General features: G+C 34.9%; 14 protein-coding genes, 1 long non-coding RNA gene and 1 pseudogene across 25 annotated transcripts; 8 read left to right on the forward strand and 8 right to left on the reverse strand.

The window, feature by feature from the left end:
• The first annotated feature begins 2,869 nt into the window (after positions 1 to 2,869).
• LOC109122913 (uncharacterized) lies at positions 2,870 to 5,857 on the forward strand. Its single transcript, XR_002030435.2, has 2 exons — positions 2,870 to 3,398; positions 4,239 to 5,857. It is a non-coding gene; the product is annotated as an uncharacterized LOC109122913 (long non-coding RNA).
• An 11,465-nt stretch (positions 5,858 to 17,322) lies between these two features.
• LOC109122892 (L-ascorbate oxidase-like) lies at positions 17,323 to 19,590 on the forward strand (annotated as a pseudogene).
• A 1,245-nt stretch (positions 19,591 to 20,835) lies between these two features.
• On the forward strand, positions 20,836 to 26,247 carry LOC100257784 (L-ascorbate oxidase). Of its 3 annotated transcripts, XR_786298.3 has the most exons (7): positions 20,855 to 21,193; positions 21,285 to 21,377; positions 21,489 to 21,701; positions 21,801 to 21,977; positions 22,898 to 23,889; positions 25,115 to 25,183; positions 25,515 to 26,247. XR_786298.3 is itself a non-coding variant. In XM_059738697.1 (6 exons), exons 1-5 carry the CDS (start codon positions 20,927 to 20,929, stop codon positions 23,858 to 23,860), a joined length of 1,713 nt encoding a protein of 570 aa, XP_059594680.1. In that variant the 5' UTR covers positions 20,855 to 20,926; the 3' UTR covers positions 23,861 to 23,889; positions 25,115 to 25,411. The 3 variants fall into 3 exon arrangements, 2 of the variants coding, with proteins under 2 accessions (XP_010652830.1, XP_059594680.1); XM_059738697.1 differs by lacking the exon at positions 25,515 to 26,247 and having other exon boundaries at positions 25,115 to 25,411; XM_010654528.3 differs by lacking the exons at positions 25,115 to 25,183; positions 25,515 to 26,247 and having other exon boundaries at positions 20,836 to 21,193; positions 22,898 to 24,026.
• Positions 26,248 to 27,376: 1,129 nt separating this feature from the next.
• On the reverse strand, positions 27,377 to 30,160 carry LOC100254344 (agamous-like MADS-box protein AGL104). The gene is made up of 9 exons (XM_059738694.1): positions 29,976 to 30,160; positions 29,820 to 29,873; positions 29,553 to 29,633; positions 29,433 to 29,460; positions 29,288 to 29,349; positions 29,081 to 29,180; positions 28,936 to 28,986; positions 28,686 to 28,807; positions 27,377 to 27,701 (listed from the first exon to the last, which is right to left on the reverse strand). The coding sequence occupies exons 1-9, from the start codon at positions 30,158 to 30,160 to the stop codon at positions 27,467 to 27,469; spliced, it is 918 nt and encodes a 305-aa protein (XP_059594677.1). The 3' UTR covers positions 27,377 to 27,466.
• A 1,840-nt stretch (positions 30,161 to 32,000) lies between these two features.
• LOC100268058 (photosynthetic NDH subunit of lumenal location 4, chloroplastic) lies at positions 32,001 to 35,391 on the forward strand. 4 transcript variants are annotated; one of them, XR_009466257.1, is made up of 6 exons: positions 32,001 to 32,411; positions 32,630 to 32,722; positions 33,658 to 33,718; positions 33,808 to 33,876; positions 34,364 to 34,496; positions 35,045 to 35,391. XR_009466257.1 is itself a non-coding variant. In XM_059738695.1 (5 exons), exons 1-5 carry the CDS (start codon positions 32,094 to 32,096, stop codon positions 34,441 to 34,443), a joined length of 621 nt encoding a protein of 206 aa, XP_059594678.1. In that variant the 5' UTR covers positions 32,022 to 32,093; the 3' UTR covers positions 34,444 to 35,391. The 4 variants fall into 4 exon arrangements, 1 of the variants encoding a protein (XP_059594678.1); XR_009466259.1 differs by having other exon boundaries at positions 32,022 to 32,411; positions 35,052 to 35,391; XR_009466258.1 differs by having other exon boundaries at positions 32,022 to 32,411; positions 35,055 to 35,391.
• Positions 35,392 to 36,885: 1,494 nt separating this feature from the next.
• Positions 36,886 to 38,235, reverse strand: LOC100245736 (heavy metal-associated isoprenylated plant protein 23). Its single transcript, XM_002281181.4, has 2 exons — positions 37,581 to 38,235; positions 36,886 to 37,483 (listed from the first exon to the last, which is right to left on the reverse strand). The coding sequence occupies exons 1-2, from the start codon at positions 37,735 to 37,737 to the stop codon at positions 37,185 to 37,187; spliced, it is 456 nt and encodes a 151-aa protein (XP_002281217.1). The 5' UTR covers positions 37,738 to 38,235; the 3' UTR covers positions 36,886 to 37,184.
• A 4,261-nt stretch (positions 38,236 to 42,496) lies between these two features.
• Positions 42,497 to 48,071, reverse strand: LOC100250885 (aspartic proteinase-like protein 1). Of its 2 annotated transcripts, XM_002281207.4 has the most exons (10): positions 47,510 to 48,071; positions 47,048 to 47,186; positions 45,705 to 45,946; positions 45,347 to 45,574; positions 45,099 to 45,237; positions 44,952 to 45,022; positions 44,641 to 44,740; positions 44,038 to 44,098; positions 43,866 to 43,937; positions 42,497 to 42,986 (listed from the first exon to the last, which is right to left on the reverse strand). In XM_002281207.4, exons 1-10 carry the CDS (start codon positions 47,800 to 47,802, stop codon positions 42,739 to 42,741), a joined length of 1,593 nt encoding a protein of 530 aa, XP_002281243.2. In that variant the 5' UTR covers positions 47,803 to 48,071; the 3' UTR covers positions 42,497 to 42,738. The 2 variants fall into 2 exon arrangements, with proteins under 2 accessions (XP_002281243.2, XP_010652837.1); XM_010654535.3 differs by lacking the exon at positions 47,510 to 48,071 and having other exon boundaries at positions 45,705 to 45,980; positions 47,048 to 47,181.
• Positions 48,072 to 48,868: 797 nt separating this feature from the next.
• On the reverse strand, positions 48,869 to 61,287 carry LOC100264630 (protein CELLULOSE SYNTHASE INTERACTIVE 1). Its single transcript, XM_010654536.3, has 8 exons — positions 61,075 to 61,287; positions 60,271 to 60,423; positions 59,293 to 59,366; positions 55,083 to 58,143; positions 52,286 to 54,830; positions 50,150 to 50,604; positions 49,509 to 49,625; positions 48,869 to 49,415 (listed from the first exon to the last, which is right to left on the reverse strand). Exons 2-8 carry the CDS (start codon positions 60,271 to 60,273, stop codon positions 49,275 to 49,277), a joined length of 6,396 nt encoding a protein of 2,131 aa, XP_010652838.1. The 5' UTR covers positions 60,274 to 60,423; positions 61,075 to 61,287; the 3' UTR covers positions 48,869 to 49,274.
• A 3,806-nt stretch (positions 61,288 to 65,093) lies between these two features.
• LOC100242349 (MICOS complex subunit MIC60, mitochondrial) lies at positions 65,094 to 72,606 on the reverse strand. Of its 2 annotated transcripts, none has more exons than XM_010654537.3 (12): positions 72,409 to 72,606; positions 72,161 to 72,224; positions 70,478 to 71,230; positions 69,796 to 69,936; positions 69,508 to 69,660; positions 69,318 to 69,395; positions 68,579 to 68,671; positions 68,365 to 68,484; positions 67,460 to 67,537; positions 67,111 to 67,290; positions 65,752 to 65,853; positions 65,094 to 65,645 (listed from the first exon to the last, which is right to left on the reverse strand). In XM_010654537.3, the coding sequence occupies exons 1-12, from the start codon at positions 72,417 to 72,419 to the stop codon at positions 65,412 to 65,414; spliced, it is 2,007 nt and encodes a 668-aa protein (XP_010652839.1). In that variant the 5' UTR covers positions 72,420 to 72,606; the 3' UTR covers positions 65,094 to 65,411. The 2 variants fall into 2 exon arrangements, with proteins under 2 accessions (XP_010652839.1, XP_010652840.1); XM_010654538.3 differs by having other exon boundaries at positions 70,478 to 71,227; positions 72,409 to 72,603.
• Positions 72,607 to 74,739: 2,133 nt separating this feature from the next.
• On the forward strand, positions 74,740 to 83,369 carry LOC100247485 (uncharacterized). Its single transcript, XM_010654539.3, has 10 exons — positions 74,740 to 75,006; positions 75,151 to 75,179; positions 75,271 to 75,317; positions 75,710 to 75,775; positions 76,589 to 76,629; positions 77,215 to 77,351; positions 79,680 to 79,770; positions 80,736 to 80,807; positions 81,703 to 81,818; positions 82,903 to 83,369. Exons 1-10 carry the CDS (start codon positions 74,927 to 74,929, stop codon positions 83,088 to 83,090), a joined length of 867 nt encoding a protein of 288 aa, XP_010652841.1. The 5' UTR covers positions 74,740 to 74,926; the 3' UTR covers positions 83,091 to 83,369.
• A 786-nt stretch (positions 83,370 to 84,155) lies between these two features.
• LOC100252593 (uncharacterized) lies at positions 84,156 to 90,892 on the forward strand. Of its 2 annotated transcripts, XM_002276709.5 has the most exons (6): positions 84,156 to 84,630; positions 86,000 to 87,219; positions 88,710 to 88,907; positions 89,014 to 89,165; positions 90,105 to 90,571; positions 90,678 to 90,892. In XM_002276709.5, the coding sequence occupies exons 2-6, from the start codon at positions 86,052 to 86,054 to the stop codon at positions 90,766 to 90,768; spliced, it is 2,076 nt and encodes a 691-aa protein (XP_002276745.2). In that variant the 5' UTR covers positions 84,156 to 84,630; positions 86,000 to 86,051; the 3' UTR covers positions 90,769 to 90,892. The 2 variants fall into 2 exon arrangements, with proteins under 2 accessions (XP_002276745.2, XP_010652843.1); XM_010654541.3 differs by having other exon boundaries at positions 90,105 to 90,892.
• A 2,898-nt stretch (positions 90,893 to 93,790) lies between these two features.
• On the forward strand, positions 93,791 to 96,183 carry LOC100256025 (large ribosomal subunit protein eL30). The gene is made up of 5 exons (XM_002281001.3): positions 93,791 to 93,998; positions 94,115 to 94,220; positions 94,364 to 94,465; positions 95,780 to 95,848; positions 95,935 to 96,183. The coding sequence occupies exons 1-5, from the start codon at positions 93,978 to 93,980 to the stop codon at positions 95,973 to 95,975; spliced, it is 339 nt and encodes a 112-aa protein (XP_002281037.1). The 5' UTR covers positions 93,791 to 93,977; the 3' UTR covers positions 95,976 to 96,183.
• Positions 96,184 to 96,279: 96 nt separating this feature from the next.
• On the forward strand, positions 96,280 to 103,619 carry LOC100257727 (uncharacterized). 3 transcript variants are annotated; one of them, XR_786299.3, is made up of 9 exons: positions 96,280 to 98,371; positions 99,645 to 99,892; positions 100,201 to 100,356; positions 100,559 to 100,715; positions 100,849 to 100,991; positions 101,137 to 101,172; positions 102,216 to 103,112; positions 103,261 to 103,300; positions 103,395 to 103,619. XR_786299.3 is itself a non-coding variant. In XM_002276690.4 (7 exons), exons 1-7 carry the CDS (start codon positions 98,296 to 98,298, stop codon positions 102,972 to 102,974), a joined length of 1,575 nt encoding a protein of 524 aa, XP_002276726.1. In that variant the 5' UTR covers positions 96,280 to 98,295; the 3' UTR covers positions 102,975 to 103,329. The 3 variants fall into 3 exon arrangements, 1 of the variants encoding a protein (XP_002276726.1); XR_009466261.1 differs by having other exon boundaries at positions 102,216 to 103,300; XM_002276690.4 differs by lacking the exon at positions 103,395 to 103,619 and having other exon boundaries at positions 102,216 to 103,329.
• A 770-nt stretch (positions 103,620 to 104,389) lies between these two features.
• LOC100261111 (short-chain dehydrogenase RED1) lies at positions 104,390 to 108,242 on the reverse strand. Its single transcript, XM_002280976.4, has 3 exons — positions 107,805 to 108,242; positions 105,730 to 105,889; positions 104,390 to 105,048 (listed from the first exon to the last, which is right to left on the reverse strand). The coding sequence occupies exons 1-3, from the start codon at positions 108,139 to 108,141 to the stop codon at positions 104,712 to 104,714; spliced, it is 834 nt and encodes a 277-aa protein (XP_002281012.1). The 5' UTR covers positions 108,142 to 108,242; the 3' UTR covers positions 104,390 to 104,711.
• A 1,673-nt stretch (positions 108,243 to 109,915) lies between these two features.
• LOC104879946 (uncharacterized) lies at positions 109,916 to 111,841 on the reverse strand. The gene is made up of 2 exons (XM_010654708.3): positions 111,318 to 111,841; positions 109,916 to 110,880 (listed from the first exon to the last, which is right to left on the reverse strand). Exons 1-2 carry the CDS (start codon positions 111,757 to 111,759, stop codon positions 110,210 to 110,212), a joined length of 1,113 nt encoding a protein of 370 aa, XP_010653010.2. The 5' UTR covers positions 111,760 to 111,841; the 3' UTR covers positions 109,916 to 110,209.
• Positions 111,842 to 113,690: 1,849 nt separating this feature from the next.
• On the reverse strand, positions 113,691 to 115,266 carry LOC104879924 (hypothetical protein). The gene is made up of 2 exons (XM_010654542.3): positions 114,701 to 115,266; positions 113,691 to 114,495 (listed from the first exon to the last, which is right to left on the reverse strand). Exons 1-2 carry the CDS (start codon positions 115,164 to 115,166, stop codon positions 113,867 to 113,869), a joined length of 1,095 nt encoding a protein of 364 aa, XP_010652844.1. The 5' UTR covers positions 115,167 to 115,266; the 3' UTR covers positions 113,691 to 113,866.
• Positions 115,267 to 126,835: the final 11,569 nt, after the last annotated feature.

Raw genomic sequence — 126,835 nt, forward strand, 5'->3', positions numbered from 1 at the left:
CTTTCATTTGCTGATGTGGTATTATTGTTGGGATAATCGAACCGGTGCCATCTCATGCTGCCATGACAAGTGGATATTATGTGGATTTCAAACAATTTTAAGTAAAAAAAAAAAAAAAAACAGTTTATTATCATAGAAGGAGGGTATGAAGCTTGAGGCATGAGGGCCGAGAGGAGTTCAGTTGACTTGTATGAATGATGCCATGGTGGAAGGCCCTCACCGCCCGAGTTGTTGATGTGACATCCTCCAATGTTGATTGGGTCCACATTGATACTTGTTCCATGGCCCAGATTTGTAAAATATTTACATAATCACATAGATTAATCATACATGATTAAAGGATACTAACAATAGGAAATCACTATAAAGAACATACATGTTTGAGCCATAATAAAAAACCGTGATTGATTGTTGCAACTAAATCTTCCTCTCTATAATCTTGATAACAGCTATGGTGGTTTTATAGGAAAACAGAAAAACAGAAAAACTTTTTTTTATCTAAATTAGAGAGGGGACTTAGCATAACTCAAATTGGATTCTCATTGGGCCCTCCCATAATGGGCTTCAATGAGATCCAAAGCTTGTACTTGTCACTTAACTGAGCTTCTACTCAAAATATGTAAAACTCAATCCAAAATGTGATCACTAGTTAATTGGGTTCATTATGTAATAGACTATCCATTAACCCGTTTTTGCAAATACGAATTATTCAATTAATGTTAGCTCATATAAAAAATTTTCCAACATGATTATCATAGACATTCGTCGATGGGTGGTTTGTGGAAAAAAAAAAACAAAAAGCAATTTTAGGCGGCTTTTTAAATTTGGAGTAAGGAAAATCCAACAAAAAATATTAATAAAAAAATAAAGAAGAAAAAAAAATGAAAAAAAATAAATAAATTAAATAATTCAATTACCAGCTTCTTCAATCTATCTTCCTGTTTTTCATTTTTTTTTAGGTAGAACGAAAAAACCTTGATCATTCCTGTTATCGGCTTCTATCGGCTTCCATGGCTTTTCGACGTTCATGCCAAGAAATAAATCTTTGCAGTGGTGTAATTCCCACATAGGACGCCAATGTAGATACCAGTAACCTTATTTTCCCATTTGCATGGCCGGGTATTTCCACGTGATTGGTGTTTTTAGTGGATTTCAACTTTTACAGATTGCTTTTTTGACTTCTTGGTACAAGCCAATTGGTGGCATGAAATGTACATCTCGGAATCTCCCCCGTTATCTGGTCTTGTAAGTTGATCTCTTTTGGGGTTGTGGTGGGTAGGTGACCCGATTGGGGTTAACCGACTGTTGTACCTCCAGTAATGACATTTTTAGACAATGGTGAGATAAGGCTTGGAATTGGTGTTTGGTATTTTGATCTTGCACGTTGTTTGGTGAAACCCTTTTTAGATGACTCAATGGGCTTGGGTTGATTAACATATTTATCAATTGATTTTATTGATTAAGAGTATGGTAATATTTCTCTTAGAAATATTTTAGTGAAAGTGTTTTTTTATAAAATATTTTTAAGAAAATTATCTATTAAGTATGTCTTCAAAATGCATTTTTAAGTGTTTTTTAAATTTTTTAAAAATGTTTTCAAAATTTTATCAAACATCCATTTTTCTTTTTCAAAATTATTTTAAAATTAGAAGTGCTTTTTTAAAAAAACTATCAACAGACTCTAGATTCCCGTGTTGAGAAGATTTCTCATGCTTCAACGAATTAAGTATAAACATCATACAAAAAACCCTTCAAAATTCCATCAAGAAGTAAATTGAATTTGGTTAAAATAAATCCAAACCAGCATAATCTCCTAGGATAGGTGAAATTTTTTTACATATGGGTTAACTTTATTCACTTTCCCTAATTTTGAATTAAATTCATCTAATCACCATTTACTTGAAATTTCATCAAATATTTTTTTTTTTATTTGTTATTTTTATTGATTTATTATTTAATTTAAAATAAGAAAAATATTTGATAAAATTTCAAGTTGACGAGGACTAAATTTATTTAGTTCAAGGAGGGTGAAATTTACCATTTTAAATGGTAATGCATCATTTCTAATTTCAAGAATCATTACATGTGGATAATACAATAGATGATTAAATATGACAAAGTCAAAGAAAAAAGTGAGTAGGATGCCAATGCATAGAAGCTACTTGACCCATAAGGTTAAAGGTACATTAGCCACCCAAAATGGGCTGAGTTTCTTAGTCTGAGTCATTCTCCATACCCACTTTGGGCCAAGTTCGACTAGGCCCAAAGGCGATATCCAGGTCGACTTACGACCCAATCCTATCTTGGTTTGGGCCTTGGCAAGCTCGGGTTAGGCTTGCTATTTTTTTATTTATAATGTAAAAATGGTTTAAATATTCTTCGTGTTTCTAATTTATGTTCATTACATCTTTTGAAAAAAAAAAATCAAAATACCATAAATTTGTTTTGAAAACAACCCATTTTTAAAACAAATTCTCCAAAAATAAAAAATTGCTTTAAGTAAAAGATTTGTCGAACTTGTTTTATAAGTTACAAAAGTTTTTTCTATTTTAAAAAATAAAAAGTTGTTTTAGTTTTCAAACAAACTCATCAACCAAATAAGATGAAATATTAAATAAATAAATAAATTTAAATATATTTTCTTTGTTTTTTTAAGCAATGTGTAGACCCCCACTTTGGGAGGTAATTGTTGTAGCAAATTTTGCCAGGTGGAGCAGCTTTAAGAGGCCGCGTGGTGCCTCTTGACAGGCTGCTGAAGGATCAAGTAGTGGATTTGAGAGGCAAACCAGGTGGTGACACCTGTAAAGTGATTCTTCAGGCAGTTATGAGATATTTTTTTAGGACTGCCAGCTGCATGAGTGAGGGGAGGTCGTCTGGCCGTTGGAGGATACCTTTTTCCTGCCAGCTGCAGGGTAGTGGAGAAGAGGCTGGTCTGGGAGCAGGCCGTGGGAGATATTTTTTGGGGGAGTTTTTTTTTGGAGAGGGGGATTCATCTTTCAGAGGAGGAAAAAAAGTTGAGGGGGGAGAGAGGAAAAGAGAGGACGGCTACAGGAAGAGTTTTTTAGGGGACTTTCTCTGGGAAAGCTACTAGAGAGAGAAGGAAGCTCGCGGGAGAGAGGGGTAAGCTTTGGAGAGAACTAGGGATGGAAGGGGGGAGGAGTAGCAGAGAGGTGAGTTTTTGGAGAGCTTAGAGAGAGATATTTTTTTAGGGCATTGCTTGACAAGCAAGCCGGACAGGAGAATAAGTTTTCTTAGAGCTTGAGGAGAGCTCAGAGAGAAAACCAAGGGGAACTTGCTGGTGAGAATAGGAGGGGATATCTTTTCTTTTCTAGAGGTAGCAGAGTGGAGAAGAAACAAGTTTGAAGGTAAGCATCTCGGGAGTAAAAGGACTTCCTCAGGTATGATTGCTACAGGCTTATTGATTGTTTTTGGCTGTTTATCACTCTCCTATGTCTCTTGTTGATATTTGAATATTTGTTGATTTGCTTGGGGTGGATAATGGAGGCCACTTATTGCTTGTTGAAACATAATCCTGTCTACATGTTTACCACTGTTAACCTTAGTATGTTTTGCTCCTATTATGAAAATGCCCTCAGTTGCCTTTGAAATGATTTTTCTCACCTAATCAGAGGGTTCACGGATGACTCATGAAGTGAAACCTCTGAAAATCACCTTTACTCATTTTCTTTTGTGTTCTTTTCAATGGTTTTTTTTTCTTTGTTGTGACCAATACTTTGCTTCTGGGCCTCGTTCAATGTAATGGCTGTAAAAAAGTAGATCTGGGTCTAGTTGTGTACTCATTCAGAGATCAAATATGTTGGGAAGAGACTATGATTGGGTGATGAGATTCTACTATAAGGTTCAAGGGAGGTTCAATTGGTTCAATGATGCCACTCTGAATTTGTTGATATCCTATATGTGTGTAGAAGAGATGCTCAGTGGGTCTCCTTTGGGTATCAAAACTCTGTTTTTCCTAGATATCAGTGGCATGCTTAAAGGTATATTATCAGGTCCTGGCCTGGTTGTAAGTATATCTATTTCATCTGCTGGATTCTTGCGAAGAAATCTCCCTCTAGCAGTTCTAGGAAATGGGAAGACGTCAATGGGAATGTGTCTGTGGTTTCTGCTCATGAGAATATATTGAGTGATCAGCCTGAGTTGCTGCAGCAACTTGGAATGGACCTTTCTTTCTGTTCCAATACTGATCTATGACCCATTGATAGAAGTCCACTTGGCAGATTTTTGAAGATGGAGAGGCTCGAAAACCATCTATGCATACTGATGTAGGTCCCGTGTCTGAGACAAGAGGTGCAGAAAATGCCGATTATGCTGATTCTGATAATAAAAACAGTGGGATTTCTTGGGTCCTTATTGTGATGGTTGCCCTATGTCACACCCTCATGAGGAAGAAGACACCAAAACAGAATATCTCGGTAAAATATTATGGTATCAGCAGGGAATGTCTCAATGTCGTTACTGATGAGTAAACTGACATGGTTGCTGAGAAAGGCGTTTGTTTTGACAAGTCAACCACAGTTGAGATCTCTGGAGACGCGCGGTCATAGCCTAGAGCTCGCGCTGGATGAGATATCATTTGACTTGGCTGTGTCAAACAAAAAGGCGTACCATACAGACTCCGCGGGAGCCTCATGCTGCATGCTAACTGATGCTGATTTTCTAAACTATAAGTTTTGGAGGAAAACAGAAGGCCGGAGATCAGCATCAAGGCTTTCTTCTTCTCAAACCACTCAATCAAGCATCCGATGAAACGCTGCACTTGATCCTTGAGACACTGCAAGCAGCTATAAAGACGGGTCATGAAGCATCTGCAGCAATAAAACCCATCAATCTCATTATCCATCAAGTCAAGCCAAACCATTTCTCCAACCTCTTCACAGCCATACCCGTCTTTCTTACCCCTGAACATACCTATTCTCCATACCCATTAAATCTACTCCTCTTCACCACTCCTTCCACTGATCCTAAGCCTTATCTCTCTACACTACACGCCTCCATACCCATCTTCTAATGCCCGTCACCACACCACTCCCTCACACTATCCCACTCACCCATGTTCAAAAGAATGCGTGGCTAAAACACTGAGGATGTTAAGGAGTTCCAGAGAGTGCCAGGGTGCAGATGTATATATATTTCCATGCAGTGAACAGATTGCAAGATGCCCACGAACAGATCGGTACAGTCGTCTCAACAGTTTTGAAGGCAAGCCACCTGCTTCTCATATTTCTGGGGTCTTCGGAACGGGGTCTGATTGGACATTTTTCTAGTATCCAACCGAATTTGATGCTGGAAGTGGGAGAAATTCAAGGAAGGCCTGCGAAGACTACCTCTCATGTCTTTGATAACGAGAATCATTCCAGCTTGGATTGATATTATCCCAAAAGCTCCAGTTTTGCCAAAAGATCCAAGAATAAACGAAGCAATGAATGCTAGAATCATGGTACAATCTTTCAAACGAGTTCAAGGTGCAGTTGCAGTGGAAATCCTCCTATCAAACTGATCTCATTCTCCAAACAAGCAGCTGAAACTTTGATGATAAGTGGGTCTAGTCATTTATGGTCGGACTCTCCCGGGGATTGAGCACATAGTTACACAGTTGTGATTATATCCCCAAGTACTAACATGAGTGAAGATTTGAAATCTCAGCAGTGGTGGCACCATGTTGAGAAGGGAACCCTCCTTGAAGCTGCAGATCACCAACTTTTGAAGAATTTGAAGAAAAATATGAAGAATTTGAAAACAAAATATGGAGGAACACCTCAATTCATTCTGTGATACCTCCCTTTACAATGAATGAAAGCATAAATAAATAGCCTACGGATATGAGACAATTCCGGAATGGAATTTCCCTTACATGGAAAGTGAATAAACTCTTACATGGGAAGTGAATAAACTACTCTTACATGGAAAGTGAATAAACTACCTTGCTAGAATTACTCCTAAATATATAAACTACTCTTACATGAAAAGTGAATAAACTACCTTGCTAGAATTACTCCTAAATCAATTATAATAAAGGTTGTACATTACACTAATTAGGGAAGTAAACAGAGGATGCTGGCTTGATTTCCAACACTCCCCCTCAAGCCGCGTTGTAGATGTTGATCATTCCAAGTTTTTCTGTCAGATCTTCGAAGTTAACTCGAGCAAGAGCTTTTGTGAGAATGTCAGTCGTTTGACAGTTTGTCGAAGTGTAGCTGACTTTGAAAACTCCTTCTTCAATCTTTTCCTTGATAAAGTGTCGATCTATCTCCACGTGCTTAGTTCGATCATGATGAACCGGATTCTTAGCGATACTGATGGCAGCTTGATTGTCACAGTATAACACCATGGGATGCTTCAATGGAACCCGTAATTCTTCTAACAGCCTGTTCAACCAGATTCCCTCGCAGATACCTTGTGCCATAGCACGAAATTCTGCCTCAGCACTGCTACGGGCTACCACTGACTGTTTCTTGCTTCGCCATGTAACCAAGTTCCCCCAGACAAATGAACAATAGCCTGAAGTTGATCTCCGATCAGTCACTGAACCTGCCCAATCTGCATCTGAAAAAATCTCAATCTCTTTATTTGTTGTTCTTTGAAAGAAGAGACCCTTTCCCGGTGTCATCTTGAGGTATCTCAATATTCTGATCACAGCAGTCATGTGTTTTTCGGTTGGATTATTCATGAATTGACTTACCACACTAACGGAGAAGCCGATGTCTGGCCTTGTATGAGAAAGATAGATGAGTTTCCCCACAAGACGTTGATATCTTCCTTTATCAACTGGCGCACTTCCATCACTTTCTTCCAGTTTGACAGTTGTATCCATAGGTGTTTCTGCCGGCTTGCATCTTAGCATTCCTGTTTCATTCAATAAGTCCAGAACGTATTTGCGTTGTGAGACTGCTATACCTTTCTTTGACCTAGCAATCTCCATTCCGAGAAAGTACTTGAGGTTTCCAAGATCCTTGATCTCAAATTCCTTTGTCAGTAATTTTTTAAGTAAGTCAATTTTCTCTTCATGATCACCTGTCAAAATTATGTCGTCCACATATACAATGATAATTGCCAGTTTCCCTTCTAGGAAGTGTTTCACAAATAATGTGTGATCGGATTGACATTGAACGAATCCGTACCCTTTCACTACCTTAGTGAACCGTTCAAACCAGGCCCTGGGAGATTGTTTGAGACCATACAAGGATTTTCGGAGTCTGCAAACCTTGTTGAAATTTGATGTCGTCTCAAGTCCAGCAGGAATGTCCATGTAAACTTCTTCCTCTAAGTCACCATTGAGGAAGACATTCTTCACATCAAGTTGGTGAAACGACCAATCGAGATTAGCTACCAAGGATAAAAGTACACGAACAGTATTGAGCTTGGCAACTGGAGCAAAAGTTTCTTGATAGTCAATGCCATAGGATTGGGTGAATCCTTTGGCAACCAACCGAGCCTTATACCTGTCCACATTACCATCTGCCTTGTACTTTACTGTGAAAATCCACTTACACCCAACTGGTTTCTTACCTCTTGGGAGGTCAGTAATTTCCCACGTACCATTCTTTTCCAGCGCCCGAACTTCCTCATCGACTGCCGCCTTCCACTTAGGATACTTGAAAGCTTCCTGAATATTCTGAGGAACTTGTATCTCTGTGATGCTAGAAGTGAATGCACGAAACGTAGGTGATAACTTATCATAAGAAATAAAATTTCCAATGGGATGCTGAGTACATGATCTAACTCCTTTCCTCCAAGCTATGGGCATATTAAGAATATCATTTTCTAACTCGGAATCAACAGTACCATCAGGAGCGTTGTTACCTGGAAGTTTGCTTGGATTAGGACCCGGTTCTGCCTCATGGGTTTGTTGAGAAAGTGTTTTTTCCTCCGTTTCCTCTTGGATGTGCTCCTTATCCCACAAGTCAACAATGGACTCGGGTTGATTAAATGACTCTGGAGGAATGTGATTTTCAGTGGTGATGGGTGACTCACTGAATGACTCAAGATCCCAAAATTGATATTCCTGAGTTGAATTCTCCCCCTGAATATCGTTTTTGGGATAGTAAGGCTGGGTTTCAAAAAAGGTGACATCCATTGAATTGTAGAATTTTCTTGTGACCGGAGAGTAACACTTATACCCTTTTTGATTTGAAGAATACCCAAGAAAGATGCACTTGAGTGACCTAGGATCAAGTTTACTTCTATGTTGTTGATTGATATGAACAAAGACAGAGCACCCGAAAATTTTGGGTGGGACGGTGGAGATGAGACGAGTAGTCGGAAAGGATTTTAGGAGTGTTTGACAAGGTGTTTGGAATTTTAGTACCCTAGACGGCATCCTATTGATGAGGTAGGCTGTCGTAAGGACAGCTTGCCCCCAGAATAATTTTGGAACATTCATGGAGAACATTAGTGATCTAGCCACCTCTAACAAATGTCTATTTTTCCTTTCAGCGATTCCGTTTTGTTGTGGGGTATCAACACATGAACTTAAGTGAACTATCCCTTCTTGTGCTAGAAATTCTCCTAGAATGGAGTTGAAATAATCCCTAGCATTATCAGACTTTAGAATTTGTATTTTTGACTGGAATTGGGTCTGAATCATATTTTTAAAATTTTTGAAAATTTGACTCGTTTCAGATTTTTCTTTCATGAGGAATACCCAAGTTAATCTAGTGTGATCATCTATGAATGAGACAAACCACCTAGTACCAGTTACATTTTTTATTCTTGACGGACCCCAGATATCGCTATGAATCATTGAGAATAGACTAGACTCTTTATAGGGTTGAATGGGAAAATGAGACCGGACTTGCTTTGATAATTGACAGATTTCACACTCAAAGGATTTTGGATTTTTATTAAATAATGAAGGAAATAAATGCTTGAGATACATAACATTTGGATGACCTAAGCGATAGTGCCACAACCTAATTGCACTATCGTTATTTTGACATGAAACCGAAAAAGAATTACTACCAACTGTCATTTGAGGTTGTTCTTGTGGATCGTGGCACTCCTTAAGGATGTAGAGTCCAGAGCATTCCTCAGCATTGCCAATCGTCTTCCCCGAATCCAAATCCTGAAATTCACAGTGAGTGGAGGAAAAATTAGTAATACACCTCTTTTCCTTAGTGAGTTTACTAATTGACAATAGATTACAGTCCAAGTTAGGAACAAGGAGAACAGAGTTGAGAGTAAGATCCCTTGATAGCACAACTGAACCTGTTCCGGCAACCTTTGATAGTGAACCATCTGCTATTCGGACTGTTAAATTATTTGGACATGAGCTATATGTATCAAAAATTGTCGCATCTCCCGTCATATGATCAGATGCTCCTGAGTCCACTATCCAAGGTTTTTTACGTTTCTTACCAGCAGTGAAGGCACTCAAAAAATTACTTTTGTGAGCCAAGGTTCCGGAACCAATGACCTGGTTGGAAGATGAGCCAGTTTGTGACTGTACTGACAAAAGAGGAGACAGTAGTTTCTGAAGCATCTCCATTTGCTCCTTATTAAAAGGGCTAGCTTCAGGTTGTGGCGATTGTTCATCGGTAGCCACATGATTGCCTCGTCCTTCTTTCTCAAGTGGTTGACGTGGCTTCCAATCTACTGGCTTTCCATGAATCTTCCAGCAAGTTTCTCTTGAGTGTCCCGGCTTTCTGCAATGATCACACCAAGGTCTACCTCCTTTAATTTTTTGACGGTTGTCAAAAGGAGCGAATTGAGTCTTAAGAGCCGAGCTTTCTGCCATATTCAGTTGTTGATGGGATCCCATCATGAGATTTTTCCGACTTTCTTCGCGACAGACTTCAGAGAATGCCTCTCTGAGGCTAGGTAGGGGTTTTACTCCCATGATTCTTCCTCTGATTTCATCAAGATTTTTGTTCAAACCTAACAAAAATTTAAACACACGTTTCCCTTCGACAATCTTTTTATACAAAAAACCATCTGTAACACAATTCCAGTTATGAACCTCAAACGTATCAAGTTGACGCCATAGACGAGTAAGAGTATTGAAATATTCAGTTACCGTAAGGTTTCCTTGACGCAAATCGTGGAGGATGCCTTCAATCTGGATGATTTCAGATGTGTTTTCCTTGTCTGAGAAAGTTTCTTTTGCAGTGTCCCAGATTTTTTTGGCAGTATCAAAAGACAGAAAATCTTCACCAATGTCAGCGGTCATAGAGTTGACTAGCCAGGACATGACCATATTATTTTATGCTCTCCACTTTTTGTAGGTTGATGCTGTGGTTTCTGGTGCCACCGAAGCTCCGGTGATGTAGTCATCTTTCTCCTTTCCCCGTATAAACATTAATATGGACTGAGACCATTGCAAATAATTTTGCCCATTCAGTTTATGGGCTGTGATTGGAAGATGAGAGGTTTCCATCTGATGAGAGGATGAAGACGATGAGATGATGATATCAGAAGTAGAGGATGATGAGTTGGTAGCCATTCCAAAGGCTGGACCGTATTTAGGCATAAATTAGAAGAATAGAATTGAGTAAAAAAAAACTGACTAAAGATGAAGACGATGAGACAGGATTAAACCTGCTCTGATACCATGAAGAATTTGAAGAAAAATATGAAGAATTTGAAAACAAAATATGGAGGAACACCTCAATTCATTCTGTGATACCTCCCTTTACAATGAATGAAAGCATAAATAAATAGCCTACGGATATGAGACAATTCCGGAATGGAATTTCCCTTACATGGAAAGTGAATAAACTCTTACATGGGAAGTGAATAAACTACTCTTACATGGAAAGTGAATAAACTACCTTGCTAGAATTACTCCTAAATCAATTATAATAAAGGTTGTACATTACACTAATTAGGGAAGTAAACAGAGGATGTTGGCTTGATTTCCAACAACTTTCAAAGCAGGGTACCATTTGCACCTCAAGTCCGCGTGCATGGCCACCTTTTGCATGGCCAACTTAGGGCCGCGTGTCACTCTCCCGAATTCCTTCCTTTTGACTTTAAAAATAAATTTCCTAAACCTCATTTTCTAAAATGATTTCTTTAATTCTGTTTTTTTTAATTAGTTTCGAATCTTCAAATTTTCCCATCCTTAGCATTTTTCTTAGGTTCCAAAAATCCCATTTTCAATAAAATTTGGTTACCATTTTCTTTTCGGCAAGCCACTTTTGAATTTTCTTTGTTTTCTAAAAATGTTTTAAAATAAGTAAGGATTAAATTCTGTAATTCCAAATGATGGAATTTACGGAATTAATTCATGCAAGAATAAAACGGGCATTGGTGGGGGTCCGACATATGTGACTTTGTAATTGATTGATTGATTGATTGAAATAATACCATGCATGATATTGGTGTTCCTTTATCTAGTTGGGTGATATGAGTGATATATTTTATGCACATTACTATGCACTAATCCCATTTTGTGATAGCGTGTTGCCGTTTGCTGATCAAATACGCATCCACTTCCACTTCGGTTATCCTCTATTGCATATTTTGATACTCATATGTGCATGATTGATTCGAGTATTCATTGATTTTCTCATTGATTGTCATATAAGCTTCATCTCATTAGTAGAGACCCGACTTTAGGGACTTAGAAGGGTGCTACGGTCTTTACCGTACATTCCCGATAAGTAACCTAACCCCCGAACCCGATCCGATTTTTCACAGACCGCCTTTTCCAAAATAAGGAGTCACACTTAGGGTTTTGCTTTCTTATTTTGTTTACCCTTTAAAAATAAAACAAAAATAAGTGGCGACTCCAAGTCCTTTTTCTTAATCAATAAATTAAATCATTTTTTCAAAATCAAAATCGAGAGCTTGCCATTTGAGTGGGTAACGCATTGAGCCGAAATGCGGGGTCCACACAATGTTTTAAAAATCAAACTGATTATTGAAGCGAAAAAATTACGATTTACTGTTCAATGGTTGAACTAGTGGTTGAACAGTAATAAAACCGATAACATCATAAATATATCATTTATATATTATTAAATTAAAAATAATTTTAAATTTTTAAAATTTTAAAATATACATATAAATAAATTAAAAATCAATAATATTTATTTTTTATCTTTTATATTATTAAATTAAATAATGCATGACTATAAATGTATTAATATACTAAATTTTATTAAATGAGATATGTATAATATTTTAAGTGGATATATTAAAAATCAAAGAAAATCCAATTATTTAATTTTAGCTAATTTTATCATTTTTAAAAATATTATATTATTGTTATTCAATATTTTTAATTTTTATTTTAGAAAAGAAATATATTGTTTTTTGTTTGCCTTACAGAGCATCAAAACATCTGTAGCCGGATGGTGCCCCCAGGCCACTTCCTAAGCGCTTTTCATTCACTGATTTTCCCTTCAACTTTAAGATCATATTGTCCATAAGAAAAAAAATATGGGCTGGCATTTTAAAATGGGCCTGATTGAATAAAAAAAGAAAGGGTGGAAATATAGGGAGGGCCTTGGAATTGGGCCCATTTTGAATTAAAAAAAAAAAAAAGGGTCATTGGATCGAGACTGTTCGGTTCTGCATTGTGCGGAATAAAAGAATATGGGCTGGCATTTTAAAATGGGCTTGGTTGAATAAAAGAAGAAAGGGTGGCAATAGAAGCTTGCCCTTGGAATTGGGCCATTTTGAATATAAAAAAAAAGGGTCATTGGATCGTTCGATTTACCGGTTCGGGAGAGAATCCAGACCGGAAAGATTATCAGATGACAGTTGGACTAAAATTAAAATTTAAAACTATTGTATATATATATAAAAGAAAAAACTTGAGCGAAAAAATAGAAAATAGGTTTAAAATTAATAAATTATTTTTATATTTATTTATTTTAATACTTTTTATATAAAGATTAAATAATTTTAAAATATATAATTTTTTATTAATTTTAATTATATATATTTTTAAACATAATAAAATTATTTTTTAATATTTTTTATTTTCTTAGTATTTTTCAAGGATAAAAAATAACTTATAGGAAACCGATGAAACGTTATTTAGTATTTATTTCTTTTAGAAATTCAAACAGGAAGTTGGTTTTGAATGGTCTACCTTCAATTGGTCAAAGTTTGTAGAAGAAATGACGCCCACGAACCACGTGCCTTGGTTTCTTAGTCAAGCTCTAACAATAACAAAAAGTCAAAAATATTAATCAGTTCCAACTTCCAACTGTAACATTCTTGGTTACTTCCTTTCAAATGTGAAGTCTGGGTTTCAACTTTCAAACCCTTCCACCACGATCTAAATTATGATGGCCCACAAAAGATACAGCGTGAAGAGGATAAAAAAGTCAAACTAATATGGAAGCTTCTGAGCTGGGCCCCGCAAACCAATTTTCGTCGTGGCCCGTGGGTCCCAAACTCCAACTTAGTCGTTATTAATTTCCACATGGATGTTAACAATTTCGGGATACCGATATTGACGCTTCATCCCTTTCCAAAAAAATGTTTTGAAGGGGGTTAGGTGCGTTCATATGAGAAATCCCTATCCCTCTTCCATCTTGCCTTATCTCGTTTAATATTTATTTTTCATTTTTATAATTTTTAATTATATTATAAATTTTTGTTATTATTATTATTTTTATAATATGTAATTTTTTTTTATGTATTATAAGGAGGGAAAATAAAAATTAAATTAAATTAATTATTATTATTATTTAACCATGTATATAATGATAAACGTTGATTTGCTCGAATTTGTAGGAGGTTTTAAATTTTTCAATCCTATTTATATATTATTTATGTCTCTCTAATCTTAAAAAGGGATGTATTAAAAAACCTGATAAAGAATATTTTTATCAAGGTAGATGTTGAATAGTTTAAATATTGGGCACGACTAAATTGAAGTTAACAAACAAATAACATAAATATAAGGGCTAAATCATAAAAATATACATAGTGAGCCCCACAAAAAAAGAATAAATTATGGATTGATAGTAATATCATAATAATAAGACATAAATAAATGGATAAATGAATAATATTATAATAATTAATACGTTAAAAAATGTGATTTTTATAAAAAAAACACTGCATTGATAGTATCTAAATTTAACTATTTGATTTATAAATGATTATTTATTTTTAAAAATAAATAATTATTTTTTAAAATTTTGTAGTATCATTCAGCTATTGTCATTTCACAATAGTTTTTTTAAAACAATGGCTTCTCTTAATGTTCTCCTTAGACAAACATATTTCAAATCAAATCTAACGCTTAAAAAACAAAATAAATAAATAAATCTATGGAATCAATACTTGAAAGTCACAAGATCCAAAAATTAATATAATTAATATTAAAAAGTTATAAATCAAAATTGATTGGAAACCAGAAATACTTTCCTAATTTCCCATTTTTAATATAATTTTATTTTTTTTATTTTTCTATTAAGTAAGTAAACTCTAAATCAAGTGAGGTTAGTGTATTGGATTCATAAAAAAATAATTTTTAAAAATAATTATAAACTTAAATATTAACCCAATAGATAATAAAAAATCAAGAACAAAAAGATTTTATATATTTTTTTTCTGAATTTTCTCATTAAAGTAGCTCCATTTTCTAAACTAATTAAAAAACTCTTTACTTTAATATTTTCTAAAATAAAATCATCTTTAAAAAAGAATTTAAAAACCATTTTTAAAAATTATAATGTCAATCATATTTTATATAGGACCATTCTTTAATATTCAAAAACCAAATCCCAAACTATTTTTATTAATAATATAAACACCTGGGTTATGTTTAGTTCTTCAAAAGTTTGAGGGAAAACCCGAGAAAGTTTGGAGGACAACACACGAAAAAAAATAGAAAGGAATATAGATGGAAAGAAAAAGTATATAAAAAAAAAAAAGAATAGATTTAAAGTCAATAAATTATTTTTATATAAAAATTAAATAATTTTAAGAAATATGTAATTTTCTTATACATTTTACTTTCCTTTGCATTTTTCATAATAAAATCAAATATAAAAAAATTATTTTCTTTTTTTTCCTAATACTTTCCACAAAGTAACATGACCCTAAGAGTTCATTTGTTCTCAAGACTTTTTTTTTCTTTTGTCCTAATACTTTCGACGAAGTAACATGACCCTAACAGTTGATTTGTTCTTAAGTCTTGACAACTAATTTTCTTTAGAAAACGCGTGAGGGGTTTTTTACCATTCCACAAAGAAAAACAAAAAAATCAACTTCACCATTATGATTTTAATGACCATCCTTTGTGTTTACTTTCATGGAAAGAAAATAAAAAATGGATTTATTGAAAGTGAAGGAATAGGTTAGGTGAATGATATCATCAATCATACGCAATAATACTTATGTACTATAAAAATTATATTCAAACATAAATTTCATAAAAAAAATCTATTAATTGTAAGCTAAGAAATAAATAAAGAAGAAGCCATCGATGAATGAGGTGACCAATTCCGTGTAAAGCATATTTAACTTCTAATAATTATGTATTATAAAATTCATATCTAAATATTAAATTTTATCAAAAATCGATTAATTGTAAGTGAAGAAATAAGGAAAAAAGTCATTGATAAAGTATATGTAACCAATACTACTTGTAAAGTTTATATTCACATATAAATTTCATTTTCACCACTCATGTGATTTTTAATAATTAATTGATTAAAATTGATATGCTATACAAATAGTGAAGTAGAAATTGTTAAAAAAAAATTAATAATTTTGTGGAAGGGTTAGATGTGGGTTAATTTTTTTTTTTTTTTTTTGGCTTTGTTTCTAACACCTTTGACTAATTATATGTTGTATTTAGTTCCAAATGTTAAAACAACGATAGTGGAAACTCCAATGCCATTTCGTTTGAGTATCGTTCATTGGTCCGATGGACCGGAGGAACAAGTTGAATATATCATCGTATAAATAAAAGACAAACATTTGGGGGATTAACACAAGTATCCAACCCATTCCCACCAATTCGCAGTAGCTCCACGTTTCATAATCTGTCTCAAATTCTCGAACTTCTTTAAAGAGCGTTGAAGGGTGTGATGAGATTTTTGGCTTTGTTTAGTCTTCTCTTTTCGGTACTGATGTTTCCAACAGCAGAGGCTAGAATCAGAAGGTATAGATGGGAGGTGAAGTATGAGTACAAGTCTCCTGATTGCTTTCAGAAGATGGTTATCACCATCAATGGACAAAGCCCCGGTCCAACAATCCTGGCCGAAGAAGGAGACACCGTCATTGTTGAGCTCAATAATAGTTTGTTGATAGAAAATGTCGCAATCCACTAGCATGGTATCAGACAGGTAGAGCAAAGATTAATATATAATGTTTTCTTTTTTCTTCCCCTTTCTGGGCTTAATTTTGCAGTTCTAATGGTTCATCTTCTTGATAATTACAGATTGGGACGCCATGGTTTGATGGAACGGAAGGGGTGACCCAGTGTCCAATCCTGCCAGGAGATACCTTCACATATGAGTATAAAGTGGATAAGGTAAGATTGATCAGTGGTCTTAATCAAGAAAGTTGGAACCAGTACTACTTTCAATTATCTGATGATATTATTCTTTGGTGTATGCAGCCTAGGACTTATCTATACCATGCCTGTTGAGGCCTCGCGTCCCTGGTAATCCACGTAGTTGCCAAATGGATGGATGTACGATCTCAACCAATACAGGTTCTTGATTCAGTCGTTTCACCTGTAAAAGGTGTCCGGACGCACCCTCCGATGGTTTTGTCAACCATGGTTAGAGAGAGATAAATCAGTTGGCATTTTTCCAAGTATAGCAAAACTTACCTTCCCCTTTGTGTGAATGTTTGTATATATAGTATCAGAAGCTTTGTTCCCCTCTTTAATGGTGGGGAGATATTTTGTGTTGTCATGATGGACACTAGGTGGTGGCAGGGTCATCATCACCCTAAGGACGACTGACAGAGATCGTGGTAGGTGATCATGTGAAGTGATCGACGGAAGTGACTTGTTGTCAATTCATCTTGTCCTTTCACTCTGTAGATGGCGAGATGTGGGCCATAGCAGGCTGTTGTGATAACGTGTAAGACTTGCTTACTTCAATCAATGATCTGGAAAAACGTATCTGAATGGCCTATGTTGGTCATCCGGATGCATTTGTGGAAGTCATCCGGATGTTATATTTGTGAGTGTCGTGTGCCTCTCCTTGAGGGAGTCCGGATAGGAAAGGCGCGCCACGTGTACTCTTGGGGAAATCCGGATGAGGGTGATCCGGATGACAATGCGTGCCACGTGTCATAACAAGGTGTGTGGCACGTGTTACCAGGAGGAGTGTGCCACATGTTATCAATGGGAGGGGTCCCTACAATGCCCATTACGGAATGCAAAGAGAAGTTGGGCTGTATGGATCGATTCGTGTGTCGATTGCTCATGGGAAGACTGAGCTCTTTTCCTATGACCACGACCGGAGCATCATCCTCACTGACTGGTACCATAATACCACTTATGAACAAGCCCTGGGCTTGTCCTCCAATCCTTTTGACTGGGTCGGGGAGCCTCAGGTGAATGCCAACAACTACTGCTTCCGCCATAGCATTCTGGTTTGTTCTGCTCTTCATCTTCTGATGTCTTTTTCTGTCTGTTAATTTTTCAGTCCCTTCTGATTCAAGGAAAAGGAAGATACAACTGCTCCCTAGTTTCAAGTCCTTACGTCTGTAACGCAGCAAGTCCTCAGTGTTCTCCCTATGTATTCACTGTAGTTCCAGGGAAAACATATCGCCTTCGGGTCTCCAGCTTGACTTCCCTGTCAGCTCTCAATTTCCAAATAGAGGTTGGTATAATTAAAAACTTCACCGTGGTTTCTTATTCCTTGCTTCTACTTGGTCAAGTCATATTCCACACAAAAAAGTCAGAACACTACGAATTTAAGAACTCATCTTTAGCTATATAATTGTGTTTTAAATATGTAAAGCTTCTGTTATGAATAGTATTAAAGTTAATTCTTAACTTCATTGTATGAGTTTGATTGGTCCCATAAGTAATGTTTATATGTTTGATCCCATGAGATACAATGAGGATGTTGTATTTGTATGATAATAATTGTAATATTCTATATCAAATATGTAAAAAGTTCCTAATATTATATATGTCTGAACTTCTCTTAAACCTATGGGTGAGTTTTAAACATGTGACGGGGTTTTGGGTCCAAAACCAATGATGAAAATATCGGTAATCACGGATATATCGATATTTCAATTTTACGGATATATCGAATATATCGGAGATATATCGGTGGATATTTTGGAAAAAAATATTGGTAAGCTTAAAATTGTTAAAAACTCATGAAAATGTAAAGAAAACCTCATAATAATATAATTAGAAGTATAATAGACATTTTAAAGTTATTTTATTGAAAATTTTGATATATGTATAACATGATTTATCATATTTGATAATAATATCGTATGCATCGATAAAAATATGAATTTTATAAGTGTACATTTATTATTAAATTACACCTAATATTATGATATTTGATTATAATATGTCTAATTTTAAAATATATATTAGTATTAAAATATGATTTATTTAATTCAATTGTATTAAACAATATAAAATAAATAATGATATATATATAATTTTTTAATATTTAATTAATTATTAATGATATTAAAAACATTATGAAGAAAATTATATAATTTTTATATTTTTGGTAATTAATTAAAAGACTTTGCATTTAATTATAAAATAATTATAATTAATTTGCTCTTTAAAACATTCTTATATTTTCTTTATATAATGAATTTAAGTATATATATACTCTCAGCAGTAAGCAAAATGGGAGGTAGCGCGTTGACGGGCACTGTAGCGGAGACGACTTTCGTTGACCCGCGTTGACCCGCGTTGACCACGCGATATATCGTGAGATATTCGTGTCGATACCCTTCGACACATGATATTTCGGCGATATATCGCCGAAATATCGCGACATTTTCCTCCTTGTCCAAAACAAAGAAGATAAATGGTTATGTTAGGTGGTCTGTCAACAACGTCTCCTTCAACTTGCCACACACCCCCTATCTAATCGCTCTCAAAGAGAATATAACTGGAGCCTTCGACCCAACCCCACCTCCAAATGGTTATGATTTTGTAAACTATGATATCTACAATGTGGCGAATAACACCAACGCTACATCCAGCAACTCAATTTATAGGCTGCAGTTCAATACAACAGTGGATATTATACTGCAAAACGCAAACACCATGAATAAGAATAACAGCGAGACGCACCCATGGCATCTCCACGGGCATAATTTTTGGGTATTGGGCTATGGAGAAGGTAAGTTCGACAATTTCAGTGATCCAATAAAGTACAATCTGATCGACCCAATTATGAAGAACACGGCACCTATTCATCCTTATGGATGGACTGCCTTAAGGTTTTGATCTGATAACCCAGGTACCTGGGCATTCCATTGTCATATAGAGTCTCATTTCTATTTGGGTATGGGAGTTGTTTTTGAAGAAGGGGTCGAGAGGGTGGGAAAGCTGCCTTCATCTATCATGGGTTGCGGTAAAGCCAAGGGTCTCGGCCGGTAGTATCACTACATGAAGGTAGGTTTATGGCCACGGCCAGCAGCCCCGGCTAAAAGTAAGACACGATGGTGAGGGCACGTGTGGCCACAAAGAAATAAAATATATTTGTATATAAATATTCGTCAATGAAATAACAAGATATGGACCAATTGTAACAAATAACAAGATCAACAAATGAGGGTTCACTTCATGGGTTATCAGTGAGCCTGCTAACTAGAAGGGCAAGACCAAATCAAATGTAAGCATGTACGACATTCCCAAGCATCTCACAGTAGAGGCAAAACAGAGCAAGATCCATCATCTACTGAAACTAAAGGGAATAACAGAGAAAGCAGTAACAACAAGCTTACATCCATCCCAAAGATCAACAGAAAGATCAAGAATAGAGCCTATTAAACCTGATCTAAACAAAGTGAGAACCAACAGGGAGGAAATCAAAACATGGAGAAAACAGAAAGTAATAAAATATTTCATTTTGATCTTTTCCAATTCGTTAAATTACCTCCATTTTCTAAACTAAATAAATAAATTCTATACTTCAATATTTTCTTTTAAAAAAAAAATCATCTTTAAAAAATATTTTTAAAAATTATAAAGTCAAACATATTTTATATTCCACCATTCTTTAAAACCATTTTTATCATTCCATTTCAAAAACCAAATTCCAAACAATTTAAGTTTATAATGTAAACAGCTAAGTTTTGATTTGTCTCCAAACGCAACAGCGAATTTCAAATTTTCTTTCCACATAAGAAAAATGTAAACGCGTGAAGGAAAATTCTTACCAATTTCGTACTTTTTATTATTCAATAAAAAAAACAAGAAGTCAACTTTTTCTTTAAGACTTTGATTAGCATCTTTTGTGTTTGATTCCATGGAAAATATATCATCATATTCATCAATAGATGTTTAACAAATGTCAAAAAAATTTCTATTTATTAAGTAATGACATGCATTTTTTTCTAGTTCAATGTAGGGTCTAACATCTTTAAGTAATTAATTTAATTAATTGGTGAATCTATTATCCATTTCAATTTGCATATTCATTTTTGGATTTTTTGTAGGAGTTATTTAGGATTTTTTTTTCTTTTTTTGTTATGTTTTTCAAAAAATAACAAACAAATTTCAATTGTTTTCTTAAATTTTGAAGTATATCTTGTATTTAGTTGCCAATATTGAATGTAAACAATGTGCTTTGAAGTCAACGATTTCGGAAATTACTATGTTATTTCATTTTAGAATCCAATGGTCTGAAATTGACCCTATGATTGTATAAAGAGACAAAAATTTGGGGGATTAATACAAGTATACAACCATTCCCACAATTCGCAGTAGCTCCGCGTTTCATAATCTGTCTCAAATTCTCAAGTTCTTTAAAGAACGTTGAAGATGGGTGTGATGAGATTTTTGGCTCTGTTTATTCTTCTCTTTTCAGTACTGATTTTTCAAGCAGCAGAGGCAAGAATCAGAAGGTATAAATGGGAGGTGAAGTATGAGTACAAGTCTCCTGATTGCTTCCAGAAGATGGTTATTACCATCAATGGACAAAGCCCCGGCCCAACAATCCTGGCCGAAGAAGGAGACACCGTCATTGTTGAGCTTACAAATGGTTTATTGACAGAAAATGTCGCAATCCACTGGCATGGTATCAGACAGGTAGAGCAAAGATTCATATATAAAGTTTCTTTTTTCTTTCCCTTTCTGGGCTTAATTTTGCAGTTCTGATTGTTCATCTTCTTGATTACAGATTGGGACGCCATGGTTTGATGGAACAGAAGGCGTGACCCAGTGTCCAATCCTGCCTGGAGAGACCTTCACATACGAGTATAAAGTGGATAGGGTAAGATTAATCAGTGGCCTTAATTAAGCCTCTTCCCAATAAGCTTCATCTCCAGAAAGTTGGAACCAGCACTGTCAATTATCTGATTATATTATTCTCTGGTGTATACAGCCTGGGACTTATCTATACCATGCCCATTACGGAATGCAAAGAGAAGCTGGGCTGTATGGATCGATTCGTGTGTCGGTTGCTCGTGGGAAGACTGAACCCTTTTCCTATGACTACGACCGGAGCATCATCCTCTCTGACTGGTACCATAATACCACTTATGAACAAGTCCTGGGCTTGTCCTCCATACCTTTTGACTGGATCGGGGAGCCTCAGGTGAATACCGACTCCTAATACTGCTTCCGCCATAGCATTCTGGTTTGTTCTGCTCTTCATCTTCTGATGTCTTTTCCTCTCTGTCTGCTAATTTTTCAGTCACTTCTGATTCAAGGAAAAGGAAGATACAACTGCTCTCTAGTTTCAAGTCCTTATGTCTGTAATGCAACAAGTCCTCAGTGTTCTCCCTATGTACTCACTGTAGTTCCGGGGAAAACATATCGCCTTCGGGTCTCCAGCTTGACTTCCCTGTCAGCTCTCAGTTTCCAAATAGAGGTTGGTATAATTAATAAATTCACCGCGGTTTCTTATTCCTTGCTTCTACTTGTTCAAGTGATATTCCTCACAAAAATATTATAACAATACATTTTTAAGAGCCCATCTTAAATATATAAGGGAGAATTATGTTTTGGGGGTAGATGGCTCCCAAATTAACAAAAGGTTCATATAACTCTTTAAATTGAGCCCAAGACCCAATGAAAGTATGAAAATTGAGTTGAAGGATATCATCCTTCAGTATTTCCAAAAATATCCTTTGTTGATTTTGAGAAAAAAAATTAATATTTTTGAAAAATATTTTTATATAATTTAATATTTTTTATTTAATTTAATATTTTTTTAAAAATACTTTTATGTAATTTAATATTTTTTAAAATACTTTTATTTAATTTAATATTTTTTAAAAATAAATTAATTTAATATTTTTGAAAAAAAATTATTTAATTTAATATTTTTGAAAACTACTTTTATTTAATTTAGTATTTTTTTAAAAAAAATTATTGAAAAAAAATTATTTAACTTAATTTTATAAAATATTTTATATGTATTCTTAAAGGGTATATTTGTCCGTTATTATTTCATATCCTTCAACTCAATTTGAAGAGTTATATGGACCTTTTGTTAATTTGGGAGCCTATCTACCCCAAAAGATAATTCTCCCAATATATAAATACTTTTTAAAGATGTAAGGTTCATTTGGGTTCAAAAACAATATCCACATGCTTGGAGACTAATTCTCAACTTTGGTGGAAGGGTTTGTTTGATCTCATGTGGAGTGTCTATTTGTTTGATCCTGTCATCCATGAGACATAATGAGAAAGGTTTTGATCCAAAACGAAGAATATCTGTACAGTTAAAAGTGGATTATTACAAAAACTATCCATGTTCTTATACAGTTTTAATTTCTAACGCTGCAGGGTCACAACATGACTGTTGTTGAAGCAGACGGGCACTTTGTGGAACCCTTTGTGATAAAAAACCTCTTCATTTACTCAGGGGAGACCTATTCAGTTCTGGTGAAGGCTGATCAAGACCCTTCAAGAAATTACTGGGTCACATCCAGTGTGGTCAGTAGGAACAACACTGTCACTCCTCCGGGCTTGGCCATCTTCAATTACTACCCCAACCATCCCAACAAGTCTCCCCCAACAGTCCCACCCGCTGGCCCTCTTTGGAACGACGTAGAGCCGCGCATCAACCAAAGTCGTGCCATTAAGGCTCACCATGACTATGTTATCCCCCCTCCTCTCACCTCAGACAGAGTAATTCTGATGCTCAACACACAGAATGAGATCAATGGTTACAGGAAGTGGTCTGTGAACAATGTGTCCTTCAACCTCCCACACACACCCTACCTAATTGCTCTCAAGGAGAATATCAGTGGTGTCTTTGATCCAACCCCTGCTCCAGATTACTTTGACTTGGAAAATTATGATATTTATACTAAGCCAAACAATTCCAACGCCACGTCCAGCAACTCAATTTATAGGCTCAAGTTCAACACAACAGTGGACATCATACTGCAAAATGCAAACACCATGGTCGTGAATAACAGTGAGACACATCCATGGCATCTCCATGGGCATGACTTTTGGGTACTGGGCTATGGGGAAGGCACGTTTAATATGTCCAGTGATCCAAGAACCTACAATCTGATTAACCCAATTATGAAGAACACAGCACCTATTCATCCTTATGGATGGACTGCCTTAAGGTTTCGATCTGATAACCCAGGTGTCTGGGCATTCCATTGCCATATCGAATCTCATTTCTATATGGGTATGGGAGTTGTTTTTGAAGAAGGGGTGGAGAGGGTTGGAAAGCTGCCTTCATCTATCATAGGTTGCGGTAAATCCAAGGGTCTCGGCGGTAGGCCATAATTTTTCTTCCCAATTATCAACTAATTGAGGTAAAGTTCAATTGTATCACCTTTTATATATTATGTTCTAGATGATACAAATTCTTTTCGTTCTTGAATGATAAAACTAGTTAGAGACTGTTCACATGGATCTTGTAGTGTAATATTAAAGATTCTTTTGATCAAAAGCTCAGAGTTTGGGGCTGTTGGGGCCATTGGTACTCTGAATTTCATCGTTACCAAATCCTACCCCTTCAATAATGACTGGTTCAGAGGTCAGCGTCCCCTCAATATCTAATTATCAGTAAATTTGATGAGGTGATGTGGTGAGATGCGCCCTGGTCAACTCTCCAATTGCCATTGTTGGAGTTGGTGTTGCCGCTTGTGTAATTTGCTTGACACTGTTTATGTAATTTGTTTTCCAAGATGTGTTCGCCAGTTTGGCCTATTTTGGCTTCAACAAGGGTGATCTGAAACCATATAAAAGAATTCAATACTGAATGATATAAACGTTGTGTGTTTTTGTTAATGTTCAATAGTCCAATATATATTGACTATAGTGTAGTTAATTAGCAAATCAATACCTATAATTGTGACAGAAATGATGGAGTGAAAGTTGTATAAAAAAACTAATTATAACATATCTAGAATATTCAGAATAAGTGTTCCTACAATTATGGTCTATCGGTTAGATATTGGCTCATTTTAATACTAAGCTAATAATTTTAGTCATACTTCTTTTTTCTTTGTACAATACCAAATTTTAATCACATGTAATCTCAAGCTTCTTGTCATGCATATTTCCTAAGACCAACATAAACCTTTAGGACTCTTCATAGGGACCTAAATCTCAGGGTACTGACCACCCCCATAACAACTAGCACCGGATAAATTTAAGGTACCATTAATGACATAATTCGAAACCAATACCATATGCAATTTAGTGGAACCACACTTCCTAGTTTATGTTCTGACTAACTAGGCTACCTTGACGAGTAGAAAACAAGTACACATAACCTCAAGCTTGCTTCTTAAGTCAACGCCAAACATAGAGCTAATATAAACTTGAGCATATTTCTTAAAAAAGACATCTGAGTCTCACTTCATAAACTATCATTCTATTAGAAAGTGAAATTATTGTCCATGTAACAAATACTTTCTCTATCTTGGAGACTTGAACAATGATTTAGTTATTATATATAAAACTTCAATGATTTCATCTGAAAATCAATTAACTATATTAAAATCAGGCTAATTCTCTTTTATGTTGCTATAGGTGGAATGTATCTGTGGCCGCAACTAGATGCCTTGATTTGCAAATGGTTGCGTCTTTGCGCTACTATAGGTATGTGAAATGCACAGCTACTTCATTGTGCTGATTTGAGAAGATCCAAAACAAAATTTCTCCAATGTAGGAATTTGTTTGGTTTCATAAAGAATGTTTATTTGTTTTATTATGCGATCCCACGAGACATAGTGAGAATGTTATATTTACATGGGATATGAAGAAAAAAATCTCTGCTGTTATATACCTATGAACCCCTATTAATTATGTAAATGTGTTTTAAGACGTGAAGAGATTTTGAGTCCAAAATGAAGAATATCTGCACAATTAAAAGTGGATTATGACAAAAACTATCCATGTTCTGATACGGTTTTAATTTCTAACGCTGTAGGGTCACAACATGACCGTAGTTGAAGCAGATGGGCACTTTGTGGAACCCTTTGTGATAAAAAAAAACCTCTTCATTTTCTCAGGGGAGACCTATTCTGTTCTGGTGAAGGCTGATCAAGACCCTTCAAGAAATTACTGGGTCACAACCAGTGTGGTCAGTAGGAACAACATTGTCACTCCTCCGGGCTTGGCCATCTTCAATTACTACCCCAACCATCCCAACAAGTCTCCCCCAACAGTCCCACCCGCTGGCCCTCTTTGGAACGACGTCGTGTCGCGCCTCAACCAGAGTCGTGCCATTAAGGCTCACCATGACTATGTTGTCCCCCCTCCTCTCACCTCAGACAGAGTAAGTCTGATGCTCAACACACAGAATGAGATCAATGGTTACAAGAGGTGGTCTGTGAATAATGTTTCGATCTGATAACCCAGGTGTCTGGGCATTCCATTGCCATATCGAGTCTCATTTCTATATGGGTATGGGAGTTGTTTTTGAAGAAGGGGTGGAGGGGGTGGGAAAGCTGTCTTCATCTATCATGGGTTGCGGTAAAGCCAAGGGTCTCGGCGGTAGGCCATAATTTTTCTTCCCAATTATCGACTAATTGAGGTAAAGTTTAATTGTATCACCTTTTCTATATTATGTTGTCGATAATACGAATTCTTTGTACTCTTGAATGATAAAAATAGTTAGAAAGTGTTCACATGGATCTTGTAGTCCTGAAACACTTGTGATATTGAAGATTCTTCTTACCAAAAGGTCAAGAGTTTTGGGCTGCTGGGGCCACCGGTACACTGAATTTCATCGTTGCCAAATCATACCGCTTCAATAATGACTGGTTCAAAACTCAACGTCCCCTCAATATCAAATTATCATTGTGAATTTGATGAGTGCGTTATCAACCTAATATTTAGTAAAAGAGGGGTTTTAGCTACTTGCGAATAGGTTAAATTTTTTCCTACTTTTAAAAAAAAGTTGTCCTTATGTCATATTCCTTTCCTTGTAATTATTGTTCTCCTTGTTCCAATAGATCCAACAAATATTCTTCTCCCTTAATCAAGTCTATAGTTAATTTTGATCCAACTCGTGTTAAGAAATAATTCAAACATAATTTCAATCTGACTTTTAAAACGAGGTACTCAATTCAAATTCAATTTTTTTTTAAATAAGAATAATTAGATTTGACTCAAATTAATCAAGTTGTATTTATTTTTTATATATATTTGTATCAAATTTTAAATAATAAATAAGCAAAAAAATTTAAAATAATAGCAAAAAGTAAAATTAAAAAATTTATAAAGTATATGATATAACTATATTTGACAATTTTCATTAAAAAATTTTGAATAATAAAATTAATATTATTATATAAGATAATACAAGTTATAAATATTATCATAATATTACATCAAATTGTTATGTTCGGATTGCTTGAATTGTGACTTGATCAAATCTAATTCAAATTAAGTTAGGGATTGTAAATACTTACTCAAATCCAATCAAAGATTGTGATAGGTTGAGCTAATCCACCATAATTACAACTTTACTAAAATCAATTTAATTACAAAATAATTATTAAAAAAAATATTTCTTTATAATGGTTACAACTTCTTTGACTATATATATATCATACAAAAAGAAACACACCATTGTACAAATATAAAAAATATTATACATCTTTTCTTTGTAAAAGCTTAGAACATCTATAGCACTTTTTTCTTAATGGTTCTAAGCAATTGGAAGATCAAAATTGTGTAGAAAAATACATTAATCTTTCAGTGTTATTCCACGTGAAGCTGTGGCAGTTGGGCTTTGTCATAAGCTGAATCATCTTCACCAGATGGCAAGTGCTGGCAATTTGACGTGGCTTCCATTTGCTGATGTGGCATCATTGTTGGGATAATTGAACCCGGTGCCATCTCATGCTGCCATGACATGTGGATATTACGCGGATATCAAACAATTTTAAGTTTAAAACAAAAACAAAAACAGTTTATTACCTTAGGAGGAGGGTATGAGGGTTGAGGCATGAGGGCTGAGAGGAGTTCAGTTGAGGTGTATGAATGATGCCACGGTGGAAGGCCCTCACAGCCCGAGTTGCTGATGTGGCATCCTCCCATGTTGATTGGGTCCACATTGATACTTGTTCCATGGCCCAGATTATCGTAGACATTCGTTGATGGATGGTTCCTGTAAATAAAAACACCAATAAAAAAAAAGAAAATAAAAAAGAAGCAAATTTTAGGCTGCTTTTTAAAATTGGAGTATGGAAAATCTAAAAAAAAACTAATAGAAAAAATAAAAAATAAAAAGTGAAGAAACTAAAAAATATTTTTAAATTAAATAATTCAATTACCTGCTTCTTCAATCTTTTTTTTTTCTTTTTTAACTTAGAATGAAATACTTTAAAATATATAAATTTTAAATAATATTTGTAGATTTCAATTTTTATTATTTGTCATTGTATATATATTACGAAATCATCGAAATTTAAGGATTTGTTTGATACTTATTTTTAAAACAATTATAAAAAAACTGTTATCAATGTTTTGTAGAAGCAAAGTCTATTAAGAATCTAAAATGTTTTTAATTTATTTTTTATATTTTTAAATATGTTTAAAAAATAATTTTTATATCCAATACTTTTTTTTTATCATTTTATATACTTGTATAGTTATTTTTTAATACAACCCTTAGAAAACAAGTGAAAATAATATAAAATAATTAAAAATATTATTTAAAAATATCATATTTTTATTTTTTAAAATAGAAAATAGAAAATAATTTTTTTATTAAAAAATGTGTTTTCTTGTTTTTTTTTGTTTTTAGAATAAAAAACTGTTTTCGAAAATAGTTGTCAAACATATCCTAAAAATCTCTTTGACAATTTAAAAGAAAAAAAGCAATTTTACATAATTATTTTTGAAAACTATTCTTAAATATATGAAGTAATAATTTTGAAAGTATTTTTGGTATTTTTAATTGCTTTTCAAATTACTTCACAAGAAATATTTGAAATTTGTTGTTAAAAACAAAATGTTTTCAAACATTGTCATTCAACTAAAAATTATCAAACATATTTTTTTTTAAGTTGGTAAACTATTTTTCTCTTATGCTTCCTTTCTTTGTATCATCCCAAAAAAATAAAATAAAATAAAATAATGGAAATCATACCTCAGAGGAACACAAGGGTCAGATCCAAACATTTGGGTATGGTTGTGTCCATTTTCCGGCAACCAGCCCATAACCTCGTTCTCAAATGAGGTTGGTAAACCCTCCTGTGAATCCAAGTACGCCTGCATGGATTTGCCTTCTAACTTCAAAATAATTTTACATGCAGACCAAATTCTTTGTTTTGAAATCAAGAAAAAGACTTTTAATGTGATAATTAATTAATATTTAAATAATAATTTACATTTGATACCTGTATACTTGCTGGGTCGTAAGTAGATAAATGGTTACTCAGTAGATATTTCTGCAAAAGAAAGGAAAAAGGAAAAAATAAATTCTCAAAATATTTATTTTTTCTAGGAGGAAGAAATTAGACTAGGGTTTATTGCTGGATTTACTTTTCTTTCTGTGACTCGATTCAAGGCCTCCAACAGGTTCTTCTCACAAGATTCAAGTTCCCCAGTTGAGGTAAAGGCCAGTGGGTCAGGCTCAAATATTCTTTTCAGGTATGCACAAAATTAATTAATAAATAAATTAGAACTAGAAAAAAAAAAATTTTTAAAATTACTTGTTAAATAATATAAAAAATTATAATAATATTCTGCCTTAATTGTTCTTCTGCTATCTGGAGCTGATGCTGTAAATTATTGATTTCTTGGTTGAGTTCCTAAAAGAATATAAAAAATAAATAAAAATAAAATAACGAAAATATTACAAAAAAGGAAAAAAAAAATGGAAGTTTGGTTTTACCTCCACGTTAGAGTTAACAGCCACAGGACTGTTTCAGAGAATTAAACAGCACGGAAAATATCAATAATTAAAAAAAATTATAAATAAATAAATAAGGGAGGGGTAGCGAGGAAGACAAACTTGGCAAGTTGCAGAGCAATGTCATTTTCTGTCTTGAGCTTCTTAAGGGTACTGATCAAATACTGCACGTTCAACAGAATTCTCATTTATTATTATTGGTGTTTTACCCTTTTTTTTTTTTTTTTTTTTGCTTTTTTCGAAAATCTTACCTCTCTGTTATGGACAATCCTGCAAGAAAATTCATGGCAAAACCATAAATTATTATTATTATTTTGGCATAGATTGAACCAATAATAACCTGAAATTTAAAGAAAAAAAAAATCATACCCTCCTCTCTCATGATCTGGGAGATTTATATATCGCGTTAGTACATCTTCAACTCTACAAAAAGACCGGAAAAAAAATGTTGGTAAGTATTAAACATTATGGAGAAAAAAAAACACGTAAACAAGCATGCATGCATGCATCGGAGGTTTTGATCACCTTCTCTTGCCGGAAAAATGGCTGAGACGACCGGAGTGTGAGAACATAATGAGGGCGATATCGATATCGCAGAGGACTGAGAGCTCATAAGCCTTTTTGATGAGTCCATTTCTTCGTTTAGAGAATGTGACTTGTCGATTTGTGTTGTTTTCTATTCTCTTAATCTGCAGTTTAACACGACCCATTCTTTTTCTCTCTCTTTTTCTTCTTCTCTAAGAAGAAGAAGAATTGAATTGGAAAATTTTCCGAGAAAAAAAAAATTAGAAACGAGAAAATCTATCAATATAAAGCAAAGAGACAAAAGATGCGAAACAAAAGGACATGCACCTGGACGATTTTTTCTTTTGTCTTTTAGGATTTTCTTTTTTTTTTTTTTAGTTTTTTTTGTTTCTTGGTAATAAAAACCATGTCAAAATGGAACCGTAAAAATTGAAGGGTTGGCTGAGATGAATGGTTGTAAAGTTATAATTTCACCTTGAAGAGTGGAGAAGTTGGTTTTGAAAATTGATGATTTTGACTCTTCCCTACTACCAAAGCCCATTCAATTTTGTACTTTAATTAAACCTCATGTAGATCATTAATATTATAATTAATGTTAAGGTTTTCAAAAAGTAAAAGATCTTGTGTTTTAATTTTAGAAGATCCAAAATTATGGGTTCAAGCATTAGACGGGCACATGCAAGCTATAAGCTAGTTTGAGGCTAAACTTAGAATTTAGGGCTTAGTTGGGAACTATTATCAATATTTTTTTTTATTCTTTAAAATAGAAAATTGTATTTTAAGTTTGTATATGAGTGAATAATACCTTCACGTAGAATAAGTCTATAAAAACCTTTTTTCATATTTGAATTCTTCTGTTTTTAGAAAATTGGAGAATTGTTTTAAAAAACCACCCTTTGATAATTATTGTTAAACAAAGCCTTGATTCATATCGTAGCGTTGAAACTTAGACTTTATAGGGGACTTTTTGGTAAATTCAACTTTGGGCTAGAAACTAAAATTTATTATTTGAAAAACAAAATAATGAATGTAAAAAGTAAGCGAATTAAGTTACAATGCATTATACAACTATACTTAAGTTTGAAATTTTAATATAATATAACAATACAACTCGAAATTGACATGAATCTTAACGGGATTAAGCTAGGTGTAATTCTATTCATATCATTATTGTGTCAATTCATGTACTAATTTAATAAATGGTATATTTAATCTTGTCAAAATAACTCATTTTTAATCTTATTTATTTGTAACATGTTAACTATATCAGATTGACATATTTATAATTCAACTCAATTGTGACTTGTTTAACCCATATAATTTTGTTAATTTCATATATTTTGAAATTAAAAATAAAAAATACTTCTTTTAATTATAAATATCATACAATTAAAAATAAATAAAATTTGTATACATGTTATAATTAAAATATTAAATAAAATAATAAACAATATTAAAATTATAAATATGTTAGACGGGTTATAATCGTGTTAACAAATTTAATAGACTAGAATCACATTAATGATTATTAGTATCAATTTATATACAATCCAACTTATCTTATTTATTAAATGGGGTTAAATGAATTGGGTCATATTATCCATATAACAAATGAGTCATTTCCTGAGAGGTTATTTGCATGGTAGGACACAATCCATTGCCAGCCTTTCACAATTCCACACTATGGTTGAAGAGAGTTGGGCGGGCTCGGCCTAAGCCCAAAATTCAATGAAGGGGCTGCCCCATGGGCCAGGTATGGGTGTGAAAAAATAGCCCAAGCTCAGCCATTGGGTGATCGGGTTTGGCTAAAGCCCGGCTCAAACATGGGATGGGCTGGACTCTGGCTCAAAACTTTCTGGTGGGCTCGGCCCGGATTAGCTCGAACTGGGTAAATTTACAAGCCTGTAAAATATAGATGGGCTTGAAAAAACAGCCCAAGCCCATTCCCAGGGCCTGTTTGGAATATAAACGAGCATCATGATCAGGGCCCTTAAATTGATATATCCACATCCAACGGTCAGGATCTTGTCCTTTAAGCCCGAAGGCACCCGCTAAACAGCCTCAACCTCCAGATAGGCTCAAGGCTGAAACCAGATAGATAGATAGAAAGGAAGAAAAATGGCGATCTCTGCACTAACTGTAGCAACTGTCAAACCCCAAACCCTTCAAACCCACCATCCTAAACCCTCTCTCTCCTTCAAACCCATCGCTAATTGCATTTCTTCAACAAAGAGACCAGTATTGGATGTGGGTATTGGGCTTTTGGCAGCTTCAGTGGTGGCTTTGTCTCCATTGGAGGCAACTGCCACAAGAATCGAGTACTACGCCACTGTAGGAGAGCCCAATTGTGAGCTCAACTTTGCAAAGTCCGGGCTGGGTTACTGTGATGTTGCAGTGGGATCTGGTGAGGAGGCTCCTTTTGGTGAGCTTATCAATGTGAGTAGAGTTAGTAGTTCCCCAAAATCACCCATGTGGGTTTGTTGATTTGATCATGTCTTTATGTTTAGATTGTTCCTGCATGTTTTTTTTTTTCTTTTGGCTTGGAATAGCTATAATTGGATGCCCCATTGATGAATTCATTGGAAAAACTAGAGTTAGATATACAATTGCAATTGTTTTTCTTATGGAATTGTTCTGTTTTCCTCTCTTTATAGGTTCACTACACTGCAAGATTTGCTGACGGGACAGTCTTTGATAGCAGCTACAAACGTGCCAGACCTCTCACTATGCGAATTGGTGCTGGAAAGGTATGAAATCTTCTTCATAATTATACTGCTTCTTTGATTCAATCTCGTTGTCAACGATTAGGGCGGTGATTTTATTGGGTTAGATCCTATTTAGCAATTGATCATGCTTAGAATTCTTAAAGTAGGATCTTGCAGTGCATAAAAGGTAAACCACAATAATTATGTTTATCCTTGAATGTGAGATTATCTTCAATCTAAATGATACGTTTGAAGCTATGGTGTATGTTGTCTGACTCTACATGTTATACATGTGATTTATGCAATTTAAATGGAAAGAAGTTTTGAACGGTAACCAGTGAAACATTCTTTCTTAATGGGTTGTTATCTCTTGTTTAGTTTACCAATCCTATAACAATTACATTATCTTGGTCCTCAGGACCTTGATTATCTTGTTTAAATGTAGATTTTGATGTATGTCAAGTTACAAAGAGTTTGGTGTAATTTAGTACTTGAGTTACATTTAGCAGAAAGACCTCCTTGATTCTTTTTGTACTAATTCCTTGTTTATGTAAGACTCATATTTAAATCTCGGGAAATTGCAACATTCAACTTGTTCTTCTATGCAATCTTTATCTTGCCATGACCAAACCACCTTCTCGTAATCACTTCTTAATAATATCTCTATTGCTAATACCTTTGTATTCTATGCAGAGTATAATAATGTGCTGTTGATAATGCTTCCATCAATTCTTAATGACTCTTTTGTGAAGGATGGAGTAGTGTCTTAGGATGGAGTAGTGTCTTCAAATGTAATACTTGTTATACTGAATAAAATAGAATATTTTGTTACAATGTGTCCTTGTACAGTCTGATAAAATGTATGGTAATGAGAAAACTTTTCTGTCTAAAACTTGTGAAAAACTATGATTTCATTTCCTGTATTCTGGATCTACCTAAATTGTTTTTTGATTCATTTTTTATCTTTGTGTCACCAGTTGATTAAGGGACTGGATCAGGGAATTTTAGGGGGTGAAGGAGTACCTCCAATGTTAGTAGGTATGACTTTCAACATAATGAGCAGGCTTCTATAGGTGTTTGTTTTGTATGTTTCTTAGGAAAATTGTGACTTTAGCAACCTTACACAGGTGGAAAGCGGAAGCTTCGGATTCCTCCAGCGTTAGCATATGGGCCAGAACCTGCAGGCTGCTTTTCTGGTGAGGTTCCAAATATAACTGAAGATTCCCGTGCTCCTTGAAAATATTTCCAAGACTTTGAAGTGCCAACCATGTGTTTGTAATCATCTAACATGAGAACAAATTGAGGGCTATCAAACTAACTGGCACTTTTGGACAGCAGAACAGATCAATTTGGTTATTTTTACAAGAGAAACTCCAGTCAAATTAACATGTTCCCCTGAACCATCTTTTCAAAAAAGAACAAAAAAAATCCTGAACAAGATTTTGGAATGACATTCTTATGGACCATTCCAGTCAGAAGTATAGTAGTTGTGGATTTTATTTTTTTTCAAGCTTGATTGTGCCATGATTGTCATATGCTTTTGGCGGTATGATTGCTTAAAGATCTTCTATTCTTTTCCAGTTTATGATAAAAGAAATATAGGCACGACACTCAATCCATTCAGCCACCAATTTGCAACATGTTTATTTTAAATAAATGACCGTTATGATATTATTTACACAGGTGACTGCAATATACCTGCCAACGCTACTCTTCTTTATGATATTAATTTTGTTGGCATCTATTCGGGAAATGCGAAGTGAAGGAAGCCAATTCATGCAAAAGCTGATAGATGAGAAGCCTAGTGCATATTCAAGTGAGTTTCCTGACCACTCATCCTCAAGTGGCTTTCATATTGTTATATGGAAGCTGAGATGGGATCCAAGCATTATAAACACCTTTATTATTGCCCACATGACCTGCAAATTAAGGACAAGGACCTTAGATAAATGGTTCCTTCTAATACTTCTTCTTTTTTTTTTTTAATTTTTTATGCATTGTGTCTGCATATGATCATATCACAGCATGTCATCTTATCCTTAGTTACCTTGGCAATACCACATCATATTCAAGCTTGCTTTTGCCATGATTAAGCCCATACTTAAAGTCATGGTTCTATAAGACCTATGCTTTAATGCTAATAGTCCAAAGGAAGTCACTGTGCATAGGAAGATATTGAAGCAGTTTGGTATGCATTCTGCAGTTTAGCTTCAAAATCCTGCAGGCATGTGCCATTTAGCAGTGAAATAACACCTGGAAAATATGTAAGATTGCTTGATTTTTGGATAACACTAAATGAGACTAGTGCTGACATGCAATCTATCTTTGATCTTCTGTATTTATCTAAAATTGATTTTTTGAAAGTTTAAAGCAGGGGAATCCAGATTTGGTTAGGCTAAACTGAAACAGAAGGCAGAATATGGCTCAAACCCGTCACCTTATTCAAAAAGCTGCAATGCCCCTTGCTGGCTAATTCAGCTTGGTGTGCTCGGTCCTGGGAATTCTTCTATCCTTTACTGGGGTAATTGACCGCCCTATTGATTAAATAATATATATGCATTTGCACATAGCATACAGCTTGATTACCTAAATGTATTTATTTGGGATACTGTTGTTTAAATTCAATTTTGTATCAAATTCCTTACATTAATATGCCCTTTTGGGGTTGTTTCTGGAGCTGTTTTATTATACATCTGAAAACTTTATCATCAGAGGTAGTTGTACATTTAGTTTACACTATCTACAATCTCAACATCCTGTTTGCCTTAAATGCAGAACATCACTACACCCAAAATCATATAAAAGAAATTGACTTAACAAGAGATTAGTAATTAGTTGTTTTGCAATATCTTGCTCACATCACAATGTTCATCGAAGATGATTATGATCAGCTAATTGATCTGTCCATGTAGTTTATCTTTGATGAATGGTGACCTTCCACTTATTTACTTATTATGATGCCATTCTTGTAGAACTGTAAACATAACCTAAAAGTCTTCTCCATTTTTTGGCAGATAGTATGTGATGAATTCAGTAACGATTGTTTATTATAGATTAGGATCAGGAATTGACTTCAGAGTTGGAGTGCACTACGATGGAGATTGCTCTTTGCTTTTTAAATTCAATTTTAACTTTGCACTAAATTGAAGGTGGGGTAGAAGAAGATATGCTTCCCAAAACTCTAGGTGTTGCATAAGAATCACTATACTTGTGTTTCTGATGTTGTCTTTGGCATTTACTTTAGTAGCCAGAAAGGATTAGGAAAAGAAAAAGAGGGGTAAAAGCACAGAAGGCTGATTCTCTCCTCACATTTGATTGAGTGAGAGAAGAAGAAGAAGAGGGAAAAGAAGATGCCGAGGTGGCAGAAGTTTGGGAAGATGGTGGTGCTGGTCCTGTGACTGGGACAGCATGGCCCTGGTGTTACCAGTGGTAGCGCGATGGAGCTTAAAGTGAACATTTTGCTCTCACCATTTTCAAATGAAAATGGAGGGGCCAAAAACAAATGTTCTTTCCCATCCTAACTCGAACTTTCTTACAACTTTTCTATGCCAACATGAAACACAGGATCTGCTTTCATTAGCCTATTCCTTTCCTGATGCTAGCTCTTTCCAGGAACCTAAAGGAAAAGTTAAATTTTTGTATCAAGTTAAAACAATCAAGGAATTTTCCCAGACCTAGGCAGTAGATCACCTAATAAGTCCTGATCTGGATTTTAACTTGAATCTAGTAATCAGCTTGCAGATGCAGTAAGTTAGAGAAAAACCCGAAATCTGAGGAAATGAACCCTTTAAGCATGATCCGATTGCATCAAGTGAGCACATATTTGAATTTCATTGTCCTCCCTTTTTTCCTAGAATTGTTTTCATTTTTGTGATTTTCTTTTCTTAACTTGATATCGGAAAATGGCTGAATGAACAACTTTCCTGCATCTTCCATTATATAACATATTCTACATGCTAGCTCATACCTAAAATCCCATGAAAGACCTTGGAGAAGAAAGGTTGTGGAAGCAAAAGCTTTATATATGGACCTTTTCCACTTTATTTGTTATATTCTTTCTTTTGCTCACTACAATCAGTTACTGTAGACATAGAAGTTATGCCCCACATTACCTATATGTAGCACCCAGTTTGGTTTCTTTATTATATAGCTGTACACAAGCCATCTCCATTCCATAAATAAAAGAGAAACCATAACATCATGTATAAGGACAACAATATAAAGTACTCTATTACTAGGTGTCTCATAACAACCCACACTATTTTCATCAAATACCTAAAATCATTCCACATCTCCATGGCCATCAAAACCACTCACAGCAAAGTTACAAATAGTAATACTAATAATGATCACAGATCCCTTCATCTACTGCTAATCCTCTCACTATCTTTCTTGAAAATGAAAAGACAAAAGGAAAAAAATAAAGAGATTTTACAGAAGTGGGTGGGATTTAGGAGCAGGGAGGTAGATAAAAAAACAGGGCATTTAATACTACTTTCTTAAGCTACATAATAGAACAAGCATTTGGGTTCTCATCACTGAACATGGTGATGTAAGGGTCTTCATATCTTGTCACAGTACCACTGATGGGGGGTTGCTCTACATTCCTGACATACCCAGGGGGAGCCTTCTTGTCATAAGCATGAACAGCATAGGGCTGAGCCACTAGGTTGTAAGGAACATAGGGCCAAAGCTCAGCCTTTTTCCCTGTTGATTTGGCCTTCTTCAACACCTTGTTTGCATCAACATACCCAGTTACAGTCACCTTCTGCTGTTTCCTGTTTATATCCACAGATTTAACTCCTGCACATGACAGTTACAACTCAAGTTGATCAGCCACACACTACTTTTGAGTAATGTTATAACAGACAAGAAGAGATGGAGAAGAAGGGCAACATACCACTTAATGAAGAGAGGGTTTTCTTGACTTTAAGCTCACAGCCTTCACAATCCATCCTGACTTTGAGCTCCACAGTCTGTGATTGTTTCCTCTTCTTGTGTTTATGCCCACTACTCATCAAATCAGATAAGTACTCCAAAGTGCCTCCAACTCCCATTTTGTGAAGATGGGTTTTAAGAGATCTAAAGACTACTCACAGAATATGAATCAAAAGCTTCAAATGCAGAGAGGAGAGGGTGGAAGAACGAGAGATGAGAGAGCAACAGAGAACAGGTGGGTTTAAGGAAAAAAAAATATCTCAGGTTGAATTTATACTAAAAGGGTTTGAAATGAGGTGGCTAAGATCTTGCAGGAAACTTCCCTCCAAACAATGGATTCTTTCCTTGCCTTCTAACAAACACAGAGAAAGGCTTCCAAGGCTGCTATCTCATTACTTCTTTACTTCCTCTTGAGATCTTTCTCTACACAGGCCTACTTCTTATATAGGCTTTTGCCCTTTCATAAGGTTCAAACAGAGGAAAAAGGAAAAGAAAGGTGGTGGCCCTCCATGAACAGCAGTTACAGCACTACAAGCTTTTAAGAAAAAACCCCCCTCTTTTTTTTTTTTTTGGCCTAAACCATGTCCTAAACTACAAAATAAACAATGGGTTTTCCATTTTTTAATGAGTTTTAGGAGAGAGCCCTCCAATCATATACTTAGGGTGCAAGAAAGAATGCAAGCTGTTCAAACAGTTAAAAACTTTGAGATCGATTGCTTAGGTGAAGGTGGAAAAGGACTTTTGTTGAAAACTTGAAGCAGCTATGGCCCAAATGCTTATAATCATATAAAAATTAGTGAAAGTAGCTGCCACGTTTCTGCCCCAATCGTGTTCCACGTGTCAAAGGGCCATTATAGAGATGATCCATTGGTGGAGATGGTAGAGGAAACCCTGTAAATAAGAGCTGGCTCCATGCAAATATGGGGTTGTCTGCTTGTTGGTTGTCTGTTTATGAGTTGCTTTTTGTTTGATTTGATTTGATTGTGTGGTAGGAGCGTAGAAAATAAATTGATGAATCCATCTAATTGTTTCCACACTTCTTTCAAAAGCGTGTTAATCATCCCTTGATATCTCACTAATCCAATCATTTTCTCGGTATCATGACTTTAAAAGAGTTGAATAAGGAGTTTTATGATATGAAAATCTCATGTATAATTTAAAGATTAGTGCTGACCCAAATATATGAATAATTTAATGTGCTTATCAGCATCTAATCCTAAGACATGAATCATAAGGATTCAAAGCCAAATTTCATTCAATGTAAATCTGACTTTTTATTTCAAGGAGAAAATGCATGAAATTTTGTTATTAAAAAAAATAGTATAATACCCAATACGTATAGAGAATAAATACAGGTACACCTAAGAAGGAATTAGATTAAAATACAAAGAAATAAAACTTTTCCACTTTTGGTACCCTAGTATGAGCCTTGTTCGTACTAGGATTTTCAATGAATAAGCGAACCTAATGATTAGTGTTGGGATCAACCAGTAAATTTTCTGGTAGAATAGCCCTATTAGCTGACCCTAATCACATGAGAAAGTGAGAAAAATAATGATGGGGACATGACCAAGTTGGAGAGAATGCAGGAAGGTGTAATGGGTAAACTTCTGGTGGCTGTCACATTTCTATAAAAGGGCCCTAGACTGTCCATATTTCGTCGACAAAACCACACGGTACACAGCTGGATAAAAGCTGGTACCCTACTATTTGTATATGTATACACATTAAAGTAGCTACTAGCTAGCTACCACTCTTTTGTCTTTGTTGGGCTTTTCAAATTTTGAAGCTTCCCACCTCCCTCCTCCTCCTCCTCTCTATGGTAAGATTAAAGGGAATTAATGAACTGTCTCCTAAATTTTAATCATATCCTAAGTTGAAGAAATGCATAAAAATACAGAATGGAATGTGCCCAAAATTCTCTTTACTTTCATCATATTTCAGAAGACGACACCAATCTCCCCACCAAACACAAGTCAAAAAATTGCATTTGCCATACTGCAAATTGCCAATTATGCATCTGCTTATGTAATTGGCCATTGTTCTTACTTGTTATATTCAAATAATCCAATAGAAAAATAAATGGGTTCTCTTGTCACGTAGCTTTTGTTGCCTGACTTCACATAAAAGCCCTAGATCTCTCTCTCTCTCTCTCTCTCTCTCTCTCTCTCTCCCTCTCTTGTGCCCTACCACTCTTTTTCATCAACAAATATAAAAGTGACCCATTTCCCCATGCAGAAGGGGCATCCCAACCAACTGATCTTCGTCCTATTTCTTTATTTCTTGCGGGGAACTTGAAATAAAATACATACACAAAATGATAAGGTTCACACAAGAGTTTGTTCTACCAATTTTGCTTAAGGGTTTGTTAATTAACATCATACACTCTTATGGGCAGTCTCTGTTTTGGGTGTACAAGAATATTAATGCGCCAAAAGAAGGAAAGCATGGTAAGATGGTATCATCAAAGATCATATTTGGGCACCAATCACAACTTCACATGGTCCTATACTCCTATATATTTACTTTGCTTTGATTATGTCAGCTCACCCTCTTTTGCAAGAAAGTTCATTGTATGGTGATGGTCAGTTGATTGGACCAAACTTCATCATACCACAATCTTTCACATCATATTCTAGTTTCTACCAAAAAAAAAAAAAATTGTATTCTAATAGATAGTGCAAAACAATGGATCAAGTGAAAGCAACAATACTTATGAATTGATATTGAGGTTGATTGTAAGAGCCTTTTGAGAAATTGATATTGTCTTAAATTAAAAAATAGTTTAATTTATCTTTTAATTTATTATTTTTATTATATAAAAATAATAAATAAATAAACTACTTTTGAATAAAATAAAATAAAAAATTATAAAATTATAAATTTTTATTTTAAATATTTAAATAAATAAAAGTTTAAATTTTTTTTATTGGAATGAGGAGGAGAATTAATTTGTATAAAATAGGATGGTATAGCCGCCCCTGCCACCCCTAAATGAGTCGCTTGTGTATGTCACCTAAACCAGCACCTAATGGAAGCTGAGCTTGAATGAAGCAAGACAAGTGAGGGGCACATATACAAAATGTACATGTAAGGTAAGCATCAATCAAATGTCTTTCCTTAGTCTTTCAATAATAGAAGTAACTTTTGCCTAGGGTTATTTCAGCATCAATCCCTTATCCCACATCGAAAATTTGATTACCTTCAAGCACTTAAACCTTGACTTCAATTGCAATACTATATACCCATCTAATGGAATGGAAGATAAGCGAAACCCACTTGGGAACTCAATAATATTTTTGTTCTTGAAAGTAGGGAAAAGTGGAGCCTGATATTTGTGCATGTCAACATCTTTTAGAAACTTCTTTGGTGCATGGACGCAAAGCAACCTCTTTTTGAATGATTTTATTAAACACCCATGTTTGAATTTGTTACCGAAAGAGAGAAAGCAAAGCAGGAGCTTCTCCTTTGTTAATTTAAAGGGGATGAAAAAGACTTTTGGAAATGAAGAGAAAGTGGTAGTTCAGATGCCACGATTCAGAAATCAGCAATCATGCAAACCTTTACTAGTCCAATAATCGAATAAACTTGCCTCTCTGGGTTGTCTTCATTCACGCCGTAGTCCAAACCCCACCAACAATTGCCCACTGAAAAAGGAAAATAAACAAAGGCAAAAGCATAAGAGCTGATAGATTTGGGAGCAGGAAAAGGACCATTATCCCCGCACCGGAACAAGAATATCAATGAAAAATGCATGTAAAGTACATGTGAAGGAGGAAGGTACATGCCCACATGTCTCAACTCATTTTTAGTATGATCGAACTACCAAAAACTTTTGTAGAATAGAGTACAATTTCCCCCTTTTTTTTTTTCTTCAGAAGAAAACATCTTGGAATTGCACTATACTCTGTTATTTAATTGTTTAAGCTTTTAAGTTAATTGATCTAATTTCACAGCAAAGGCAACATGAAATTGTTTTTAGAAATAGTTATTCTGTTTTTTTTAGAAAATTCATTAATTCAAAGAACACGTTTAATAAACTTTCAATTATATTTTTGTATAACATTCCAAACTATTAAAAAGATAAAAAGTAATTAAAAAATTTTATATTATACATAAATAGATAGTATTTTGATGGAAATAATTAAAAACCATTCTTAAATATAATTCTCAAAAACGGTTTTTTAAAATAATTTTTATTTTTTTGGTTTTTTTGTTTTTTGATGTCCACAGTCATGACCTTGGCGCAACCACAATTTTCAAACCTTCGAATCCTCCTAGCGGTCCAGCAGGTTTGAAGGAAGACAAATCAATCAAATTCAGAAAATGACTTTGGATGAAGTTAGCCTTTAGGACTTGAAGCGCACAGCCTACAGAAAAAGGGCATATTACTGATTGGACATCAGCATTTCCATGTTTGTTTGAATTGTTTTAGCAAGCAAAAGACAAAGGCAAAGACAAATTCGGCGGTCAAGACACCCCCATGCATAAAACCATCAATTATTGCTCATCGTTAGTCATTAGGTGGTTGAGACAAAAAAAAAAAAAAGCAAGCGTACCACATACCCACGATTTGAATAATAGCTGGCACGGACCATGGGTTCCAACAGATTCCAGGGACCCAGGCTGTCTGTAAACTTTGAAAGAACGGACAAGGCATTAAACAATTGCACATATGTTGATGCCAGGGAGAGGACAATTCAATCCCCTTAGATTTTCTCTCAACTCCTTGACCTCTTACACAATAATTCGGTGCCCCCTCTCCCACTGTCGCCACACAACCCAACCACACCTTTCCCAATTCTATATCGTGTCTGCATTCAATTTCGGGTATGCTTGATTAAGAAGTGTAATAGATAGGAGAGTTTAGCAGCAAGGTAGACCAAAAGTGAGCTATTACATATAAGGAGAACACTAAAAGAAAGAGTGGAATACAATATTCGCCTGATTGATCCAATGTCCTTAAAGAAAAAGAGGGCATTGGATGACAAGAAAGCTCCACATGGGAAGCAAAGAAAAAAGACACGGATAAAGAGAGACTGGATGGATTTACATGTAAGACTGACTACATTGATAGTTTAAATTAAATGTATAGGAGATTGGCATCCTCTGGTATTTACTTAGAAGGCTGAAGGTAGTAGATGCAATAGCAAGAGCATAAGAGGCAGAGATTTCACCAAACAAAACTGGGACAAAATGAGCTGTGTGGAGGCGGCGGAGGGATTGGAGGGAGCCCTTCCAGCGACTGCAGGAGTAATTGTGTGCCCACTATGGGTGTTCTGCTGCTCATTTGCAGGCAATGGATTCGGTGGTCTGTCATTTGGGGATGGAGTAAGGGGCATTCTCTCGCCATCAGTGAGATCTTGACCTATACATGCAAACCAAAGGATCCCACCTTCTTAGTTGATACATTGGAGAAACTAACAAATAAATAATAGCTGGATGCAGTTTAGATTATCATGTTTGAATTCCAGTTTGTTAAGTTTTAATACCATCTCCAAACTAACTGGAACACAAAGGGCTTGTTGAAACCAGAAAACAAGTGAATCATTGACATAACAGATTACCAGGAAAAATGTTTTCAACCCATCTAATGTACAACAAGGTACCATACAGTAATTGACCAACATACAACAACCACACCCTCTCCCTTTTAACAACCTCCAATAACTTTTTCAAAGGACCAATTTGGCAACATTGCTATAATTAATATTCTATAATATTCCTTAATTAGTACTACCTTCAGAATTTTCTTCTTAATGTGAGCATTTATATAATAATGTATTTTTATAAAGATAAATGTGTTTACATTATTTGATAATTACAAATATTTACCAAAGTACTAGTTTATAGATTAATTTTCCTTAAGAAAACCAAAAGGCTTACTATTTAAGTCCAATGTATCCTGCTATTCATCTAAAGAAAATGTTGACCATAACAACTAAACTGGGCGTCAATCATATAATGCTATCTTCTCAGTTTTTCTTTTAACATGAAAACTTATTAATGGTGTGGGCGCATTATTGAAATTTCCCCATGGATATGTGTAAATGATATTTAAAGGAACATATATTTAATTTAATGCACAAAATTATAGTTGCATATAAAGAGTGTTATTTACTACTAAACAAAATATAATTCCAAGAAAATTGTGAATTATTAGAGGTTATTACTTATAAGCCACATTACAGTTAGTAAGATTAGGATGTATCCCTAAATATAGACTGGGAAAGGCCATAGTACTCACAATTTGAACGAGACCATCCCAGCTTCAAATTTTCTCGGTCAAACACCATCCGGTATCCGGTCATGAAGTTCTCTGCATGGAAATGTTTTCTTCTACTGTAATTAATATTTAAAGAGGGAAAAGAAGGTGGGATTAAGTAGCAGATTTTGCAATGGATAAACAGTGCACTTACGTCCAAGGATTCCAATATCTCCATCTGCTGGCTGTATGGCTAAACAAAATCCAACAACTCCCTACACCATAAAATCTATCATATTAAGATTTTATCTGCAACAGCAATCTATAACTAGTTTAATTACTCCTCCAGAACTACCACAAAGGAGACAGACATTTAGATATTACTTTAATTTGAGTCAAGGAAATTGAATAAAAGTTGAAAAAAAAAAAAACAAACTCAAATAGAGAATAGATATTACTTTCCAAATTAGGTGAGGATGTAGTCCAACTCAAAAAATTTTGAAGTTTGAGGACGGCATTGATTTGACTTTAAGAACTTCATAAATCGGCAAGGGTCATGCTAGTTCACTGGTGAGACTTTATTTTATTAATCCTTGCTCGAAGACTAGTGTGATTGATCCTGGTTTAATTTTTTCCCCCCCCCAATCCATGAGCACAATTTGGGGTTCATTCCACATATACCCGCAGCTAGTCACTTACATATATGGCCACATTTGATTAAACAAAACCAAATGAATACACCACATATGGACCAAAGATTGGTTTGGCACTTCAAGCTCAGCTGAATAAAATCTGGCAAAATCTAAAATTGTCTCACCTGATAGCCATGGACCACAAAAACAGGGTTGTGAACCACAAAGCTGTTGTTCAGTGCAAACTTGAGTATCACAGAGGGATTCTTTAACAACTCTTTTGAACTGTTTAACAAAAAACCACCTGACCGTTAGTATAGGAGCAAAAAGAAAGAGCCAAATAAAAGAACATGAACAGAAAGAGGGAAACAGTGTGTGTGTGTGTGAGAGAGAGAGAGAGAAAGATGGGGTGGAGGGACACACATACAATGGAGGAAAAAAAAAATTATTTAAATACGAGGATAGAACCTTCCAGTTTTCATGCCATGAAATTCACCTGGATTTATAGCAATATTCCCAAGGATATCCTTCAAAGCTAAATCGCGTGGCATTCACTTGTTTGTCAAACTATCATTAAAGCAATTGTGATATAAGACAAATTGGGAAAAAATTATATACAGAGATTAATGGAAAATAACAACACCTCATCAACAACATTTCTATATGATTCATCTGGAAGAAATGTAAATGATGCCCCACTGTCAACCAGTGCTCTGAAGCTTGTTTGTTTAATACAAGAACTCCCAATACAGCATGCCTCTACTCCAACTATGTAGGTTTCACTGAACAAAAACATTCAGTTAATCACTCCACATCTTTAAAATTATGGCCTTAAAAGAATATGAAGACAAAATACAGTAAACTGATAAAAAGGGGACAGGTGTTCCTTACTATTTTCCATCTGAAGGCAAGAAGAGAGTAGTTTGTTGAGTAGCTAGTCCTTGGTCCCCAAAAAAGATTCTCCCAGAATCATCATCATTAAAACACAATGAGAAAGAGTTCTTTACCAGTCCTGCTTTTGAAAGAAAACTTGGAACTGAAATTTCTCCAAGCCCCAAACCCATAAGACCATCAGGAGCAACTCCATCCAAGTAACCACCAGTTTGCCTCATACCACATCTGTTTACAAGAACATAACTAACAAAAATAAGTTTTAAATTAAGGCATCAATGAGAAGAATTCTTGATAAGTTGCTGTGCACATTGAGTTTGGAAATCTAATGTGGCACTAGATGATCAGTAGAGCATACCCTATGATGACTGGGGCCCGCACAGAGGAGTTAGATGCATCATCAATGCCTGATGTAAGATGTAGGATGTCCTCAATCAGCAATCCAGAGCTTGATGTATTTTCAGAGTAGTAGTTTATAGTGTAAGGGCATAGCTGCTTAGGACTATCACAGTTTGGACTTGATTCACATAACTGATGGCTACAAGACAGGTGCTTGCTGGTGCTTGAACCAGATGGACTGTACTGATTTAGATCTCTATCCTGCATAATAGATGCCCCAAATATGAGGGAGCACCTGCCAATCAATCATTGGAAATAAGTGCTAAACCTGTTACCAATTCTTAGCATAGACTTCACAACACCATTGAAACCTGTGCATCCAGAATTCCATTACTATGTGTAGGAAAAAAATTAAGTTGCTAGGTGGGAAAATGTTTCTTGTGAAATTCATAGTCACTATCTAGAAAACGCTTCTGCTGAGATCTCAACAATCACATAAAAATTCCAGAAAATTGCCCCCAAACCACAAAATTCCATTACTATGTGTAGGAAAAAAATTAAGTTGCTAGGTGGGAAAATGTTTCTTGTGAAATTCATAGTCACTATCTAGAAAATGCTTCTGCTGAGATCTCAACAATCACATGAAAATTCCAGAAAATTGCCCCCAAACCACAAGACACAGCATAGAAGGTTATGAGGCCCAGCTTCAGGTCTCAAAAGGCGTTTTTCTCATGAGGTGTTCAAATATTTACTTGAAGTTTGCTTATACTCGGGATGCCAGCTCATCATTTAACCAAGAAAAAGGGGCACCATTACAGTTTCAAGGAGGGATGCCACTATAATTGTGGCTATCTCATGTGTACCACATTAATTAACCAAAAAAAGAGGGGGCAAACAAGTTAAAGCCCATGACATTACCAATCAAACTTCAAAACTACCCCAATGCAAGTGCCATTTTCCCATATATTATTACTCTTACAACAGTCCCAACCTAAAGGAATGACATTCTCTATCATGGCGTCATGCGCCTAGATCAAAACTACCATGACACAAGTTCTATGTTCTCATATATAATAACCCTTGCCAAGCCTTGAAATATTTTATTCTAACTAATTATCAAACTTAAAATATAATCACTACCCGCAATTGTAAAATTGAAAAGAATTTCACACAAAAAAAGAAGGTTTACCAGTGATGACTACAGGTACAAAATATGATCTGAAGTTTAGCACTTTAATTATAATAGGATATGGTTTCTCAAATCACTGCCACATAGAAGTGCAATAAGAAATATGTTTTAAAATACCCATCAAAGTAAGAAATGACAATAAGAACATCCAAGTTATAAAAAGGCTAACCTACCAGACTACCATAATAGCTGGCGGATAAGGGAGCGCATTGTATGCAGTCACACGGAATCCATAGTAGATCACTCCCAGCATCCAATGCAACAAGAAAAGAAATATTGGGTGTCCCTATATCAATCCAAGTATAATGCAACCTGTATATTCGAAGATAGAGATATCAAATGCATTGATAAAAAGGATCAGTTACTTAAACTGCAACAAATTCCAGATTCTGAAACAAACTAAGAAATGACAAAAGAAGCTCTCAGATGCAGAAGCAAATTAAGAAAGTAGTAACTACTTTACAAATTTTTTAATTTTTTCTTTCTACATTAGGTTCAGGCATGCTCAAAACAGTAGGAGTTGTTCTGACGAATCCGATGTTTCCAAACAAAAATAACTAACAAATCTATAAATCATAATTTTACCAATAAAAGAGAAACCTGTAAAACCCTAAACATAGGTAACGAACACTCACCATCCATAGTCGTTACCGAACGACATCGTTTTGCTCCCCTCGGACGGGAACAGAAACTGATACTTGGACCCGAGCATTACCTTCTGCCTCTCCCAATCACTCCTCACCAGCATTTTGTAGTACTCCATAGTCCTCCACTCCGGCCACGACCCAGACAACCCGCTCCTCGCCGCCCTGAACGCCTTCACCTCATCAGAGAACCGGTGAATGAGCCTAGCAGAAAACATCGCCGCCATACAACTCTCAATCAAGAGAACTACCACAGACATCGCAACCAGAAATCGAGCCGCCATCGCGACTCGAACCGCGAACAACGAACTGCCAACCACTCGGATCAGAGAGCTCGGAGTAGAGAAATCTTGTGCTTTCGAGATCTAGGGTTTTATGCTAACGGTGCTTGCTAAAAAGGGCAGGGAGGCGAGGTACGCACACTGGAAACAGAGAGGTGGCGGAGAGAACGGAGGGAGCAGATCAGGGGAGTGAGCGCAGTGCGCACCGTGCGCAATGTACTGGGGCGGGAAGGGCAGATAATAAATTAGAATAATTTAATTAAGAGAGGGTGAGAGATGTGGCGAAGACAATGATTACGTTTTATAGAGGGACTGTGGTGGCGCCACGTAGGTGGTCCCCAGTGCCAACGTGTCAGAAAAGGACCTGTTTTGATTGGAGGAGACGTCTTGTCTGCCAGGTGGGTCCTCTTTAATACCGTTGGCGACGATTTTTGTCAAACCAATATACCGTGGGCCTTTTCAAATTTATGATTTATTTATTTCCAAAATAATTACAAAACCCTATGGAATTCAAAATGGTATACTGTGGGCCCTTTTAAATTTAGTATTTTTTTATTTTTTTATTTATCCCAAAATCATTACAATACTCCATGAATTTCGGAATGTTTTAATCGATGTGTTTCTATCAATTTTTCTCATAACGTATTTAAGGAAAAAGACAGGAAAGAATTTTATCGTAAAAAATTTAATTAATGAAATTATTTAAAAATTATATAATTATCATTTTTTTTTATCTATGTATTTGAAATGGTTTTGAATCTCTTATTTTCAGAAAAGTAGTTGTTAAAAATAAAAATAATTTTAATATTTTTAAATTTCAAATTAAATAAAAAATATTATTTTCACATCACTTTTGAATATATATATATAATTTTTTTATTTTTTTCAAAAATGTTTAATTTCAAGTTCATTTATATACCTCTTAATAAATGTTCAATTTTATTAATGATACTTATAACTTGATAAAATTGTTTTAAAATGGGATTAATTACAAAAAGGAAAAAAAACAAAGGCATCATGCTAAAGCATAAACGAAAGTAAAGAGTAATTAGTATTGTAACAGGCACGATAAAGAGAAGTCCAAAACCACTAGTAACCTCATCATTATCACTGTTTTTTTCCTCTCAAAGTTGAGGAACACACATAAACCATTACAAAGAATACAGAGGAAGCTAAATTTTCCATCCAAATGGTATTTATATATATATCCACGGGAACTATAGAAAATGATGATGTTACAAAAGAATACAACAAATCAGTGGTTTTTAAGACTGTAGGACAACACTACAAAATCAAAATCTCTGCCATGCTCTATATACATAGACACATTACACATAAATAACCAAAAAAAAAAAAATGGAAAAAAAGAGTAACAAATAAGGATGGGTTGTTTCAACCCTTCTGGGGTTTTTATCACATTTTTGCCTACAATTGAAGTTGCAGCCGAGTGGTAATTTTAGTTTCAGGAATGGTTGTTACTTGTTAGACCACTGGAATTCTATCTCCAGGTTCCGGGAAGGCCCACTTTTGCTTTCAGGCAACAGAGTGTACTCACCCGCCACAGTTCCCAGCATGACAACCCGGTCGATCTGGATTGTTACTTTTCCGAATGAGCTCTGCCAGTAAATCAAAAAGAAATAAGGGTTTAATAATGGAGTATAGAAGAATTTGGAAGGGGATGTGCGAGATTCAACAATGGGCTGGTTTACCTTTCCCATTTTGCTCTTGTTCTTGCAAGAGATATTTAGCTTCTGGCCTTTTGGAGGACTTTCGAAGGTCCATGCAAAGCTCTCGTCCCACTCTGGATTAGGACCCGTTGATACAACCTACACGGAGAGAGGAGAGAGGGAATTTGTGAGAAATTAACTACAACTTAACAAGGTGAGAGAACTGAAGTAGGGATGCTTTAATCATTTCAGCAAAGACCAGCTATTGCAAAAGTGACAACTGATGCTGATTTGACTGGAGGCGACATAGAACAAGGGAAAGACCAAAAATTTAAGGGTTGAAGGGGAATACGGAATGGTGGAAAGAACCAGAGACTAAGGACTGAGGCAGCTAGAAAATACATAGACCAAAACCTTGTTCTGCAAAAGTCATTGGGTTTGTTTTTAACACATTCCCTGACGACCATGAGAATCACTAGCAAATTGCACGTAAATCTGACCCAAAAACCTTTTCCCTTTTTCCCTTTTTTTTTTTTTGAAACTCCAAGTCTTAATTTTTTTTTCCTACCTGGTTCAAACCTTGGTCATACTGCTCTGGGTAGAAGTTATAAGAACTGACTAACCAAAAGTTTCAGAGAAAAAAAAAATGTAGCATGGAAATGAAAGAGGCATACACATCATACCTTGGTTTGCCTAGCTGGAGTGTTGGCAAGTGTAAGCTTGCAGAAGACACTTGGATTTCCCACAGACTGCTTCATATTGTTGCCACGCTTGATTGTCACTAATAATGTCCCTGGCAAACACTGCAAAAGAAATTCAGCCTTCTCCTGAAATCGAGGTGGGCCAGACTGAATCAAGTATTGCAGCAAGGGAATGGCATCTGCAGCAGCAACTGATTGAGCTCTAGAGACTTCAGCTGGGCATGCTGACCAAGCTTGGCGGAGAAGAAAAAGTGCATCCAATGCTGCTTCTTGCGTTGCCTCCGAACCAGTTTTGAGAGATGTTACCAGATGGGGAATACTAAGTGTTGCAGGCTCAGTGGCTCTCAACCGTGGAAAGTTGCCAAACAGTGCATTTAGGGCTTTCAGATACTCCTCATTCACAGTTCCAGTGGCCCATAAATCCTTTTCGATAGCAGCTGCAAGAACACAGGAAAAAATTATTCAACACAAATAAGTATTTGCATGCAGGGTCCAGCCATCAAAGTGACAACTGATACTGATAAAAGTGTTTGTTTCAGATATTAAACAGCATCATGAACATGTAAACAGCCAATCTTATTAAGGTTCTGAATCACTTAACTTGAACATACGCTTTTAGGTAATTGAAAAAGATAAAATACAGCAAACCCTTTCTCAAATACAAGACGAAGATGGTAAGGGAACATTTTTGTTTCTATTCATTTTCCTTCCAGACAACCAGGCCATGCCAATTCATGCATAAAACAAAAAGAAAAAGATCTAGTTTTTGAAGATTGAAAGAGAGCAGTCAAGTGTTCATTAGAAATCATTTCATTTCCCACAGGAAATGATTTTTTCCTCAAAGCCGCTTCTATACATACAATGAAATTATAAATACTCCTATCACCTTTCATACAGGAGGGAAGGAGCATTTCCAGTTCAAGAATGCTATCTCAAAGAATTTGATTTCACTTTTTGAAGTGTTGATTCCTTGCTACTTAAAGATCAGTATTAATCAAATAACATTTCCATGACCCCATACTTCCATCTTAAGCTGATTTGAATCGTCATGACCCTTAAACCGAATTTTATTTTTTCCTCACAATGCTTTTAACTCATTTTATCAATCCTAACATATGAAAACAGAAATAACAAGATCCTCACTAGGAACAGTAATCTACAAGAATACTGAAACAGATAGCAAAATTCATCTTTTCTCTGAAGCCCGTTACTCCATAATGTTATCTAGGCACATGGAAAGAGCTATTAGTCATTTGTGTTTGTAATGGAATGTGGTACTCATTTACATTTCTAGGCATGGAAGAACCAGAAAGAATTGTCTTTAATAGTTGAGTCAAAAATACAAGTAACCCTATAAACAATATGACAAGTGCCATTTGGTATTCATATATCAAAGTGTATTAAGTTACATGATGAAGAAATACTACTAAAAATAAACAAATAAATGAAGTCACACAATGAAGGAAGTGATCTTGTTTAATACTTTCTCAAACGAAAAAGAACGTTATGCACTCTTTCAGCACATTTAATAAATCCTAAACATAATTTTTGCTAAGATTGCACAAGACCTGTAAATTGACACCTTGAGTGCCAAACATAGTTTTCCCAGCTAAGCGTGGAAAAACTATGTAAAATTAAACACCATATAGAAAATCCACAGAATAATTAAATAAACAAATCTAGCCGATCAAGTCACGCGTGAAATGAAGTGAACAACAGCACAAGTTAGGAGTTAATAGCACTACATAGAAAGCCTCAAAAAGAAGAGAGAAAAGAAAACAAAAAAATAAAAATGAGGGAAGAAAAGGGCAGCAGACAAGATAATGAGGAATGATTTGAACGTGCATGCATTAACAAAAGGTATGGCTGAGAATATTATGGACTGTCAAAACAATGCTCAAGTAACCAATAAAAATCAAAAGATTTTATTAAAATGATTTTAGTGAACTAATCAAGAAATTGCAAACTCTACACTGCAATCAAAAGACAGACATGGGAAAAGAATCTATCACGAACCAAGAGGCACATATGCAAGTGGATTTACAATCCCAGCAGATATATGCTCCTCAAATAAACCAAAAGTTGGAAAATGTTGTACAAGTGAGCGAGATAACTTACCAGTGATAGCTCTTACTGTTTCACTTGAGGCATACTCTTGAATAGTGTGGTTGGAGAAGAGAAGTTTAACAAACATTGCAGCCTGAACTGAGGTATCAGGATCACTTGAACCTATCAGATCCAGAACAACCTGAACACCACCAGCCTCTGCAACTGCCCTTTTATTTGATCTACTGCACATTACAAGGTTTTGCAAAGCACATATAGCGACCACTTTCATTTCTTCTGTTGGTTGGTCTTCAAGCACATTCACTAAAGCACGGCAAGCTGAAACAGCATCTGTTGTTCGAGCAAGACTCTCATTCTGGAATAAATCACCAAGAGCCAGAGTTGCCAGTAATCTTGCCTGCTGAGCTTGTGTTTGAGGATCCAAAAGGTACTGAGATAATGGTAAGATGGCAGACTTAGTAGCTTTTGATTCTCTGATCTTCACATTGTTCAGTAATACTTCCAGCAGTCTGGCAGCAGTTTCCTCACACTGATGACTTCTGAGAATTTCCAAAAGAGCCTCTATGGCACCACTTTCAGCCATTGCTTCAGCACTGGTTGAATCATCACTTTCCAACACCAGAAGAGCATTTAATGCACCAACTACTGTGGTTTCAGAGCCAGAACGAAGCAACCTCACCAATACAGCCACAGGTACTTCCAAATAATATTCAGAACTGAATTGCAAAATACTGGCTAAAACAGAAGCGGCAGACTCCCACAAGGCATGAGGAAGCAAAGGATCAGCTTGCAATATCACTTTGGACAGCTCAACAACACCACCCTCTTTTGCAATTTCATTTGGCCAAGATAGTGAGATACTAACAAGAGCCTTCACAGCTCTCTGCTGCAAAATGGGTGCACCTGAACCAAGAACTCGTATCAATGGACCAATTACTTGCTGTGTCACTGAATCCTTCTGAAGGTGTTCTTCCAGGAGTAGATGTGATAGAAGTTCAGCAGCCAACTGTTGCACACCTGGAGATGGAGAATCTAACAAGGGGATAAGTGGTTCAATAGCTTGGTGAGAGGTCAAAGTATAGTCAGCACGACACTGTGGATGCTCTAAAATATTAACAAGAACCTGTAATGTGCTTTGCTGTCCATGGGTTACAAATTCAGGTCGGGTTAGCAACAGAAAAAGGGGTTCAACCACTTTTGCTGCAGATGGACCCTTGGCAATGGTAGCATTGTTGGTCAATATTCGGAGCAATTCTGCAAAAGCATCACTGAGAAAATCTGGTGCTTCATGGAGAATATCAAGCACACTCTCAATCACACCAGCTTTTACCATTTCCATCTTGCAAGCAGGCCTATCTTTTCCTAACTTCACAAGAGCTTTGGAAACAGCCTCATGAAGCATGTAATTCCTACCATAGAGGAGGCCAACAAGAGGAATAACTGCACCATGGGCAGCAACTAGTTCTGCCAGTTGCTCATCATCCAAGAGCCTATCTAGTGCACGAACAACTGAATGCTGAGCGGGACTGAACTCCGTCACAAGGAGAGAAACCAAAGGCTCGACACATCGAGCTGCAGCCATTGTAGACCTGATTCTCGTATTTCCAAAAAGAACATAACACAACTCAGCAGCATCCCCCTTCAGATCCATTGAGCAATTTGAAGAAAGGATCCTGCAAAGGACATCCACTGCATTCATTTCAACATCTCCGACAGCAAGGGCTTTTGATGGATTTTCACTCAACAACCTAACCAATGCAGCAATAGCAGCATGCTGCTCCCTCTCCAAGCCAGTATTAAGAATTTCCACCAAAGGTTGAACAGCTTGTCGGGCACTTTCTGCACTCCTAATATGGTCAGAGGAAAATAGGCTTTCCAATGCTTTAGCAGCACTATACCTCGCAGCTCTTCCACCTAGACGTAATACCGCTACAAGTTGACTGACAGCACCAAATGCAGATTCATGCCTTCGTATTTCTGCACTGCTAAATAGGATTCCCAATAAATCAGTAGCGGCTTCCTCAGTGGCATCTTGTGGACCAAGTGAAAGGTACTTAGTCAATGCTTCCAAAGCCCCTGATTCAACCATTACAATATTATTTGATGGACAGTCTTTTGCAAGCTGGATCAGAAGTCCGAGCGCTAGAAAAGGGGCCCCTGGACGATCTGGAATTGGTTTGAGTAGATCAACAAGGGCAGGTATTGCTTTACGAGAAGTAGCACCAACCCTAATGTCATCAACTCTAAACAACCTTTCAAGAGCAACCTGCTCTGGATAACGCACCAAAGCAAACTCTTCTGACAATTCCAGGAGATCATAGATATCAACATCCGCACAGCCAAGTAATGAAATAAGACCACCTGCTGCACCAGAGTTTGCAACAGATAGAAGAGTCCCCCTGCTACCATTACAGACGAGACTCGCCATTGCCTGGGCAGCAAAATATCTGTTTGATGACTCCTCCGATTTCAACAAATTGGCAAGTACTGGTATGGATTTCATGGTTGCAGGTGCCCTTATGATATCTCTATCTTGAAACAAAATTGCTAGCAGTAAAGCACAAATCCATATGCTGCTATCTTCTTTAAAATCAATCTGCACCAGATTACCATAAAGGAGCCAAAAGAGGTTTCAATAACAATAATAATAACTATAAAACCATATGTATATAATAAAATCCCATTTTTTTCAAGGATAAGTAAGAAAAGAATAGAAAACAAAGTTAAAATGCTAGCAAACAGCTCAGTATGAATCAATCAATTTGTCAATATCCAATGCATCATTAACTTGGCTCATCACTGCACTTAAAACAGAAAAGTAAGAAAGGGGCACAAGAAAATTAAATACCTGTGCATATAGCGGAAAACATTGAGAAATTTTGTCTGTGAGGACTTCAACTGCTCCAGCCTCCATAATTGCAATTTTGCTTTTGTCGTCATGACAAGCAAGAACCGAGAGTAGCCATGTAGCTGTGTTGGCACCATAAATAACTGTTGTGCTTTTCTCAAGTTCGTCATTCCTGGCCTCTTCTTTAGGATGCCGGTAAATGCTTATGGCATCCTTCTCATTATCCCCCTGGACTCCTAAAGAATAAGACTGAGGGGATTTAAGCATCGAAACAAGAGATTGAACAAGATGGCCGTTTGAGCTTGATTGTTTGAGATCTTCTAGCACCCTCTGATGATTGACTTTTGCAGCACAGATAAGAAGTGCTGTTCCCCCAATTTTCACCTTCATGTTCCTCGAATTGATCACCCTCATAGCAATGGATGAAATGCATCCAGTGGCACAAGCTATTTTATCTCCTAGAACAACAGGTTGATCCCGGCAAAGCCGTGATAAAATTTCAATAGCCTTATCCTGCAACATGGGTGCTGCATCAGCAATGCAAAAAACAATTGGGGTTATGCGGTCTGGAAATTCAGCTAAAACAGCCCAAGCAGGTTTGAGTGGCCCACTAGCTCCTTCTGATCTTGACAGAAAAGCAAGTGCATCTAGTGCCTCAGATGTTGCAAAAGATCCACTGCTAGCAGATTCCAGAAAAGAAACTAATGCCAGAACTGTTCCAGCACGGTTCACACAATCAGTTAATACATAATCACTTTGGCGAGAATGGAGTAGGCGAGCAATTGCTGCTGCAGCATGGGCCTTCCCAGAAACTGTTCCTTCATGCAAAACCCTGGTAGCAGGAACAATGATTTCTTCAGGAATAGCTTTCTCTGCAACTTCATGATCCAAAAGAAGATTGGCCAAAGCGCATGTTGCCTGCTCTGCAACGTCCAGAACATCAGAATTAGCAAGAATGATTAAGGGGGACAATGCATCTCTAGCAACAGCAGCCACATCCCGGTTCTCTTTAATTGAAAGAAATATTGAGGCAAGACAACAAGAGGACTCCACTAAGATGTTGTCAGATTCAACATTTAGCAGCTTCATGACTGACCAGAGAGTCTTAATAGCAATGCTACTTTCACGCAAGTCCTTCCTAAGGTTAAAGATCCCAGCCAGAGATGATGCAGACTTAGCCTGAGTTTCTTCTCTGGTGGAGCTCAATATTTTTATCATCGTCTCAATTGCATCATTTGCAGCACTGCCTTCATGTAGTATATCATGGATGGGAGCCACGGACAGCATACTTTTTAGGGCATCCAAGACATAAACTTTGGATTCAGGTAAATCACTGGTTAATAATGCAGTGAGTTGGCTAATAGTAGCTGTATCTGATTTATGGATTAAATGGTTCAATGTCTTTGCTGCAATTTCTTTCCCATTTGAGCTCCCATTCTTCAAAAGCCATAATAAAGCAGGGACAGCATCAGCACTTTCAACACATGCCCGTATATCTTCGCTATGATTACAGAGGTTCCCAAGGATTGTTGCAGAATCTTCCTTGGCTTTTGCAGACCCTGTCTCTAGAATTTGTACAAGTGGAGGTATGCCACCAGCAGCAGTGATAGCCCATTTGCTTTCATCATTTTCATTAGATAGAAGGCAAAGCAACGCAACTGCACATTCTTGCTGCTGTTCTGATGAAAGCCCAAGAAGAGATATCAACAGCTGAACACCCTCACGACCTTGAAGTGAACGCCATAGACTGCCTCCATTGTTGCACAATATGAGAAGAGATCTTACCAGCTCATCCTGAACTTCATTGGCTGCCATTGTGATCAGACCTACCAACAGCCGTTTTGCATCAGAATTTGCAAGTTTATCTGAAAGTATGGGATTTCCATACAAACTAGCTAGGGCTTCTATGGTACGTTCTTGCACAAGAAATGGTAAGTGAGGTTTAAACTGATTAATCAATGTCTGCTCAATAACCACAGCATCTGATGCTCTAGTAGATTCCGCTTTGCTATCGTATATCATAAGAGCTGACGCCAAAGCCCCCAATGTATCAGCAGTCTGTGCAGGAGAAGCGCATGATTCAAGGCTTTGACCAAGGCTTGAGATGACAAATGACAAACCACCAGAAATGTTTGCAAGAGCACACATTGCATTCTCCTGCAATGCTTGGGCATGCTCACCTTGCATGAATTCCTTTGATGGAGCAATTGTAGCATTTATTAAAGCAGGTATACCACCAAAATTAGCTATCTCCCGCCTTGCTTCTTTGTTCTGAGCAGAAAGAGATTTAAGAGCACCTGCAGCTTCTGCTCTCACAGAAGCTTCATTACCAGGTGCTAATAGCTTGAGGAGTTGTTTTGTAGCCTCTGCAGCCAACACCCTAGAACACACAGATACATCTTCCATCATCATACATGCAAGAAGAAAGCACACATTTGCTTGAGTGCTTGCCTGTCCAGTTTTAAGCAACTTCACAAGTATATCCACTCCCCCAGCTTGTACTGTTGCAGCCCAAAATCCTTCAGTGCTGCAGGAAAGGTTTTTTAAAGCTCCAGTCAATAAATTATCAACCAAATTTCCAGCTTTCAGCCCATTTTCTAGTTGCTTCCATAGCACTGGGACAACTCCTTCAGTAGAAAATATTTTTGATCCAACATAGTCCCTTGTGCCACCTTGAGAAACAGCATAAATGGTCTTTGCAGCTGCAATTTGACCTTCTGCAGAGCTAGACCTAAGGAGACCAAGCAGTGGAGGGATGCAACCACCAAGCAAGACTTTTACCCTTAATTCATTCTCTTTACAGAGAGAGCCTAAAACATTAGCAGCCTGCATCTTCACTCCAAGTGATCCTGATCGGAGAAGAGAAACAAGCACTGGAACCGCCTGAGAGTGAGATCCAACAGCACTAAAAGCATTTTCACGGGTATTAATGAGTTCCAGCAACTGCTTCAGGGAATGTTCTTTTTCTTGTGAAGATGAAGAATTCTGCCGCAACTGTTCGATGCATTGAGCAACACTAGCTAATGTCCCATCTGGATCCTCCATGCTGCTACTACGCTCCCTGTAGATGATTAGGAAGTGTTAAGATACTTAAGCCAGAATTTCCATTTCTATTAACCATTGCAAGCCAATACTCTCAGCATAGTCTTGATTTTAAAGGGAAAGAGATATAAGAAAGAATATTGCATAAAGCAGATGCTTAATTACTTCCCTAACAAAACTTTTCTCGAAAAGAAAAAGGAAAAAAATACACGATCAAGGAGGAGAAAGAATGTGCCACAAGCAAGCTAAAAAAGATGTGGTTGCAATTGTGAGAAAAATATACGATAGCCAGTGAACTAGCCAAAAAGAGAAAAGAAATAGCCTTAAAGAGTATCAATGGAAATAAAATGGATTGAACCTGGGTCCAAATAGTCAAGATAAGGCCCTACTGAGGTTATTTTAGTTGTCTTGCATTAATTTGCACAAAAAAAAATGATGAATGGCTTAGAAAACAGTAATAGCACTCTCTTATGAGTGAGACATTCAGTCATTACACAATGGAACACTTTATCATTGTTTTATCCCAGTTCAGATTTATTTTGCCACATTCCTCTCAACTTCTTCCAACATTTGTCATGCCATGTCTCTGGTTTGAGGCAAACTAGGAAAAAATTGAATTAAATAATAAGTAAACAAAACTGGATATGTGAGGTATCTTAAGACACTATTAACTCCATAGAGTTGAGGCCAGAATCTAACAAGATGGTTTCTTATTTACAGTTCATAGATAACCAATTTACTTACAATAAAAAACTGTGCATATATGTGATAACATGAGGCACAATATAAGCAGGCTCCTGGCCCCTGCCATGGAAAGCATTTCCAGAAACAAGTCACTTAAGATCTTTGGACTAGGCATGTACATCAAAAAACCTATCATCTTGAGGAGGAATTTTCTCAAATTAAATGTCCTTAGAGGTGTTTGACAATTTTGACCTGGGCACACCATTTCCACAAAAGAATAACTTCGATCTAACTGCAGAAAATTATACCATGCAGCCTCAAATGCTGTGGACAAAGTTTTCAAAAAAATTAAAGCTGAAACTTCCAAACAGCAGTGCTAGAAGTTTCCTGTCTATGTAACAATAAACTAGTCACTACCAATCACAGGATGCAGATAAAAAATAATCAAACCAACTGAGAAATGCAGATAGAGCTCGAAAAGGACCTCAAACCCATCTTTATAATGGAATGTGGAGTTGGAGGCTCAGAATCTTGAAGTTTTGCATCCCCATTTCTTTCCTGCCATCCAAATGAGAGGTTTGGAGATAGTTGTTATATATCAAATGAAAGAAATCAATTTTATCATACCTATTCATTTAGAAAGTATCAACTTTCAAAAATTATACAGAAGTGTAAAGTAATAAAATGAAAAAGATACAGCATGATACATTTTGACACTGAGAGGCCACAAGTTGATAGAAAGTAAAGTCATCTAAACAGAGAAGCTACTTGAAAATTCAGTTCCAAGCTGATTTGGCCTACCACAATAAATATACAAAATGAAGTCCATACTTTTTTTACTTTGGTGTTGAAATAACAAAATCAGGAAGAAAAAAAAAACAATAAACACCATCTCTTCTTATTTGAGGGGGAAAATAAAACACATCATGGCAAATGTAAATGCAAAGATACCCTAAATATATGAAAACAAATTTGCAGCATCCCCAATAATTTAAATGTTTTTTCCTGCACATGGCTGAACAAGCATCAACTTGGTCTGTGTTGCAATTTCGATTCCTTAAGGTTACATTGGAGGACAACCCATATCAATATAAGATGTTTACACCCAGCATCCTTTGTAAAGAGAATGAAAAAATTAACGTTTTCAACATCTGTTCTTTTCTACAATAATTGAATAAAAAAGCAAACAACTCTCTCAATTCCCCTTTCTTGAACAATATAGCAGAAATAATCACAAACCATACATACTGAACAAAGCCCACCAAGGAACCAGCAAAGCTCAATGTAATTTGCAATATCAGTGCTGCATACTAGAAGTAAATGCATCCACGCTTATCCCAGTTAAAATTCATTATCATCAGATCAAGTTTAACATACTCACTAAATTCTTATTATTTGGGTTTATCCCATCATTTTCATTCATAAAAACCATTGAAGGAAATAGAAATACATGGTGCAGTACCATATCATTAGCAGCAAGGCCGTTGCTGGCAGCAAACCTCCACGCCAGTGTTGCCGCCAGCTTCGCTGCACTTCAAGATTCTCAAAACAAATCAAACCAGATCCCTCTCCCTCTCCAGATCTAACTCAGAGCCGATCAAAAATAGAAAGCCCCCTGTGGAAAAGCAAACCAAATCCAAAATAAGAAAAGAAAAAAAAAAGAAAAAGAAAAAGAAAAAGTAAAGATAACTGGCAATGCAAGGCAGATCAATTGCTAACTGGCAAGAAACGCCAACTGAGCTGAAAATAACCTCAAAACAAGATTATCCCACTGCACGTAAATGTGAATTAAATCACAGCAGATAAAATGATAACTCCAAAAGAATCCATGAATTCCAAAACGAACTGAATTATACAAAAATATACTTCAACACAACTGAATTACACAAAATCACATCAACCTAACAACAACCAGACTCATTGTCATTGAATCCAAACAGATCAAATAATATCCACTAAAATGACAAAAACCTCAGCACCAATCCAACTACAAAAACCCAAATCTAGTAGAAACCGACACAGTTTGACTCGAAAATTTGTACAACATAACTTGCTAGGCGCTTGCCTATCAAAATTTGGACAACAAATCCGCAGATCCAGTCTTTTCTTTCTGACTTTGCAGTTACCCACATTCACTAAAATTCTAAATTCTCACCGAAAAACAAAATGAATTAAAAAAAATAAAAGGGAAAAAATAAAAATAAAATAAAAGAAACGATTATTAATTATAGAGAAAAGGATGGAATCCGGCGGAGCTGAAATTCACCTCGGAAATCGCAGAGGCGGCGATCTTCATGAATGCGAAGAGAGGCAGCTGAAGAGAGAGAAAGTGGAGAGGTAGAGAGAAAGAGCGAATTGGAGGAGATCTTGGAGGCAGCAATGGATTTCGTAAGAGAGAAGATAAAAGGAGAGAGAACGAGAAAAAGCAGAGACTGAGAGTGAGCAACACAAAAATTCCACACTTATTTACTATTTCCCTTCATTGCTGTTTTTTTCTTTTTCTTTTTTCGTTTTTTAATCTCTCTATAACGAGAAATTGCGTGCGTTGTCGTGAGATTTTAAGAGTGGGCGCTCACAGGACCACCGACAGTTCGGAGCCGAACTTCGCGGCTTTGCACGGCTCGGCTGGTCCGTACAGAATAATTTAAGACAACAAATAAATAAAGATCTTTGAACTCTGTCTTCATTTGGAAGAAAAATAAATAAATATTTAATTATTAGTATTTCGAAAATCATTATAATTTTTGTTTAAAAAATAAATAAAAAATTCCTAAAAGTAATCAGACCCAAAATGGTAATTTAATTATTTTTTAAAATTATCAGGTTTTTGTTTGAAAAACAAATAAAGAGTAAGAAAATTAAAATGGTGGTTCTCAAAAAAATAGATTTTCAAAATTGTTTTAAAAAAACTCAAATATATAAAAACAATTACATCTGTTTTATGCACCCTTGCAAAAGTATTCTTAAATTATTTTTTATATTTTCTAATATTATTTAGAAGGCTTTAAAAAAATAATAAAAATTTGCCTTTAAAATTGTTATGAAAACTAAAAAAAAATTGTTTTTATAAAAATTTGTTAAAAATATTTTTTAAATAAAAAATAACTAAAAAAAAATTCCTTAAGACTAACCACGAAAATAAGTTGAATTTTTTCTATATTTTTTCTTCTTTTTCCCAAAGTTTTTTTTAATGATATTTCTAAATACAATTATGTTTGGTTCCTGAAAAATACTAAGAAAAAAAATATAAAGAAAAACTATTTTTTCATATTTGGTTGTTCTATGAAAAATATAAAAGAAAATCAAATATAATTAAAATTAATTAAAAACTTGTATATTTTAAAATTATTTAATCTTTATATTAATGAGTTAAAATAAATAAAATGAGTTTGAAGTAACAAAAAAAAATAATTTATCTTATTTTTAATTTATTTTTTATTTTTCTTAAAATGGTGGTTCTCAAAAAATAGATTTTCAAAATTGTTTTAAAAAAACTCAAATATATAAAAACAATTACATCTGTTTTATGCACCCTTGCAAAAGTATTCTTAAATTATTTTTTATATTTTCTAATATTATTTAGAAGACTTTAAAAAAATAATAAAAATCTGCCTTTAAAATTGTTATGAAAACTAAAAAAAATCATTTTTATAAAAATTTGTTAAAAATATTTTTAAAATAAAAAATAACTAAAAAAAAATTTCCTTAAGACTCTCCCTGAAAATAAGGTGAGGTTTCTTTATATTTTTTCTTTTTTTTCCCAAAGTTTTTTTTACAGTTTTTTTTTATGATATTTCTAAATACAATTATGTTTGGTTCCCGAAAAATACTAAGAAAAGAAAAAAAATTACAAAAAAAAACGATTTTTTCATATTTGGTTGTCTTATGAAAAATATAAAAGAAAATCAAATATAATTAAAATTAATTAAAAACTTTTGTATTTTAAAATTATTTAATCTTTATATTAATGAGTTAAAATAAAAAAAAATGGGTTTGAAGTAACAAAAAATAATAATTTACCTGATTTTTAATTTATTTTTTATTTTTCTTTATTTTTTCTTTCTTTCTACTTTTCCTTTATATTTTTTTTTCCCTTGCATTTTCGTAAACCAAACATAACCAAAGTCTTTAAAAAAAAGTTTTTTTTTTTTTTTTTTCAATTTCTAGAGCCAAACAAGCCTAAATTCTCTCAGTTATTAAAAAAAAAAAATGATGTCTTTTAAAACTTGTAGTAAAAGAGAGAAATAAATTTGAAGAGAAAAAATATTAAATTTAAACTTTTTTTTTCTTTTATGTTTAATTTCTCCTTTTGGTCGAGCCAACCTAAGCGAAGTGGCTGAAGCCACCTAAGGTGGTCTACCACTGCCCATCCTCTCTCCCTCTCTTTCTCTCTTAGCTGGCCTACCAAAAAAACAAAAAGGAAATAATGTAATTTATGATAAAGAAAACAATATGATATAGTAAAAAGTAAGATACACCTAATAAGGTTGATCATATGATTATTATAATTAAAATAAATAAAAACACTATCAAAATATTTGGGCCATGATGACCCCATTGCTGCAGATTTGAAGTTACACTCCAGCGCTTATCTAAATTGACATCTTACATGCATTGACAACTCCCTAAACTATATCAACTGTTTTTTTTTTCTTTATATTTAATTAAATATCATTTATCTTTTATTTTTATTATTATTAATAATAAAATTGCACTGTCCATAAATCTTTGCCAAAGAGTTCAGTGGTAAAATGATAGTTAAGTTGTTTTTTTTTTTTTTTATTCCATCATTGCATGTGCCTTCCATCACCCCATGTGCTATTTTGAACTAAAAAACATACTACAATTCATTAATAAATACTAATACTAATTATTAGGACAATAATCAGCGTGTCGCATATTTTTGTAAAGCATTGTCCTTTGAATGTTCTACCATAATTTTCAAGCCAGGCTTGAGTGATCATTTTCCTTTGAAAAAAGAAAAACTTAGAAACTGAGACCCTGATTGGATTAGACTCTGAGTCAAAAAGGGGTAGGGTAATTTTAATAAATTGCTTCCATATATGAATTAGAAAATAAATATTGTTCTCCTAAACTAAATCATAGTAAGAGGGAAAAAATACAAAAAAAAAAATCATAAATAAGAAAAAAGAGAAGACGTGAGAATTGGGTGAAGTCAAAGATATAGCTGGAAATGTTCTCAATTTTTAGTATTGTTTGCGTGTTGGATGTGGCTGGGACCTAAGGAGAATGATTAGGACTCGACACCAGCTATGTAATCAGCGAGAGCTGGAAATTAGTTGAGTTGTAGCCTCTCGCTCTCTCTGTGGACCCACCCTCCAACCTTTTTCTATTCTAAAACAATGTTCATGGAAGTTGATCCCTCAATGATCAAGATGGAGATTTGCCTTCACCTCCTGTCAAATGAAAATTTAATACCCAAAACCAAAACCAAATGTCTTGTTTGTTAGAAGGGTATGTTTCTTTAACTGCAAATTTCCATAATTTCATGAATTGGACATTCAAATTGTCTCTTATATTGAATGCTAGAGCCATGGGAGGGATACGGATTGAGAGATACTGGCCTTCCTAACTTGGGAATTTTGCAAACCACAGAGGTAGATTTATCTCAGATTTAATCAAGTGATGTGCGTGTAGAATAAAGGTGTGTGTGACCCACAAGGTCCACTTGTGAGTTGTGACTAGGTGATAGCTGTGTCTCTATACCAACATTTTGTTCCATTATGGGAACAAAATTAGAAATTATATTCCATCTCTGTTGTCTAGGGTTTTTGACCTAAAAGAGATGCCTTGAGTCCTTGACCTTCATACGAAGAAAAATAAAGCTCAACAACCACCGACACCCAGTAATTATCACGACTACATCAGCTTCAGAGGCTAACCGAGTTTAATCCAGCTGGGGGAAATTTCTAAAATTTGACCTGATCCTAGAAATTACAGGAAAGAAAAAAAAAAAAAAAACATACCCAAGATTTTGATCTGATCTGATGCATCAACAACATATAGTTTTGCCAACGAGTTTGGAATCCCAGATGGCTGAAAGGACATGCCTAGGTGACCTTTCTTTTCTTATCAGGCTTCATGTAGTTTTGCTAATGTGTTTGTTACCCTCTCAGGGTTTGCAAGCCAAACACGGACCTAATAACCTGGAAAGTCTTCTTTTTTAATCTGGGTTTTGCTGGTTCAATAAAATCCACACTAAAAGCAATGACATTGTTAGAAAATAAACAATTTCAACTATGTTGGACACCATGATAACAGAGGTTTCTGCAGAAATTTGATTTTATTGAAACATGCAAACTGAACAAAACCCAGGCAGTTCCTGGAGAGGAACGGGCTACATAAGAAAGGAAGCCGAACTTATTCAGAGGGTTACAGACAAGCTACTCAAAATCAGACAAAAAATGCAACTATTGCTTACAAAGCTTTCAAGTTAAGTGTCACAAAAGGGAATGTTTGCCCTGGGGTACGGGTCTGAAGGCTGTATTGTTTGTATAAAGCTTCTACATCAATGAATTTAGTATCAGAAGGAAAATTCCATACCAATTGAGGAACTGGCTTGGAGAAGCAAAATATGGTACTTTAAGTGAGGCTAACAGAAGTAGCATATGACTGAAGCAGGGTTAGAGCTTGCTCTGCGATAGCCCTGTTCCGCGCTTGCTTCACCCAATCAACAATAATTTCCGCTGCTTCACTGCCTCTAACACCATCTTCAAGAGCATCTGCTGCTTCCACAAGCTGTCCTTGGGCCAAGTAGCTCTCAACTCTATTTATGACAGATTCAATGCCATCACCAGACTGGTCACCTTGCTTAACCTAAAAAAGTGTCGAAGGCAAACTTTAAAGAGTACTCAAATGAACGACTTTTTTTTGCAGATCACATTTGTGATTTTAAATGAAGGTAGATCTAGCATATAAATACCTTCAACCGAGATGCAACATTAGCTAATGAATGCGCCAATATGCCACCACCTCCGGGTGGGATTAGGCTGAAGTGCCGCAGTGTTGCTTTCAGGTCATCAAACTGCAAGGAGAATTGAGGGTAGATGAATAGTCATTTATCTAATTCAGGTTTTTGAATTGGTATCTAAGGGAAATTTGAGAGTATTCTGTCTAAGATCATAGCAAAATATAACATGTCAAGCATCATCCAGGTGGACCAACTTCAGAAAAGCTTGAAGATTCAATGATAAGCACTGCACTCATTTTAGCTACAGGATAGTGCTGGGTCTCACAGAGTTCAGGCATTAGAGACAAGGTGAACAAGAACCATAGATATTTGAGGATAGTTCAAAGCATTTGAAATATGTACATTCATAACGCAGGGGGCAAAGGAGAGAAGAATATTTAACATGCTACAATAAAACGATGCATCATGAACTTCATCATCTTGGTAAATGCAACTGACATACAGAGGAAGCTCACAAAAACCCCAGATCCATGCTGCAGCAAATGGAAAAAGGAGCTTTCTCCAGTGGAGGCTTTGGTGGTGTGTTTTATAAAGGATTGGATAAGGGGAAGGAAGAATGGAATGACAAACTTCCTACAGCAGAGGCAGTTCTTTTATGGATATTCAAACTTACTTCAATTACCCTTTGCAGATGATTTCCCTACATAATGGGGATCAAGTGCCTCCAAGCAAAAACTTTTGCCTGTCTGTGAGATCCCACATGTTTGACCAGTGGTCCCATGTACATTCAGAAAGTCATTATGGGGAGAACGTTTACTGGCTAGTGCAAAACACAACAAAAATAATAAACCAACTGGCTTGTCATCAACAATTCTTGAAATTAAATATGAGTAGATGGCTTTGTAAAAAGCTAGTTGAATTTGCAACTTATATGCAAAATGAAAACTTTGTCTGAAATGAGTAGACGGCTTCCTCAAAAGCTTGAAGTAGCAACATGAAAAATGAACATTTTTGTCTCAAAGATAAAGTTGCTATTTATATTTACCATCTGCATGAGTACATTAATTAAAGCATTATAACATCCTTAATCAACATATTAACGTAGCACAACTACTACATATAAATGGTGCCACATAGATATTAGAACTCCACAAACTGATAATCAAATAGCCATCAGATCGCCGTTAGTGGCATTGATTCTGTCCGCCGATTTGGCAGAAAGTACTGCACTTTATGTTATTTGTTGTTAATTAACAGAGTATGATGGTTCAATAAAGATGTAACAAAAAGAAGAAACACAAGCTGCTGATACTAAGCAAACAATGAACAATGTGCATAATTATTAACAATGGAACCCACAAAAAAACTCACCTTCTGATTCAATTGCAATACGGTATCTGTTCCATGATTTCGTGTTTCTTCGGGAAGCGATGACAGGACCAAAGCCAAAAGAGAATCTTTATCAATGCCATCAAGATATTTGTGCAAAACCACAATTTCTGTCTGAATTGGCAGACCTTTAGACAGTGCATCCTCTAGTGCAAGTGCTCCCTACAAAACGCTTATATCCATTATGCTATAACAGATAGGATTTTGATTAGCAAGCTAGAAAATATCTGACAAATTAAGGCTTTTTTTTAGTTCATTGATTGAAACCTCAATTTATTTTATCTGCAAAATGTCCCAAAAAAAGCATTATTAAACGGAACAAAAATCTCACCAAAGCAAGCTTGTGTACAGAGTGAGTCTGACGAGCCTCTTCAGATCGAGCGTAGAATGCCATGCACAAAGCATCTATCTACAAAGCAAGAACCGAAACTATTTAAAATCTGATTGATGACTTCAACATTGTTGAAAGCTTGATAGGTGAAATAAAAAAGCAGAAAAAGGATGATATATGTGGGCTGTAAAAAATATTGGCGATCAAGAGTTTATCAAACACATTTTTTAACATCAAGCAAGGTTCTGAATCTCATTAAATTTCAGCACTTATTAGCAGATCTTTAAGTTTTGCAAAGTGAATAAAGATTGCATCATCAGTGGCGGTTGCAAATGGCAATAGATCTCTCACTGCTACCCTTTCTCCTCTCCCTTCACTCTCCTTGCATCAGAAGTAAATGTTGAATTTAAGATAATACAAGCAATTTTTCCAGTGACTTGAATCAACAAAATTCTAGTATGATTATTTATACATTTAACCTGAGTTGTAAGAGTATTTCTTAAAACTCAAGGCCATCTTAATAAATATTTGGGACAAAAGGTGGAAGTATCAACTCTCCTCTGTCTATCTTCCTCTATTTCAACTCTACAAACCTAAAAACTAACTACTTTATATCAAAGCATGAACCTAGCAACAGTTTGGCTATGACCAGCCCCCATTTGGGCTGCCTTCCCTGACAAAGTCAGTTGTTGACATCTTCAGTGACCAAGGAAAGCAACAATACTACAGCATTTCTTTTGATAAGCTTCTTGCCCTCAACAGATTTGTTCTGGAGGCAGTTTTTGCAGTTTAGTTTAGATAGGCATAGCCCTTTCTCTTAAACATGATGACTGTCTCAGCCTAATTATCCACACAGAGGAACCATGTATCTATTTGTGATTATGAGATCAAATCAGACACCATACATGAAGATTCGCTTCTGCAATTTTTTCTATGTGGGATGCCTTCTCACTTGCAATTGCTGCAGCCAACTCAGCTTTTGCTAACTCCAGTGCTTTCTTCAGCTCCAACTCTGATTCGCGTTCCTGAGACCACCACAGATCAGCAATTTGAAATTATAGATTTCAAATGCTAAGCTATGTAGGAAAGGTTTCAGACAAAATGGAACAAACTGACAACCTTCTGTTCAAGTTCAGTCTTAAGTTTCTCTTCCGCTTTTTCTTGAAGTGACTTGATAGTGGCAGCTAATTTTGCTCTTTCTTGGTTTAGTTCCTGAAATGTAGGCAAAAAAACATTCCAGCATTGGCTTAGAGTAGGTCAGTTAATAACCAATACCATATATCAAAGGTACACGTCACACAGAATCATTTCAGCTCACTTAATCATGAACACAATCACACCTTAAGAGACTAAAAGAAGTCTAGAAAAACGAATCCAGGTTCAACACCAAAAGAACTATTCCACACACACCCCCCCACAAAAAAAAATAGATGTTTACCTATAAAAGAAAAGGAGTTAGAGAAAGAAGAAGAATATCCAACAGTAGCAACATAGATTTCAGGGTTTCCTACTTAGAAGCATAAAACATGAAGTAGAATTTGTTTAAGCCCATGTCCCTATAAAATTTTTTTTCCATCTGCTGATTTCCGAATAGGCCTAGCCAGGAAAAGAGAAGGGGATAGAGTAACCTTCATGAAAGATACAAGGAATCAAATCGAATCAAATTAGTTCAAGAGAAAAACAATACATGCAAAATAGCATTAGATGCAGCTTGAACTGAACTCGCAATAATAGTACCCTGTCATCTAGTAAGACAAGAGCTGACAAATAGAAAGTGGAACATGAGAGTCAAACACAAGAAGAGATAATATGAAAAATACAATTAGTAAAAGGGTAAAGGTTGATGCAAGCCTACAACCTTTTCCAACATTGCTGCCTCCTCTGCATACATAAGCTCCTTCACCCTTGCATCCTTTAATTCCTTCTCATACTTTTCCTGCAGAAAGAAAATTAGAGACCATAATGCAGGAAATAGCCGATTACAAGTCAGAAAATCATGACTTGAAAATTTAAGTAATCTATGCTGATAATTCAGCATCAGCACAAACCTTCATTATTCTCTTTTGCTCAGAAAAAGCATGAGCATCTAACTCAGCTTGCCTTTTTTCAGCAGCATGAATGGCTTGTAAGAAATCAAGAACCAACTTTCCATCATTGGATATGTACGCACCATTTAAATCCTCAATTGTGCTAACTGAAGCCTATAAGTTCATTAAGAACAAATTATGATGGGTATAACAAGGAATTAAAAAAAATTCGCATAACAATAAGAATCTGCACGAATTAGTCATTAATGAATGCATATTATATGGTACAAGTTTATTCCAAAAAACCACCTCTTTTTCTTTGGAAAAATGCTTGTCACCACCAATACCCTGTCCATTTGAGGAAGCTGCAGTGGTTTGATCACCCTTATCAGTCAGATAATATGCGTCAACAAGAGAACCTGGTGGTTCTAGATCTTTACCTGGTCCATCCTGCAATATAGTGTCACTGAATACAGCTTCAAACATATTTCATATAAATCAAACTTACAAAGATAAATTATTTCTTAATGTTCTAAAAGCAATAGTGCACAAATCCATGCATTCTGTTGATGCACTTTTTCCAGTTTTGCCCCTCTTTTGGGTAGTAATAGCATTTTTTTTTCTAGTTCCAAATTAAAAGTGTTACTGGTCCATTTCCACCACAAACAAACATTCCTAGAGATTAATGTAAATTAGTAATCTTGCGTTTAGCTCGCCCTGCCTCCACATGGTATAACCAAATGAACAGAGTTTAGGCAACAAGGTCTTCAATGGAAATGTCAGGAGGCAGCATTTAAAACACTTTTCCTCCAGAGGTCCGCATCATTGAGAAAGAGAAGAACCATACAGCACTTAAAACTTCTAAATCACTACACCCACATCTAAAATCTTTCAAGAAAACACATACAAATCCCAAAGGAACAATCATTATCAACATAAATTTAGATTACTCCGATGAAAAGTAAAAAGTGATGAGCAAACACACTTGTACCTTAGTAATGCCCACAGTATCCATATTACTTTTCTCAGGAACTGTGTTATCCAGGATGGTTTTTGATATAGTTGGAACTCCATGATTCTGTTCCATACTAGGTATTGCTTCTTGGTCTTTCATGTCAATATTTCCTTCAGATGATGTCCCAGAATCCGTAATTTGATCATTGGATGCCGTGCTGATGTGAGGATATGGAGGCAAGTCTTTCTCTTGGATGGGGACTGCACTTTCTTCAGGTGTCAAATCTGCAATATCCTTTACTGGAAACTGGTTCTTGACCTTCTTTTCTCTCAAATCTTCAACATGAGGAAAATCTGAACGAGGCTCAGTCTTATGCTCGACATTAGAACTCGATTCATTAGGATCTTCACTGTCGGGCAAACCTGCTCTCTCTCTTAAGTCAGAAACACCAGTCTCGTGACTATCTCCACTCTTGGGCACAGGTACAACCAGTGAGTCAACAACACCAGTCTCTTCACTCTTGAGCACAGGTACTTCCACTCCCAAGTCAACAACACCAGTCCTAGTAGGTTCCGATGAACTATGCGGCTCTTTAACAATAATTTGGTCTAAATAGCCAGTTTGGTAAGCCGTCATGACAGCAGCACCAATGACAACACCACCAACAATAAATTTTGACATAAAACTCCCTGAATTAGATGGCTTGCCTGTTGAACCAGAGCCCTGAGATGTATTTTGCTGAGATGCAGCAGAGAATTCCTTTCTGGAAGAAAAAAATGGAGGTATCTGCTGCAAATATGATAATCATGGAAATATGAGTTGAATTCTTAGCATTAATATTGACAAATAACATCTCACCATCTACTTAAGGGTGAGGAATCTATGATAAATACACTCTTTACATTATCCATTCCTGGAATGATATGTTTGAATTCAAAGAAATGAAACAGTCAACTAGGAGTTGATTGAAATCCAAATGCCTAGATGTTTGTTAAACTATAAATGGTAGGATAATCAATTTTAGGGATGACACTAACCCTTTTGAACATTCATTCCACTATGACAACTGACAGTGCCAACTACCAGGCCATGGGGCAGAAACCCCAATTCTAATGATGTCCCAAGAGCGGTAAACCCATGCCAAACGGTAAATTCCTCCTGCAAGGGAAAATGTTCGCCCTTCTAAGACATTAAATTGAACACCCTAGCCCAAACAGCAGATACACAAGCTTCACATCCATCTGGTGATACTAAGGTGCCTTAACTTGACACCTATGTACATTAACTACAAGGCCTATGATGCTCTAAACAAGCATGGACTTGATAATGGAGGTCAGAAAAAGCAGTGTGAATCGAGGTGACATAAAAGTCATCAGTCTACAACTATCTAAATGTTTGGCCGTTGGATTTGAACAGAAACCAACTTTTCAACTGTCACCTGCTTTAACTGTATCAGTATTCCAAATGTACAATAAAATCCAACAACAACGTCATCACAAACACTGAATGAATTGCATTAGCCCTAATCTTCGTATATAAAATAAAACGTATAAACACCTTGTGTCACAACCTGAATGGATTGGAAAAACCCAACAGCAGCAAGAGAAAATTTCTATGATTCCAAAAATACCCATTCTTCAATAAAACAATACACCAACACAATAATTTTCACCAACTGAAAATGAAGTTACAACCAATCAACAAAACCATAAAACATGCCTGAGAAGTAATCCGCCTTGGAACCCTAGCATAGTATTTGCGGGACGATATCTCCAAAACGGACCTGAAATAACAACAAAATGCGAATCTTAATTACTCAAATTTGAACTTCAACAGTGCGGCCAAGGTTGTAATGCAACCCTAGGGAATAAATGCAGAATAATCGAACTGTTCTACAGAAAGATGCAGCAAACCCTAATTGCAAACCAAGAACAGAAAATACAAACGCAGAAATTGCTGTTTCTTACCTCCGTAACATGGTCGCGATTGTTTGAAAGATCGAGAAATCGAACAAAGGGAGATCAGCTGTCCAAGAGAGAGAGAGGGGTCTGAGGTAGAAGTCTGGTTTTCTTGTAGAAATTCTTGAGAGACACTGAAAACGAGTTTCAGGCGCTCATTTCGGGCTCCTTCTTCTTGCGAGGAATCGATTCTTAATTTATTTGTCTATTCCGATTAATATAATTCGGTTAAAATTACAAAAATAGCTTTGTAATTTATTTATTTATATTTATTAGTATATTCAATTTGATACAGTTTTATATTGATTTATTAGTAATTCGATTTTAGTAAATTTTCTTCTATTTATTTTTCAAATTTACTAAAATCGATAAAGATTTAATTTTGTATGATAGGTTTCCATTTATTAATAAATAAGTATTTATTAATTTAGAGAAAGTATTATATTTCTATTACAATATTTGTAAATAAAAAAAATATACTTGAGGTGGCATATCTTTTGCAAAAGACCAACGATGAGATTGAGTTGAATATAGCTATCAATTTTATTTAAAAAAAAAAAAAACATCATCTTATACCTTTGATGAGATTATGAGTTTAATATATTCATCAAATATTTCATTATAGAATTAGATATATATTTAAGGGTATTATTAATGGGCATTTGTTTTTATTAAATTTTATGATAAGAATAATATCTTGTTTTTCCAAAACTCTTTTATTTGGGAAGTGGTTTCAAAAAAAAGTTGTGACTAACGTATTCTTAACGGATATCTGCTAAAAGGAATGCATGGAGGAATAGTCGAAGTTGTGAAGCTCGAGTTGAATTATTAGCATTAATATCGACAAATAAAATTTCAACATCTACTTAAAGTAATGAATAACATAAAACACATACTCACGGTTTTGAGCCATTTGGAGCCAAATGCTTCCAGTCAAAAACTTCATAGAAATTCTCTATTTTCCAAAGCCCAGCAGCATGTGCTGAAGGGCGAGGAAGCTATGATAAATAGACTCTTTACATTACCCATTCCTAGAATGATATGTTTGAATTGAAAGAGATGAAACAGCTAACTAGGAATTCGTTGAAATCCAAATGCCTAAATGTTTGTTAAACCACAAATGGCAAGACAATCGATTTTATCTACATATTTCTAACCAAACAATTTCGGGTGATGGGAGTTGGTTTGTGACGGAGAGGAACAGTCCTACTTGTCTAATTAACAAGACAATCGATTTTATCTACATATTTCTAACCAAACAATTTCGGGTGATGGGAGTTGGTTTGTGACGGAGAGGAACAGTCCTACTTGTCTAATTAACAATAAATGCTATCACTGGCTTGTCAAATGGACAATCCTAGTTAACCAAATCAAAGCCACCGCCACCACATCAAAATCGAAGACGCTGCTTTACATATGCATCATTTTCAAATGCTTAAATACATGTAGCGATTAATTAGCCAGAACAAAGCATTCTATATTCACTTCTTACGAGAGTCAGCAGGAAATATTCAGAAAGTGTGATTGGTGTTGTTTAGGGATCACACCAACCCTTTCGAACATTCATTCCGTTATGACGACTGACACTGCCAACTACCAGGCCATGGGGCAGAAGCCCTCATTCTAATGATGTCCCAAGAGGTAAACCCATGCCAAAATGTTCGCCCTTCTAAGAAAAAGCGTTTTTGTAATTTTAATTTTCTATTTATAAACCAAGAACCGATTAGCGGCCCGCAGCGTGCGCCTGAAACTCTTGCAGTAGGAAGTTATTCTATAAACGACTTTAATTGCATATTTAAGAAATAATAAAGAAAAGAAAATTTGAAAAGTTAGTTAATATTATCTTATGAATTTAATTGCATTATTAATTTATATTTCAAATCCTTAAAGATTTATAAAAAATAATAATATATTATATGTTTAATTTAGTAATGATGAGAAGATTTTATTGCAAAATTAGATTATTTATTTATGGAGCATTTATTTTACCAAGTTTTGATGATAATAATATTTTCTTTATAAAATTATGAATTTGTTTGGTGATTGTTTTCGATAATTGTTATTTAAAATAAAAAAGAGGAAAACACATTTTGTAATTAAAAAATTATTTTTTATTTTTTGTTTTAAAAACATAAAATGTAGTGTTTTCTAGTATTATTGTTTCCATTTATTTTTTTTATAATTGTTTTTAAAAATAATTATATAAATATGTGTAATAATAATAAAAAATACTAAATATTTAAATTATTTTTAGAATAGAACAGACTTTTATTGTACAAAAATGTCATAAAACAGTTTTCTAAAATTATTTTTAAAAATTGTTTTTGAGAATTGATTTTTAAAATAGTTACGAAAGAGGGTCTAAAACTTTGATTTCCGCTGGGGCTGGGGCCGGGGCCGGGGGTGGCTGGCGGGCCCGAAATAGACCTACGGGTGGGTTGGACCGGCCGAATGCCGAAGCGACTGAGCAAGACACAGCAACATATAAAAGGGCAAGAACGGGATCACTCGGAGTATCGTCTGCAAAATGGGTCACAACAAAGCTAGACGCTTCAAAGGCCACCAATCCCACAGAGGCCAAAGCAGTAGATTCCAAGAACCTCTAAGGTAATTTCAATTAGAAGCACTTCTTCGTCCTAATTCAATCACTCAAGCGGCGTTTCGTTTCCCCTTTGCCTTTTTTCAAAACCATGAAAAGCGCTTCCAAAACGTTTATCAGACAGTATCTCACTGGTCTATGTGTTTGGGCAGGGAATACGACTCTCTCCCAACCGATCAAGGTATTAAAATTTGGTTATTTCAGTTTGTGCGTTCTGGCTGTTTGATGAATTGCGTCAGTGGCAATGGGTTTTAATTTTTGTGCTGTTGCAGCTGAAGAAGAGGAGCTTTCTGTTCCGAAAGTTCAGCTTGCTATGTGGGTATGTGTTTTTTTTTTGTTCATATTTATTTATTTATAATAAATTTAGTATATATTATAAAGACAAAGGATGGAAAGGAAAAACTAAGAGGCGAAAATAGAAGTTGGTATTGATAATCGTGCTGATTCTGTTTGTTAATTAAATTAGAATCCATATCGTGAAGTATTGTGTTTGATCATTGGGATTGGGGCTGGGCAAGAGCATTAATGTTGTTTCTATGCATGACAATATATCCACCATATTCTTTTATTGTTTTTTTAAAGCTGACCTAGAGAGTGTTTTGTGGAGAGAATTAATTTGTGTTTCATGTAAGGTTGAGAAGTAGAAATGCAAAATTTTGTTTTCCACAATTGCGGCAATGAAACTAACTTGGTGCCCTTTTGTTGGCTTAGGATTTTGGACAATGTGATGCAAAAAGGTGCACAGGACGCAAACTTTCAAGATTCGGCCTGCTGAAAGAAAGTATCCGTTTGGTTCAGATTTTAGACTTTTGATTTCTTAACCTCTTTCTGCATGCGTTCTCTTGGAATTGTATTTTGTTTTTGTATCTGTCTCTCCATGCATTCCCTAGGTTGGTGTCTATTTATTTCATAACTGGCAGTTGTTTTTGCATGATCAATGTATTATGTTTTGTGTGGTGGATTCTGAATTAAGTTATTGGAAATGGTGGAACGAACTGGAGAATGGCTTGAGAAAAAGTAGAGCCAATATAGAGTATGCATTTTTTTTACCCTGTTTTTGATGAGAAATGGAAAGTTGTTGAGATGGGAAGAAGTGCAAAATTATAGTAGCTTCTGAAAATTTTCTGGTCTTAGAAGTCGGTTGCAATGCTAGTTCATTGCTCTAGAAAGATAAAAGGCCTCTTTTTGATGGTTGGAATATGTACATTAATAAGTTCTTCTTCATTACATAGACCAAGGAAAAGCCTCTTGACCCTCTGCTGTGAGGTTCCCTAACCAAAGACTTTGGACGTGAATGTTGACATGCTTATATCATCAAAATATCTTTGTCATCAAGCTAATGTGCAGTTCAGCATGTTTGGTTTAGTAGTCATTGACTAGTTAATCAAGTACCAAGTTTGATTAATAGTACCATAGGGCAATTATTTATTAACTTAACTGGATCCATTGGTTTTTGTTTTGCTTTTTAAAATTACTAAGGTTCTCTTACATGGAGATGCATTTATTTTAGCAAAGCATTGAACTGAAACTTTATGCCTTTAATCATCTTCAACATCCAGAAAATATTGACAACTGAGCAATTTCATGCAGGAGTTGCGGGTGACTAGTGGCTTTGGTGGCATTGCTTTGAGGTATATATAGCCAAATAAATATAATCATCAGCATGTGATGTTTGTGGTAGAACTTCCATCCATCTTTGGACAATGTAATATTTAACATTCAAATAGAGAGATCTATATCATGTTTAAACATCAGCTTGGTTTTCCAGCATATAACCGAGGAAAGATGAATAACTTTACTTCCATCAGTTGGCTAGTTGCTATCTGCCATGCCATGACACCCACCTTCACCCCTAGAGCTCTGAAACTTGTATAGATCTGCTTGTCCTCTCATTTTGGCTAAAAGGAATGTATTGAGGAATAGTTGAACTGTTGAAGGGGCCTATTTCTGTCAATATTTAGGCAACATTGGCTTGTGGGGCTAGCTGATTGCTGGTCTATGCTGTTACAGTTATCTATACAAAATCGAGGTAGTGCCTGTCGTTCCCATTACCAGATAGCCTATAGCCCTCAAATTAACTTAAATTGTTCATAGGATTCCTTATGTGCAAGTTGTGTGCATACCATTGCACATCCGCATGCATTTATACACGCATACTTGGCCATACATAATTCTTCATATTCCTTTATTTATTCACTTTATATCCTTGTCTGTAGTCCTGTTGGGAATCAATGTGTCTCAAAAGAAGATTATATCTTAATAAAGAGAAAAGGATTAGCAGTTGTGGATTGTTCGTGGGCACGCTTGAGTGATGTTCCTTTCACAAAGCTGCGATGTGCTGCTCCTCGCCTCCGTATGACCTTCAAACAATAGACTTATATTGAATGTTACATTTTACACATGTACATTTGTTTTATATGCATTTCTTGGATTTAATGCATATATCTGTGTATATTTCTCATATTATATTATATTAATATAGTGGATATATTTTGTTTATTGTCTCTATGCATATAGATAGGCTTTGACTCATTTAAGAATCTTATCAGTTTGCCTCTATCTTATCAGTTCTAAATTTATAATTGCTGACTTACAGGAGATCCATTAAATATTTCCATCGTTTGCTTGCTCTTACTTTGTTACTATAAATCTGTGAACAGTTTCTGGAATATTGCAAATCTATTTTGTTTATTGTATCTATAGATATAGATAGGTGTCATCTCATTTTGTCAGAATCCGATTGTATTGGCACTGCTGTATTGGTTCTAAACTATAATTTTGGCTTACAGGAGATCATTTTAATTTTTGCATCTTTTGATTGCTCTTATTTGTCACCACAAGTTTGTCAATAGTTTCTGGAATATTGTCAGAATCTCACTACATTCTTATTAGCATTTCACCATATTTTCTTTGAATGTTAGGGACCTAGGGTTTTGGTCAGGTTTTTCAAGGAGTCCACTTGTATAACCAAATCTTGAAAACATCATTAGAGTCAATTGGAATATAGACAGTTTTAAATAGCAGAGAAACACTAGTTTTCACTCATCCAACATCATGAATTGTCTTTTTTTTTTTTTCAATAGGTAAATAAGAGCTTGTATTAGAAACGTCTAGAAGTGGTGAAAACAGTACACATGAAGTATACAAACAAACGCCCATCCAACATCATGAAAATTGATAAGATGTAGTCCTTCCTACCTACCTATCCTTAAAGATTCTATGCACTTCCGTTTGGTATGTTGGGGAGAAGTCACCATTTTTTTAATGCTAATAGATGGTGATTGATGCAGTTAGTTTTGCAGTGGGCCAATTCATTAACATACTAAAGCAATAGCCTATACTAGCTGGTAGCTTATTTAGGTTCCCTCACAAAATCTAGGATGGACAAATAGTTGTTGTCTTGTTTAAATGATTTAAAATGCAATCTAGAATTGCCTATTAAGAGCTACGGGACTTTATTTTTTATTTTTTATTTTCCATAACTGAAATTATGGTTTGGATTTATTTTTACTCAAATGGATTTGTCCATGGATTCTTATGCATAACCTGCAAGAAAAAGATCTTATAAATTTTTTGTTTTAGTAATGTTGGTTATATTGTGTGGATGCATAGTATGATTCTGAGTAGATGTTGCAAGCAATATAATTTGATGTCATCACAATCAATTGAAACTCTTTAGGCACCAGATACCTGTTCCTGTATATTTGTAATCCATGTGATATGGTAATGTACCACCGAGGTTTGATATGCTGCGAAGAGGCTAGTTGTGTTCTTTAGTTTCCAGGGGAAACCAATTGGTTTTATCCATTCATCTGTTTGCCTTTGATCTAGAAGAAATATTAGGTGGAAATTACCATATATTGGGCCTACGCTGAATCTTTAATGTTCTTGTGCCAAACATCTTAATATTCCATTTAGAACTGATAGTTGCCATCTTTCATGGATGTAAGTATGTGCTACCTTCATCAAGTTTGATAATTTCCTTTTTTCCTTATTTTAAATTAAAGCACTGCTCTCATTCTCACCATTGAACTGGAATAGGGGGTGAAAAGGGGAAATTGTGTGGGATGCAAAACTAGAGTTGTGGTTTATAAAATACATGGAAAGCATAATGTCGAAAAGAATGTGAATTGGAATAAGAAATTTACAGGAAAATTTAATGAAGAACTTCGGGTTAAACCATTATGGCCACTAAAGAAGTCACAAAGAAAACCAAATAATGAACTTAATGGAATAGTTAAAAAAGAAAAAAAACAAATGTGAGAATTTCGTTTGGGAAATTATAGAAAAATGGTCTGATATACCTAAGAAAATTGAGAAATTTATGGCAAAACATGTTTGTCATGAGTTTTCCAAGCATTTCTTGAATTCTAAGGTTTTTTTGAAACATTTTTAACAAAATTTTTAAGTCCATCAAAGGATTCCTGTGAATTTTTCAAAGGAGTTTTGTCTAGCATTAAGGAAATGCATTTGGTGAGACTTGTCCACCTGAAACTAAACTTTCCTGCAAGTATATTATATTGATTCTCTCATCATGTTTGGCCAACTCTGATATTAAATCATTAACTTTATACTTGACTTAGAGTAATGTGCTCACCTGTGATCTCAGAATGGAATTGTCACATTCCTTTTGTTTATCTTAGAGCATGTCTTCATAATAGAAAATTGTGTGGAATTGCAGTACCATGGCTGGTGGCAGCAAACCCAGTAAATTATGGTCGACCATGTGAGCTCTCTTGTGTGGAAGCATTATCTGCAGCTTTATTTATATGGTACCAGTATTCTTGACTTTTCATGTTTCATCTATTCGAATGCTTATGCTATTCCTATTAGATGGTTTGTGATCATTGTAATCACTATCTTGCATAGTGCATTAACCTATATTTACTGTTTTAATGATAATATTATTTGGCAAATCATGGAACTTCCTTTCCTCAATCATACATCTATGATGCATATGTGATGCATAACATTCTTCTTATCAAGTGATGGGTGTGAATGAAGAAGTTAACAATCAGGCTAAATTTCCCTGGTTGGATATGAATTTCAATTTTAGAGTTGCAATAAGGATTCTGGTTCACCTTGCAAATTAGCAGGGTTTTTGCTGGAACAGCCACTTCTTCACTATGCAAATCCTTACTTGCATGACAGCATAAGAACGAGTCTTCATGGATGGCATCTAGGTTTACCTTCACATTTATTTTATTTTATTTTTGGGATCGGTATTGGATATGGGCTCAGAAGGATGAAGTTTGCAACCTGGCTGAGATACTTTCCGGCATACATATCTAGCAGCAACCCTAATTTAAAAATCTCTTCACAATAGGAATTCTATTCCCTATTTTATGTATCCTTTCTTGTCAACTTGAACCTGTTATACCACCAGATCATAAATGACACAAGCTGCTGTGAAATGGTGGTTTCTATCCCAACAGAGTGAGGCTAGCTTTTAAATGGCTGGCTCTACCCATCTTCATGCTCAGGATCAGCTTGTGTTTGTAGTTGATAATGTTTATGATTACCAGGTTGTGCTAGTTCATTTAGCTTTCGTCAATTTGTTAACCTTCTTGAGGGATGTACCCTTGCATACTCTTCACTGGCAGTGTATTGCTCCGTCATTCTTCTGGCACACAGTTGGTCTCACCAACATTTATGTTATAGACTTACATGTGTAGCTTGTGCACTATAAATTATGTCTCTCATCTAATATAGCAGTTTCCATCATTTGTTTCAACAGTGGGGAAGAGGAAACTGCAAATTTGTTGCTAGGCAAGTTCAAATGGGGCCATGCTTTCTTGTCTCTCAACAGGTAATTTCTAACTTCTATATTCATAGAGAAAAGTTCAAAAACCATATGCATTATTGATGCTGGGTTCCCTAGAACCTGAAACATCAACTGCATATATGATTTGTATTAAAATGTGCATGTGCATTATGTAGATGCATACATTCATACAGAGAGAAGTCTCTGCCATTTCCATAAATCATTTTTAGAATGGAAGTGCTTTGCTATTTCTGCACCATATTTTAGTGGAAAAGCTGGGACAGTTGTTTGTTTGGTTTAAATTTTGATATAGCTGGTCTTCTTATTAAGATCTAATTGGTGGGCCCAATCCCCTTCAAATACGATACTTGGTCCATAACTTGGTTATTTTGTTAGCAGAGCGCCATAATTAACTGCTACGGTACAGGGATTAAAAACTTGAGGACAGATGGGACATTTGGATTTCACATGGAAACAGTATGATTACATCCTGTTCAATAAAAAAGACATGGTTTTTTTTCCCTTCAAGGCACATAATGTCCTCTATAGTGCTATTACAACACTAAAATGGACTCACTGCAAAATAATTGAGCCATCACCAGGAATGATAGCATGGAGTGAGGACAATAAAATTCCTGAATCTTTAAGAATGATGAATAATGAGAAATATACTGGCCAAAGACCGGTTCAGGTGGCAAGAAGTCAGGTTGGAGTGGGATTGGGTAACTTCTATGTTCAATTTCATGTGTCAGAAAAAAAAAAATTATCTATCAAAAAGTAAATAGTGAGTTAGTGAGGAGTATCCGGTGAACATGTCAAACTGAAAAGGAATGTTCTCATATCTGTGGGAGCTCCAAATGCCTAATTACATCATTTTAATTTGCATGTGGTGCATCTACTCTTGCATTAATACAACTCTTGGCATATGCAATCAATGTAGGGAACTCCTGAAGGCATACTCTAAATGCGAAAACGGAGCTGAAATTATATCAGTTCAAAATGCTTGGCTTTCCCAACAAAGGCTACAGGTCCAGAAGGCACTCCCAGATGATGAAGGTACAAGTTCTGAGTTGTCAAGAAAATGTCTCTTTATCATAGGACACAACTTGGCCACTTTGTGAGCCCCACCATTTATTACTTACAAATTGGCTTTTTGAAGTGAACTTCATAATTTATAATTTGTTGCATTTTGGTAATTGGGATTCAGGAGCTATCTCAGATGGATCAGTTTATAAACTTAATCAACTAAATATTGTCATCAAACGTGTCTGTTAAATGAATCGTAATCTTCCATTTTACTTTATTAAGGGCCATACTTTCCAATAAACATTAACCCTGAGGGGTAGCTCAGTTGGTCAGGCCTTGGGTTTGCTCCCCAATGGTCACCAGTTCGAGTCCCCTCAGGGCCACTGGAGGTTTACCCGGTCGTTAACTTCAGGACCCCGTGGGATTAGTCGAGGTGCGCGTAAGCTGGCCCGGACATCCACGGTTATCAAAAAAAAAAAAAAAATACTTTCCAATAAACATTGACCAACAATATCTTTTGTAACTTCCTTGATGCTTGTCTAATTTGGGTTTTGCTCATGTTTATGGTTCCTTTAGCATAAATCAGATTGCCATGCTGGTTACTTCCTTTTATTCCTAACTCTGCAATTTTTTGTTTTCACTCTCATCCATCTCAAGATCCCCGTTTCCATCCTATGAATGCTTTGTTTCTTAATGGCCCAAAATCCTGTACCATCAGAAAGGACAGACCCTATAAGATGTAACACTCTTCCCAATTTGATGGTTTACACTGCTACAGAAACCAAAACCACCACCAAAAAATAAGTAATAAACTATCGTCTGTTCTCTGAGCTTGGGGCAGTATTCACTTCAATGTCTACATCTTTATGGTTACTTGAACTGGGGATTGCAAAGGTGTTATTGTTGCTATCTTCTTGTCATTGATCCTGGCTGCTACTAAAGTTCTACAGCTGGCTTTACTAAATCAACTAGTTTATTGCAATCATCAATTCACTTGTCAATCATCCAGTTTATTGCAAAACGTATGATTCATCTTTATGAAAACACTCATGGCTGTGTGTAGATTTAGAATCTCTTATCAATCTCAAATTGTTCCTGCTTTGTGGTGCTGCAGGAGCAGGCGTGTCATCTCAAAATGATGATGAAGGCTCATGCGATGATTCTGAAGACGGGCTTCCACCTCTTGAAAAGAATTTAAATCATCTTAACTTGGAGGAAAGCGATTCTGAAGACGGACTTCCACCTCTTGAAAAGAATTTAAATCATCTGAACTTGGAGAAAGGGGATGAAGAAAGTGAGTAAAATGGCCGTAGAAAACTTTGCTACTCGGTGCAGTTATGAAAATAGTTTTGAATGATCACTGGAAAAGGAAAAGAAAAAAAAAACACCCAGAATTGGTTGAACAGGAAAGTGTTGGACTGATGGGGATGGGTGAAATTGCTGAAAATGCATTTCTGAAATCTGTACCAAACACACTCCTAATATCATGGATTGTCTTATCTTGCTTTCCTGATTTATTGGTTTTCTGTAATGGTGATTTGGATTTTCTTTGCGATGGAATGAGATGGGTTTTTGAATGAAGCATGTAGATTGTTCCAAAAGTGCTTGGTTTTGGTTGTGAAACCTCCATCTTTGCAGATGGGCAGCAGCATTCCTTAGTACTTATTTCACTTACTTTTCAAATATTAGATAATATTAAATAATTAAAAATATATAAATTTAAATTAATTTTAATTACATTTGATTTTTAATTTTATATGATGAAGATAAACTATGAAAAAAAAAAAGTTCTCTTAATTTTTTTTTTGTTTTTTTTATACTTTCCAAAACCTTTTAAAAATTTCAATTTATTTATTTATTTTCTAGGTTCTATTACAATTGAAGGTTTACCTATTAAAATTTATTTTTTAAAAAAACTCTCTCAATTTGAAGGAAAAACATTGCTAATTATGATGAATTTTTGTTTGATTTGAAGATGAGATTATTTTCTATCAAGAAAAAGGAAGAAAAAAAACAAAGAAAAGGCTTCTTTTGGAATGTTTTAAAAAATAATTATATAAATTATTAAAAAATTGTTTTAACTAACTAAATTATGTTTTGAATCAAAAAATGAAAATTAATTTTTGACTTAATTTTTCTGAAAATATTATATATTTTTGTACAATATTAAATTTATAAAGAATTATTTTCTAAATATTTTTAAAAATAATCTAAAAAATTCATTAAAATATTTTTAAAAATGATATATGTTTAAAGTAAATTAAAAAAATAGATTTCAATTAAAAACTGCTTGATGAACGGTTTGAAAACAGGCCAAATTGAGCAGGGTAGTTTGGGTATTTAATGGGTGAATTATAGCATTTTGTAGGCAAAGTTCTCAGGCTCTCTTCATTTTTTCGGAAACCCCACACACCCAAGAAAAAGCAAAACCCTAGAAACCCACTTTCGTGGGTCTCAAAATCGGGAACCAAAATCAGAAGCAGAAAAAAGGAAAACAAACCACAAACGAAAACCCATTTCTTTTTCGTTTCTCGCAGCACATTTTTGTGAACAAGTCATTCAATCTCTGCCGTCTGTGTTTCACATTTCATTTTGGTTTTGTTTTTTATTTTTTGGTTTTCAGGGAGCAGAAACAAGTGGAAGCAGATTTGGGTTTTTTTTGGGACTCTTAATGGTTTCCTTTTCGCATGTCTTGATATGTGTTTATTGATGGTTTGTGTGGCCTCCTTTTTTTTCTCTGATAATGCGTTTTGTGTTCTGAGACTAGGGTTATCGCATCTTCACTTCTTTGCTTTAAGGAAGTGTTGAGTTGTGCGTTTCGGCCTGGCAATTGATTTTCCCTGTGAGTTCTCTTGTCTCTGTTTTTTTTTTTTTTTTGACATGTTTGATTTTTAATTATTTGTTGCATGATTTATGTTGTATTTGGTGGCGAAGGTAATTAGGGTTTTGTTCATTAAAAATCGGGGGCATGAAATCTCCATTATCATGAGGGTTTATTCTGTGCAATTTGATGTGTAAATGAGCTGGGGTTTGGTTCTTATATATTCCTTATACGAAACTCCGTCGTGATGAAACTTTTTCTCATGTCGTTTCTTGCTTGCATGGAAGAAATTTAGTTAATGGTGAATGCTCTGCCTGTGGATAATTTACTGGGTTTTCATGTGGATGACGAAGAAGGGAAAAATTTTTCCAGCAAGTAAAGATCCTGTAAAATCTCTGTAAAAACAAATAGGGCTTGACAGAATATCTACCTTGGCATTATTTTCTGATGGTAGAGATGGAGCATAAACGTTTTTTTGTGTCTATTGAAAGTTGGTTGCTTCATTGGTTACCCATTTTTTTACGCTTTTAGGTTGATGCAGTTGAGCTGTTTATAAGGTCTCTCCTTTTGGCAGTATTTCAACTGGTGAACTTGTTGAGCTTTGGATGTGTGAATTTGTATTTGTCCTGTCATATGCATGTGAGATCATCCCTTTCATGTGTACCAATATTTTTTTTCTTGAGGAAAAGGTGAAAGTCAGATGTAAAATATTTTTTTTCTCCAAACCTTACTTAATATTTTCCTGATGCTTTATGATGAAATACATTTGAGACTAATTTATCATCAATGAGATTTTCTTTTTATTATATACCCAATGGAGCTTTAATTCTGAATTAATATTTCTATTTTCTATTGTATATTGGCGATAGTTTTAAGGGCATGCTTTAAGTGCTCCCTAGTGACAGTGACTCACTTGTCAAGGCATGCACCTCATTGGAGAGGCGTGCCTTGTCTACCTTACTTTCATTTTTTTTAAACACTTTTATTCTTGAAATTTCTATCTTTATATTGAAATTTATATAATTCTATTATTTTTTTATTGAATTCTTCTTTTAAATTTTTTATCGATTGGAATCATATTCCATAAAATTAACATGCATCCTAAGTTGCATTTCACTTCATTCACACATGCGCTTCATTGGGCATTGTGCCTCTAAAACTATGATATTGCCTTTGCTCATGTATGTGTGATGTTTTTATGTATTCACTATTTCTATGCATGTGTATACTTTGCACCTGCATTATTATTTCCTTCTGGGTTTTAGAGGCATTTTTAAGATCAGCATATCGTGGTCCCTTTTTATAATTCTTAATGCTTTATTAAACTGATGTTTGATTTTAGCTTTATTTTAAGTGGCTGATTGTGTATTGTTTCCAACTTTCTGATCAGGGTTTTGAAGGTGGGGTTTTTTAGTTAGGAAAGGAATTTTGTAACGGAAAAGATGTCATCCCCTTATCAAGTTCTTGATAATCGGCCAATTGATCAGTGGAGAGTTACAGAGTTAAAAGAAGAACTCAAGAGACGAAAATTGACGACAAAGGGTTTGAAGGAGGATCTGGTTAAAAGGTTGGATGAAGTACTTCGTAATGAAAGGGAAAATGCCGAGGAGGATGTTGATAATGGTTTTGATCATCCTCCTTCACCTGAAGCCATGGACAAAGCTGCAGAGGAAGCGCTGCTTGTTACGAAAACTGATAATGAACATGTGGTTATTAGTGATTACAGAAACAAGAAAGTGGATGGTGCTACAATTCAGGTTGACATTGATGACAGTGCTGCTGCCTTGGTTCAAAGGAAAGATTTAGAGGAAATAACCGGTGGTACCGATTCTATGGTAGATAAGAAGCAAGATATTCATGCAATTTCTGTCAAAACCAGCACCATGGTTAGTGAGAGTGTGGTATCTGAAAAGGCACAGGGTGGGCAAGGGGAGCAGAACAATGAAACCCAGAAGGAGAGAGGGGCTTCAAAGCCCCAGCCGGAGGAGGATTCAAAGTCTACACATGATGATGTCATGCTCAAGTCTTCTGATCCAAACAACCAGGTATCTGAGGTCAGCCCTGTTTTAGGGTTTCAAGTAAAATCTGATTCTATTTCTACTGATTCTGTGTCAATTAATGAAAAGAATGAACTAAAGGATAACATAATTGCTGATAATGTGAAATTAGACCTAGATGTTATTAAACCTGAGATGGTGGAACCATCATCCAGCAGTGTTGTACCAGATGGTGGCGAAATGCATCCAATGGATGTTGAAGAGCCACATGAGAAAAAAGTACCTGTTGAAGAAACAGATAACAACCATGCTACAAATGCGGACCTGAACAAGAAGAATGATAGTGCAGATATGGGTTCTTCAGAGAAATTGAATTTAGACAGAAGTTCTGGTGATGATTCCATGGAAGAGGATATATTAGAGAGTAAGCAAATTGATTCGAAGTATAATTCTGATGAAGTGGGGGACAGGAGTGAGCAAACTGAAGTGCTTGATGTAAAGGAGGAAGGTCATGTTAATGTTGTGGGCGATGTTCCATCTGCTGACAAGAAAGGGATCCATGTCGAGACTAAGGACAGGCCTGTTGCACCCCCTGAGAAAAGGAAGCTTCAAGGTAAGCTTTGTATTAGAAGGTTTTTACTCCCTAACTTAAATTTGTAAATTTATTAACTGTGGTACTGTGTTTCACCAACATGCTACTATTTTGTTGCTTGTTTTATGAGGAATACTTTTTTATTCATGTGGTTTAATGCATAACAGAATACTTCTGGTCAAGTATTTTAGTTGAAGTCACTTCTGCTAGACTAACTATGGTATACATAAAATAATCTTATATTATAAATTTTAAATGTGTATATCTCATTGTGTTATAACAAGCCATGGATCTGGCTATGAACCCAGGTAATGAAATCAGAGAAGGTTTTGAGACAAAGATTTGTGTGATTTGGCAGTGTGTCTGTGAAGGAGATACTGATTATCAAATTAAATTTATTTGTGTCTATGTTTTGGTTGTGGCTACCTTTGATAAAAGTGTACAAGTCTCAGACTTATAATTGATTGTTATCGTAACCTAAAAATGGAGTCATCAGGAAAATCTGCTAAATTCTCGGTTAGGGAGAATTTGGTATGGTTAAACGTTTTTATACAGTAATTGTAAATCTCTCAAGTTCCTATAAAAAATAAATAATATACAATTCTGTCCACTGTGTTTGAATATGACCTCTTAAAGTGCAAATGTGTTCACCTTTTTTTTCTTTCTTTCTTTCTTTTTTTCTCCTGTTTCCTCTCATATTTTTTCTCAATATGTGACTGCAGCACCTCTTGTTTTCCTCTTGAATTGACTTCGAATCTTCTATTTGTTTGTTGGCAGCCCTGGGTTTGATTATGGGCTGGGCCACATTGTGGACTTGTTTTTAGTCCTTTAGACCTTAGGAATTGGGACAATTAACTAATGGCAGGCTAGAGTTGGGCTGTTTCCTGTTGGTTTCTTTGTAATTGATGAACTGAACTACCTTATTTTTTTAATAGATGGGTAATTGATGATATTACCAATTATGTTGGTGTTTTCTTGATATGTAGGTACCAAGTACATTGCTTACCTATTTGTTGTAGTTATCTTATTTCTTGATCTTACCTTTTTGTTTTGAATCTATAACAAATACTTATTAAATATCAATATAACTTGTTTCTTAAAATATCATTTTTTTTTCTTTTTAATTGCGGTTAAATATTTTAAGAACTGATTTTAAATAGGTATTTTTTTCAATTTGGGTGTTTGTGAATACGGTTGTATATTCTATGATTTTATCACATTTTAGTCCTTTTGAGACTCATCACAAGAAAGTTGTTGCTATTTTGGAACTCTGGCTCTCATCACCAATTAAAGTCTCCTGCCAAGCTGGTTGAAAATTTATTTATTTTTTTAACTGTCACATGGATTGTTATTTAACGCATGCTTATTCAGATGTTTGTACCATATCCTGTAATTACATCTCATTACTAATTGAAATATCAAAAGGAGTGTTTCTGTATTTTACTAATTAATTTTCTTTTACATAAAACTTGGTGCTCTGGTGACTGTTTCCTATATAATGTGTCTTACAGATACAGCAGGTGGGAACATCGAGTCTTCAAAGAGACAACGCAGGTGGAATGCTGAAAGCCTCAAAGTTCCCGAACCACTAAGCTCTAATCTTTCTCCTTCCACAACACCTAAGGATGCTTTTCAGGCTACTACTTTAAAACGAAATTTCTCCAGATCTGATTCTACAGTCAGTGAGGATGCGCCTAAGGAACGTGTTGGTGAGTTGTCATGATTGTTGTAATTGGATTTGAAACACCCAACACAAGTTCCCACAACTATTGTTTTTGCTTCCAAATGGTGTGACACCCCTATTTCTTTTGGCAGTTCCACCATCACCAAAACCTCCTACTAATTCCCTAAGAATTGATCGTTTCCTGCGTCCTTTTACCCTGAAAGCTGTGCAAGAACTCCTAGGAAAAACTGGAAGTGTCACCAGTTTCTGGATGGACCACATAAAAACACACTGCTATGTCTCTGTAAGTATATTCGTTCTCCTACTTTCTCTACAAACAGACATTGGATTAATGCATAAGCCACACACAATACAAGTGTAACTTTTTTTGGCTAATGTTTATTGCATGATTACAGAACAAAATTAGCCCTTGAGGCCTGGTTCAAGTGGTGAGTGGTTGGGTGGGAATTTGGGAGGTTCCAATTTTGGGTGTCAGCAGGGCCCCAAAAAAAAAAAAATCCTATAAAAAAAAGAATAAAATAATAACTGACAACAAAAGTTAAGAAAATGTTGGTGTTAACAGGTTGATGCATGAGTATGTGACACATGGGAATTCATGTTTTAAATGTGGTCAAAGCTTTAGTGATGGAGTTTGATATTTTCATTCATTTTTGGTGTGATTGCCAGACAAATGGGCATGAAAAGATGTTCTACTTTTGACGATTAAAATTTTATCATTTAGAAGCCATAAGGCTCCGATTAAACTGATTCTTATGTGCCTATGTTGCTTAGTTGATGTTGATTTCCCATGTCTTGGAAAGTAGAACAACTTAAACAAGATTTAGAGCCCGTTTGATAGTGATTTTAGGAAGCGTTTTTAACCTTTCTAATACTTGAAATTTTTTATCATTCAAGTATTACAAAGATTAGAAATGTTTTCTAAAATCACTGTCGAAAATACTCTTAAAATTCTTTTAGTAGTGATTTTAGGAAGTGTTTATAGTCTTTCTGCACTTGAAAATTTTTATCTTTCTAATCTTAGAAAGACTAGAAACACTTTTTAGAATTACTATCAAATGCACTTCTAGTTGTTCGTAAATTCTCTATTAGAGCATGAGAAATACTGTGTGGGATTGTGCCAAACGCACATGGATTGATTGTTTATATGCAGCATGCTTTTTGAATGCATGGTAATGTGAGTCAAATTCGCTAATCCATTGTTTTATATATTCTCATGATGCAGTATGCATCAGTGGAGGAAGCCATGGAGACACGAAATGCAGTATATAACCTACAATGGCCTTCAAATGGAGGACGCCTCCTGGTGGCTGAATTTGTTGACCCTCAAGAAGTCAAAATGCGGGTGGAGGCTCCTCAGGCTCCGGCTGCTCCTGTCAATGTTGGTCCTACTGTTCCTCCTTCACCACCTGCCAAGCAGCCTCAGCCTCCCCCTCGTAAGCAGGTTACACGGCAGCAGCTTCCACCCCCACCCCCTCTTCCACCTCCACCACCTTTGTCAAACCCACCCCAAACTAGGGAGCGGCTTCCTCTTCCACCTCCACCTCCACTACCTGAAAAAGTTGACCCTCCCATCGTAACACTGGATGATCTATTTCAGAAAACTAAAGCAACTCCTCGAATCTACTACCTACCCTTGTCTGAAGAACAAGTTGCTGCAAAACTTAAGGCACAGGGCAAAAACACAAAGCAGTAGGGATCTGGCTGCAATTTATACAAGGCTGCTATTCTGTTATCTAATGGGTCACCTGTCTGTAAGATAATGGTAAGAAAGTATCACATAATTGCATCTTTGCAGGTCTGCAGGTGTTGCTTGTGGGAAGGAAGGAGGATCCGGTCGGATGATGACAGCATTTTGGGTTTTCCGAAGATTGCTTTCTTTGGGGTAGTAGAGGCTGAGTTTGATTTTGAACTTAAGAACCCTTAAAACTGAGAGCGTTCTTTGTGCGTGGATCAATGCAACCTTGGTCTAATCTTTATTTTCATATGAACCCAGAATTAGACTTCCATAAACCGTGGGTGATGTTTTCTTATGAATCTCATTAATAGGTTAAAGTTAACATAAACACTGAGGAGTCTAAGCCATGGATTCTGTGAATTGTTAGTGCCAAGGCAGTCAAATTATTGCGGTATTGGGTATTGGCATCGACTTCAACCTGGTGCCATGAGATTCTGTTTAGGATGAGCTTTTTAAGACTAGAGAAAGCTTTAATACGATATAGACGACGCCTTGGGGATAGTTTGAAAGGATCTTCATGCACGCATTTGTTGATTTAAAAGCTTGTTATTTAGGGTCTGTTTGGTGATACTTTCAAAAACAGTTCTTGATTATTTTCTAGAATAAAATTTTATTTGGAAATTCAAATATGAAATAAGAAATAACCGGGGTTTATAATAAAATTTATTTATTTTTGTCAAAAGTTTAAGAAAAATGTTTTTCAAATTAGAGAACAAATTTTTGTTTTTAAAAATAGTATATGAAACAGCTCTTAAAGCTTGTAAAGTGATATACGAGGAAGAGGTGACGTGGAAAATTATCAGTAACTTAGTGCAGCTTATCAATATTTTAAACTAATAAAATACGAATTCTTTTACAGGAGGTTGGGATTATTTTGGCCTCTGCTGGGTTTGGTTTTGGGAAAGTAATATAAGAGAACAAAAAATAGTAATATGTATATATATATATATATATATCATCATGTTTTGTTTTATTATGAAAAATAGTGAACGCAAATCAAGTGTAATTAAAATTTTAAAAAAATAAAAGTATTTTACATTATTTAATCTTTGTATAAAAGATATAAAAAAATAAGACAAATGAATTTAACATAAGATATAAAATAAATTTAAAATAATATGTAAAAATAATTTATTAACTTTAAATTTTTTTTTATATATAAAATAGGAAAATTAAGACAAATAAATTTAAGATAACGTAGCATGCAAATATAATTTGTTAACTTTAAATTTATTTATTTTTTCATCTTTTCATCTTTTTTTTTTTTTTCTATTTTTTCTCATTATATTATTTTTCTTACATTTTTTAGGAATTAAACATGCCTCTAATAAGGAGTAGATATTATCGACTCTAAGCCCAAAGGACTCTTACAGTTTTAAAATGCATATATAAGATAAAAAATAAAAATAAAAAAAGTTTTTCTATAGGTAATATTATGAATTTTTATTATTATTTAACGTGAGATATCGAAATCATCTACTATGTAGACAAAATGTCTTTATTGTGTTTCATGGAATTACGATATAAAATAAATAGATATCCTTTATTGGGTTAAACAAACTCTCATACTAGGTTGATAATCAATTTTAATACCATTTATAACTAACCAATTCCAAATGTATAAATATTGTTCACTTTAAGTTAAAGGACTTTTGACTATGGTTTTAAAACATGTCCTTGTTTTGTTTTATGCTATCATGGAGTTAAATAAACAAACGCCTTTATGAGCCAAACAAACTCCCTTATTGTGTCATGTGCTAAACAAACTTCCTTGTTGTATCATATGAGACTATGAGGCCAAATAAGGAGATACCTCCGGTAAAGCCAAATAAATTTTTATACTAAGATTAAAGATTGACTTTAATACCATTTATAATTGTTTGCTTATAATTGTATAAATATTATTTACTTTAAGCCTAATGGATACTCATGGTTTTAATACGTACCTATAAGATTAAGAAACACACACACACACACACACACACACACACATATATATATATATATATATATATAAATTAGAAGGAATAAGAAAATTAGAAGAAAGAAAAGTGAATAAAAAAAAAGATTTAAATTCAATAAATTATTTTTATATGATACTCCAAGTTTATTTCACTTATTTTAGATAAAAATTAAATAATTAAAAAATACATAAATTTTTAACTAATTTTAATTACATTTAATTATTTTAAATATTTTTTATGGTAAAATTGAATAGCTAAAAACCAAATTGATCAACCAATTTTTTTATGGTAAACTAATTTTAATCAACCAATTTTTCATGGTAAACTAATTTTGATGAACCAATTTGATTTTAATTTTTAAATAGCTAAAAACCACTTGAATATGCCGCTATAATTCTAAGAGGATTGAGAATAAAAAGGGTTACCATTTATAATTGTTTGCTTATAATTGTATAAATATTATTTACTTTAAGCCTAATGGATACTCATGGTTTTAATTCGTACTTATAAGATTAAGAAACACACACACACATATATATGTAAATTAGAAGGAATAAGAAAATTAGAAGAAAGAAAAGTGAATAAAAAAAAGATTTAAATTCAATAAATTATTTTTATATGATACTTCAAGTTTATTTCACTTATTTTAGATAAAAATTAAATAATTAAAAAATACATAAATTTTTAACTAATTTTAATTACATTTAATTATTTTAAATATTTTTTATGGTAAAATTGAATAGCTAAAAACCAAATTGATCAACCAATTTTTTATGGTAAACTAATTTTAATCAACCAATTTTTCATGGTAAACTAATTTTGATGAACCAATTTGATTTTGATTTTTAAATAGCTAAAAACCACTTGAATATGCCGCTATAATTCTAAGAGGATTGAGAATAAAAAGGGGTTTCTTTCAACTTATTGTCTTAATTTTAATTTTAAGTTATTTTACGAGATATAATGATTCAAATTATTCATTAAATTACATAAAATCGTTAAGTTGGGTTAGAAAGTTAGATTGATTATTCAGTCATATTAAATCATTGGTACTTTTCTAAAAATTTGACTTCAGAATAAAATCTTGGACAGTGTTGGGCCGGGTTGATGGAAATGTCAATACAGGCCCAGTTCAAGTCCATTCAACTGTTCCCAACCCCAGGATCAGTTATGTTTTCAGAAGTTTAAACCCCATTGGTCCAAGAAAGCCCACGAAAGCACGTGAACTGCACGGGCTTTCATTTCCAACTTATTTGTTTGTGTTATATATATTAGGGTTGCTATATGGCATATAAACCCTAGTTGCTCGCTTGCGGCAAGTCTCTGTGGCTAGGGTTTCCTCTCTATCTCGCCGAAAACCCCTTCGTCCTCATTTTCTCAGCAGCCAAACACAAAGATGGTGGCCGGAAAGAAGACCGTACGATCTTACCCTGCATTTTTCCTTCCATCTTCTTGTTCTTAACCTTTTCCCCATGGTTAACGAGTTGTGATTTGTGTGTGCGTGTGTTTTTTTTTTTTTTTGGAAAATCGCAGAAGAAGACTCATGAGAGCATCAACAACAGGCTTGCCCTCGTCATGAAGAGCGGCAAGTACACACTTGGGTACAAGACCGTGCTCAAATCTCTCAGAAGCTCGAAAGGTTTGTTTCATTTTCTGGGTCTTCTTCTCTTACCTATGGCGTTGATTTGAGATCCGACGTTTATTGATTTTTTGAAACTTTTGATGTGTTTATAGTCTAATATTTATTTGATTTTGAACTGATGGAAAGTTGATTCATGGCAGGAAAATTGATCCTCATTTCCAACAACTGTCCACCACTGAGGAAATCTGAGATCGAGTACTATGCCATGCTTGCAAAGGTTGGCGTTCACCACTTCAATGGAAGTAAGTATTTAATTTCTTTGATTCGTTGTACTATGTGTTGTTTATTTCGTTTGCAATTCATACTAATTTGATTTGTTGGATTTGTGGTTTATATTCATTTAATATTAATTTGTGGCCCAATGTGATTAGGTGATAGTGTACATTATCATTTTTATGTTATCAAGCATAAATGCTTCGATCTTTGTTTGCATGTTTTTGGAGTATGTGGTTTTGAAAGACTGGAGGCGGTGGAGATGGAAGGAACAGATTCCTTATTTGGTTGAAGAAGTTGAACAAATGTTGGGATAAAATAATATTTGTTGAATCCCTCAATTAGTTTATTAGCTGCTCTGTTTAGCTACACGGAGAAAATATCCTATCCTATAGATAAACACGATTGGGATAATTTTGAATAAGTTGGTTGTTTACATTTATGAATTAGTTAAACACACGAACTTGGGTGAAGGTGATCTTTGGTTGACTTTTCAAGGGATCCAATCTATGAAGTTACAACCTCATTAAGTTTTTTAGTTAACTAGGCGGGGTTGGGTCTGAATCATAATAGTTCTTAACTGATGATGATGAGTTCTTCAACATTAGGTTGCTTTGATGTTGTTACCTTTTCTGTTGAATATGAAAGGTTACTGAAGTTCATGTCTAATATGAAAAAGTTCATTTCGAGATGGGTTTCATAGGACCAAAATAATGTAGCGGTGTGCGTGATTTTAATTTGTGATTGAATCTACTTTTAAGTCCATATTCAAATTACTAATGTTTATCAAGTGCTTATTGTTATAGTTTCCTTTCACTAGTTATTCTTGCTGGTAATATATAATTTGCTGTAGTTTCAATTTGTGGCAAGTCGATGAAGCTCATTCGCATGGAGATTATCTTTCATGTTAAGTTAATAGATAATAGATTCCTTCTGAACTCAACTGGGAACTATATTTTCTTCATGCTGTTTCTTGCTTTTGCTGCTCTGTTTGTAAAGCAGGCACTTTGTGTAGAAGCTTACATCCCAAGTACATATGTTTCATTTAAGGCATAATATGGCATATAAGAGCCCTGCAGGGCATTGGATTCCTTGGCACTTTCTATTCATTTCATATTTGCCCTGCCTTCTGTATTCATTAGCTCACCTCTACTTCATAAAATATAACTGCAATGCTTTTTAATACAGTAAGGAAGTTGGGGAATCAAACATCTGGTTGTAAAGACTAAAGATGGTGATTTATTTTAGTGTTTTCAATGCAAAGACTTTGATATTTAAAAAAAAAAAATTAAATTCCATTGGTTTGCCCTTTATAACTCATATCTCTCCCCTCTCTTATGTAGACAATGTTGACTTGGGAACAGCATGTGGCAAGTATTTCCGTGTATCTTGCCTGAGCATTATTGATCCAGGTACTCCAAATATTCACCATGCTTACAACCACAATGCTGCAGATGCCCTGGTGAACTCATTGTTGTGTTCTTACTTTGTCATGCAGGTGATTCTGATATCATCAAGACACTGCCTGGTGATCACTAAGACAACTGAGTTGAATGGATGGCTGCATTTAAATTGTCATAAACTGCTAAGTAGAATGAATTTGCCTTTTTCTTTTTTTAATTATTTCCCTGGACCAGAGACATGTGTGTTGTGGAATTTTGTTCGACTAAATGTGGTGCACTTTTTTTTTAAAATCAAATTTGACTTTGGTCACATTTTGGAATCAAACTAAGCATGCTTCTGGTTATATATGATTGAGTGGATGCCCCATTTATATATCATTAAATCTTATTGTAGTAGTTTACCATGATGAGGTGTACAACGTGCCTTTTTAATTTTTTTAATTTTACACTTAATGTGGTGGGAGAAAAATGGCTTTACTGGTGCATGCTTAAGGCATACAGGTGGGGTGTACTGTGTACTCTTTATTGGTCATTGGTTCTTGATTCAATGGCATGACCTTTTATCTGATAAAAGGTTTTTGATAGTAAAATTTTAACATGTTAAGTCAAGACATTCATTCAAATGATATCTGGGTTATTGCATAAATGCATTATTTTTTTCTTAATTAGTTGAGTATTTTTAGGGGAAAGATATATTTTCCCAGTGTTACATAATTAAGTATACATGGGAAGGTATCTCCCTCTTTCTTGAGGTTTGATTTAATCACATGGGACTCTTCCTAAAACCATACTAAATGGATTAACATGTGCATGTGGCCGCTATATTCATGTAATTTTTTCAGATCCTTCTCCCATTTTGCGAGCATTGCCGCTCATCATATTTGGAGGCTTTGTGGTGTGGACGATAAAGAAGTCCATTTACGTGAATGGATGAAGGGTTTGTCTAGACTCTAGGGTAACCTTCATCCTAATATCTATGGAAGATGTCTTCTACACTTTCTTGAAAGTGCATATTTTCATATTTGCCCAATTCAAGAAAGGTCTCAAGCTCTCCCTTTCCTACGATCAATAAAAGGATGGTTTATGAGCTTTGATGTAGCAGCTAAATTGAGGTTCTAAAGTATCATCTCGTAAGAAATCAAAGTTTCGTACTCATACATGAAAAGACAAAATAGACCCCTAGAAAATCACCACCACCCTCCTTAACAAAGCCCATGTATCATCTATTCAACAATAGCAAACTTATTTTTGTCCAAAATTGCAAGTGACATCATGTCATTTGTCTTCAGTGAAAAAATTACTTATAACATACTTTATTTTAAACCTTAATGGCGATTTTTTGTTTTTCTATATTTGTTATTTAGTAAAATTAGATAACCTTAAATCATGAGATTTATAATGTATTATCATTTGTATGACATTAAAAACAGGTTGTTTTAGGCCAAAAAAAAAAAAGCACTTTGCTCGTTCAGATTTCAGACACTCCCCACCTGAACTTAATCTCAAAAACTAAACCAACATTGACATATTGTCTTTTCAATTTTTTCAAAGAAGTGAAAATTAAAAATCATTTTTTATAAGCTGTTTTTTATTATTTTTAGAAACAAATTTTCATTTCAGGATTTACAATATCGTAAAATTTATTTAAAAAATACTTTAAATTTATTTTAAAAAATTTGAAATATAAACTATTTTCTATTATATGTTTTACTATTTTCAAATACCATAACATTATATAATAATATTTACTAAAAAAAACACATTCTTCCTTTTTTCAAATATTACAAGGGGCGTGACTTGGTGGGCACTGTTCTGGTCCTTCGTAAGTTCGTCCCTCCCACAAAACCTCTAAAATCAGAAGAGTAAAAAAAGAAAAAACCTTAATACAACGTCGCTCAAATTCCTCAAAATTTACAGCCTCCCTAACAACATATTTATATTTCTGCAACTCTCTCTCTCTAACGTTCCTCTTCTTCTCTGTCAGCAACGCCTAGCCCTTTCTAGGGTTTCCTAATTTCTAAATTTATTCTTGTTCTTGTGCTTTTTGATTTTTCTATTTCAACCACGGCCGTCTTTCTCATCCCCTTCTCTCCAATTCTCCACTTTCTAATTTCCTTCTCTTGATTTGGCCCTTCCTCCTCCTGGTTTTCCGCTCTCTCTTTCTGTCTATTTTTTGGGTAGTTTGAGTCGTGGCCTACGGTTGGGTACATTTCGAGTTCCTTCGTCTCTTTGCATTGGCTCAATTTCGGGTGCGGGTGGGTGGCATGGCGTTTGTGTTTCGGCGGGTTTTAGGGCTCCCGGGTTGGAAACTTGGCTCTCTGGATCGTTTTGTGGAAAGCTAGGGTTTTCTTTTTTTTGATTTGGGAGTTTGGTGGTCTAGGAATCACAGTGTTTTATTCTTTTTGTTTAACGTTTTTCTTCAATTGGAGGGTGGCGAGGGGCATTGTTTTGTCGGAATGAATAGCGTTTTTAGTGAACAGATTCTGGCAGATAAGCTTTCCAAGCTCAACAGCACCCAACAGTGTATCGAAAGTATCCTTTTTTTCTTTCTTATTGTTATTTTAAAGAATTTATTCATTGTTCCTCTGTATCCTGTTTTGAATTCTATTCACTGACAAACATTTTCTCTTTCCTTTTGTGCACTTTGATTTTGGTTCCTTCTTATCACTATTGTCATGTGATGAATTAGTCGAATTTATGAATTATCTTTGCATGTATGAGATGAGATAGACTTGAAGGTTTTTTTATATATATTTTGATTTAATTGCTGGTTCTATTTTCAAAAGATTCAGCTGGAATGATAAATTGTTATTGTATTTGTAGCAATTGATACTTTGCATTGATGCAGTTGGGTTTTTTGCCAGGGCTACATTAGATGTTAAAATCTGGTTTTGTCCCAAAAAAGCAACAATTTGATATAAAATTCATGATTTTGCAACTTTTGGTTGCTCAATCAGCTGTTAAAAAGGGTAAACTACCTGTACTGGATGACAGTAGTTTACCGATATTCAATAATGACAAATTAGCTTCTGTTTACGGTGAACTACCAGCTTCCGGTAATGGTAAACTACTAGTTTTTTATAATGGTAAACCACCAGTCTTTGATGACACCAAAACATTTTTTGATAGCAGTAATATGAGTAGATTTTTACGCATATGTAGGCTTCCTTCCAAATCTGATGATTTGGGAATTATGTTGGGGTTCTTAGGAATCTATGTTGTTAGGATTCCTTTGTGGTTAACAGGAAATAAATCAAACTTATATGGATTGCAATTTTTTATTTGGGAATTGTGTTAGCGGTTCTTGTTTGGAATCTATCCTGTTAGTATTTGCTCTTATTTAACAGCTATAAAATGTACTATTTTGTATGTGGAATTGCAGAGTAATGCAATATGGTGCTTACTCTGTAATGAATTACTGTTAGTGTAGGCTTATTAAGTTACTAAATGGGAAATTATAAGCTACCTCCATATGCATGTATGAAAGAGGGTAATAGAAAATGGTTTAAAGCGTGTATGAGTTCCATGTATGTAGTGTTTCCTTATTGAAATCAATGACAATTATGATGTGTTGGTGGCTTGACGCAGAGAGGAAAAAAGATATCTAAAGTGTTGTGAAAAGGCAAGAAAACTGCTGAAAGTTTCAAACATGCAACAGATCTTAAAAAAGGAAGCCACAAATATACGTGCTTAACCCTAAAATTTTTTCAAGCTGTTCTACTAAAAAATGGGTGTTTTAACCTTTTATGAAACAATCATATGGATGGCTCATGTAAAATTTTTTGTTACCTTAACTTTTATCTAGCGTTATCACATTGGTGTATTTTTCACCGGAGCAAAGCAGAACTAGTTGTTGCAACATGGGACAAACAGTTTCACAGTTCAGAAATGGCTCAGAAAGTTCCCCTTTTGTACCTTGCAAATGATATTCTACAGAACAGTAAACGTAAAGGGAACGAATTTGTTAGTGAGTTTTGGAAGGTTCTTCCTGCAGCACTTAAGGCCGTTGTCGAGAAAGGCGATGATCATGGAAAGAACGTGGTCTCTCGATTGGTATGAAAAATGCTATTCTTTTATCAATTCAGATTTTTAAATAGTCTTTTGTTCTATATGTTACTCTGTATCTCCTTTTTTTGTGAACTGTGTCAGGATGGATAGTTTCAGGAACTTGGTAGAATAATGTCTCCATGGATTGGTAACATATAATAAGATGGCAGATTGAGTAATATGCTATCCATTGAAGTACCAATTTAAAAAATATCAAGATGTCAACAATAGGTTTTTAGGTTGTATTTTATTTTCTTCATAAATTTGAACTTAAACTGGTTTGAGTTTTTTAAGTAATGCTCACATATGCACAGGTTCATATATGGGAAGAAAGGAGAGTGTTTGGATCCCGTGCACAGAGTCTCAATGATGTAATGCTTGGGGAAGAACTGCCTCCACCCTTGGAATTCAGCAAAAAACGTTCTCGTTCTGTCAAAATTGTAAGAAGGGATATGCGCTCCATAAGAACGGTCAGAATCTGTGCTCATCCATGTTTTTTTTTTCTTTATCCTTCATTTTGTTGAATTTCTGTCATTTATATCTTTAGATACTATTCTTTTTTTGGCTATTTCTGTGGATATTATTGTTATCTTTACTTCACTTAGATGTCTTTATTCTTCTTTATACGTTTGAGAGATTGGTCATTGTTTAAATCAATGCTTTTGAAAACAGAAATTATCTATTGGAGGGTCAGCAGAAAAAATAGTGTCTGCATTTCATGTGGTGCTTAGTGATCAATCCACTGAAGATGCTGAGATGAATAAATGCAAATCTGCTGTTCACCATGTGAGGAAGATGGAGAGAGATGTTGATACTGCATGTTTAAATGGTAAGCTGACAATGACTTTTAGTTCATTCTTGTTAGCATTCGTTTCTTCTTAAGAGCATCCAAGTCTCCTACTGGATGCTCTGGATGCTTGGGATGTGTGTCAATGGCTAAAGTTAGCTTATTTGTTCCTCAGCAAAGGATCCCAAGCGAAAAACTTTGGCCAAAGAATTAGAGGATGAAGAAGATGTTCTAAAGCAGTGTATTGAGAAACTTAAATTAGTTGAAGCAAATAGAGAAGCCCTTGTATCTCAATTGAAAGAAGCACTGCATGAACAGGTACTGGATCATACCATCATTTTCTTTAAATGTTCGATATTTTATGTGATAACAAAATGTTATAAGAACCTGTTTTATATTCTGTGCGTTCCGAAACAGAGTAAATTTATGAGATTCTTTGTGCTTTCACTCTGAAAATTTTCAGGAATCTGAACTGGAGAATATTCGCACTCAGATGCAGGTGCGTTTTTTGTGCTAACTGCATAACATAGTTTTCTTTGCATTTGATGAATATGTGATACATGCCTAGTATGCAGAGTTGCATACAGAAAATGATATCTCTGATCCTGCCTTTTTGCTACATGCCTACAATATTGCTTACTCCTTGTGTGCTGTTGTTTGTTAACTCTATGTATTTTCAGCTTTCTATATGTGCTCTTGACCTCATCATTGAGTTCATATTACTTATTAGGCTGGTGTGTAGGAAAAAAGAGGAAATTCCTAAGCTGCTAAAAGCAGGGAAAACTGTTGCCTTGGTGAAACTATAACTGGGTTTAACTTAGGTCACACCAAAAGTGGTTTTTAATTCATTAAAGTCTTGGAAATATAAAGAAGTTAAAAATAGAAATAGTATACTAACATTTACAGTAAAGAAGTTGGTTTGTCCAAATTACGACCAAATATTTTGCAATCTCAACTTTTGTGGAATTGAAATTATTTCCTTCTGGTGTTATATTTTTGTTGACTATTTTGTCCTATCTGTTAGTGCACAACCTATTGCTATGTTATCATGAAGCCAGCATCATCAGAATCGAGTATGACAATTCATTAGCTGGCTAGTTCTAGACTAGCCCATAGTTTGTGCTGGACATTAGAAGGTTCTGATGGAGGATACTTTTCAATGTTCAACAAAATGTGGGAGAAAGATATGGAAATGTCAAACTCTTTGCAAAACTAGTATTGATTATAGGTTATTTCTGTTAGACAGGCGTTGAAAGATAAATATATATATATATATATATATATATATATTTTTTTTTGATATTTTTTTGTTTTTGTTTTTTGTTTTTTTTTTTCTGTTTTTCATTTTGTTTCTTTTTGTCAGTAAGATAGTTTTGAAGTTTGCTGCTAAGATAAAAAAGTTAGGGCCTCACATTTTCCCATAGGACTCAGCAGTTGATCTTTATTCCTAGAGAGAACATTTTATACTATTATAACTATCAAAGTGAAAAGCAATTGATCTCTCAGCAGTATATCAATTTATTATGTTTCATCAATTTTCAGGTAGCACATGCACAGGCAGAGGAAGCCAGCAACATGCGGAAGCGGCTCAATGATGAAAACTTTACAGTGGCAAAACCATCCCATGCAACTTCACCATTAGAAGCAAATGCAAAAGTAGGCCAAGCATCCAAGAGGACAGCTGCAGATATAGCAGCTGAGGTTGCAGACAAGCTTACAGCTTCGAGCTCCTCTCAGTTGATCATGACTTCTGTTCTCTCAACATTTGCAGCTGAAGAGGCGAAGAATGCCGGTCTGACAAAGACCTCTACAGTATCAAATTCTTTCACACCCATGCCCAGCAATTCAAAACCAGAAAACTCCATGCCAGTTTCAGATCCCAATGTTTTTATGTCAACCCAGACCCTTACTGCTCCACCAAACCAACCATATCAATCAGTTATTATTGCCCCACCAACCATGCAGAGCCAGACCCCAACTTCTCAAACTCAGTATCATATGCTTCCCAATCCACCTTCCCAGCAATATTTGCAACCATCAGGAGGGATTATGAACCCATATGGTTATGGTAGCATTCCGCCCTTGCCACCAGGGCCACCTCCACCCCCATCTACACTACATATGGTGAATCCAATGGCTCCTTTGCCTCAGCAGCAATCAATACCATTGGTTCAGCAGCCAGCTCTATTAACTCGTCATCAACCTATGCCCTTGACTCAGCAACCCCCAGCACCTCCCAGTTTCCGGCCGCTTCAGCTTCCTGGAATGGTGTATTATGGTCTCCCTCATCATTCTCAGTGAAGTTCTTTGAGCCAATGAAAGATTCCCATAGGGTTTTGAAATTTTTGCTTGTGCAATTGGCTCTGTTGAGATGACAAGCATGAAGAGCTCTGACAATAATTAGGCAAATATGCATTTGGACAGCAACAGATAATGCAGGTATAAGGGTAGCAATTTCGTTTATTTTCAGTGAATTTGTAGAGTTTATGTTCCATAGATGATGATGGTAATGTTAAAAGTATCTCCGGTAGTTTATGATTTTTCCTTTCTTCTGGAGATTTATACCCTGTAAAATGATGGTTTACAGACTGCTGACGGCCCTGTATTGCAAATCAAATCAGAGAAAGGTAATACCTTTACTTAGTTGTTTCTCAAATGTCTTTGACAGAATCTTTTCTGGTTTCAGTTTCTAAATTCGATGTATATAATGTAATCTCATAGGTGACTCGTCAAAGGGACTTGCCTGTTGTGTTCTCCCTTGCATGAGACACAGTCTTTGGTTGGTTGCATCCTTCTGGCTTCAACCTTCAGCGGATTGACAAGAGACTTAAAAAAAGTCCATTTGGGGATGATTTTTAGAGGATGAAAAGCATTTTATAATGCTTGAAAGCAATATATATATTATTGGAATTAGGTATTAAATAAGTTTTAGAAAATTATTTTTAAGATTTTGGTTCGTGATTATTTTTTATTATAAAACCCATTAGCTAAAATACTATCATTTTTCTTATTTTTTACATTCAAGCACAAAGTTGAAAATTTAAGGGAAAATGTAAGTGAAAGGAAAAAAAAAAAAATTGAATAAATGATTATTATGTAATTTAAAAAATTAATTTCACTTATTTTTCAATATATAAATAAATAATTTAAATATATATAAATTTAACTAAAATTTAATAATATTTGATTTACTTGATTTTTTTTATTTAAACCAAACATAAGATAAATGTTTTACTTGATATTTTTTCCTTTCTTTAATGCTTTAAAATATTATTATTATTATTCATTTTTGCATTTTTTATTTTTTATTTTTGAAACCAAATATTAGATGAATGACTCTTTAAAATTGTCTCTATTAGAAATATTATTAAAAAAGGGCTAGAGATTAAAAATGCTCTAGCTAAAATTAGTTCTAAATCATAAAATAAAAAAAATAAAAAAACCCGGAAATGAAAGAAAGAAAGAAAAATTTGAACTCACTTTGAATAAGGGCTAGAAAATTTGAAGCTGAGAATTGAGATTTTCATTAAGCCGCCTGGGATCATTCTTTCCCGATGCTGTTAAAAGCATGCCTTCATATCTATGCAGTGCACTTGGAAAGATTAAAAGACAGTCTTCGTGATATTTCTCTTGGTTTCTATTAGGTGCCTATTTTCTCTTAAAACAAACAACTGTTACAGTTCTAGTCTTGTGGAAACAACATAGTGCAAGATGCATAGATGGAAATGTGAAGCATAATCATAAGATTCTGAATCTCCATTCTCAGTATGAATATTGAGTTTGAACACCATGATATCTTCCTCCATGTAAAGGGAAGTAGGCATTATCCGATGGTTAGAATCATACCCTAAACTCTCAAACTTTTTCATCATGGAGATTTCTTGGATTAATCAACTAATTTTGGATAAGCAACAGTTACGAACACCAAGAGCTGTTACTCAAGTTTTCCATATCCATGCATACAGGCGTGGATACATGAATCTAATTAACCATTTATAGGCTACGAACGACAGAAATATAATGAATTTTTGTGTATCTTTAGCATTTCATTGCTAACCTGAGTATGAAATCTCTAATAAAGAGAGGTAGATGGTACATGATTGCCATTATGGTGGAGTAATGGCCATATGAGAACCAAGCTGGTGGATTCTTATTCAGAACAGCAGCTACAGTCTTCTTCGCAAACTCTTCTGAAGGTGTCGACTTGGGGCCTTGTGAAAAGTTGGTTCTCTCTCGTATAGCTGCTTCGAATGGCTTGTATAATTTCCACTCAGGCATCCTGTTGTAGCTGGCTAATGCAGAGTTTCCAATGTTTGACTTAACAGCTCCTGGAGCAACATTAATCACGTCGATCCCAAAAGGCCGGAGTTCCAATCTGCATATAAAGGTGGGCAGTGTAAAAGTCATAAGAATCATTAGTCTCATGAGAAAATCCCACAAACGGTGAGGCATTTGAGTAGCCTACAAATGGTAAGCTCAGCCATGCACTAGATTCTCATGGGGCAAATGTACATCTGAAATCACATTACATCATAGAGAGTGGAATATCGTATGCATTTGAAATGATGATCATAAAATTATTAAATTTCAACTTTTAAGGATCTTAGATTCAAAACACCCACAAAACTGCTGTTGCAAAGTCAGTTTTGAATTACAGTCTAGTCTATGGATATAACTAAAGGCAGTGGAACCCAGGAATTGTTGGGTACAGTGAAAGTGATAACTCCCTCATCATTCGTATGCTATATTGTTCTCAAACTGAGGTTTATAATGCATAGAAAGCATGATGAAAAAGTACATCTTGGATGAAATAGAGTCCTAGTTTCTTTATCTTAAGAAAACCTCCTTGGAAGCACTCTACCAACACAAGGTGGTTTGTTTTTGCAGCAATTCTCCTAATATTCTTAACATGGATGAAGATAGTGCTGGAACTTTGTTCTGCGCCATTTATCACTCAAATGCAGGCATGAGCAAAAATTCTTCGCAGTCGTCAATTTTATGCAGATAAGAAACAGATTGTAAGTAAAAGTAACAGCAGTGTCTACATTGTACAAACCTCAAGGTATCAGTTAGTGAATGAAGAGCAGCTTTAGATGCAGTGTAACCACCTGCCCATGGTCCCGGGCCCAAAACAGTAACACTTCCAATATTTACAATCTTTCCCTTTCTCCTAGATGCCATGTGAGGGATAACAGCTTGAATCAATCTCATGGAACCTACATATGGGTATAACATAATAAGTGCAAGAAGAAATAATGTTGTTAAATTCATAATAGTAGACTTGATGTTATGTAATCAGTTGTTCATAACATTCTTTGAAACAGACAGAATGAAGGAGCTCAGCAGAGCAATTTAAAAGATGTGTGATAGTGTGCTATAACAACATTATGATAAACATGAAGGATGGATGACATACAAAAGACAGAAGAATGATCTCATGGTGCTATCTTCCTAATCTTGACAATGTGAGAAAAGCATTTTTCTGTGGGACTGCACCATGTGTCATGGTACATTAGAAAACAAAGTGAGCCACATTTTCATAGCCATTTTGGTAAGATTAAATGGGTTAAGGAAGAAAGTACTGGGGTCAATATTGACAAGCATGAGGATTTTCAAAGTGGGGGTGTGTGGAGGATAAACCAGGCCTTAAAACCTCTAAGAGTTGAACTGCATAAATGAATATCACCAATCTTAGCTCAAATAAGCCATTGAGACCCTAACTATGCCTATAATTCGAGTAGAATGAGTTGAGAATGTAGAGATTAAAAAATGGAGAATAAAAATTAAGAACATGATCATGTGGTTGATCATCTTCCTAGCCAAGATGAAGACTAATAGATAATGAATCCTAGTCTGTTACACCCAAAAAGAAGAACGTCTTCTTTAGAAGGCATGGTTAAGAAATATATAGCTGACAAGGAAGCCAATTGAAAATATTGACATGCATTTCTTCTTTACAACAAGGCTGATCAAGAAAGACTTGTGGGTAACATTGTCCTCTTAACATTTCTTTTTTTTCTTTTAAACCAAAACTTTTGTACCCCTCTACCTCTATTCAAGTAAATAAAGAACAAAAAGACAGGGAACTCCGCTACCCAGAGCAGCCTAGTCCAATCTGTAAAAAACACATATTAGAAAATGTGATATTTGCAGAATGTTCCTACCAGATTTAATGGTCATAAAGATACCTTTCATTCTTAAAAAAAAAATTTCTATACCAACAACAAAAGCCCAAGTACTGAAATTCATTATTCTCAGTGCCGAAAATGCAGCTAAAGTTATTAAAATTATTGCAGCCAAACAAGATTACAATGGCTGGCTTGTGCATCGATGCTTCATTATTTTGGTGTCCCTAGACTTTTCCTAGTTGTTTTTGGCTACCATTATCCTCTTAGACACAAATGCAGGCTAGTCCTCCACCCTCCTCAGATCATGATCATCAATCCATCAGATCCCATAAAAGTAATTGAGTCTGCATCAATGCTGTTGAAATTAAAATTGACATCCAACCGAAGAGTGGTTCACTAGAAAACCAAAATCAGCAAACAGAACAAATTCAGAACATTCAGAGCCAAAATATCCAAAGCTTTCATGTGAATAAGCACCAAACTCAAAACTAATCATAAATTTCCTCTTCACCCACAAAAGCTACCTGAATTCAAAAATAACCAAGTCGTTCATTATATCTATAGATAGAAACACCAAGCTGACAACATCAAATTTCAAAATAATCATAATTTGGCTGATTACCCATATAGCTATATTGAGTCGGAAACTAATCTTGCTATACATTAATATTATCAAACATAAATAGCAAAGTTGAACAAACAGAAAGAAAAACAATGATTATATATCAGCAACATGAAGGCAATAACATCAGATCAATCATCATTTTCCTAATTCTTCTGATTGTCCCATAATTAATGAAAACAATTATCCGTAAGCCATAATTTCATAATCATTAATTACAAAACATACCATTTTGCAGCACTAAAATTTGCACATAACTCAACAAATCGAGAAACCAACATACATTGAAAACAAAAACCCTTAACCACTCCAATTATGCAGTTTTCAATTGTTTACAGGAACGTCGCTATCATAACATAGAAACAAGTGGAGAAAAATTACCAAAGACATTGGTATTAAAGGTGTTCTCTATCGCAGAGAGAGGAATTTCAGCGAGAGGCCCAACGCATTGGATCCCAGCGTTGTTAACCAGAACATCGATCCGCCCAAATTTCTCAAGCACACTCGAAAACACATGGTGGACGCTCTCCTCTGACAAAACGTCCAGCTCCTGGAGAAAAAACCTAGAATCGTGGTCTAGATCCGCCATCGACGGCAGCGACCGACTCGTCGCCACCACCAGACACTTCTCCTCCGCGAAGGCGCGTGCGAGTGCGTGACCAATGCCGCCCTCGGAGCAGCCGGTGATGAGAACCACCTGGCGATCGTAGTATTCCATTTGGGAAGACTTGAGTGATGTGCGGGAAGGAAAAAGTGGGAGAAGAATTCAAGTGAGAAAAAGCATGTGGATTGTGGACACGGTTGTTTTGATCTTGTTGGAGTATGTCGTTGGTTTTAAAGTGTTTTTGACGTGTCCATTTTTGTCCGCGTGTGCATGGCCCATGGCGCAATGTACTTGCATTTAATATAAAACTTCCAACCGTTCAATAAATGGCCTGTTTGGAGAGTTTTGGGCCGAAATAGCCCTTAAAAAAAAATGTAGGTTTAACCCTTTACAAATCTTATGAAATTAATCTCTTTATTGCCACGAGCCATCAAAATTGGTAATTAAGGTTTTAGTTAATTTTTTTCTTTAAAATTTAATTAAAAATATTAAATTATAAATTATTATTGAAATTAAAAATATAAACTTTAATAATAAAAAATTTATATATTTAAATCTAAAGATCTAGTATTATTTCAATACATAAATTGATAAATATAATAATAAATAAATATTTTATTTATCAATAAATTAATAATTTTAAAATAATAAAGTTATATGAAATATAAATAAGATATAAAATTATATAATTTATTAATTAAAGATATTTAATTTATTATATTTTTAAGATATTAATTTATTTGTATTTTGATAAATTTAATTTTATTGAAATAATAGTATACTTTTAAGTTTCTATGTATAAATTTTTTATTATGTTAAAGCATATGTTTATAATTTTACGTAAAAAAAAAGGATTATTATTTATACAAGCAATATATTCGCCTTCAAAAAATTAACTAAAATAATCGACAATTATGATTTCAGTTAAAAAATAAAGCTTCAATTGACCTCAATTAAAACATGAAGCCTCAATTTGGTAATCGAGGCTTTCACCGATATTTAGAAAAAAAAAAAATTTTATGACGAGACTCCTACATGGTAATAAAAGGGCTATTTTAAACATAAGTTTTACAAATAGATTAAACTTTTTATATATATATATTTTATAAAAGGATTATTTTGCTCTCGAAACTCTTGTTCTTTCAAGGAATATATACATGGTAATAAAAGGGTTATTTTAAACATAAATTTTACAAATAGATTAAACTTTATATATATATTTTATAAAAGGATTATTTTGCTTCCGAAACTCTTGTTCTTTCAAGGAGACGACCGTGTTTGTTATATTAAAAAATAGGTTTAATAATAATATATATATTTTTAATAAAAATCTTAAAATTGTGCGATTTTTAAGAGCAAAATTTGTAGGTATTTTATTTTTTAAGACTATTATGACAAGTTTTCAAAAATAGTTTCTAAGAGGACCAAATTTTATTAGGAACTAAAATGAAAAATAGTTTTTAAAATTTATTTTTAAATAGGGTATCTGTATCCTTATACCAAAAAAAAACTTTCAGGATACTTTTCATATTTTCAATTATTACTTAGACATTTTATAAATAAATAAAAAAAATCATTGAAGATATCTCAACTTTATTATTATAAAATTTAATATGTTTTCATAACAAATTCCCAAATATTTTTTTTATCAAAGGTTTAATTAAAAAGTTTTTTGAGTAGGAAAATAGTTTCCAAAAAGGTCATGAAGTTTTTATTTATAGATTTTATTTATTTTTAAAAGAATTATTCTCAAAAACCCATTTTTTTTTTAAATTGTAAAAAAAATCCCAAGTTTCTTTACATTGACAATCGGATTTATTTATTTATTTTTTAAATAAATATATAGGTCAAAGACATTGAACTAGAATGCCCGTTGATCCTTTGCTCATGTGCTTTAAGGGACCCCATTAATCCATGAAAAGTACTTCTTCACAAATCTTTGGATTTTCTCAACAATTCTTTTTTCCTGATGAATATCATCACCGAGGCTTTCTCCCTCTCTGATCAAACCTGAAGAAACTTTTGCCCATGTCTTTCCTGCTTGATGCTTCTTCTCATTGATGCATTCATTTGTTGAGAAGTTCAAGACAGCATATGTTGTAAATCAGCTGCACCATTTGGTTGAAGATATTACTCAAATACAGATCTGTTAGGTGCCAAAAGGCCTTATAAATTAAACCCCTCAATAGATGCCCCTACTGCATTCCATGTATTCTTTATGGGCTTCACTATTACTAATTCCATTTTCTATACTAATTATTGGAAATATGATCTCCGGATTCATCTGCTCATCTTCCCCGCCTTCTTTATTTATCTCAGTTCCTTCTTCGGGTTCAGACCTAGGCTGATTGCTGCTGTTCCTGTCCAGGGTCTCTCCGGTATGCACCAGCAGTTCCACCAGACAAAAAACACCTGATTCGTTTAGGCTCCAAGTGTTGAAGTCTGAGGGCTGCAGTGTTGCTGACTTGCCGGCCGCTTCCCTCAGCAGGTGGGAGGAGCCGGAGGTCGTCACCCAAGCCAACTCTAGGGCTTCAATGATATTGGTGAACACGGAGATCTTCGGGTAAGCCTCCGGTATGTCGACTGGACGCCTGGGATTTTTGGCGTCTGCCCTCATCTCATGAATATCAGTGTGTGTGGACTGTAGGATGCCAGCAAGGATGGCTTTCATCACCACCTGAGCGGTCCCTGAAGCCCGACACACCCTCAACAACTCCGAGCTCTGGTCGCCGACTGCCGTGGGAGATAATCCGATGAAGTGCCCGGATTGCAGAAGCTTTGAATCTAAAGTACTTCGTATTTGGTCCCGTGCTCTCATCCAGAAATCCGGATCATTTTCTGAAGCCCCCATGGCTGTTACAAAACACAGAAATGAACACTTTGAGATGAACGACGACGGTTTCGTTTCGTTTTGTCTTATTTCCCTCACGCTTTCCTACAACTCTTAACCGCTGATATAGGGCAACTTTTGCATTTGGATGAAAATGCCCATGTTTTGTCCCGCACGTCACGTGTTGAGGAGCCCAAAAGTATATACCCTCCGTTATCATTAATCCAACACACCCATGACCCATCTAGACAATTTTTTCTTTCTTTCTTTTTTTAGGCCTGTAATTTGTATTTTTCATAGATTTTTTTTATTTTCATTTGAAATTTGCACTTGAAACTCTGAAATTAATTAAAAAAAATTATAGGGATTAAATGGTATTATATTGACGAAAATGCCCTCAGCTGACAGACAAATAATCCCAAATGAAACCGCCAACAAAAAAAAAAAAAACCCTGTTTACCACTTTGAATGTGACTAAAATCTGCATAGTCACAAAACCTCATGAACAGAACCTCAAGAAAGACCATTCTCTGCTCCGGGCAACTCCGTGGGAACCGGAGGGCGTAGAGCAGCCCCGGGACTGCCATAAGGAAGCTCCGGACACCGATCCGAAACACCGGTGCATCCCTGGCCAGTGGCCAGTGAATACATTCCACAGTGCATGCTGCCACCACAATGGGGCTGAAGGAATGCTTCACCAGCTTCATCATGAACTCGCCGCGGCGGAGGAATCTAAGCACTCGGCTGTCCTGGTATTCCAACAGCATCAGGTCAGCAATGTTCACCCTCAATGCCTGTATCAGTTGCCCACATGGGAACTGCAGGCATCTTTCCTCAAAACTTAAGATTGCCCTAGAATTAGGGTTTGATGACTTTGGAGGAAGCAGCGAAGCTCTCGGCATGATGTTATGAATCAAAAATGGTAAAGCAACATTGAGGATGATTCCGAGGAGGAGAGAGATTGAGGTGCAATGGGTTGGGTCGGAAGTAGAGAGTACTAAATAGAGGGAGGAGTCGGTGCAGCGTGGCATTGTTGTTTCAGAGGATTGCCACATTGCATCAAAGGAGGGAAAATGTGGCAATGGCTGGGAGCTGGAGTTATGCATGGATTTAATTGCATTTTGGACTTTTCTTCAGTTCATCTTCCCTCACAGCTAATCATCCATTTGCCATCTTACTTTATGCTTTCTCCTTGAGTTCATCCCCACCATCTCAAAGACAAAAAGGGAAAACCCTAATTAAGCTCCTGGCCCCACGAGTGATGGGCCAAAGAAATGGAGAAGAGATTTAAGTATTCCTACTATGCAATAATACTGAGTAATTTGTTATCTATACTATTACTTTTGTAGCTATCTATAGATATGTAGCAATATAGTTATTATTCATGAAGTATTTATATTTGTTTTTAATCATTGTTATGGTTAATTGATGTTTATCATTTATCCTTTGGCTGCCAACAGCCCAAAGACAAAAATAAAACCCTAATTCAGCCCCTGGCTCCACTGGTGATGATCAAAAGAAATGCAGAGACATATAAGAAATTAATAAGCTTTTATTCTAATCAGTGATTAGTACTAATTTTTGTCATTTGTGTTCTTTATTATATATATATTTTTTTCTAGTTTGATTGATCATTTATGAAGTACATGTTTAATTTGAGCTGACAACATCGCCAAAATCCAATGCCTTTTTCATACATCATCATATATATATATATATATATATATATTTGTTTTTAATCGTCGTGACTGTTGATTAACTGAAATCTTTGTCGCTTACCGGTTTTCATATTCATGGAATCCGTTATTTAACTGATTTGTTGTCGTTTATCGCTCGTTATGCTTATTTTTAATCCTTAGTCCATACCGTTGCTTCTATTGGGTTTTAGTGGATGTTCAAGGCAGTGGTATTCCTTTGTTTATAATTAATTACAATAGTAGTTTCCACCATCATTTAATTATTTTTCCCTATTCCACTTTCCATGCATGGAGCACCAGTGAATGGTTCATTAGATGATACAATTTGGACTTGATTAGGACATATATTCTTTAGTTTCTTCAATAGCTGGTGTAAAAAGTAATTAACTTCTCATCTTAACTGCAAATTATATGATCCCCGACTTAATTACTTGATGGATAGATAGATAGATAGATAGATAAGACCAACTGGTTTTGATTTGGCTTCATGCAAATATGACAAGATTAATGCTTACACAATCCATGAACCTTGAAACCCAACTTGCGGTCCGAGTAGGAACTAGTATATATTAAAGTATACTGAAAAAATTTCAACTCGTTAAACAACTAGATTTGATGGTTGGGTGCTAGAGGGTTGGTGCTTGTTCAATGGTTTGTATCTTATATAAACAACCAATTAATATTGCCTTTATATTTTGAATGTCTCTAATATATACTATATATATATATATATGATTTGTATGATTATGTGTTGGTTAATTTATATAATCTTGACATTGGTCATTTCTTAATTTCTATACTCATTATTATGCTTCATCTATTGATATATGACTCCATTAATATTTGTCAAACCATACTTACAAGTGCTACCAAATATGCTAAAATGGATATATATTTCCTTCCCAAGTTGTCTCCATGTGGCTCGTCTGCTTTCTCAAAATTTTATGTTTCTTTTCTGTTTTTCCTATTTTTGTTTTCCAATTTAAAGGAAAAAAATAGGAAAAGATTCTGATTGTTCACATAGACAATCTAACCAGTTCATGTTGTACAGTGTGAACATCAATTGCACCTCTTGGTTGAAAGAAAATATATTAATTATTAATTGAATTAATTGGATAATATTTGAAGATTTGACCTGCTGAAGAATGAAACGATTTGAGAAGATATATTATTTTGGGCAATGAATATGCAAACCACTAAAATTCTATCCAGTTAATTGATTGCAGGAGGAATTTGAAAGAAGATGTTCAGAGTCAATTAACACTTGAAAGCTCTTCTATCTATCATGCCTTGGTACAAGCGGAAATGAAGTTTACTGATTGTGTTCTGAAGTGCTTGCTTCTCCTTCCTCCGTCTGCCTCATCTCAATACCGGCCATGGGTTGAGGTCCAGGATTGGTGCCATTCCCGTTTTCTCTCCTTTCGACTATTCCTGTTTGATGGTTGGCGGGTCTCACCGGCAACTCTCCAGCGTAGATCAGTACACGGAGTAAACAAGCGAGTCCCGATCGGTTCAAGCACCAAACTTTGAATCCGACAGGATGCACTCCGCCGGGCCTGTTTTCTGCCCTTAGAAGGTGACCCTGGTCAGTTGCGATCACCCAAATGAACTGCAGGGCTTCGACTATATTGGTAAACACAACAATGGTCGGGTAAGACTCTGGGCCGTTAGCCGCAGCTCTGCCGTTATGGATGTGTGGCCGAAGGTCATGGATGTCACAGTGTGTGGGATTGAGGAGACCGACTGGGAAGGCCTTCATCACCAACTGAGCTGCATCCGACATGCGGACAGCTCTCAACAGCTCCGAGGCTTGGCTGCCTACTGCAGTTGGGGATAGTCCAATGAAGTGACCGTATTGCTGAAGCCTAGCGTGCAGAATAGGTTGTACCTGCGCTCGGGCCTTCAGCCAGAAACTCAGTTGATCTTCAGACACTCCAACATCTGGAGATGAATGAGTATTAATTGGTGTTGAAATGGTGAAGTTTTTGTGTTGACTTTTCTCTAGCTTACATGGAGAGAATCTTTTACAGGTGTTTGATTTAAAATTCTCTCTCTAAAAAAAGGTACAAATTTGAAATTTTAAATTCATGGTAAGCAAATATTTTATTATAATCCCAAGTCAAATCGTCAAGAGAAGTAGTCTCACCAGTTGCTACGTGTTTAAAATCTTCATAATGGGAAAACTGCCTGAACACGTCCGCAAGCAGGGTGACGGTACTCTCGGTGGAGGTTGGTGGGAACCAGAGGGCGTAAAGGAGGCCTGGCAGGGCGAAAAGAAAGCTCCGGCTGGCGACACGAACAACCGGAGCATCCCTGGCTAGTGGCCAGTGCATATTATCGACCATGCAAGTGGCCACGATGATGGTGCTGATGGTGTGCAGCATCAGCTTCATCACAAAATTCCCTCTCTTCAATAAGCGGAGGATGTGAGTGTTCTCATACTCCATCAACATCAAGACAGCACCCTCCGCTCGTACGACCTCCATCAGCGTCCCCATGGGGTACTCCTGTATGCGACCTGCGGCTCCCGAGGGAATGTTCAATGGCCTCGGCATCCTGGACAGGAAACTGGACATTCTGGAGGTTGGCTGGCGGGAGGAAGAGCTTGCCATTATGGTATGAAATGGAGGAAAAGAAGTGTTTGGGAACAAGGGTTTTTGGACAGGAAGAGAGAAATGGTGATACTATGATAGCAAGAAGAGGGGTTGAGGTGAAGTAATGGAGAGGAAAGGGGGAGGAGGAGGCATTAAATGGAAGCTGAGAAGAGGGTTGGTGGGTGGTGTGCGTGTCAACAGTGTCGAATGCATGGGTGAGAGATGCTTTGGACGTTGTTTGTGTGCTTTGCCACATTGCACTGAAGGAGAGACAAGGTGGCAATGGCTTACAGAAAGGTGTTATGAGTAGGTTCAACTGGACCTGGCCTTTGGATTTTCCTCTTAAGTTCAGCTTCTCTGTCGACAGCTAATCACCAATTTTCCATCTGGGTATAATTTTCACCAACCCCACAAAAAACAAAACCTAGTCTCTTGAGTCTTAACCCAACGGACAATCGGTCAAAGTAAATGGAGAAGATCAGTGTTATAAAACTTTCTGTTGAAGTTGAGAATAAATATCCCACGCCTGGGTCAGTAAGCCTTAAGTAACCTTAATTTTGTGATCTAATCTCGAAACTACTCCTCCATGACATATGGGTAGTTTGGTCATATTAACTGCACCATGAAAACCATTTGTCCACGTGGAAATAAATAAATAAAAAAGGGATCCCATTGATTCTGTGAATTCGGAAGCTAATGAAATAGTTGACGCAATCATTCACCTCATATATTGTCTACATAATATATGATCCATTGACTTTTCTTGGTCTGGCTTCGTGAAAAGACGACAAAATGCCTACCTAATCCGTAAATCTTCAAACCATATGATCCAAAAAGAAATAATGTCAACATAATTGGTTTCATAAAACTAGTACCTATTTTACAATATTAAGAATTTTAGACATTTTTAAGATAGTAAAAACCCTTAATTTGATCACATTCACATTGCACAAGAGGTGTTTAATGTTACGTATGATCAAATGAGGGCATTGCACTGTTGCCCTATAATCCTCTTAGAGTATTAGTAAGTCTTGTATTTGGGCTCCATATATACAATCCACTATCTTAGAACTACAAATTGAAGGGAGCGGAGAGGAGAAACAAATGGATGAAGCAAACATATAAATTATGGAGAGGCGGTTTGAACTTTTGATTTCTTCTCAAACCAAATCCTTTTAGCATATTAAACTATCGATTTTTCTAAAAACTTAAGGTTACGAAATTTAAACTTTATATATATATATATATCATGTTTCTTAATAAGAAACACATCTTATGTTAAGTTAAATTGGAAGATTTCTGTTTATGCTTCAAGTCACTAATTTATGAAGCTAAAACCCATGTCTCTTCCCTTGAAAACGGTTGGTGTAGGGGATTTCTACCGCTAGTTGGTCTTGTACTTCTTTGACTTGGAATTGCTCCTGTTGAACCCTTAAGCTAAATTATGACAAAGAAGGAAATGTGTCATTTATTTGATTGTTTGTTTGAAGTATTAGATTTCCTTTGAACTTGGTTTTTCCATGAGATGTTAATTTTATTATCTCGTCTTTTCATCTGATATCGGTGAAAGGGCTTTAAAAAGTGGAAAGGGGTGACCCGAATTGCAATGAGGGGATATTTGGAAAAGGAGGTGTTGATTGCTTTTGTGGAAAACTTTTCGGTTGGAATTACCCTTAGGCAATCCCAATCCTTACCCCTAGCATTTCATTGTCTATGTATTCTCTAAAATTTTAGGAGTCTTAACCCCCCTTATTCTCCACAAGATCATTCTATTTCCAAAACTCAATGAAAACCCATCACCTCCCTGGCATCCTTTATGTGTTTTTTTGTTTTTTCTGAGATTCGACACTTGACTCGTTGAGTTTTTATTATATGATCTGACTCCTCACATTTAGGGATAATTAATTTAGAGCAGTCATATAAGAGCAAGCAGATCATTGGACCCTGGAACTCCAATATTGTGTACCATTTTTTTCCCCAAATTTATTCTGATCCAAGGAGGGGATTGATTTGGGTTGGTAATGGCCTACGGAAAACCCTCATGATTTTATTTTAGTAGATTCAACTCCTACTTGAGGGCTTATTGACTATTGTACTATGAATGATAAATAACAAGTGGACCTTAAAGAAAATGAGGCAAGCAATTATATGGAAGAGAACTCCGATTATTTTATCAAATTGGTGGAACACTTATCCATAGGTCATCAATAACAACTTTTTGAGCTGACCCATAGACCATGGGACACTTCATTAACATTCATTTTTACACTACTAATTACTGATATATTAATTGTAAGAGTGAACAAATTAATAAGATGATTAGAAACTTGAAGAAAAAAACAAAGAAAATAAATAACACAAGTAGATGTGGATGGTCCCAAAAACTGGCCATTTCTTATTATCAAGAACAATAATCAAACCCCACAGGGCCCACCCGATTAGTAGTAACCATAGGCTAAAGAAGCTGACATCATTATTTATTAACAAAACTACTAAATTCCACTGATAAGCTTGGCACATGGACATAGATTTTTTTTTTCCCCTGGTTTGGGTTGGACCTTTTGGGGTCGGTTGGTTGGGGGTTTGGACATTACATAAGAAGGAAGCAATAAAAAAAGAACTCACAGCACACCACATGCACAGCAAGAAGGAAATTCAAAATAGACATCTTCTCAAGGACAAGCCAATCAAGAAGTATATATACATGTATGCATGACAAATTGGCTTTTTTCTGTCAATTAAGCTACATTATCCCATGTCTCTCCTGCTTTTCCGGCCGTACCGGACGATGCAAAGCCGGCCGGATGGATCTTAGATCTCCTCACAAAGCTACAACCACTGTCGCTCTTCTCTGCAACCCCATCTGCACCCACTCCTCTCTTCTCGTTCGCCCCATCCACTCTCTTCATTTTCTCTTCACATCTCTTTTGTTGCACGTAAACCCTAGCAAAACTTGCGCCGATGGAGGACATGATGGCCTGAGAACAAAAAAACCCTAGACAAGAAAAGAGAGGTATGAGCTGAGGATGTGTGTTGTGGGAATGGAGACCCAAGAATTTATAGGGGTTTAGGAGGAAAAGCATATCACCGAATTTGACTTATCTTATTCCTAGAGGGTGGTATAGAACACACAGAAAAGGAAATAGTGGTGAGCGCACACCATTCTAGCTACTTTAGAATACGGAGATGAGAAGTGGGGTTGTGCATAGGAAAAGAAAAAAAGGAAAGGTGAGGCAACCACTTTTGAGTGGCTAGCTCTTTCATGGCTTAACCATTAATACCACAAATGTGCCACCTCAGCTTAGGTTATTCATGGAAAATGGAAAGAATGGAGGGTGCATAGTTGGACATTAATGGGATTATCTGGCAACCCTTCTCTTGAGGCTTTAACTAATTTGTTTGTTTAAACTGTCATTGTGGTATCTAGCTGGAATAGTGCAGCCTTGCATGCTAGCACTGTACATTAATATTAATGAGTCCAATTTGCAAATAGTTTCAAGACAAATGCTTCAATTGTATGCCCTTTTCTTGTTGATTTGTTTTACCCCAAGAGAGAGTTTAAAGTGTTATCCTCCTTCTATCGGGGTTGGGGAGCCTGAAGCCTGAAGTCTTCTTCTTCTTCTCTTAGGGTGGAAGGGTTTGAGAATTTGGAGTGTTCTTCTTCTTCTTTTAGTGTAGAGGAGTCTGAAAAATCACTTATCCCATCACATGAGGAAAGCTCCAAAAGAAAAAAATAATTAATAAATTAGCAACTTCCAATTTATCCATCCCGTGTCCTCGACTAAACCTTGTTCAAATTGGCTTTCCTAAAACCAAAAGCTATTTTTTTATTTTTTTTTATTTTAAGAAAACAAAAACTCTTGGATATGTTCGAATGATTTTATTAAAAGAGCATTCCACTTGAAACAAAACTTGTGTTATAAGTTGTCTCGTATTTAATTAAGGTTTCATCCATAACTTTTAAAATTTAGAGCTTATGCCTCAAGATAAGTTAAAGTTGAAAATAAGAAATTATCCCAAAGGAATCCTACTAACTCAACAAATCTATTCAATTTCAACGACATTAGTCTAATGTAAATTGTTTTTTTAATCAGTTTTCTGTTCCATTCTCAAATATAATTAATAACATGCATATAATATAGTTTTAGCATATTAGAGATAATAATATTCTATATTTAGTTAGTTAATTTAAGAAATATTTATGTCAAAGAGAGAAGATTGATAATCCCCACATTTGAAAAAACAATCTTCACTTATTAAAAATTATAAATATAACTTTAATTTGACATTTTTACTCCTTAAACGTGAGATGATGGTAAAAAAAAAATGGAAAATGTTTTTACTCAAAAAAATTATATTTCATTTTGGGAAAAGTGTGTTCCCATTAGCTCATATGAAAATAATCACAAAATAGGAACTCAAGTTTATAAATATAAATTTCAAATACCTATTTAAAAATAATTAATATTTTATATATTTTTTTGTTGAAGGTACCACCTTTATCCATTTAGGTATTACCTTTTAATAATATAAATACTATCTTTGATCATCATAAGTATCACCTTTGATTATCGTGGATAGTACCTTCGACTGCTAAGAACATGAAACTTGAATTATTTAAGAGGACTTTAATTTTATAATTATTTTTATATGAATGCGTGAAAACTCAACTTTTCCTTTCATATTTTTTAAAAAGATAAGGTTATTCCATAATTTAATAACATATGGGAAGCATTTGTGGTGATGCATTATTCAGGGGCATCCTAATGTAAAGCTATGTTCTCTCATGACCTTCCATGGTGGGCACATGTTAATGTATGGAGTAAAAAGTAATCTAATGGGAAGCTAATTTCCAATTCATTGAGTGTTTAATTTACTTTTATTCCTCTACGTGTTGTTTCCAAAACCGAAAGATGATAGTGATTGCTCAACATTATTTTCCTTTTTTATCATTCTTGTAGTATAGAAATTAATTAATGGAACAGACCAACATTTAAACAATTTTTAAATTATAATATTGGTGGATGTCTTCTTTGAGAAGATAAAATTGATAAAAGAATGAATAGATGGGGATGTTGGAGGTGCCACTATGGGTGTCATGCTACATAAAATTTTTGACTAATTCATTAATTTTAATTTCTACTTTTTTGTGTAATATTTAATAATTTCCTTAGTAGTTCAAGTTTGGTGTTGGACTCCAAACAAATATAAGTCACTGCACATATTATAGTAAGTAGTTGTATAAGAACATTTGCATGAACATGGATGCAACTAAAGTTGGTGTTGACACCTTAAATTAAAAGAATTGAAACAATGAATTTTGTAAAGTAGTTGGCATGCATGTGGTTTAACTTCAAACTACGTCCACTACTCACCAAATTAATGTAAAAGCTAAGCCAATTTTAAACCACATTTCGAGGATAATGTTATTATAAGTCCAACGCAAGTGAAAGCTAGGAATAGAAGAAAAAGAATGAATAAATCAAATCCCACTTGTTCATTCATCGAACTGATAAGTTGTAATGTTTTAATTTTTTAATTCTGCTTTATGTACTTAACACAATGTTCCTTTCTTATCAACCACTATATTTTTTAAATATAAATTATAATTTATTTTTTCATTAGAAGTAATAATTCATTCCCATAATCTTTAGTTAACATATTAGTATAAACTTGTTTGATTTATTAGATTGATGGATCGAATATTAGGTTTCAATTGATCTCTCATTTTAGCAAGTGTTGAACATAATATTTCTTTCTCTGAGACATTTTTTTCTTAATAACAAATACAATTCATTTCTTAATTCTCTCGATTGATTGTCACAACTCATTTGTTTCTTGACAACAATTATAATTTCTTTTTAGAACTTTTTTTTGTATCATGTCATGAATCAAATTTCATCATTCCTTAATTATTAGATCTACTATTTTATTCTAAGAATCTTATGAGATCAAATATCTTGTTACTAAGATATTGTTTGATTCGATTTTGCTAACTTATCATTATTGTGTCTTTGATACCGGGTTTCTTCCTTAGCAATAATTACAACTTGTTTTTCATTTTTTTTTTTTCTGTCATACATTGGATATATACAAATTTGTGGTGATAAATTTTCTTCAAGCTATATCATATATGTTCCTTATATATGATTCAAGAAAGACTACAAACCCATATAAATATCATGCGCAAATCCATATAGAATCTAAAGCAATGAGTGCATAGCAAGATTGGAGGCACAGTTGAGGCAATTAATTCCACAGTTTGATAATGACATATATGAAGAAGCAACCAAAGGAAGCAGGAAAAATATCGAACACTATGTTTATCACTAGGGTTACCTCTTTATGGAGACATGTTTGCTTATTTATGGTGAGGGATGTTCCTTTTTCGGCCGTCTGAATCATTAGGAGACAAGAAAATTACCCCCAAACATATCTACTTGTGGATATGCATCACTTACTTATGCTCAAGGCCTTAGCCTCTCGTCACCCATATGTCCATAAATTGAATGAGTATACATTATTACTTGTGGAAATAGGCAATGTGGGAAGTAGGGTTGCCATTTAAGTGGGTTGGCAATTAGCTAGTTTCTTATCCTTACCAAGCTCAACCCAAACCCAAATTGAATTTAGTTTGAAAAGGGTTTGTTCGAGTTTAATCCAATTATTAAGATTCGTTGTCTGATTTTATACTAAGATAGAATTTAATTTAGATTGAATTAAGAAAAAATTAAACTATATGTATACTTATAAATTATTTTTAGGTATCAAGAGTTCCAAAAATTGATAATCCTAGTGATTTTGTGATCCACAAAATTGTAACACTGAATTGTTTGGTTTGTTCTACCTTTTTAGAAACATTAAAGCTTAAGGTGAGTATTGTGGGTTTGTTTTCTCTTGGGAAGTGAGGTTTGGGGTTGTTTTAGTTTGGCTTGGTAGCTGCCATTTTTGTGGGTTATGAAATAATTCACATAGTTGGAATTGAAATTGAGAAGTTGCAAATGGTTACCAAGGTTCCATAGTTGATGCTAGCTCAAAAAGGTTACAGGCCTCTTACGTTAATTTCCAAATTATGTATATGTACATAAGCCTCTAGTTAGGCAAATGGTTTTCTGCCATACTGTTGAGCTTGAGTCCTGAGTCCAGACCAAAGTTTTCATCCAAATCAACTTAAACGACCCACTGGAAGCTGATGGACTGCCATTTCTTTTCAAAGTACTCATGCTTTTTTTTTTTTTAGTAAGTATCTAAACTCTTCCACATCCCCCTCAAATTTCTGGCAGGTAGCCAAAAATTTGTTGCAAAAAATGCAACTTTTCAATAAATACGTCCAAGACAATGACCGTGTTTGGTAGAACAGCTTTTTGTTACGGGACAATTGTGTTTTCAACTCATATAGAGTTCATAATTAAAATAAGGTTCTCTAATCACCCATAATTAATAATAAGAATATGAGATGGTAATTGACAAAAATACCACTTAACTCATTCTTGTCTTTATTTTACTATTTGCCACTATTCTTTTTTATTTAACCATTTTTTATTTTTCATTATTTTTTTAAACTCTTTTATAAATAATTAAAAAATTAACATTATTTTTTATTTTTAAATTATAAATAAAAAAAATTATATTAATGATTCAAAGACTATTTTGGAAAATACTTTTTTAAAAATATAAATTTAAATAAATAAAAAATTATCTTTTTCATTTATTTTTATCTTTTACACTTTAGAAGTAAATATTTAATGATTAAAATACCATTTAAAATAAATATAATCACTATTTTAATTTTTTTTTTATACTAAAAAGTATTTTAAAGTTTTTTTTTACTATTATAAAATAAAATTTTTGATTTTTTTTAAATCTTCTTCCTTTCTATGTAAGGGTTAAGGGTATTTTAGGGATTAATGAAAAAAATATCCTTCATCTTAATTTTCATACTTTGTTTGGGTCTTGGGCTTAAATATGTATGATATATGAACCAAATGTTAATTTTTGGGCTCAACTAGGCCCAAAACACAATTCTCCCTTTTGTTATTTGGCATAACATTAATTTCTACTTATGATTTATTACTCAAATATTGATTTTCGTGCAACAATTTATGATGAAAATTAGAAAAAACGAAAAGAAAAACACATAAATTTAACATAATTCGACAGATTGCCTATGTCAATGGGAATAGAAAAGAAGAGTTTCACTATATTTGAAATTAAACTTATATAAAAAGGTATTTATATTAACCCTCAAGTAATGAAATTCAAAGAATACCCCTGAACCATACCGGAGGTATTACCTCCCGCACCCCTCAACCTAACATTCGCCCACAACAATAAAAATACAAACTTGAATGATAAATATCGTTACTCTACGTCGTTACGCTCCATTCCACTCCACTTGGCTCCAATATTTACCCTTTTTTTTTATATGTCTTTCACTCTATATGAGTTACATAACATCAAAGAATAGTTTTAGATTTTTTTCATGTAACTTCATGCTTGGAAACAATAATATCTTCGATAACATATCTCAAATGGAATGGACTTTCATATTAAATGTCATAATTGTCCTATAATCATTCAAGACCCGAGATTTTGGTTCAAGGTATCATGTCCATCTGTTCTGTCCGAGATGGGATGCAGACATCATGCCAAATGTCATAATCGTTGCATAAACCATTCAAAAACCACGATCCCGACCTCTTGATTGAGGAAGAACATAAGAATCCATTTGTCCAAACGCATGTTTCAAATGGTGAGAGTTGTTTCTTTCATTTTCCCAAGTTCAATCCATTGGAATGTAACCAAAAAGAAAATAGAGGATGCAGTTAGGCAGAAGCCAGAATTGACTCCAAAAAAGAGGTACTGAGGACAAAGAGAAAGCATAAAAGTTAGCTAGTGCCCGGAATTCTTGAACTTTAGCCACCAATCTAGGCAAAAAGTCTTAGCTTTCTGTGGGCAAACCATGGGACATTGAATCTACCCTCCATTCCTAGCAGTGCCTTTTGTCACTTGAGATTGAAGTGAGCTTTTCTTTGTCATGTGTCTTAAGTATCAACATTTAACAAAATTGACATGTTAGGGGGATTTCATGTCAAATTAGTGAAACCTTTTTACCTTTTTTAAATTCAATTTTTGGTTTCAGGTCGTGATTAGACCCCAATTATGATAAAGTTTTTTTACCCATTTTTATATTTCTTTCTTAAATTCAATAGTTGGTTTCAAATGGTGATTAGACCCCAATTAAGTAAAAGTTGTGAGTTTATAATTATATCTATTAAATGTATATATACAGTATTGAATATTTCTATTTAGGTAAGGTAACAGAGCTGGTTATTTTGGGTATCGGTCTCGTCAGATGGACAAGTTTTGGATTTTTTTTTAAAATATAGGACGAGTTTAAGGCGGATTTGAGTATTATTTTGTCTCACCTCATTTAGATTATTATAAAATTAATTTTAAATTTTATTTTTATTTTATTTTTATTTTCCTATTTTTAATATATAAATATGATAGTAATAATAATAAAAATATTTTTCAATAAAAATATAATATTTTAATTATTTATAAAATATATTTATTTTAATATAATTAAAAAAAATTAAATTTTTTTTATAAAAAAAGTAAAACATAATGGGTATGTGAAATTCGTATACCTTATTCTATTCAATTTTTTTTTTAATAAAACGAATTATTTTAAATAAACATAATGAGATCGGAATAGGGACACGATCTCCATCATCATCATCCCAATTTTTATCGATCATTCATGTCACATATGTTCAAATTAAACGTCCAAAGAATATGATTGGATTTGGGACAAGATCTCTTTCCATTGTCATCTCAATTTCAATCAGTCATTCATGTCATATACATTCAAATTAAACATCCAATCAAGATAGACAATCAAAACTGTTTGAATAATAGAATCTCAAATAGTAAAACATGCATGAAAAGAAATAGGCCGATTACTTTTATCCCTGGGCCCAAATAAAAAGTGACGACATAGTAATTTATGCATAAACTCATCATTTATGTACATAGTTGATCACCCACATACATAAATTTTGAAAATTCAAATAGTTAGAAACATGTTTCAAAGGTACGTATGACTTTCTTTATGAAAAATTTTCTATTATTTTCCCTCAAAAAAACAAAGAACGATGGAAACATATGAATGTTCAAAGAATTGACTTGAAACGGGGCGTAGATATTTTAAATAAAATCTTCATATAATCCAAATTAGCCGTAGTTCTAGAAACCCAGACGAGCAAACCGATACTGGCCTTTCAAATGACGCCCCTTACCCAAAATTTGTAGTATTATAACCGACTGTGACTTCTCCCCCGCTCTGGTCTACCCATTTGTCATATTATCCTAATTTTCATTTATTAGTCCCTTATGAGTCAAATATATGTATATTTTATCCAAAAATTAATAAATTGCCTCTTCAAAATCCAATAATAATTGTCTGTCTTGGATCGATTCAACGTCTCAACGCTGAAATCATTAAAGCCTTGATAGACCCATAAACATTTTTTTTTTCATGTTGACTCAGCAAAATTAAAGAATAAAAGTCCTAAAAAAAAATCAATTATTAAATAAATAAATATATACACATAATTTTTTATTTATTGAGAAATAGATTTATAGCACGGAAAAGCTATTTCTCTAGGGGCCTAGGGGAATTTTGATAGGCTGACCTATAAATATTTGGCCAAAAATGGAGATAAGGGCTAAGTCCTAGGCTCCTACCTTCATCATTGCAAGTTCGATGAACTTATCCTCCTGCTGCCCCTGCATAAAAGCAAATTTCTAAATTTACAAATATGCCCTCCGCAGGGGGAAATGTTTTCATAGCCTGAGCCCCACCTTAGCTCTCTCCTACACCCTCATGATCAAACCTCTTTGAATGATGATCATCTCATGTAGGATTCCCCACCTTCTAATCCCATGGAAAAGGTTACGTGTATTTTCCATTAAATTAAAAACTATTTTATTATTACACCGAAAATACCGCACATTTTAAATATTAGTGGAGAATATTTATTTTTATTTAATGATAAGTTTAGTAGGTGTGGAGATGTAAACCAAGCCACGAAGAAAGTTTTCGCCAAAGTCGCCGAGATTTCAGGGTCACTGTCACTGGATAATGCCTCCCTTATCATCAGAATAGTGTTGCCTTTATATCTCCACGCATGAAATATTAAAAATAAAATTTTAATTTTAATTATTTTATTTTTAATTTTATTATTAAAATTATAAAATTTATTTTCAAAATATGTATATTATTATTACTATCTTATATAATTTTTTTTTCTTTTTTTTTCAATATTTTTTTTTATTTCCTATGATTTTTGTAAAAACTTATGTGATAATTTGATACACATCGAGGTTGATGATGATGCGGCGTAGCATGTAGAAATTCTCTGGTGTCAGAAACCCAAAGTAGTCAGTCTTAGCGGCCCCACCGCATTAACGTATGTCTATCACATGACACACCAGATTATTAAATTGTTCAGAACTCATAATACTGCTCCTCCTCCTCTAAACCCACGCGACCCTCTGCCCCTCCTGATGATTTCTCCTAGTCGTCCCTTTTAAACTGGACGTTGTCTGCCACACTCTACAAACGCGCGTGAAAACATCCATCCTGATGCCCTCCGACAGCCGATTCTGTGGATGTTCAT

The sequence above is a fragment of the Vitis vinifera genome, chromosome 7 (assembly GCF_030704535.1).
Source record: "Vitis vinifera cultivar Pinot Noir 40024 chromosome 7, ASM3070453v1".
In the NCBI taxonomy this organism is placed as follows: domain Eukaryota; kingdom Viridiplantae; phylum Streptophyta; class Magnoliopsida; order Vitales; family Vitaceae; genus Vitis; species Vitis vinifera.

Excerpts from the sequence above, each read along its gene's own strand:
- LOC100257784 (XM_010654528.3), top strand. The coding sequence starts at position 20,927 with ATGGGTGTGATGAGATTTTTGGCTCTGTTTATTCTTCTCTTTTCAGTA. Across the intron at positions 21,378-21,488 it reads ACGAGTATAAAGTGGATAGG|CCTGGGACTTATCTATACCA; the intron begins GTAAGATTAATC and ends TGGTGTATACAG. Across the intron at positions 21,702-21,800 it reads ACTGGATCGGGGAGCCTCAG|TCACTTCTGATTCAAGGAAA; the intron begins GTGAATACCGAC and ends CTAATTTTTCAG.
- LOC100254344 (XM_059738694.1), bottom strand. The coding sequence starts at position 30,160 with ATGGGTCGTGTTAAACTGCAGATTAAGAGAATAGAAAACAACACAAAT. Across the intron at positions 29,634-29,819 it reads CCAGATCATGAGAGAGGAGG|AATTCTGTTGAACGTGCAGT; the intron begins GTATGATTTTTT and ends ATAATAAATGAG. Across the intron at positions 29,350-29,432 it reads CTGTTAACTCTAACGTGGAG|GAACTCAACCAAGAAATCAA; the intron begins GTAAAACCAAAC and ends ATATTCTTTTAG.
- LOC100268058 (XM_059738695.1), top strand. The coding sequence starts at position 32,094 with ATGGCGATCTCTGCACTAACTGTAGCAACTGTCAAACCCCAAACCCTT. Across the intron at positions 33,719-33,807 it reads AGTACCTCCAATGTTAGTAG|GTGGAAAGCGGAAGCTTCGG; the intron begins GTATGACTTTCA and ends AACCTTACACAG. Across the intron at positions 33,877-34,363 it reads ACCTGCAGGCTGCTTTTCTG|GTGACTGCAATATACCTGCC; the intron begins GTGAGGTTCCAA and ends TTATTTACACAG.
- LOC100245736 (XM_002281181.4), bottom strand. The coding sequence starts at position 37,737 with ATGGGAGTTGGAGGCACTTTGGAGTACTTATCTGATTTGATGAGTAGT. Across the intron at positions 37,484-37,580 it reads AACCCTCTCTTCATTAAGTG|GAGTTAAATCTGTGGATATA; the intron begins GTATGTTGCCCT and ends TGTCATGTGCAG.
- LOC100250885 (XM_002281207.4), bottom strand. The coding sequence starts at position 47,802 with ATGGCGGCTCGATTTCTGGTTGCGATGTCTGTGGTAGTTCTCTTGATT. Across the intron at positions 45,575-45,704 it reads CGGGCCCCAGTCATCATAGG|ATGTGGTATGAGGCAAACTG; the intron begins GTATGCTCTACT and ends TCTTGTAAACAG. Across the intron at positions 43,938-44,037 it reads AGATATTGGAATCCTTGGAC|AGAACTTCATGACCGGATAC; the intron begins GTAAGTGCACTG and ends ATTTCCATGCAG.
- LOC100264630 (XM_010654536.3), bottom strand. Across the intron at positions 50,605-52,285 it reads AACAGTAAGAGCTATCACTG|CTGCTATCGAAAAGGATTTA; the intron begins GTAAGTTATCTC and ends GTGTTCTTGCAG. Across the intron at positions 49,626-50,149 it reads CTCCAGCTAGGCAAACCAAG|GTTGTATCAACGGGTCCTAA; the intron begins GTATGATGTGTA and ends CTCTCCGTGTAG.
- LOC100242349 (XM_010654537.3), bottom strand. Across the intron at positions 68,672-69,317 it reads AGGCAGCAATGTTGGAAAAG|GAACTAAACCAAGAAAGAGC; the intron begins GTTGTAGGCTTG and ends CCTACATTTCAG. Across the intron at positions 67,291-67,459 it reads CTGTACACAAGCTTGCTTTG|GGAGCACTTGCACTAGAGGA; the intron begins GTGAGATTTTTG and ends AGCGTTTTGTAG.
- LOC100247485 (XM_010654539.3), top strand. The coding sequence starts at position 74,927 with ATGGGTCACAACAAAGCTAGACGCTTCAAAGGCCACCAATCCCACAGA. Across the intron at positions 75,318-75,709 it reads AAGTTCAGCTTGCTATGTGG|GATTTTGGACAATGTGATGC; the intron begins GTATGTGTTTTT and ends TTGTTGGCTTAG. Across the intron at positions 81,819-82,902 it reads GGCACTCCCAGATGATGAAG|GAGCAGGCGTGTCATCTCAA; the intron begins GTACAAGTTCTG and ends GTGGTGCTGCAG.
- LOC100252593 (XM_002276709.5), top strand. The coding sequence starts at position 86,052 with ATGTCATCCCCTTATCAAGTTCTTGATAATCGGCCAATTGATCAGTGG. Across the intron at positions 88,908-89,013 it reads TGCGCCTAAGGAACGTGTTG|TTCCACCATCACCAAAACCT; the intron begins GTGAGTTGTCAT and ends TTCTTTTGGCAG. Across the intron at positions 89,166-90,104 it reads AAACACACTGCTATGTCTCT|TATGCATCAGTGGAGGAAGC; the intron begins GTAAGTATATTC and ends CTCATGATGCAG.
- LOC100256025 (XM_002281001.3), top strand. The coding sequence starts at position 93,978 with ATGGTGGCCGGAAAGAAGACC. Across the intron at positions 94,221-94,363 it reads ATCTCTCAGAAGCTCGAAAG|GAAAATTGATCCTCATTTCC; the intron begins GTTTGTTTCATT and ends GATTCATGGCAG. Across the intron at positions 95,849-95,934 it reads CCTGAGCATTATTGATCCAG|GTGATTCTGATATCATCAAG; the intron begins GTACTCCAAATA and ends TTTGTCATGCAG.
- LOC100257727 (XM_002276690.4), top strand. The coding sequence starts at position 98,296 with ATGAATAGCGTTTTTAGTGAACAGATTCTGGCAGATAAGCTTTCCAAG. Across the intron at positions 98,372-99,644 it reads CACCCAACAGTGTATCGAAA|CGTTATCACATTGGTGTATT; the intron begins GTATCCTTTTTT and ends ACTTTTATCTAG. Across the intron at positions 99,893-100,200 it reads AGAACGTGGTCTCTCGATTG|GTTCATATATGGGAAGAAAG; the intron begins GTATGAAAAATG and ends ACATATGCACAG.
- LOC100261111 (XM_002280976.4), bottom strand. The coding sequence starts at position 108,141 with ATGGAATACTACGATCGCCAGGTGGTTCTCATCACCGGCTGCTCCGAG. Across the intron at positions 105,890-107,804 it reads CTTTAATACCAATGTCTTTG|GTTCCATGAGATTGATTCAA; the intron begins GTAATTTTTCTC and ends ACCCATATGTAG. Across the intron at positions 105,049-105,729 it reads TCACTAACTGATACCTTGAG|ATTGGAACTCCGGCCTTTTG; the intron begins GTTTGTACAATG and ends CTTTATATGCAG.
- LOC104879946 (XM_010654708.3), bottom strand. The coding sequence starts at position 111,759 with ATGCCGAGAGCTTCGCTGCTTCCTCCAAAGTCATCAAACCCTAATTCT. Across the intron at positions 110,881-111,317 it reads TTTTAGTCACATTCAAAGTG|CCATGGGGGCTTCAGAAAAT; the intron begins GTAAACAGGGTT and ends GTTTTGTAACAG.
- LOC104879924 (XM_010654542.3), bottom strand. The coding sequence starts at position 115,166 with ATGGCAAGCTCTTCCTCCCGCCAGCCAACCTCCAGAATGTCCAGTTTC. Across the intron at positions 114,496-114,700 it reads TTTTAAACACGTAGCAACTG|ATGTTGGAGTGTCTGAAGAT; the intron begins GTGAGACTACTT and ends ATTCATCTCCAG.